General features: G+C 36.9%; 2 protein-coding genes across 8 annotated transcripts; both read left to right on the forward strand.

Annotated features, from left to right (window-relative positions):
* The first annotated feature begins 10,650 nt into the window (after positions 1–10,650).
* RANBP6 (RAN binding protein 6) lies at positions 10,651–15,283 on the forward strand. 2 transcript variants are annotated; one of them, XM_015117663.3, is made up of 2 exons: positions 10,689–10,832; positions 11,948–15,259. In XM_015117663.3, exons 1-2 carry the CDS (start codon positions 10,818–10,820, stop codon positions 14,012–14,014), a joined length of 2,082 nt encoding a protein of 693 aa, XP_014973149.2. In that variant the 5' UTR covers positions 10,689–10,817; the 3' UTR covers positions 14,015–15,259.
* Positions 15,284–17,740: 2,457 nt separating this feature from the next.
* BRD10 (bromodomain containing 10) lies at positions 17,741–112,228 on the forward strand. 6 transcript variants are annotated; one of them, XR_013404849.1, is made up of 11 exons: positions 17,741–19,036; positions 38,701–38,901; positions 58,374–59,791; positions 69,473–69,552; positions 78,312–78,401; positions 94,775–94,890; positions 99,384–99,571; positions 100,920–103,685; positions 107,073–107,141; positions 109,615–109,957; positions 110,073–112,228. XR_013404849.1 is itself a non-coding variant. In XM_077966117.1 (9 exons), exons 1-9 carry the CDS (start codon positions 18,444–18,446, stop codon positions 109,677–109,679), a joined length of 5,517 nt encoding a protein of 1,838 aa, XP_077822243.1. In that variant the 5' UTR covers positions 17,741–18,443; the 3' UTR covers positions 109,680–112,032. The 6 variants fall into 6 exon arrangements, 5 of the variants coding, with proteins under 5 accessions (XP_077822243.1, XP_001108823.5, XP_014973198.3 ...); XM_077966117.1 differs by lacking the exon at positions 107,073–107,141 and having other exon boundaries at positions 109,615–112,032; XM_001108823.5 differs by lacking the exons at positions 107,073–107,141; positions 109,615–109,957; positions 110,073–112,228 and having other exon boundaries at positions 100,920–105,191.
* The last annotated feature ends 6,127 nt before the right edge of the window (positions 112,229–118,355 follow it).

The raw sequence follows: 118,355 nt of genomic DNA on the forward strand, positions 1-118,355 counted from the left end.
GTCTACAGTGTAAGGTATTTTTCTGAGTGTTTTTTTCCTTAAATTTATAGCTAATAAAATGTCTAATAAATGTCAGTCTAATTTCTACTTTGGTTCTTTCCTCATTCTCCACCATCCCTCCCACTAAGCATTGCTTCTACTGGGCATTCTGTAGTCCCGGGAGGAACCAAACATTCTTTTTTTTTTTTTTTTTTTTTTTTTTTTGAGACAGTGTATCGCTCAGCTCACTGCAATCTCCACCTCCTGGGTTCAAGAGATTCTCCAGCCTCAGCCTCCTTAGTAGCTGGGACTACAGGCGTGTGCCACGACACCCAGCTAATTTTTATATTTTTAGTAGAGATGGGGTTTCACCATGTTGGCCAGGCTGGTCTTGAACTCCTGACCTCAGGTGATCCACCTGCCTGGGCCTCCCAAAGTGCTGGGATTACAGGCATGAGCCATCACACCCAGCTCAAACATTCTTATTTTAGGAGAACAAAATGAGCATCAAATGTCTGGATGGCAGATATCCTCCAACACTCTTATAACTTTCCTCTGAGTCAGTTATTAAATCTGTATTTAAAATTTTTTCCAATGCCTGTTTCTACCCTTTAAATAATTCATTATAAGAATTAAATCAATTAATACCTGCAAGTATTATGTAAGTATTCTCAACCATCTGGAGAATAATTCAATTGAGTATTCATGTAGAGTTTTACATTTTTATTCAACTTTGGATATTCCAAATTGCCACACAATTCTTAAAGGTTATAATAGTGTTTTACTACTGTGTTTCTTATACACCTAGAGGTAAGAGGTAACCACAGGTTCAACATGGCTATTCTTCCTGGCATGAGCTAAGGAGTTCCAGACTAGATTGTAAACTTCATGAAGACAGACATTCTGTTTTATTCAGCATTGCGTCCCCAATGCCCCAGCTCAGTGCCTGACATATGGTAGGTACTCAATGAATATTTGCCGAATAAATGAATGAAGTGAAAGGCTGAGAGAGATAGCAGTTTTGTATTTAAAAACTTGAAGATATCAGCAGTTATAACATCATATTTACATAACTATTTTAAGTTAAAACACAAGCTGCTTAAGGTTGTAGTCCCAGATGTCAGGAATATCTTTGTCCTCAGCTATTTTTTGCAGAAGATCTGGGTAGGGTGAAGAAGTTGAGCTATTATTCTAAATCAATAAGTTCACAATGAAAAGAATTAAGGAATTTGTTTTTAGTTTTATCTAGCTTAATATTTAATCTTTCAAGATGCAGTAATTATAGATTGCAAAAAGTTCCTAATTACATACAAATTTTACAAATTGTGTGGACTTTAAGTAGTTTAAGTGTTCAACTTATTGTAGCCTAAAAAGTACTTTCTAAAAATTATAGTGTTCAATGATTTTTAGAATTTTATTTAATAATTATTCTTCACAATAAAGCTAGAAAAAAAGATCTAAGTTAATGTATTGGGTTACGGATATTTCCTATTTATGCTAAAGCCAGAATTAGAAACTTTAAAATAAATGTGATCTAAACAAACGAGACATTATTAGAATGAATGAATAAATGAACAAACAATGAATATTTTTGCTAGACATTTTCCCAAATTTACATTTTCAATGGGAGAGTGGAGAGGTACATATTTTATGTCTTATATCTCTTTTATTCTACAACAATTCTCCTTCCTTTGTTGGATGAGAAGCTAGATCATTTTCAAAGTAGTGAAGTGATAGAAACTATACTGGGGTTCAAGATTTACTGTAAAGGAATAGAAAACCAGACAGTGTGGTATTAGAGAAAGGACAGACATAGATGGATTACTGGAACAGAATAGAAGGCTCAGAATTGATAGTTCAATTGATAGTCAGCAAAGATGCCAAAGCAATTAAATGAAGGAAAAGTGGAACAAGTGTAAATGCATATGTAAAAAGAAATGAACCTCAATCCATACCTCATACCATATACAAAAACCAACTTGATATAGATCATACATCTAAATGTAAAAGCTAAAACTTCAAAATTTTTTTTTTTTTTAAGACAGAAGACAGAGTCTCATTCTGTTGCTCAGGCTGGAGCACAGTAGCGTGATTTCAGCTCACTGCAACCTCTGCCTCCCGGGTTCAAGCAGTTCTCCTGCTTCAGCCTCCTAAGTAGCTGGGATTACAGGCATGTGCCACCACGCCTCGTTAATTTTTTTTTTGTATTTTTAGTAGAGACAGGGTTTCACCATGTTGGCCAGGCTGGTTTCAAACTCCTGACCTCAAGTGATCCACCTGCCTTGGCCTCCCAAAGTGCTAGGATTACAGGTGTGAGCTACCATGCCCAGCAAAACTTCAAAATTTATAGAAGAAAACATTGGAGAAAATCTTTGTGACCTTCAATTGGGTAACTCTTAATATTTCTTAAATAGGCCATAAAGCACAAACTTTAACACTATAACTTAACCTGAACTTTCTGAAAATTAAAATTTATTGATTTTCAAAAGACACAGTTAAGGAAAAAAGGAGAAAAATATTTGAAAACATATATCTGATAAAAACTTGTGTTCAGAATATATAAAGAACCCTGAAATGTAACACTAAGAGGACAAAAAGCTACATATTTTATAAATATGCAGCAGGACGAGCCGCAGACAAAACCTCTCAGACACTGAATTGTAGAAGGAAGGGCTTTATTCAGCTGGGAGCATCGGCAAGCTACTGCCTTAAAATCCGAGCTCCCCAAGTGCACAATTTCTGTCCCTTTTAAGGGCTCACAACACTAAAGATTTCACATGAAAGGGTTGTGATTGATTAAGCAATCTAGGGGATACGTGACAGGGGTTTCATGCACTGGTAGTCAGAGAGAAACAGAACAGGGCAGGGAGTTTCACAATGTCATTCTATACAATGTCAGGAACATTAGTTTCTAAGTCATGGGTTGATTTTTAACTACTGGTTTTAGGTCAGGCAGACCCAGGCCTGGTTCCGGGCTTGGCGTCAGGCTGCCTATCTTTGGTTTTACTTCATTGTTTTTTTCTTAAAACAGGTACTGAGTATAAAACAATATAAAACAATATGAGAGGTTCTCTGTCTTTTCTCAAATACACAAAAGATTTGAATAAACACTCCACCAAAGATATACAAATGGAAAATAAGCATATGAAAAGATATGCAACACCATCATTCCTAGGGAAAGGCAAACTAAAATCAGAATTAGATACTGCAAAATACTCAACTGGAGTGACTAAAATTTAAAAGACAATACTAAGTATTGTCAAGAATGTGGAGCAACTGGCACTCTCATAAACTGCTGTTAGGAATGAAAAATGGTGCAACCACTTTGGGAAGAATTTGGCAGTTTCTTATAAAACTACCTTTAACATATGACCAAGGCATTCCACTCCTAGGTATTTATCAAGAGAAATGCAAACATATTTTCACACAACAACTTGTACTCACACATTCATAGGAGCTTTATTCATATCTTAAAACTGGGAACAACCCAAACATCTATTGATTGATGAATACATAAACAAATTGTAGTATATTCATATGATGAAATAACACTATTCATATGATATATGAATATAAAGGAACAAATATGCACTAATTGGGATGAATTTCAGTGCATTGTGCTAAATGAAAGCACCCAGATACAAAAAACCACATGCTGAATAATTCTATTTATATGAAATTCTAGAAAAAACAAAGCTATAGCAACAGAAATCAGATCAGTGGTTGCCTGGGGCCAGGGGCAGGAAAGGGACCCAAAGGAACTTTCTGAGGTCATGAAAATGGTCTATATATGATTATGGTAATGATAACTTCACAGTCAAAATCCATGTTAGTAATTATACACTTGCAATTGGTGAATTTTCTTGCATATAAGTTATACCTCAACAAACCTGAATAAAACAAAAATTCTTTTTAGGTGGTTCTGTGTACTGCCTATTGCATTATTCAATGACATATGAGTCAAGGTCCAATCAGGAAAACAGAAACCACATTATGTACTTCTAGAGGAGATTTAATTTAGGGGATTGGTTACACAGGTGTGAGAGAGCTCAACGATCAAAGAGCAGTGATGCAAAATGTAACTGAAAGATGACAACTTGCAGCACCTGTTACCACCCCTAAAGCTGAGGGAACAAAGTGGAACTGGCACTTTTGAACTCCGTAGAGGGGCTTGCCAGAGCTGTGGGTAAAACCATTGAGGAGGGCTTGACCCCAGGCTACTGCTGGTACCTCTCAGACATGGGATGTGACTGAGTTTTCTGTTTTTTGTTTCTAAGAGTCCTGCAAGAAGCAAGAAACTGCTGCCACCAGGAGGAAGGGCCACTGTTGGAGCAATTCAGTCAAGAACAGGAAAAACAGGAAGGATTAATCCCTTTTCTGTCCCCTTTTTATCCTTCAATCACTAGTGACTTCTGTTGGTGGAACCTAACAGTGACCCAGCCATGAAAGGAGAAATTTTGTTTCCAGGGCCTAACCTCAGCATCAGAGAATAAATTATAGAAAGTATGGAAGTGGAGCTAAAAGACAACAGGTAAATGACATCTCTGGTTTAATCCTACCTTTAGTCATATAAAGATTAATCAGTGATTTTAGGTGACTTTAGCCTAATTCTTCTATTATTAAATTCTCAGTGTTTCATCTAATGGTTTTAACATCCATTGGTTACTGTTACCTAGATAATTTATTATTTCATTAGTGGCCACAACACAGCAATTTTCTGATTTTAATATCCTTTATGCATTTATTAGCTGGAATTCTACAAAGAAGAACATTTCCTCATCAACTATTTGGTATTTTGAAATACAGTTTGTACAGGAAAGGCAGAAAAATCTTGATTATTTCTCTTTATCAAATTTCAGAGTTGGGTCAGGTACAGTGGCCCATACCTGTAATCCTAGCACCTTGGGAGGTTGAGGTGGGAGAATGGCTTGAGCCCAGGAGTTCAAGACAGCGTGATCAATATAGTGAGACCTCATCTCTACTAAAAATTAAAAAAAATTTAAAAACAAATTAGCTGGGTATAGTGGCATGTGCCTGTAGTTCCAGCTACTGGGGAGGCTGAGGCAGTAGGATCCCTTGAGCCCAGGAAGTCAAGGCTGCAGTGAACCATGTCACTGCACTCCAACCTGGGTGACAAGTGAGACCCCCATCTCTTAAAAAAAAAAAAAGAGTCAGTGACCCAGCAATCTCCAGAGACGATCAGAGTTAGCGACCTTTTTTCGTATTAGATACTCATCACTTTTGTTTATATATTTGATGTTTTTTAATCCATTGCAGGCATTATTCTTTTTTATATTCAGATGGTCCCATCTTTGGTCAGTGGGAGCTTTCATGGTATTTTTTGTTTTCTGGTTTTGTTTTTTGGTTCTGAATTATTCTTTTAAAAAATGTCAACTATGTCCAATTTAATACAATCCCTCTCATTTGCCTCTAAATCTCTCAGATCCTGGAAGATATTTGCAACTTATGATGAACTTTGTCCACCTGGTAAGCTGCTAATAAACACCTGAATTGTCTGGTATTGAGCCACTTTGTGGGAACATTCTTGAGATGGTCTCTCACCAGTGCAAACAAAGCCAATTTTAATTACAAACTGTAATACAGTTGTTTGACTCTAACCAAATCTGCAAGTCCAGTCTTGAATATTGGGTATTATATGTGTTCCTTAGGAGGGGAAAAATAACAATGCAAAAACAGTTACATAATCTAAAAATGAAGCAACTTAAGATTTTGAATCAGTTTATGTTTCTCTAAAGTACAAGATCATAAGTAATTTTCCTAAAGTGCATGCGGTTTAGCTCCTACTGCTGAGATGATGACCATCACTATAGCACTTGAGAGCAACTAGAGAACAAAATATAGACCCTGGGACTCACCAAAGTCTCTTTTCCCTCCAGAAGAGTTACTAGTCTTTTGATCTGCATTAACATTGTTCTTTCTTTATATATAGGTACATAAATAGGTAAACAGCAGCATCTCCAACCAGATACCCAGGCCAGAACTTGGGGAGATCTCCTAGGCTTCTCCTGGTCCATTGAGTGCTCTCAGTTCTACTCCTTAAAACCTTTTCAATCCATGCCCTCTTTTCTTTCCCTCCACCACTGCTATGGTTTAAACTTCCAGTGTATCTGAACTAGGTTATTGGCCTCATAAATGCCTCCAGTCTTCACACTCGAGTTTTTATTTTTACACTCCTGTGAAAGTTATATTTCTAAAACTAGATCATTTCATAGCCTTTGATTAAAATCAGCTCCTTGTCCTTGGAAAAAATTCCAGTTTCTTCATATGGAATATGATACCCTTCATGATCTGGCCTTTATTTAATTTTCTGTCTTCCTCCTTCCAGCTTCCTGTGTTATCCCCAGACCCCCTCATATCCCATGCTCACTGCTCCAGCATTACTGAGACACTGGCAGGACTCTCATCACAGTACGCCTTAAAGCCTCTCTGTGTCTGAAAAAGCTGTACCCTTTACTTAAAACAACTTTCTGTCTTTTCAAACGGTTAATGAGGACTCATCCTTCAAAATCAACTCTGATACCTCCTCTGGGAAGCCTTAATTGATTAACCCCATACCCAGAGTAAATCAGCTGCCTCGATAACCCCATATGGCTCCATGGCAGGCTTATCATTACTACAGTGATCACTACACTATGTCACATTTGCTATCTCTGTTTACTATGAGATTCACATATCTTCACAAATTTAATCTTTAATGCCAGCACTCAGCACCATGCTTGAGTATACCCTCAATGAATGCTTGCTGAGAGAATAATTGAATAATTGCATAATCTTTTTTTTACTTTCTTTTGAGACGGAGTCTCTCCCCATCACCAAGCTGGAGTGCAGTGGCATGATCTCGGCTCACTGCATCCTCTGCCTCCCGGGTTCAAGCAATTCTCTTGCCTCAGCCTCCCAAGTAGCTGGGACTATAGGCACGCGCCACCACACCCAGCTAATTTTTGTATTTTTAGTAGAGACGGGGTTTCACCATGTTGGCCAGGATGGTCTCAATCTCCTGACCTCGTGATCTGCCTGCCTCGGCCTCCCGAAGTGCTGGGATTACAGGTGTGAGCCACTGTGCCCAGCCGAATAATTGCATAATCTTAATCCAGAATTTTTCAAACATTTTTTTTCTTTTCTTTTTTTTTTTGAGACGGAGTATCCCTCTGTCGCCCAGGCTGGAGTGCAGTGGTGCAATCTTGGCTCACTGCAACCTCCACCTCCTGGGTTCAAGCAATTTTCCTGCCTCAGCCTCCCCGCGTAGCTGGGAGGGTTGCGCATCACAACGTCCAGCTAATTTTTTTTGTATTTTTAGTAGAGACGAGGTTTCACCATGTTGGCCAGGCTGGTCTTGAACTCTTGACCTCAGGTGATCCACTCAACTTAGCCTCCCAGAGTGCTGGAATTACAGGCGTGAGGCACCGTGCCAGTCCCAAACATTTTTTTCAAAGATGTTGTACCAATTTACCTATACTCTCAACAAAAATATAACTGAGTTTCCTGTTGTTCCATATCCTCAGCAACCCTCAGCTTTGTCCAACTTTTAAACTTAAAGCATTGTGGTAGGTCTGTGGTGGTGTATCACTGTGGTTTTTTTCAATGTCTTTCATATGCTAATGGTGTAGTGTTAAGAAAAAAACTTTTTTTCACACACTTATTATCATTTCCTGAAATGGCAAATGCAAAGGACCTCCAGTTTGACTTTTTGAAGGAACAATAAGAAAACCAATGAAGGAACAGTAAGAAAACCGATGAATGGGCCAGGTGTGATGGCTCATGCCTGTAATCCTAGCACTTTAGGAGGCTGAAGCAGGTGGATCATTTGAGGTCAGGAGTTTGAGACCATCCTGGCCAACAGGGTGAAACCCTGTATCTACTAAAAATATATAAATTAGCTGGGCGTTGTGGTGCATGCCTGTAATCCCAGCTACTTGGGAGGCTGAGGCAGGAGAATTTCTTGAACCCGGAGGCAGAGTTGCAATGAGCTGAGATCGCGCCACTGCCCTCCAGCCTAGGTGACAGAGCGAGACTCCATCTAAAAAAAAAAAAAAAGAAAGAAAACCAATGAATGCACAACTGTAGTCACAATCTTAGAGCCAGAACTGATCTCATCAGTGACTCTGAAATGTTGGTATTTATATAAAAACCCAATGTGCTGGTTGAAATTGTACATTCTTAGGCCTCAGTCCCCCCAAAATTCTGGGTTAATAGGAGCTTGGGCCCTAACCTCTATATGTTAAAATAAGTATCCCAAGCAATTCTAATGCAGTTGGTTTTCAGTCTACAGAATGAGAAATGTTATTTTAGAGAATAGCTCTGTTTCATATTACAATGTAATTTTTTTGTTTTTGTTTTTGTTTTTGTTTTTGTTTTTGAGATGGAGTCTTGCTGTGTGGCCAGGCTGGAGTGCAGTGATGCAATCTTGGCTCACTGCAACCTCCGCCACCCAGGTTCAAGCGATTCTCCTGCTTCAGCCTCCTGGCTGGGACTACATGCACACACCACCACGCCCAGCTAATTTTTGTACTTTTGGTAGAGATGGGACTTTACCATGTTGGCCAGAATGGTCTCGATCTCTTGACCTCGTGATCTGCCTGCCTCGACCTCCCAAAGTGCTGGGATTACAAGTGTGAGCCACCATGCTCGGCCTACAATGTAATTTATGAGACTACTTAGTCTATCATCTGGTTAATATAAAACTATGATTTTCTAATTTTTGTGGGTATATGCGGCAGCATTTTACAAAAATAAAATTAAGACTGCTTGGAAAAGTTTAAAACAGACTTTGAAGTAAGTGAAGCCTCTGATCATGCTGCAAAACCAAGAGTAGTTAATGGGGAAGCAATATGGTGAAAAGAGCATCTGTGTCACTTAGAGAAGAGGTAGAATTGAGACTCAGGTGTGTCATCCTAAGCAAAACCTGTAACTTCCCTTAGTTTCCACTTCTCACCTAAATTTAGTATTATACCTATCCTAGCAATCTCTCAATTCTGTATAAGGGTCAAAATGAGTGTGGTAAAGTGCTAATACAAAAGTAAGACCTAATCATTGTTATAGGAATAAAATTTGTTTTTGATTGACACACCTGCCTGAATTAAACAAACAAATTAGTCAGACACGGTGACTCACACCTGTAATTCCAGCACTGTGGGAGGCCGATGTGGGTGGATCATGAGGTCAAGAGATCGAGACCATCCTGGCCAAACATAGTGAAACCCCATCTCTACTAAAATACAAAAATTAGCTGGACGTGGTGGCATGCACCCATAGTCCCAGCTACTCAGGAGGCTGAAGCAGGAGAATTGCTTGAACCCAAGAAGTGAAGGTTGCAGTGACTCGAGATTGCACCACTGCACTCCAGCCTGGCAACAGAGCAAGACTCCATCTCAAAAAAAAGAAAAAAAAAGAAACAAATTTAGTTTCATCAACATTTGTTTCTTGGAATAACCTCAGCAGCTTCCCACTAATGGGTAGTTAGGATTCTAGTAATTGTATCCCTTCATATTTCAGTTTAGACAAGATGCAAGGAAAATCTTGAGTAACTTGTCCTAGGATACAAAATTAATTTAGCAACAAGGTCAGGATGCAAGTCTGTCTTCTGATTATTAGTTCAGATCACTTTCTACCATACCATTTACTCAGTTGTCTTTCCCATTCTTTATTATAACCTGCAGGTCAGGTGATTCTGACACACACCAGATTTTGAGCTACCACTCTACTGCATTAGATGTGGTAGTGGGGAAGTAATTTTTTTTTATTATCACACTTATTATTTTATAAACAGCTTTATTGTAGTATTATATGCCATACAATTCACCAATTTAAATTGTACAACTCAATGGTTTTTAGTATAATCACAGAATTGTGCAACCATCACAGTTAATTTTAGAACATTTCTTCACTCAGAAACAGCCTATTTGATAGTAGTCATTCTCCATCCTCCTCCCCGCAGCCTCTGGCAACCACTAATTTCTGTTATACAGATTTGCCTGTTTGGTACCTTTCATATGAATAGAATCATAAAATATGTGGTCATGACTGGCTTCTTTTACTTGGCATGTTTTCAAGATAGATTTATTGTTTTAAAATTATCAAAGTAACAATAAGTTTAGAAATAAAAAAGAAAAAAATCACTCATAATCTGACCGGAAGCAGTGGCTCACACCTGTGTTCCCAGTACTTTAGGAGGCCGAGGCGGGCGAATCACCTGAGCCCGAAGTTCGAGACCAGCCTGGGCAACATGGCAAAACCCTGTCTCTGTAAAAAACACAACAATTAGCCGGGCGTGGTGGCTCGCGCCTGTGGTCCCAGCTACTGGGGGAACTGAAGCGGGGAGGATCCCTTGAGCCCAGGAGGTTGAGGCTATAGTGAGCAGGGATCGCGCCGCTGCACTCCAGCCTAGGTGACAGAGCGAGACCTTGTATCAAAAAAAAAAAAAATCAGTCATAATCCCATTCTAATCAATGCTTTTCTTCTCTCCTCTGCAAGTGCACGTTTATCTTATTGAAAAACAAATGGAGGATGCCATTGGCCTCCACACAGCTCTCACCTCTCTCCAAAACCTAGCTCGCCGCCTGCCAGAGCGCAGCGAAAGCTTCTGGGCAGAGGAGGGAGAAGCACCCCGCCCATCCCCGCCGGCGCCTCGCCTACGTCACTGCTTCGAGCCGCAGACCCCCTCCCTCCTTCCCGGTCGCGGTAGCTTTGACAGAGCGCAATGGCGGCGACCGCGTCTGCAGGGGTGCCGGCGACTGTGTCAGAAAAGCAAGAGTTTTACCAGCTTCTGAAGAACCTGATCAATCCAAGCTGTATGGTGCGGAGGCAAGCAGAGGAAATCTATGAAAATATCCCAGGTCTGTGTAAGACTACCTTCCTCTTAGATGCCGTCAGAAATAGAAGAGCAGGTTATGAGGTGAGACAAATGGCTGCCGCACTGCTACGACGGCTTTTGTCCTCTGGGTTTGAGGAGGTTTATCCAAATCTGCCTGCTGATGTTCAGAGGGATGTCAAGATTGAACTGATTCTGGCTGTTAAGTTAGAAACACATGCTAGCATGAGGAAAAAACTTTGTGATATTTTTGCAGTGCTGGCCAGGAATTTGATAGATGAGGATGGTACTAACCACTGGCCGGAAGGTCTGAAGTTTCTTATTGATTCAATCTACTCTAAAAATGTGGTTCTATGGGAAGTTGCACTTCACGTTTTCTGGCACTTTCCTGGGATTTTTGGGACCCAAGAGCGGCATGATTTGGATATCATCAAACGGTTGTTGGACCAATGTATTCAAGATCAAGAACATCCAGCAATCAGGACATTATCCGCTAGAGCTGCAGCTGCATTTGTACTTGCTAATGAGAATAATATTGCTCTTTTCAAAGACTTTGCAGACTTGCTTCCTGGAATCTTACAGGCTGTGAATGACTCATGCTACCAGGATGATGATTCAGTGCTAGAATCCCTTGTCGAGATTGCAGATACCGTACCTAAGTACTTGGGTCCTTATTTAGAAGATACTCTACAGTTGAGTTTGAAGTTATGTGGAGACTCTAGGCTTAGTAATCTGCAGCGCCAGCTGGCCCTCGAAGTTATAGTGACCTTGTCTGAAACTGCCACTCCGATGTTGAAAAAACATACAAATATTATTGCACAGGCAGTTCCTCATATATTAGCAATGATGGTTGATCTACAAGATGATGAGGACTGGGTAAATGCTGATGAAATGGAAGAAGATGATTTTGACAGCAATGCAGTTGCTGCGGAGAGTGCACTAGACAGACTGGCTTGTGGGCTTGGTGGAAAAGTTGTTTTACCAATGACCAAGGAGCATATCATGCAGATGCTTCAGAGCCCTGACTGGAAGTATCGACATGCTGGATTAATGGCCTTATCTGCCATTGGAGAAGGATGCCATCAACAAATGGAATCAATTCTAGATGAAACAGTTAACTCCGTTTTGCTTTTTCTTCAGGATCCTCATCCAAGGGTGAGGGCTGCAGCCTGTACTACACTTGGACAGATGGCTACAGATTTTGCACCTAATTTCCAAAAGAAATTTCATGAAACAGTGATTGCAGCTCTGTTACGTACCATGGAAAATCAAGGTAATCAGCGTGTGCAATCACATGCAGCTTCTGCTCTTATTATTTTTATTGAAGACTGCCCCAAATCATTGCTAGTTCTATATTTGGATAGTATGGTGAAAAATCTACATTCCATCTTGGTGATTAAACTTCAAGAGTTGATTCGGAATGGAACTAAATTGGCTTTGGAACAACTTGTGACAACCATTGCATCAGTTGCAGATACAATAGAAGAAATATTTGTCCCATATTATGATATATTCATGCCCTCACTAAAGCACATCGTTGAGCTTGCTGTTCAGAAGGAACTTAAGCTTCTGAGAGGAAAAACTATTGAGTGCATTAGCCATATTGGTCTTGCCGTTGGGAAGGAAAAATTTATGCAAGATGCATCAAATGTGATGCAGCTGTTGTTGAAGACACAATCAGACTTAAATAATATGGAAGATGATGACCCTCAGACCTCTTACATGGTTTCAGCATGGGCTAGAATGTGTAAAATTCTTGGAAAAGATTTTCAACAGTACCTTCCACTAGTTATCGAGCCTCTTATTAAGACTGCTTCAGCTAAACCTGATGTTGCTCTCTTAGACACACAGGATGTGGAGAATATGAGTGATGATGATGGCTGGCAATTTGTAAATCTTGGAGACCAGCAGAGTTTTGGAATTAAAACTTCAGGACTTGAAGCAAAAGCAACTGCTTGCCAAATGTTGGTTTACTATGCTAAGGAGTTAAGGGAAGGGTTTGTGGAATATACAGAACAAGTTGTGAAGCTGATGGTTCCTTTACTGAAATTTTATTTCCATGACAATGTTCGAGTGGCAGCAGCGGAGTCCATGCCTTTTCTCCTGGAATGTGCAAGAATTCGTGGCCCAGAGTATCTTGCACAGATGTGGCAATTCATATGTGACCCCTTAATCAAGGCTATTGGTACTGAACCGGATACAGATGTGCTCTCGGAAATAATGAATTCTTTTGCAAAGTCCATTGAAGTTATGGGAGATGGTTGCCTTAATGATGAACACTTGGAAGAACTGGGAGGAATACTGAAAGCAAAACTTGAAGGGCACTTTAAAAACCAAGAATTGAGACAGGTTAAAAGACAGGAAGAAAACTATGATCAACAGGTTGAGATGTCTCTGCAAGATGAGGATGAATGTGATGTTTATATTCTGACAAAAGTATCAGATATTTTGCATTCATTATTTAGTACTTATAAGGAAAAGATTTTACCATGGTTTGAACAACTACTTCCATTAATTGTAAATCTAATTTGTTCAAGTAGGCCATGGCCAGACAGACAGTGGGGATTGTGCATATTTGATGACATCATAGAGCACTGCAGTCCAACTTCATTTAAATATGTAGAATATTTTCGGTGGCCAATGCTACTAAATATGCGAGATAACAACCCTGAAGTCAGGCAAGCTGCTGCTTATGGCCTGGGTGTCATGGCACAGTTTGGTGGAGATGATTATCGTTCTTTATGTTCAGAAGCTGTTCCACTGCTGGTAAAAGTTATTAAGTGTGCAAATTCCAAAACCAAAAAAAATGTCATTGCTACAGAGAACTGTATCTCAGCAATAGGGAAGATTTTGAAGTTTAAGCCTAACTGTGTAAATGTAGATGAAGTTCTTCCACACTGGTTATCATGGCTTCCACTGCATGAAGATAAAGAGGAAGCTATTCAGACTTTGAGTTTTCTCTGTGACCTAATTGAAAGTAACCACCCAGTTGTAATTGGTCCAAATAATTCCAATCTTCCCAAAATAATCAGTATAATTGCAGAAGGAAAAATTAATGAGACTATTAACTATGAAGATCCTTGTGCCAAACGTCTAGCTAATGTCGTGCGTCAGGTACAGACTTCTGAAGATTTATGGTTGGAATGTGTATCGCAACTTGACGATGAACAGCAGGAAGCCTTACAGGAGTTGCTAAATTTTGCTTGAAGCACTTTAATATAACTTGAATATTATCTACCATAAAAGTAACTACAAATAAGTGTTGTGAATAGATTTTATTATAAATCAGAGAACTGTTTTCTCCCTGCTAAGCAGTTTATAGTTCTTCCCCATGTTTCTCCAGAATTAGTCAGTGTTAGTCCTCTGTTTATCTTGCATGTTTTATCTTCCAAACACAGACCTTGGTGATAACTTGTGCTTCAAACTGTCTTACAAAGTTTGTCACCTTTCCCCTAGTAATGTAAAGTATATAAATTGTTGCTATTTGATTGAACTATTATTGATGCTAGCCAAGCAGTATACTTGATGTGAAGATGTCATGCTATCACAATATGCTAAGAGCTCACAAAAATAAGATAGAATTTCCAGGACAAACATCTTTGGAATTGTGAATGAAGGATATAGTGGCAGGCTTGTCCCTCTTTGATTAATATTCTTGATATTTGTGGTGATGGGAGGATGCTGGTACTAGGAGAATTTTGAGATATTGCAGTGGATATGGGATGTATATGAACTTTTTCATAATATACTCCTGGGAACTGGGTGGGACATACCCATATTGTAGTTCCCAGCGTGTCTGGTTAAGAGTTAGAGAACTTTTAAGTTTCTTTAGCCAGACAGGTCTCTATTCTTTTAAGTTATCCAGGACTCTAAGAACCATAGTTACTGACAAGGGAGTCCTGATACATCTAATATTGGTAGCATGTAACAGTGTTTGACAAAGAGTAAGTAAGCAATATTCTTGGGAGTCAGTGTTGTGTGTTTCAGCAGAGTATTATTTTGTATATGTATGACATTTTCCCCCTGCAAAGCAGCTCAACAAGAGAAAAATCTGTAGTTATAGGGCTTAAATTGATTTCTGTTTCAAAGAATTTCCTAATAGATTCTAGAGTAGCACTGAACAGTATTCTATTGTAAAAGTGAGAGGAAAGCAAATTTAATTTTCTTTGAATATGAAAAAGAAAGCAACTTTGAGAGTAGTCATTTAGCAGTAGATGTGCATTATTATGAGAAAACAGTTCCAAAAATCCGAGGTTAATGATATTAACTGGAATGTCGGTCTTTAATGTCAAGCTTATGGTAGGGTAGAAAATAGCTTTCTACTCAGCTAATCATTAATCGTTGATCCAAAACTTAAATAAATCTATAATTTCCTGGGGCTATTATGAGTACTGTGTATGTATTTAGCAAATACTTAAGATCTAGTAAGTGCTCAATAAATTGTAGCTGTTATTGCTGTTGTTGTTTGTACTTCTATTGTGTTCTTTTATAGTTTGGAACTCCTTTTACTTCAGAATTTTCCCAATCCATTCCCTATTCATTCATATTGGCAGGCTATTTAGGCTAAAAGGAAAATTAAGGACATTATGTATAGTATGATCACAATTTTTAGTATATTTAAGATAAATAAAGTATAGATGAATGAATAGAAAAATCCCACCTCAAAGTACTAATAGAGGTTTTCTCTAGGTGGTAGGATTAAGTGGCAAATTTTCTTCTCAGTTACCTATATTTTCTAATTTATGTACATACCTACAACCAACATATTTCTTGTTTTGTTTGTTTGTTTTGAGATGGAATTTCGCTCTTGTTGCTCAAGCTGGAGTGCAATGGCGCAATCTCAGCTCACTGCAACCTCCACTTCCCAGGTTCAAACGATTCTCCTGCCTCAGCCTCTTGAGTAGCGGGGATTACAGGTGCGCACCTTCACTCCCAGCTAATTTTTTGTACTCTTAGTAGAAATGGGGTTTCACCATGTTAGCCAGGCTGGTCTCGAACTCCTGACCCCAGGTGATCTGCCCGCCTCAGTCTCCCAAAGTGCTGGGATTACAGGTGTGAGCCACCGCGCCTGGCCCATATTTCTTGTGTAACAAAGTTTCTTTTTTAAGACTAAAGACCCGATCCTACTTTCATTTATAGTTAAGTTGCTATCATCTTGACCTCTTAGTAACCTAGAGTTGAGGTTCCTTCTATTCACCCACACTTTTCTCTTTTATATAATCTTAATTAAGAAACCCTTTATCAACATTTCTAGCAATTCCCTATACTTTTATGTATGAGGAATTAGAAATTCTGCCAGATGACTTGGAATTAGGCACCTGGAGTTTTTGAAGTATGACAGACCTAGATTTTAATTTTGGTTAACAACTTTCTTAAACTAAGAGGCAGTTTCCTCATCTGAAAAATAAGCCTAATACCTAGCTGATAGGATTGTTGTGAGAATTAAAGGAGATAATGAATATAAAGTGTTTAGTGGCACAGGGTTCAATAAATATAAGCTAATATTGTCCAAGAGTCATGAAATAGGGCTGATGACTAAAGAGGAGTAGAGGATGTTTGCTTGGGTACGTTGGGCTTCAGATTCCTGGGCTTTGTCAAAAGAAAGGAGGAATGTATAGTCAGACACACTTTTTGGTTGCCAGGTGCTGAAGTAAGATTGATCCCTGCATTTTTTTTCTGTGAGCTGAAGTTCTTTTGTGGACTCTGAGGGAAGAGAACCCTGTAAATGCATTATATATTACAAATGTCTGATGAGAGGAGACCTCGAATACTAGATAAAAGGTCTGTGTGGAGGACAGTGTCAATACCCTAACTAAAAGAGTGTTCCCGCTTCACTATTTTACCTAAGAGTGATACTTAACTTACTGGACAAAAAACAGCTTTGAGGTAAGACAAATTTTTATCTTTTTATCACTGCTTTAAAAGTTCACATTAATGAGAAGTAAACAATTGTAAGAGTCAGAGTATCCTAATCATTTAGTTATACACATTTTACTTTTAAAATGCATGATTTCTGTAATTTTGTTTTTGTGTTTAGGTAATTCAGGTTTCAAACGAGGGTTCTGTGTACCTAGAAAAAATAATGTGCATCTTTCAAATAGAATATGAGAAAATAGTAATATTTGCTTTGCGGAACCATAAATTCCTACCTCTCAACTAATTTTAAGTAACATGTAAACCAATGTGAATGATGAGTCCACTTTTTAGTCATTATTTACACAGTAATTGTAAAATGTAGTGAGCTTGTCAGCCCATGCAAACAACTGTTTAATGCTGTACAGCTCAGACATGAACTATTTTGACTGTTTTCAGTCCCAAGAATTTGTTTAAATGATGTTCCATTCTCTTTCTTTATTCTTAACAGATCTCAGGAATCGGGAAGGTGGAAATTTTTAACTGAAAACATGGAATTAGTTCCAAAATATGAATTGATGTTAAGAGCTGGGGTTCTAAAAATCACCTCCTTTTCTTCTGCATGTGAACGTATGGTCGAGTCCTTAAACTTTCTAAACTTCTCAAAATTCTGGTTATATATAAAAGACTCGCAGTCACAAGGGAGAAAGAGTGGGAATAGAATGTAAATTTTATAGTAGATTTACATTTTGCGCTTTCTCACTATTCATTTGCCATTAACAAAGGTTATCTAGCAACTTTAATTTTAGTTTGGGGGGCTAACAAGCGCCTTGCAAAAGAAATTTCCTCTTGCAGCACTTGCTTTAAACAAACACCCTTTTGGCCACCTTCCCAGGAGGCGATGACTAAAGCTACGCAGGCGCCTTGCTTCCCCTTCCATCAGCCTCTTAGCTTCGCCTACGATTGATTACATCATTGGTCCGCGCAACCCTAGCAGGCTTCTGGGCCTGTAGCTGAGCCGAAGCTCTTCCTTTTGCGTAGCGGGGCGGGGCGCGATGCTGGCGGGAGGGGGAAGAAATTGTTCTACTACGCATGCGCACTGGGGATGGCGACGGGGCCTCTTTCTTTGCTTCTCTCCACAGCTCTTCCCAGTCGGGGGGCTGAGTGCCCTCCCCCTTCTCTCCCTGCCCCTCCCCTTTCTCCCCCCACCACCGCCCAGCGGGGCTTCTAACTGACAGTTGTCGCCGGGCCCAGTCCGCGCGCCGCCTCCTCCTGCCCGTGTCCCCCGCAGGTAGAGAGGGGCGGGAGGGGGTGTGAGGGAAAGGAGGAGCCGGAGCCGCCGCTGCGGCCCCCTCCGGGGAGGGGAGAGGAGAACCCCCTTCCTCCTCGCCCCCTCCCAGCCCCCCGCTGGCCCGGGAGGGGGTGGGGCGCCGAGGCTGCGGCGACCCGGCGGGGCCTGGCCGGTGAAGAGCAGGCGGGCGGGGTGCGGAGGGGTGAGGCCGGCGAGGGCCGTGCGCGCGCCGCCGCCGGGGGGAGGGGAGAGGAGGGCACCTAGGCTCTCCTCTTCTCTCCCCCCTCCCCGCGCGCCATGTAACCCCGCCCCGCCGGCGGTGAGCTCGAGACCCCCGCGCGCACCGAGCCGAGCCGGCGGCTGAGGAGAGCCAGGCCCGATGTGGCAGGGGCTACGCGCCGCGGCCGAGCCGTGAGGAAGCGGCTCGCGCTCACGCGTCCCCCAGCACCTCGAGCGGCCGCTCCACACCGCCCAGCCTAGGCCTGTCGGGGCATGAGCGTGCCCGGGACGCCGGGAGCGATGGAGCCGCCCGGGGAGGAAGAGCGGTCGCCACCGGCGGCCGAAGGAGAGGACGACGAGGAGGAGGTGGCAGCGGCGGCCACGGCCTCAGGGCCGGCCCGTGGAAGGACTGCTTCCTTCCTGGAGGACGCGGACGGTCAGGAGGAAGAGATGGAGGCGATGGTGATCGGAGGCGGTGGCTGCAAAGAGCAGGAGCTGACCTACGAGCTACAGCAGGGCTACCGCATCCTGGGCGAGTTCCTGCAGGAGAAGCACCGGGGCCTCGCCGCCCCCTTTCTGCAGCCCTTGGGGGGCGTTGCCACCGCGGAGGAGGAGGTGGCGGAAGGGCCGCGCAGCGGGGGTCGGGGCGGTCGCGCCTTCCCGCAGCAGCCCGGGCAGGGCATGTGTCTGCTGAAGATGGAGGAGAAGTTCGCCAGCGGCCAGTACGGGGGCATCACCGAGTTCGTGGCGGACTTCAGGTTGATGCTGGAGACGTGCTACCGCCTGCACGGAGTAGACCACTGGATCTCCAAACAGGGCCAGAAGCTGGAGATGATGCTGGAGCAGAAGTTAGCGCTTCTTTCTCGGTAAGCAAGCCCGATCCCCGGTGGGACTGACAGACTGACACAAACACACCCTCACACGTGTCCGAGGATGGGCTGGGCCAGGGGCCTGGGGGCGGTGCTGATAGGGGCTGAGTCGGTGCTGGAGAAGCCCGGGAGGAGGAGCGGCGCTGGGCGGGGACCGGAGGGGTGTGGTGGGTGTGGGCCGAACCCGGCGTGCGCGTAGACTGAGAACTGAGAAGGAAACCCGGGTCTGCATCGCTGAAGAGCTGGGTACAGTTTGCAGATGTAAGATGGAATGGGCTCTGTAGGAAGAATTGCACGTGTAGGCAGAGCAACAGTTTTTGTGGGATGGAGGTTGGACCCTTAACTTTTAGACAGTTTAACATGACATTTAAAACAGCGTTTAGGACGAAATATCTCTAGAAAAATAATTTTGGCTTATGTAAAAGGGTGTCTGAAACCATTAAAAATAATTTTATCATTTACTACTCATGTCGGTCATTGAAGATTTATGGAGTGCTAATGGTTAATGGTTACTCTTGCGTACTACTGATCTTTTCTCTCCATTTCATCTGAGGACACCGAATTTTTGCAATAATAGGGAATGCGTCAACACACATTTTCTAAAGTTTACACGTTTATGTTTATTCTGCCAGAAATCATAGGCAAGTCAGATGACACTGTGCTCTTGGTATCCACCACCCATATATCCAATTATTTAACATTAAGAGGAGGGTACTAAAATGAATGTGTTGTTTTATAGTAATTGTATAGTCGATGTCAGTCAAGTTAATTTCTAAAGTTTAAATTTTTCGGGAGTGGAAAAATTCAATGTTTTTGGAATTGGTAGTTGAAGTGGAATAGTAGTTTGTTCACTTTCAGAATGAGGTTAAGTTGAGCAAGTCACTTAACCTGTTTGGCCTCAGTTTCCTCATCTATCAAGCGGGGATAATATTAGTACTCGCGTAGAGTTGCTTTGAGGATTGAATGAGTTAATAAATGTGAAATCCACAGTGCTGGTCCCATAGTTAGCCCAGTATAAGTGTTAGCCATTGTAATGTAAGTAGTAGCAGTCGTTGAATAATGAGTGTATACTTCTTATCTGAAACTAGGCATTGTACTTGTGCTTTTAAAGAATAGCTCCTAGAAATTGTGTTAATTTTTTGGTTCTTGATTTGTCACTTTTTTTTTTGTAACCTTTGTCGTTGGCTTCCCATATGCTATTTTCCAGACTGATTTTTTTCACCGAAAACAGTTAACATAGTGCCTGTCTTCATTAAGGGAACTCTCTTTAAGGAAACTCTTCTTGAATCCTTTCATAGAGTAAGATTATTTAGTAATAGAATAATTATTCACATATTTGCTTTGTAAATTACTTTTAATACTTTAGTAATTTTATATTTCTGTAGTATGTTACCCTTGTCGCCACAGTGCATTGTTGCTGTGACTCACATAAAAAACAATCTATTCACGTTATTATTTTGAAGTTATAAACTATCCTTCTGATTGATGTCACAATATTTTAGATCCGGAAGAACCTTAGAGTTCATCTAATTTATCAGATGTGCGAATAGGGATTTAGAATGAGGCAAGAGAATGACTGAATAAAAGTGCTAAGAGATGGCATGTGGGTTTGAATTACTGGTGTTTTCAAAAGCTCTGTGTGTAATAAACATTTATTTTTTTCTTTTCTTTTCTCTGAGTCTCGCTCTGTCACCCAGGCTGGAGTCCAGTGGCACGATCTCAGCTTGCTGCAACCTCCGCCTCCTGGGTTCAAGCAATGCTCCTGCCTCAGCTTCCAGAGTAGCTGGGATCAGCTGTCACCGCACCCGGCTAATTTTCATATTTTTGGTAGAGATGGGGTTTCACCATGTTGGCCAGGCTGGTCTGGAGCTCCTAACCTCAGGTGATCTGCGCACCTCGGCCTCCTTTCAAAGTACTGGGATTACAGGCCCTAGCCACCATACCCGGCCTGTAATAAACATTTCTTAGTCTTACAAAAGAGCAGACTAAGAAACTAATTTTTCCTAGAACTTTATTTATTTATTTGTAGTTTCCAGAAATACTATGCTGTTTCATGCCTGTAGTTCAGCATTCGGGAATGCCCCAGTTAAACCTTCCAAAAAAGTTCAGTGGTAATATTCAACTCCTTCAAGAATCAATTCAAATATAAACATCTCTATGATAGACTAGTCTCTTTCTTCTTTTCCTTACTCTCCTTTCCTTTCTCTTATTTCCTTAAATAAAGTTTCCTAGAAACTAGTAACTTTATTTACCTAGAAATAAAGGTAAATTTCTAAATGCTTAGAATCATCATTCTCAGTGGTTAATGCTCAGAATACTTATATTCCCATGTGATCTAATAGTATCCATATTTAGAAATTAAACTTATAACATTTTATAGTTTATAAATGTAATGTACTTCTGACATTCCTTAGGCCAATAGAGAGAAAATTCTTGCTATTTTAGTAGCAAAAAATAGTATCATGACCTCAAATAGTTAATTAAAGTTGGAGTCCTTCACCTTTTTGTATTTGATGTATGCAAACACATTAGGTTTGCGAGACCACACTTGTGGATACTGGGACATCAGTTCTTCTAGCCTAAAATCTGAGTCATTACTAACTGCTTCCAGTGGGCACAACTTTGAGAAAAGCATGGGTCACAGCTGTTTGGAATGCAACTAAGATATATAGATGTTTCAAAACAGTATTCTATAGAGTGTTCACGGGAGTATGATTTTCAGCACATAAATGACTCAGATATCTTATTTGTAAATATCTCAAAGTGGTATATGGTATTTTAGAAATGAAACCAATGTATCACTTAGATATTATTTAAATTTTCTGTTGTCTTCTGGAATATATTTGCTAAAGGAACTTATTTTCAAAGTGTAAAGAGACTTTAAAGCCATTCCATATACTGCTGAGCTTTCTCGTGAGCAATAAATGAGGCACATTAAGTAAAGAGGATACCACATTCTCATTAGAGAACAACCCAATAGCATTAGTACCCTGGACATAGCATTTACTTTTTTTTTTTCTTTTTTTAGATAGAGTCTTGCTCTGTCACCCAGGCTGGAGACCAGTGGTGCGATCTGGGCTCATTGCAACCTCTGCCTCCCAGGTTCAAGTGATTTCTCTTGCCTCAGCCTCCTGAGTAGCTGGGATTACAGGCCCGTGCCGCCACACCCAGCTAATTTTTGTATTTTTAGTAGAGAAGGGGTTTCACCGTGTTGTCCAGGCCGGTCTTGAACTCATGACCTCAGTGATCCACCTGCCTTGGCCTCCCAGAGTGCTGGGATTACAGGCATGAGCCACCATGCCCGGCAACACAGCATACAACTTGAATCTCAGTTTCCTTATCTGTATAATGAGGGTGTTAGGGTAGAATAATTGTGCAAGTATTTAAGTATCTGCTAGAATTAGGCATTTATGCCCCTGAGATCAAAAGGTAAGTTCCCTGTCCTTAAGTGGTTTGTAGTTGAGTAGGAAAACAAATACTTAAAAATAAAATAATTCTGTAATGGACATAGGAACGAAGTACAAGGGGAATTTAAAGGAAAATGACATAAATCTGAAGCGGAAGGGGTGAATGTGGGGATGACAAGTGAGAGGAGGTAAGGAAAAGGAGAAAGACTAGTCTTATCATAGAGGTGTTTATATTTGAATTGATTCTTGAAGGAGTTCAATATTACTACTGAACTTTTTAGGAAGGTTTAACTGGGGCATTCCAGAATACTGAACTACAGGCATGAAACAGCATAGTATTTCTGGAAACTACAAATAATTCTCTGTGCTTCACTGTGGTTTCCAGAGTGGTCTGTGTACCTCAGAAGTAGACAGGATGACCCACTGGGGTGAGAGAAGAAAATATTAGAACCTAAGTATGTTCTATTATTATTTTATCCTTTTGAAATATCTTTTTGTTTGCTTTTTGTGATGTTTAAAGCAGCAATGCATGTATATAATCTATAAACAATTTATAAATATTTATGATTTTTATATTATTTATATATATTTTCAAGAGAAGCAGGACTAAAATCCAGGTCTGCTCTTTCAGTTTCCAAAAGCTGATTAATTCTCAGAATGAATTCCAAATTGAGCTACTGGTGTGTCTATTGCCTTCTTCAAAGGTGATAACATATTTTGAAAGTCCTGGCCGGGCGCGGTGGCTCAAGCCTGTAATCCCAGCACTTTGGGAGGCCGAGGCGGGTGGATCACGAGGTCAGGAGATCGAGACTATCCTGGCTAACATGGTGAAACCCCGTCTCTACTAAAAATACAAAAAACTAGCCGGGCGTGGTGGCAGGCGCCTGTAGTCTCAGCTACTTGGGAGGCTGAGGCGGGAGAATGGCGTGAACCCGGGAGGCGGAGCTTGCAGTGAGCCGAGATCACGCCACTGCACTCCAGCCTGGGAGACACAGCGAGACTCCGTCTCAAAAAAAAAAAAAAAAAGAAAAAGTCCTAACACAGATTTTTAAATTTTTAGTATTAAAAATACAGTTTTGACCGTGCATTGCTATAGATACTATTTTCTGTGTTAGACAACATCTCTGTTCTCAAGAAAGTTATATTTTAGAAGAGATCTCATTCATCCATTTGAGGCAACTGTGAGAAATAACAATTAACATTAGAAACAGGGAGAAGATCATCTAAGTGGAAAGGAATAGAAAATACTTAATAGGAAATTATGAACAGAACTTTAGAAAACGTCAAATGTTAGTTTGAATTTTTACATCTTCCAAAACTGATTTTTAAATGATATTTTTGAAAACTTTAAGAATATTTTCATGTAGCCTGAAGATGTTTTTTCTAGTTTTGAAAGGTTGTCATTAGAAAAGATGCATCACCAGTGACACTAATAGAGCTAAAATTTAAATTTTTAGTTTTGCCATTTAAGGTAATATCTTGGCGAAAATAAGCTAGTGTATATCTCTGTTAAAATTATTCTTGATTTCCATATTGTTACTGTTAAAAAATGGTACATGTATGGGATAAAAAGACTTTCTTAAAATATAGCTGAAGATTATTTGGGTTTGTAATTGCTTTTTAGTTGGCAGAATATTTTTTGGATTGGGGTAAGAGTACAGCATCCTTGCCCAAGTGTGGCAGCTGATGCCTGTAATCCTGGCACTTAGGGAGGCTGAGGCGGGTGGTTCACTTGAGGCCCGGAGTTTGAGACCAGCTTGGCCAACATGATGAAACTCCATTTTTACTTTAAAAAAAAAAAAAAAGTAGCCAGGTGTGGTGGCACACACCTGTAATCCCAGCTGCTTGGAAGGCTGAGGCACGAGAATTGCTCAAACTTGGAAGGTGGAGGTTGCAATGAGCCGAGATGGCGCCGCTGCACTCCAGCCTGGGTGATAGAGTGGAAAAAAAAAAAAAGTACAGCATCCTCATGAAGCCTCAAAAATTTAAAAATAGTGGTTTCCAAGTACAAGTAGTAATCAAATTAAAAGTGAATTTTTATTTTAATCCTTTCCTGAGTTAAATTTGAATTCTTAGTGGCTTGCTTATGCTCAGTTAAGATCAAAACCTATAAATTAATTGGGAATTTTAACAAGATGTTTATTTCTCCTCAGTAAGTCTAACCCATCCTACCTCCCACTGGCTTCTGTAATTCTTTTTTTTATACAAATCTTTAAATATTGGGGATCTTTGGTAATAGAATCTGGATTTGCCTCATGTTCAGAACCTATAGAATGTTAGAGCTTGATATTCCATGTAGTTCTATTTATTATAGTAGCCATTGTTTTAAAAATAGTGTTATTTCAAGAAGGTTCAGAAAATGTTTTTAAGTGCAGTAACAGAGGTATGAAAAAGTTCAATTAACAAGACATTTATTGAACACCTGCTTTGTTCTGGGGTTTGGGGGGCAGTCCCCAGCCCCAACAGGTTTAAGAGGTGGTAGGAAGGAACACGTATTACAGGCATAGTAAAAGGTTAAGTATGTTTAAACTGTGAGTCTCAAACTTGTTCCATTGTCAGAACAGTTAGAAGTCATGGTACTATTTGCACAACATCCTGAAATATATTTTTAATTATATCATATGATTTTTTTTGCTAGGACATCTAAAAGGTTTAAAATAAATAATGGGAGGGAACCCTTAACTGAAGATATTCTATATAGTATCTTAGTTTTTTCCCCCCTATAAATTGGGAAAACATAATCACTTTCGGATTTTAGGTGATAAATCTTGGTTCAGCTCATGAATGACCACGTTCCAAGGAGCATACTTTGAGGATGTATACTACTGTGATGAGCTATATTATAGTGTGCAGAGGAGGGATAACTATTGGGAGTGGATAGCTGGGATTAAAAATATTTTATTCAAGAGATTATGGTTTTTGAGCTAGGTTTTGAAGAGTGAGTAGAATAATGATAGGTGAAGATGTGTAGTTCATTGAACAGTTATTTGAACTGTTATGTGTTAGATAATATGTAAAGCCCTGTAGATACAATGACAAACATGACTTTGTCCCTTCAAGGTGATAGGTAAACAGAAACACATAATTAAAAGTTAAGTGTTTGGAGGCATAATTAAAAGTTAAAGTATGGAGGCAGGAGAGTACAGAGTAGTTTAGGGGAACCGCTTATACCCAGTGGTTAGAGTATAGGATGATGAGGATATGTAGTGGCAGCTAAGTCTAGAAAGATAGTCTGGGGCCAATTATAAAGTACCGTGAGTGCTTGCTAGGGAATTCAGAATCTAGGCAGTGTAGATCCATCACAGGTTGCAACTAAGGGAGTAAAGTGATGATTTTACTAGTAGTATTTGAGGTTTGAAGGCAGAAGTGAAAGGATAATGAGGGAAGAAAACCCATTAAAAGATTATTGAGTTAATTCTATCAAGAGATAATAAACAGTAAGAATAGAAAGGTGGATGGGGATACAAAAGAGGTAAATTCAACAGGTATCAGTGGTAAATGGCAAACTGTTGAATGTGGAGTGTGAAGGAGCAGATGATGTCCAAAATGAATAGGAGCATTTGAGCCCAGCTGATGGTGATGCTTAGGGGACCTGAGAGGAGGCATTCATTTGAAGATAATCCAGCTGAGAATTGTAAGAGTGCATATGGAGCCCAGCATAGTGACAAGGGCTAGAAATGTTTAATTAGAGGGTAACTTGCTGAAGGATGATAAATAAATAGAGTAAATGAGATTGCTTAGGACAGAGTCTAGTAAAAATACAAGGGAGCCAATGGCAGAGCTTTGTGTGAGGATTGAATGTCTTCAAACTGAAAAGAAAAAAGATTAGAGTTATGATTATAATATGTATAATGTATATTAAAAGCTGAAATGCTTAATTTAGAAAAGGTAGTTAATGAAGCTGAAAAGAATTTATTTTGGAATAAGTAAAAAGGCATTATTTGAAATATGCTGAACTTACAGACTATTATTTAGAGAGATTGTTCTTCCATTTGAAAATATTAATTTGATAATGATTTAGAATTAAGACAATAAAGATGTCCTAATAGATTCTAATGTATTTTGCCTTATAGTTTGTTTTTCCTTGCATTTGTGCCCTTGTATTTATTTTTATTTCTCAAGGAACACTAGAGCAGGGAAGAAAAATCATATCTTGGAGAGAAGATGTCATCCCTTTCATAGTTTTATTTTAGCTTTTAGATCATCTTTAGGCTATCTCTGTAAGATGAGAGTTGCCTAGAACAAATAATAGCCATTTTCATTTTCCAGGAACTTGTATAATAATGTGAATCTTAAAATTCATATTAAGTTACCAGAAAAAATTTTTTTTAATTGGGAAAGGCTCATAAGCCCCAGTGGTAATATCTGTCACCAAACCCTTTGTTATATCGTCTTCCACCTGAGACCTATGAATATTCAAGAAATAAGCATGCATTACAGTCGGAATATTAAGTAGGTACATTTTGAAAAAAGATTCAGGAAAACCAAGAAAATGTTAATAGTTATTGTTAACTAGAAAGATCCTAAGTATTTTTCATTTTCTTCTTTTAACTTTTCTGTATGTCCTAGGTTTTCTACAATAAGCATATTACTTTTATATTAAAAATGTATTCCACTGAAAGGAAGTTACTATTTACAATTCTGAATAAACCGTATAAGTTAAAAATTGAACACAGACACCATACCCTCCATTAAGGGATGGACACAGTGTTCAAAAGCATAATAGAAGGTAGTATGTGGTTAATGTGGTAAGACAAGTTCAGTTCATTATTTTTAGCATATATTTACCGTGCTTATTATTTGATAGGCACTATAGGGATATTCAAAGATGGATATGGAAAGATACGAGTGGGTGAACTAAGTTGGTGTAGAGGTTATTCCAGGCAACAAGAATAGCATATCTAAAAGTGCAAAGGCAGAAAGAGCTACTGTATGTAGCTAGGGAATGGCCAGTAGTTTAGTTTGGCTAGAGTGTAATTATATATAGAAAAATAGTGACAGGTGTGACTGTGAGGGCCAGATTATGTAGCCAGATCACAGAGGGCCTAATATGCTGTGCTAGTATTAGGGAGTTGTATGAAGGATTTTAAACTAGGGAATTACAAGGGATGCATAGATGAAATGAATTAGAGAAAGAGAAAACTAGACTCAATTTGATCTTTTCCCATCCCTTAATTTTCAGCTTTGCTCATTCTTGACTTCCAAGTTAAAAGAATTGCGTTTGACTTTGTTTCTTTTAGATTTGATTATATATATAAATGTATCAGGAAAAATTAGTTTTATATATTGCAGAAATCCTAGAGCAGTGCTAGAAAGAAGAGAAATTTTGCCAAATTGAGATAATATGCTAGATTTACATCTCTAAATAATTTGTTAGACTTAGTTGTTTTGTTTCTTTGAATCATTTCAATCTTCTGTTCTCAGGGAAAAAATATGTTAAATACAGAATTTTATCAATTTAAGTTAGTCAAATCTGCCAAGTTGGTTTTAGTAACTTTGCCAATAACCAAAAAAAGAATTATGGCAAATGTAATTAATAAATTATAAACATACTGACAATATCAATATGCTTAATTTGACAGCTTAGTTTTTTAGACACAAATTTGTATTTGTAACAATTTAATACTTAGAAGAATATAATCCTTAAAAAATACAACGTTGCTAGTAGAAGGTATTTAAAAACTATTAAATATGATAGTATTTCAAGGTATTCCACAGACTACTGACAAGTATGAGAACCATTTATGTTCTTCAGTTTATCTAAATCCTTCATACAATTCTAGTACGCTAGTGATTTCTACTACTTATTAATTCCAGGCTAGGGAATTTGATTGATAGTAATATTTAAGTCAAAGTTTCTTAGTTATATCCAAGACTTATTTTAAAAGTTTCATGAGAAGAGTATATAAATTATAGGATAACTGAAATCTCTTAATTTTTTATTAACAATTTAAACCCTTTTTATCTCATCTATGCACATGTATTATTTATTTACATACAAAAAAATTAAATGCAAAGTTTGAATTTGTTATATAGCACTTAATCATCATGCTTGGTTGCTTATGAACAAAAGCTGTAAGGATTGAGAGAAGGAAGTCTTTTCTCCTGAGAAGCAGACAGGAGAGAAAAGGATCATAAAAGATTTCAAGGAATAGATACCTTTAGATACCTGTGGTGGTAGGATTGACAGTATTTGCAATATAGATTATTAACAACTATTATGTGTATACATATTATGGGAGTCTAAAGAAAATAGTTGAATTGTAACTAATATATGTAGACTTTTTAGCAATCCATTGATTAGTGTTTATATTCATAATAGTTTATTAATTTAAAATGTGTATATCTAGTGGCAATAAAAGAACAGTACAAGAGAAAATCTCCCTCTTTCACCAGTCTCCAGGTCTCCTACTGCTAAGAGGCCAGTCCTACTGTTAATAGTTTCTTTTATCCAGTTGAGTGTCCAATAGCCATCTCAAACTTTAACATGTTCAAAACAGAACTTTTGGTTTTTTTGTTTATTTTTACTAAGTTTAGTCTTAGAGATTTGATCATCCACCAAGTTGCTCTAGCCAAAAAACTAGTATTTTTCATTGATTCTTCCTACTTCTAAAGTATATTTTAAATCTTGCCTGTTTCTTTCTACTGTTACCACTTAAGTAAGTGTACTTGACTGTCCTTTACAAAATGTATAGTATGTAACTTACAGTTTGAACTTATTTATTATGTATTGTGTTTGCTTACTTTTTGTGTATCTTCTTTACTATCCATGTAAGCTCAGAGCAGACAGGAATGTTGCCTGTGTTGTTGCCAAACCTACTCCACTACCTGTAAGTGCTTAGTTAATATTGAATGAAGGAATGAATGAATGGATGGATGGAGCTGCCTGAAATTTGTTTTGGTGAAGAAGTGAGGTTGAAATCCAGCTTTATTTTTTTCTCAAATACCCAGTTGTCACAACATCAACTTTCTTCATTATTTTGAATTACCATGTTTATAATATGTTATTGGTGTATTTGGATCTATTTTTCTTTATAGTATGTCTCTGGTGTATTTGGAGCTAACTTTCTCTGGTATGCTGCTGATCTAACTATTCATCTTCTGATATTAAACTTTATTATTGTGACTTTAAAATTTATTTTAATATATTTGGTATAGTGAGTCCTCTTCTAAAAAAACCCGTTATTTTCATGTATTTACTTTTCCATTAGATATGTGGCTTTTAAATAAGTATAGCAGAATCAACATTTGCATCACCCATGTTTTGTTCACTTCGCATAAGAAATATGCAGGAAAACAATAGAAATCACTAGTTTGTGGGGAATAAGAAAGGTATTCTTCTCATTCATGAAGTGAAAGATGAAAAGTTGATAGCATTGCTTATTTTCTGTGGACACTGTAATAGCCACATGCCACATTCTTCTAATTTAATTATGTCCTTAGCTCTTGCCAAGTCCTGTATCTCTTTGTTAAGACCTGTTATTTCAGGTAGGCAGGCGCTAAGACTTGCTCTAGCTTTCCTGCCTTTCTTCCTTGTGCCATTGTCTGAATCTTAAAGTGTCCTAAATTTACGATCTGCTACTTTAAAGCCTCATCAATGCTTAGGAGATAAATAGAAGAGTTGGCCAGGAAGAGGAAGCCAAGGTATTATTTACCTGCCTACTTTGCAGACTCATTACATTTTTAGCATCTTCTAGGGAACATTAGCATATCGAGACAGTATGAGAGTTAGTGACCTAGAGAGCTTCTGTTCTGCCTGCATTGAGAACTCCTGAGTGGTTCTGTGTGGTAAGGAATAGCTGTAGCAGTAGTAATATGTTAAGCAGAGCAGCCCTAACTTACTAAAAATGCTTATCAAACTTGTCAAGGTCAATAAGGCACTTTTCAAATACAATTTCTCGTAAATAAAAACTTTGCATTTGCCTTTGTGCCTTTCCTAAATTCAGAAAAACAGAAGAAATATATTCTAAGCAAAATGATTTTTTAAAAATTAGTTACATGGCTCAGGCATGGTAGCTCATGCCTATAATCCCAGCACTTTGAGAGGCCGAGGTGGGCAGATCACCTGAGGTCGGGAGTTTGAGACCAGCCTGGCCAATGTGGTGAGAGACCCTGTGAAACCCCGACTCTGCTAAACATACAAAAATTAGCCAGGCATAGTGGTGTATGCTTGTAATTTTAGCTACTTGGAAGACTGAGGCTTGCTTGAACCCAAGAGGCAGAGGTTGCATTGAGCTGAGATTGTGCCATTGCACTGCCTCAATAGCAGTGCAAATAACTATGGATAATTCCTAAAACTATGCTGTAAGATCTTATCTACCTATATGTATTCCTCTGGAGGGGAATAAATATATTTATTTGTATATATTTATTTATTTATTTTTGTTGTTTAATGGCTTTACTTTCACTAAGGACTCCTGAATCAGTATCTTGAACCCCCCGCCTTTAGTTTTAGTTTTGTATTTTCGTCCATAGAACTTTTCCAGTTGGTTGTGCAATTGTTATCTCAAGATGTTAAAAACTGAGTATATATCTAACCCAAATCTCCTTTCCAGTTTTCCATTTTTGTTTTTGACTTTCACATTTTTGTCAGTGGTGTTATCATTGTTTCAGCCTGAATATGTCAGTCATCTTTGAAGTTTATACTTTTCATTCCATATATACAGATGGTTAGGGTGTTCTTTGCTAAATCCCTGTTGCTCAGTAAATATTTTGAAAAATATATTTGAATAATATGAATGAATATTTTTGTCTTTATTTAGTATTCTGTCTTCACTCTTTCCTATCTATCTAAAACTGTTCTTTCTGCAAAGTCCAATTCAAGTTCTTAACAAAAGAGTGACCAGATGGTACAGAAAGGTTGACTAAAATAAGAACTGAAAAATATCCTTTACATGTCATAACTGGGAGATCTCTGGGAAGAGGGATTTCAGTGGAGTAGCTCCAAGCAGATGCCACATTATAGATTGAGATGTGAATGAAAGATGAATTGGATCAGCAGTTTAGATGTGACTCGGGGAATAGTGTGTTTTTAATATAAACTTGGACTTGTTTGTATGCTAAAGCAACTACAGGTAGAGAAAGAGAGTTTGAAGATTCAGAAGATAATTAATGAAATACAAATTTTGAAGACCTGTGTAGTGATTCATTTTTCATCAGAGGATTGGAGGCACATTTTTCACTGAAACATAAAGTAAGGATGGGCCTGGATTTAGATAATTTTGGTTTTTGAGAAGCAGGAAGTTAATGGAGCTCTTACTTAAAAACTACCATTTTCTCTGAAATAAGTTGTGGGCAAAGTCACCTGCAAGGTGATGGAATGAAGCTTTTGAATAATGATAGCATTTGGGCCGGCGTGGTGGCTCACGCCTCTAATCCCAGCAATTTGAGAGGCCAAGGCAGGTGGATCAACTGAGGTTGGGAGTTCGAGACCAGCCTGACCAACATGGAGAAACCCTGTCTCTACTGAAAATACAAAATTAGCCGGGCATGGTGACGCATGCCTGTAATCCCAGCTACTCGGGAGGCTGAGGCAGGAGAATCACTTGAACCAGGGAGGCGGAGGTTGCAGTGAGCTGAGATGGCACCATTGCATTCCAGCCTGGGCAGTAAGAGTGAAACTCCATCTCACAAAAAAAATAATAATAATAAAATAAAGTGAATAATGATAGCATTTGAAGTTGCTGTTATGGAGAATGAAAGAAGGAGTTGACCACCTTCAAAGAAGTCATATTAGGTACAGTTGAGCCCAGCTGAGGTTATGGTTAGACAACAGACTACAAGGGGGTTATTTTTTCCTACACTGCTCAGTAGGAGAGGTATAGGATTGAAGGGGCTTTTGACTGAGATGTAAGAGAGAGGCTACATGCCTGAGACAGAAGTATAATTGGTCCAGGGAGATAAGAGAAGAGGTTAGTCACGTATGATGGGTCTCAACTGGTTATCTATGTGAATAGCTAAAAGAAGTTGAATTATGTTACAGCAAATGAGAGTCAGACAAGGGACTGGAGGTCTGAAGGAAGACAAAAAAGAAATTCAGGGGGAATAAGAGTAATGACTGAGAAAGTAGAAGGTAAAGATCAAGTAGAAAGTAAGTTTAATGGTCTTTGATAACTGCTTTTTTGTGGGTATGAAGGCTGCTTCTTTTTCTGAAAATAATTTTGTATATGAGATAGTTTATAGCTGCAGATAAGAGCAGTGGTCTCCAAACCTTCATGATCTGGCTTCCCAAGCAGCAAACATTTTCAATATGTACCTTCAATTATGCATATTTATTTATACATCATATATGGATACTTTGCTATTATGTTTTATGTTATAAAACATAAGCTAGGCTGGGCGCAGTGGCTCACGCCTGTAATCCCAGCACTTTGGGAGGCCGAGGCAGGAGGATCACGAGGTCAGGAGATCGAGACTATCCTGGCCAACACGGTGAAACTCCGTCTCTACTAAAAATACAAAAAATTAGTCAGCGTGGTGGCGGGTGCCCGTAGTCCCAGCTACTCGGGAGGCTGAGGCAGGAGAATGGCGTGAACCCGAGAGGCAGAGCTTGCAGTGAGCTGAGATCGCGCCACCGCACTCCAGCCTGCGCCACAGAGCGAGACTCTGTCTCAAAAAAAAAAACCATAAGCTAAACTAAAATAAGCATATTTTAAAAAAATTTTAACATTATCGATGGTACAAAAAGTTGTTTTTGGTGAGGTCATTGTGATGCTTCCTTAGTTTTGAGAATCTTGGTTTTATACTTGGCTGTACAGCTATTTGAAAGACTTGTTTTAAGCTATGTTTATTCTGATACTTGGTTTCAATGGCTGTTGTAGCACAGAGCTTGTAAAGATACATAAATGTAGACAGAAGCTTAGACGGATGATGCTTATCTATCAAATATGCAAAATTTTTTGTCGAATTCCCCAGTAAAATTTTCTGTCTTTCCTAATTTAATTAGTTGCTCTTGAAGACTAATACTAATACTAAGGTGTGCTGTGCTGTTAATCTCCATTTGCCCCTCTAAATGCATTTTCCACCCTTGTGCACTGTGCTCTATGCCCCAGAAGGCTGATTTATAAGGATCATACTGGTATGCCTTGACCTCTGACTTCTGATTGGGTTCAGCCAATAGGAGGGACTGACAGGAGGACTGAGAGGGCAGACATATTTATTCCTACAGCTTCCTTTTTGCTGGATTGCAAGTTGTCAGTAACTGTGCTCCATCATTATGGCCCTCTCCTACAGTCACTGCTCTCTGGGTTCCAGTAACTATTCACTCACCTCCCCCTAATGGGCTTAGAGTGGTAAAATAGTTCTCTGCTGTGGCTAGCCCCAAAGTGCTTCACTGTCCCTTCCTATTTTCTCTCAACCTTGCTTGCACATTTGTAAATAGTCCCTTTGTTAAATAAACATCACATCTTTTTACATATTATCTATTTCTTGCCAGGACCCTTAGGGCTAAAGTTGCATTTTAATATTTTTAACTGGATAGATGAACTAAGTGATTGAAACTCTTCATTTAGATTTTTTTTTTTTGAAACGGAGTCTCGCTGTGTCACCCAGGCTGGAGTGCAGTGGCGAGGTCTCGGCTCACTGCAACCTCTGCCTCGCAGGTTCCAGCAAGTCTCCTGTCTCAATCTCCCAAGTATCTGGGACTACAGACCTGTGCCACCACGCCCAGCTAATTGTTTTGTTATTAGTAGAGATGGGGTTTCACCCTGTTGGCCCAGGCTGGTCTCAAACTCCTGACCTCAGTTGATCTACCACCTTGGCCTCCCAAAGTGCTGGGATTACAGGCGTGAGCCTCCGCGCCCGGCTTCATTTAGAATATTTTTAAGCAGATTAGATAACCCCGAGTTTTAAGTGTGCTGATAGAATTTTTATAGATGACACATGTATATTGTTTTTGATAGCAAAAGAAAATCACATAATGCAAGAAAGTGTTCAAACATCTATTTTTAATAGGGGAATAGGTGTCAGTTTGTATATTAACTATAAGTAAAGCTTAGTATCAATTCACTTTCTTTTAAGACTTATTGTAATAATTTTAAACAGAATCAAGCCTCTGAATTCTGAAATTTGGAATGTATCAACACAGAAAAGACTTTACATGCTTTGTGTTATAAAAAAAAAAGGGGGGGAGAGGAAAGAAAGTATAAAATTCAATAAGTAACCATAATTATTTCTTAGTGTTTGCTTATGGATGGCACTATATTATTATTTTCAAACTATTGTCAGAATGATTTCATGAAATGATTTCCCTAATAGACAGAAAAAAAGCTTGAATTTTGCAATGGGGGAGCTATTTTAGTGCATTTATTTGGCCATTGATTATTTGACAATCCTATTTGGAAGGTAAGTTTTTTTTTTTATATTATTTTATTCACTGATTAATGGAACTCAAGTAGATAGCAACATGTTTAATCAGGATTATTTTACTGTGGACAATATAGATGACTGAAATTTTTAAACCTTAATTATATGTGTGAATTTAAAATGGAAAATAGGCTTGTGTTCTTCCAAATACTTTCTATGTACATATAGATATATAGGGCACAATTTGAAGGCCTGATGACAGTCATTAACAAAACAAAGTTCCTGTCCTCCTGGAGCTTTAATTCTGTTAGATGGATAATTACCAAATAAATAGTAATTATATAATGCAATGTAGTGATAAGTAACATGAAGAAAAAGAAACTAGTATAAGAATAGAGAGTGATAGGGTATCTTTTATTAAATAATGTAGTTAGGGCAGGTCTTTCGGATGTTGTGGCATTTGGACAGAGACTTGAATGAAGTGATAGAGTATAGCCATATGAGTATCTGGAGAAAGAGTGTCTTAAAGGAGAGAGATCAAGTGCAAAGATGCATGGAAGCAGATGTGTTGGTATGACTGAGAATAAAATGGAGAATTTTGTGGCTGACATACAAAGAGCTAAGGTCAGAGTGGCAGAAAATTAGGCCTGGAGAGGCAGGCGAAGGCCATATCATACTAGGTCTTGGAAGTCATAAGAACTTCAGATTATTCTGACTGGAAGACTTTGGAGGAGACAAAGCAAAAGCAAGGTAATAGCATCTGATTTGATGGCATCTGATTTGCTTTTTTTTTTTTTTTTTTTTGAGATGGAGTCTTTCTCTGTCGCCCAGGCTGGAGTGCAATGGTGCGATCTTGGCTCACTGCATCCTCTGCCTCCTAGGTTCAAGTGATTCTCCTGCCTCAGCCTCCCGAGTAGCTTAGACTACAGGCGCACATGCCATCAGGCCCAGCTACTTCTTGTATTTTCAGAAGAGATGGGGTTTCACCATATTGGCCAAGCTGGTCTGGAACTCCTGACCTCAGGTGTTCAACCCACCTTGGCCTCCCAATGTGCTGGGATTACAGGCGTGAGCCACCATATGTGGCCCTGATTTGCTTTTTAAAAGGATTACCTGGGTTGCTATATGAATAGACTCTAGGAATATCAGAGCAGAAGCGAGGAGGCCTGTCCCAAAGCAACTGCAGTAGTCTAGATGAGAGTTTGAACTCATGCGTGTGTAGACACACTACTAGATGCATGTAGAGATATACTACTAGATGTATGTGTACATATCATACGAAAACTAATACACATATGGCATCTAGTAGTGTGTCTGTACATGTGAGATATATATACACACACATACACACACAACACATGTGCACATAATTCTTTTTGGGTTAAAAAATATATTTTGTTCAGAAACTTCTTTTTTACGTGTAGAGTATAATATGGACATCTTTAACAGTGAGTAAATATACATATGCCTGATTCCTTTTAATGGATGGATGCTATTCCATATTGTAGTGTTCATTACATTATTTAATCTGTCTCATATTGAAAAACATTTATGTTTCCAGTGTTTTTAAAAAATAACAGGCAATACTCTGAGTGTTCTTGGTCATAGTTGTAGAAGTACATCTGTAGGTTAAATTCCAAGAAGCATGATGGGTCAAAGGATATGTTCATGTTAAACTTTAATGATTATTACTAAATTGACTGCTAGAAAGACTGCCAGTTTACACTTTTACTAATGATGTTTAAGAATTTTTCCTTCCTTACATCCTTTCCAACACTGAGTAATATCAGTCTTTTTAATCTTTACATGTTGGTAAGAGAGAAACAGCATCATGGTTGGTTGGATTTTTTTTTAATTATGAGTAATAAATATCAAAGCTTATAAATTTTAATTTCTGATAAGTAATAAAGGATATTACTTTCTCTTTGGTCTTCGTTCTGAGAAAATACTGATTTAGAAAGTTTATACCTTCATCTTGTCTACTTATAAAACTGAAATTAAAGAGTAAAATACGGTTTCTGACTTTATATTAACAATTTAGCCATTATTGCCATTTTTCTCAATTTTCCTTATCCCCAGTGTTCTGTGTACTTACTGGATTTTATCCTCAATGCTCTACATACCTACTGTGACCTCTGAGATGTCATTAGTTTTCAATGCAATATTGTCCATTAATATTTCATCATTATTGAATAAGTAGTTAAAATTACATAGCTAATTAATTCACCTACTGAAAACATTATACTAAAACAAATTCGAGTACACCCATTCAGTATCTATTGTTGCCAGTTAGCTATCTTCCCTGGGTCCACAATTCCTTACTCCCAGCCCAATTAACTATCATATAGATGTATGCCGTTGTATACTGAAGGATCACAGCCTAAAATGGTATGCTAGATGAGCCCAAATTCTTCAGTATTTTTGGAAAACCAGTTTAACATTCATGCCCTAATTAAAGCTGAATTAGTTATAGTGTTATCTCCGTATAACGGAGAAAACACATAGTGGTGCTACAGTTTTGTAGAACCCTACACTCATACGGTTCATGGGACCTAGATGGTACTGAGGGTAAGGTTGTTATAAAGGTATTCTAACTTAGTATAATAAATCACTCTGGACATAGTCCAAGGAGGACAGGACTTCAATTATTATATTTTACGTCATAAAAATTTATGTTTGGCTGGGCGGGGTGGCTCACGCCTGTAATCCCAGCACTTTGGGAGGCCAAGGTGGGCTGATCGCTTGAGCCCAGGAGTTCAAGACCAGCCTGGGCAACATGGTGAAACCCTGTCTACAAAATTACAAAAGTTAGTCAGGTGTGGTGGCACATGCTTGTGGTCCCAGCTACTCAGGAGGCTGAGGTGGGAGGATCACCTGACCCCAGGGAGGTTGAGGCTGCAGTGAACTGAGATCATGCCACTGTACCCCAGCCTGGGTGACAGAGTCTCTTTCTCAAAAAAATACAAAAAAAATTCACATTTTAATCAACCTTTAGCCTATTTTATGTTAAAGCCTATAGGAAAGCAGGGAAATATAACTATAGGGTCAACTTTTAATTTATATAAATTTTCTTTCTTTCTTTTTTTTTTTTTTTTTGAGACAGGATCTCTGTCACCCAGGCTGGAGTGGAGTAGTACGATAGCTCATTGAAGCCTCAACCTCCCAAGCATCAGTCCTCCCACCTTAGCCTCCCAAGTATTAATGTATTAATAATTGGGACTGCAGGCATTCACCACCATGCCTAGCAAATTTTTGTATTCTTTTTTTTTCTTTTTTTTTTAATGAGACGGAGTTTCTCTCTTGTTGCCCAGGCTGGAGTGCAGTGACACGATCTCGGCTCGCAGCAACCTCCACCTCCTGGTTTAGGTGATTCTTCTGCCAGTAGCTGGAATTACAGGCATGTGCCACCACGCCCGGCTAATTTTGTATTTTTAGTAGAGCCAGAGTTTCTCCAGGTTGGTCAGGCTGGTCTTGAACTCCCGACCTCAGGTAATCTGCCTGCCTTGGCCTCCCAAAGTGCTGGGATTGCAGGCGTGAGCCACCGCACCCGGCTGTTTATAATTTTTTCAAAGTGTTTATGTATCATTTTACATTTTCTTTTTCCAAATGTTTCTGTATTATTGTACATTTTCTCATACCAATAATAGGTAGTATGAAATATATTGTAAACAATAAACTTTGTTTTCCATTAAAGAGGTAGTGCTTTAGTCAGTATTTTAAATGCTTGAATCTCAGATTTTTTTTTTAATATATGGAAGAGACTATCACTCTGATTTTATGACGTAAGGAGTATGAGAAATTGTGTAGGGAAGATAAAAATTTAGAACAATGCTAAGTAAGGTTTAAATACTTTTATGTATTTAGCAAAAGGGATTCTTAAGTTGCTGTCTAATGGGGTTTATTGCTTATCCAGAAGATTTGACCTTGTGAATTGGCTTATTCTTCTCCAAGGCACTTGAGAGAAAAGACAACGATAGCAGTTACATCTAGAGGCTATTATGGATTGGAGGATGAGAAGGGAACTGCATGTACTTCAACAAGGCGTCGGTCAACACCGCGAAGTTTGGCAGGCTTGACAAGTGGAGTTTTTGAATCTATAATGGTTCAAGTTTTGAGACAGGAAGAACAGCTGAGAGCAAAAGAAGAAAAAAGGTAAACGTTAAAAAAAAATTTCATAATTTCAGCTGCATAATTTTTATGTGCCCATATCAAATTTCTGGGCCCATTTTAATAGTGTTCCAAAATGCACTGTTACAAAAATATGCATTCATAATGAACTATCACAATAAAATTTGTTTAAAATATAATTTTAAAATTTAAAACCACTTATTTTGAGGCTATACAAAAATAATTTCTATAGAATATTTCAGAATGCTTTCTAGATTTCTAGTAGTATTCGTTCTCGAGTGAATTATAAGTTTTAAATTAGAGGAATTTTCTATAGATCTGTAGTTTTAGGACAGAAGCACAGACCTTTAAAATCAGGAGAAACTCCAGAGAGTATGTAGTTCAAGCATGACATAAATTCACCTCTGCCTGTTCCTCCATTGGTGTTAATATCCTGAATAACTGTGCTTACTCTGGGCTCATCAGGAAAAAGTGTTGTACTCAATTAGTGGTAGCTTCTAGGGTCTGGGAGCATAAGAGTGATGGCATTTATATAACATTTTAATTTTATAAAAAGAGAACCAGGGCCCAGAGAGGTAAGTGACACTCATGTTTCTATACTGGCCAAAAAAAAAAAGGACTAGTTCTTTTTATAGTACTAAATCAAATTGCAAACTATGTTAGGAGTGATTACTAATGTTATAAGGCCTTGTTAATGCTGGTCAGAGGCAATTTGTAATATTTTGTTGCTCTTCTTGTAATAATAAATGTAACTTGCTTTGAAATTTGTGGGATTGAAACTCAGCCTTGAGACTTTCTACCATCATACTTTTTCTAGCAGTGATTAATTTGGAAACCTGCTGTGAAGTATTTTTTTTTCCTTGTGCAGAGCTTCATAGAACTACTACTATAGGAAAGGAGGGCTTATGGAAAGGGGTAAAGATTAACTTGACAGTAGTGTACGGTAGATTGGAATGGGGAGAATTGAAGAAAAGGAAGACTTGTAGGAAGGCTGTAGTAGTCCGCATCTTCACTACTGGTCACCACCTCCAATACTGGTCACCAGAAATTGGAAGAGATCACATTGTCCTGAGAACAATTAATGGGACTTAATATCTTCCTTGATATAGGGAGAACAAAGGAAGAGACAAAGATAAGTCAAAAAGTAGTTGTAATAATAGTAGTGATATAAACAATTAAGATAAAAAAAAGAATGGCTAATGTTTATTGAGCATGAGTATTTGCCAGATTTAGCTCTAAGCACCTTCCTTGTATTCAGCATTTATCCTGAGGCACAGAGTGATTAAGTAACTTGCCCAAGGTCCTACAGTTTTTGAGTAGTGAACTCAAGATTGGAACCCAATCAGTCTGACTCTAGAGCTTGTGCTCCTAAGCAGTATACCATTTTGTGATTTGTAAAATGGTAAAACTAGCGAAGAAAATAGAAGAGCTTGAAAATGTGAGTCTAGGTAGGGGAAAAAGCAGTTAACTCATTTTGAATAAATTCTTTAATATGATAATGAAAACATTTACATATCCAAGCAGGAATGGGTAGTAGGAAACTATGAATATGAATCAATCTATGTGTGCCCTGACATCAAATAAACATAGGAGAATAAGCCATGGGAGGAAAACCCTCTGTTAAATATCGTAGTAACTATGTTAACTTAATGGAGTTATATGAATTAAGCTATCTCTTTTAGTGTTAACATTTTAAATTACAAAATATTTTAAGCATACAACAAAGAATAAATAAAATAAAGCCTATGCTATGGAGAAATAGGAAGGCTTTTACATTGTTGGTGTGGTTGTAAATTAGTTCAGCCATTGTGGAAGACAGTATGATGATTCCTCAAAGATCTAGAACCATTTGACCCAGCAATTCCATTACTGGCTATATTACCCAGAGGAATATAAATAATTGTATTATAAAGGTACATGCATGCCTATGTTCATTGTTGTACTCTTCATAATAGCAAAGACATGGAATCAACCCAAATGCTCAACAATGATGGACTGGATAAAGAAAATGTGGTACATATACTCCTTGGAATACTATGCAGCCATAAAAAGGAATGAGATCATGTCATTTGCAGGGACATGGGTGAAGCTGGAAGCCATTATCCTCAGCAAACTAACACAGGAACAGAAAACTAAACACCACATGTTCTCACTTGTAAGTGGGAGCTGAACAGTGAGAGCACATGGACACAGGGAGGGGAACAGAACACACTGGGGCCTGTAAAGGGGGTAGGGGGAGGGAGAGCATCAGGATAAATAGCTAATGCATGCTGAACTTAAAATTAATACCTAGGTGATGGGTTGATAGGTGCAGCAAACCATCATGGCACATGTTTACCTGTGTAACAAAGCTGCACGTCCTGCACTTATATCCTGGACCTTAAAATAATAATTAAAAAAAAAAAAAAAGCCTATGTGCCCACAACCCAACAATTTATTTTTTTTAAGAATTAGCCATAAATGCCATCTAGTTTCCCTGTACTTCTGTTATAGAAGATACCCCTATCTTAACTTTTTTGTTTCTCATTCCCATGCATTTTATTATTGAACTGTAAGAATTCAGTTTGTTTGTTTGTTTGTTTGTTTGTTTGTTTGTTTTTGAGACGGAGTTTCTCTGTTGTTGCCCAGGCTGGAGTGCAGTGACGCGATCTTGGCTCACTGCAACCTCCGCCTCCCAGGTTCAAGCGATTCTCCTGCTTCAGCCTCCCGAGTAGTTGGGATTACAGGCATGTGCCACCACACCCAGCTAGTTCTGTATTTTTAGTAGAGATGGGATTTCTCCATGTTGGTCAGGCTGGTCTTGAATTCCCGACCTCAGGTAATCCGCCTACCTTGGCCTCCCACAGTGTTGGGATTACAGGTGTGAGCCACCGTGCCCAGCCAAGAATTCTTAATGTATTCTGAATATAAGCCCTTTGTCAGATATATGTGTTTGCAAGTGTTTTCTCAGTCCATGGCCTTGATTTTCAGTGTTTTTGGAGAAGTTTTTTTGTCTTGGAAGTTTGAATCATCCAATTTTAAAAGTTTTTGTGAACCTACCTAAGGAATCTTAGCATACCCAAGGTTATGGACCTTTTTTTTCTAGAAATTTTTAAATTTTAGTTTTTCTGATTGTGTTTATTCTTTTGAAGTTAATTTTTGTGTGTGGTATGAATTAAGGAAAAACTTCACTTTTTTCTATATTGATAGCCAGTTCTTTCAGTGTCATTTGTTGGAAAAAAAAAACTATTCTTTCACCACTGAATTACCTTTGCATCTTTGTTGAAAAGCAATTGAACATTTATTTGTGAGTCTTTCTGAACTGTGTTCTGTTTCATTTAGCTATAGGTATATCTTTATGTTAGCACTATATTGATTTGATTACTATAACTTTAAGTCTTCAAATTAAATAGCATGTCTTCCAACTTTATGGGTTTTTTTTTTTCAAATTCGTTTGTGTATCCTAGGACCTTCACTTTTTGTGTAATTTTGAAATTATATTGTTAATTTCTACAGAAAAAGCCTGGGAAGGTTGATTGAGATTACATGGAAGTTATCAATTTCTGGATAATTGTTTTGTTTTCTTTTTTTCTTAGCTGTATTTTGTAGTTTTCAGTGTGCACAGTTTTTACATATTTGGGTACCTTTTTCCCTACATATTTCATGGTTTTTATGGAATTGTAAGTCATTTTAAAATGTAATTTACAATTATTTGTTACTAGTATATCTAGAAATACAAATTTTAGTACAGTAACCTTTTGTCTTCTCTGAGTTTTGTCAGGTTTTGCTTCATGTAATTTGAAACTGTGTTGTTAGATGCATAGATATTTATGGCTTTTATGTTTTTTGATGTATTGACTTCTTTCTTATTATGTCCCTTTTTATCCCTGGTAATATTTCTTACATTCTTTAATATTCCATTTTATCTCCAGTGTTGGCCTATTATAATGCTCTGCCTCGTTGTTTTATTTTTTCAAAGTAGTTTCTGTATGATTTACAGAATGTGCTTTAATTTATCATGGTCAGTTTCAATTAATGCTATACCACTTCACAGTATGCCTCTGTATACCATTTTTCATTCTTTTGTGCTTTCCTTTTTTTTTTTTTTTTTTGAGATGGAGTCTCGCTCTGTCGCCCAGGCTGGAGTGCAGTGGCCGGATCTCAGCTCACTGCAAGCTCCGCCTCCCAGGTTCACGCCATTCTCCTGCCTCAGCCTCCCGAGTAGCTGGGACTACAGGCGCCCGCCACCTCGCCCGGCTAGTTTTTTGTATTTTTTAGTAGAGACGGGGTTTCACCATGTTAGCCAGGATGGTCTGGATCGATCGCCTGACCTCGTGATCCGCCTGTCTCGGCCTCCCAAAGTGCTGGGATTACAGGCTTGAGCCACCGCGCCCGGCGTATGCTTTCCTTCTACATGTGTTTTAAACCCCCAATACATTGTTATTGTATGTGCGTTAAATAGTTGTGTTTTGAAGAAATTAAATAATGAAGAGAAGTATTTTATATTTAATCCATACATTTACCCTTCCCAACATTCTGCCTTCCTTTATATTGATCCTTGATGCCATCTGATACCATTTTTCTACTGTCTAAAGAGCTCTTTTAGCTTTTCTTGTAATATAGGTCTGCCAGCAATGAATTCTGAGTTTTTTCCTGTCTGAAAAAGTTTTTATTTTTCCTTACATCTTGAAGAATGGAGAGGGGTGTGTGTGTGTGTGTGTGTGTGTGTGTGTGTGTGAGAGATGCATATATATATGACCGTATTGACAGGTTTGTTTCTATCAGCACTTTAAGTATAACATCTTTTACTATGCATAGTTTTTTAAGAGAAGCTTGCTGACTTCCTTATCTTTGTTCCTATATGGGTGGCCTATCTTATTTCTCTAATTGCCTTTAAGATTTTCTCTTTATTATTAGATTTCAGCAATTTGTCATGTGCATTTGGTGTGAGCTTATGTATGTGTGTTTGTGTTTATCTTGCTTGAGGTTCATTTCCCTTCTTTGATCCATAGACTTTCAGTCTTCTTTGTGCTAAGTTTTCAAGGTTGCTCATATTTTCTTCTGCAGTGTCTAATCCAGCGAACTGTTTACTGAATATAATTTTTTCATCTCTGAAAGTTACATTTAGTTGTTTTTTATGTATCTTCATTTATCTCATTATCTTCATGTTTTAATTTCTAATCTCTAACTTCATCATCTTTGTAATTTCTAAGTCTTTGTATTGTTTTTCTCCTGGTTATATTTTCATGCTTTTTGGCATGTCCAGTAATTTTTATTGGAAAATAGACATTGTGAACATTGCTTTATTGAGTCTGGAGTTTTATTTACTTCCTTTGAAGAGGATTAGGCTTTGTGCTGGCAAACAGTTAAATTTCTTGTAGAACAGTTTGAAAAGTCCAGGTTTTAAGCTGTTTTAGGGTGTATCTGAAATAGCTTTCACTCCAGTTGAGCCCTATGACAGCATAATCCCTCTCAGGCCTCTGCTAAATGCCCCTAAGTGGTGACTGAGGACTTTCTGCTTCAGCTGGTTAGAACTCAGTTACCTCCCAAGTTTGTGTGGTGTCTGAATTGCTGCCTTATAATTTTCTGGTCAGAATCAGCTTTGTGGAGTTTAACTCTAGGACAGTCGGCTTTCCATGTCAGCAGGTTCCACATGCACTGTTTCAACCAACTGCATGTTTCCCAAATATTTCCCATATTTGGGGAAAAAACAATAAAAATAACAATACCACAATTTTAAAAATTCAAAATTTAAAATACACAATAGATTTCTGTTCTGTATAACTGCCTTCCTTTTGGAATTATCTCACAACTTCCAGGTGCTTCATCCTCCCCAGATGCCAATCTCTATCCCCTCAACTCCACTCCACTGGGCTCTCTGTTCCCGACTTTCTGTGCTGATAGTCTAAAAACTGCCTTCAGTTAGAAGGCTGTATGTCTTAGTTTATTTTCTGTTGCTTATACTAGGATACTGGAAACTGGGTAATTTATGAAGAAAAGGAATTTATTTTTTACAGTTATAGAGGCTGTGAAGTCCAAGGTCAGGGAGTACATCTGGTAGTCATCTTGCTGGTGGCGACTCTCTGCAGAGTCCTGAAACTGCACAGGGCATCACATGGTGAGGGGGCTGAGTGCTAGCTCAAGTCTCACTTCTTCTTATAAAGACATCAGCCCCATTCCCATGATAACTCATTAATCTGGTCATTAATGAGTTTGGGCAGAACCCTCATGACCCCGTAACCCCTTGAAGGCCCCACCTCTCAATACTGCCACATCGTGGATTAAATTTCAACACAAGTTTTGGACAGCTATTCAAACTAACTGTCCTAGCACTGGGCAGTTGTAGAGATCATCTCATTTGTTTCACTTCTCTTGGTGATCACAGTCCTGCACTGTTTGTCCAGTGTCTGAAATGTATGTTTTATATATTGTGTTCAGTTTGTAGCTGCTTACAGTAGGAGGGTAAGTTTGGTTCAGTTACTTCATCATGACTACAAAAAGTGGTCATTTCCACGCATTTTTAATGTTTTAATTACATAGGTATATATTTGTAGATAATATACAACATTGTTTTACATGTCTTTAACCTTCATATAATTGGCAACTTAAAAAATATATATATATACACACATACATACATGCATACATAAAATTTCAGTAGGTTTTTGGGGAACAGGTAGTGTTTGGTTACATGAATAAGTTCTTTAGTGATTATTTCTGAGATTCAGTGCACCCATCACCCGAGCAGGGTACACTTTACCCAAAGTATAGTCTTTTATCCCTCACAACTTTCTTTTTTTTTTTTTTGAGACAGAGTCTCGCTCTGTCACCCAGGCTGGAGTGCAGTGGCCGGATCTCAGCTCACTACAAGCTCTGCCTCCCAGGTTTACGCCATTCTCCTGCCTCAGCCTCCCAAATAGCTGGGACTACAGGCGCCCGCCACCTCGCCCGGCTAGTTTTTTGTATTTTTAGTAGAGACGGGGTTTCACCGTGTTAGCCAGGCTGGTCTCGATCTCCTGACCTCGTGATCCGCCCGTCTCAGCCTCCCAAAGTGCTGGGATTACAGGCTTGAGCCACCGTGCCCGGCCCACAACTTTCTATTTCCATTTATTTATGGATCTGAGCTTTATTCATGTTGAACTGTTTTGTTCTAGTTTATTTCAAGTGTTATATAATAACTGTATGATAGTATTACATCATGTGACTATATTTCAGTGTATCCATTTTCCAGAAGAGATGGACATTTTGAAGTGTTTCTGTTGTTTCATTATTATAGAATGCTATAGTAAACATTCTTATGTCTTCCTTGAGGATGGAGACAGACAGATAGATTAAATTAGATAGATAGATAGATGATAGATAGATAGATAGAAAGAATGGATGGGTAGATAGATAGACAGATAGGTAGTCCAGATCTCTCCTTTAAATTTCAGACCTAATTGCCTGCTTAATATCTTCTCTGGATATAGTATCTATCAGTGTTGGTATCAGTGTCTGTCCTCTGCCAGGAAACATGTGGCACATTCAAATTAGGATATTTCAAAGAGGGTTTATTTTCAAAGGGGTTACAGTGTAGCAGAATCTTAAGAAATAAGGCTGTAAGGAGGGCAAGCAGAGAGAGTAACTGGTAACCAGGAAACAGTTATAGAGAAGAGACTGTTTTGAGACGATACCTTCTGTTGAAGGACAAAGCCCAAGGCAACCTCATGAGGAGGGAGCCAGGGAAATAAATGCTTCATCCCACTTTCTTTTATCTTTCTGATCACCTCCCAGGTCTCTCCATTGATGAACTTAAGGGAAGACTGAGAATGAGGTTGCCTATTGATACAGATAAACCTTACAGTGAAGGATGGAGAATGGATCTAGAGGCAAACAATCTAATCTGTCAATTTATCTATTTATTTATTTTTATTTTTATTTTTCTTGAGACGGAGCCTCACTCTGTCACCCAGGCTGGAGTGCAGTGGCTCAATCTTGGTTCATTGCAAGCTCCGCCTCCCGGGTTCACGCCATTCTCCCGCCTCAGCCTCCCGAGTAGCTGGGACTACAGGCTCCCGACACCATGCCCGGCTAATTTTTTGTATTTTTAGTAGAGATGGGTTTCACCGTGTTATCCAGTATGGTCTCGATCTCCTGACCTCGTGATCCGCCCACCTCGCCTCCCAAAGTGCTGGGATTACAGGCCTGAGCCACTGCGCCCGGCAGTCAATTTAATATCCTGTCAAGAGTTAGAGACTAGCTGAGAGTATAGATTTTATAAATTTAGATAGGGAAAGGACTTTGAAATCATAGGAAGGGTCATGTTAGAAGAGAGAGGAAGGTGTTTTTGTTGTTGTTGTTTTAATTAAAACCTTTGGGGAAAACAGTTTTCATTTTGTTAAGTAGGTTAAAGCACCTGTTATATCAGAATTTGAGATCCAGATAGCAGCAGCCTGAAAATTTAGTATATATTTTAATATGGTAATACTTTATCTGGTATCTGATGGACATCTGATAATTTTCAGCTGATCATCTGAGCAGACACAAACTCAAAGGTAGATTTTTAAAAAATTTTTACTCTCTCTCGGTGTATATATATATGTGTGTGTGTGTGTGTGTGTTAAGTGTTTTTTAAACCAACCCTGGTCTACAGAAATTTTTTACAATCTTCAAATGTAGCAATTTCATTTCTAATTTGATACCTATTCCATTTAAAGGAAGGAAGCTCCCCACTCTATATTTTAATTTTTATAAAGTAGGCTGATTTCCTTCCTTGTGCAGCATATGCCATCAAAATAATGGCTTCTTAGATTGCCAGATTTAAAATCCTGGCATTCTTTTATTGCTGTCTTTATTAGTTTGGACAGCATTGGAAACCAGTATAAAGGAGATGGCAAGTGATGGCCTGTGGGACAGAGAGGAATAAATACTGAGAAAGGCTTGGTATTGTGGCCATCTTCAAGAAAATGCTGATAGGACAACAGTCAGTCTTGGGGGAACTGGTGTAGAGAGACCCCATTGATTTAGGAGACAGCAGCCCTCTAAGTGAAAGTCTGAGAAAATTGAGTGAAAGAGCTGATTAATTTATTGCTAAGATAATCTTTAAGCTAATCACAACCACCACCACATTCTGTTCATAACGATGACCTAAAGCCATTAAGGAATGATTGAATAATATTTTGTATACTTTGTTTATTAAATAGGAAAGTAGATAACACATTTTTAGATACCTTTTTTTTGGGGGGGGGGAATGGAGTCTTGCTTTGTTGCCCAGGCTGTAGTGCAGTGTTGCAATCTTGGCTCACTGCAACCTCCGCCTCCCAGGTTCAAGTGATTCTCCCGCCTCAGCCTCCTGAGTAGCTAGGGCTACAGGCGCCTGCCACTATGCCCAGCCAATTTTTGTATTTTTAGTAGAGACGGGATTTCACCACGTTGCCCAGGCTGGTGTCGAACTCCTGACCTCAGGTGATCCGCCCTCCTCGGCATCCCAAAGTGCTGGAATTACAGGTATGAGCCACCATACCGGCCATTGTAGATACTTAAAAAATAAAATAAAATAGATAAAAATTGGCAATTGGTTCTCCTCAAGTAAATTTCTATTACTCTGGAATATGACATTATTAGGTAGCACTTTTGAAAACTTAAGTCTATTTTAGTTGTATTAAAAATACTAGATCTGTTCCCTGTTCCTTTTTTGCAAAACTATTTGGATTACCAGAAATAGTGGATTTTTTTGGTTTGTGGGTTTTTTTGAGACAGGGTATCCCAGGCTGGAGTGATGTGATCACGACTCACTGCAGACTCCAGCTCCCAGGCTGAAGTTATCCTCCCACCTCAGCCTCCCAAGTAGCTGGGATTACAGGCATGACCACCGCACTTGGCTAATTTTTACATTTTTTGTAAAGGCAAGGTCTCACTGTATTTCCCAGGCTGGTCTCGAACTCCTGGGCTCAAGCCATCCTCCCGCCTTGGTCTTCCAAAGTGTTGGGATTACAGGCATGAGCCACCACTCCCAGCCAGTGTATATTTTGTAAGTACTCTTTATTTCATGTACTTGTACAGATTTACTGGTATTTTACTGATTTGGAAATCACTGGAATTGAAACAGATTTTTTAACTCCAGTGATTATTTTTGTAAAATAAATACTGTGACTTTATAATTAGTGATTTATTTTCATATTCTCTATAACACAAAGTAACAGTGACTTAATTAAATATATATTCATCATTTGTGGCCACCCAGCATTTTTAAATAGCTTTCTTACATTTTGATAATTTCCTATAGTACAAGTCTTAACTTCCCAGGATAGATGCCAGAAAATTTATATTCTCAAACCCATTCACAGGTAAGGTAGAGGTATATGAGCAGGCATATACTTCTTACTTGATATTGTATGGAAATAACATCAGGTAGCAATCTTGAGTGAGAGGTTTTATTTTTTGGTAAAGCTGGTGGTAGGAGTTTCTGGTTGTTCCAGGTTCTTGGTATCAAAGGTGCCAACTAGTGCTGACTGTCTGGTTTTTCCTGGAGAACCTCCTAAGTGTGGTTGGACTTGTTTTCTGGCTTTCTGTCATCTAAGTTTGGCTCTCTGACTCTTAACAGAGCTTCTATAAGCTCCCTTATAATCCTTAAATAAATTCATTTTCTGCGTCAACTAGCCAGAGGAGATTCTGTTGTTGGCAGATAAATAAGAAGTTTGACTGATGGACTTGATATGAATGGTTAGTTTTTCTGAAATATAATATTATGTGTTATTCATCTTAGAAAATATAAATAAATGTCTTGCTTCCTTTTTTCATGCCACCAATTTGTATACATTGTATTGTTTCCTCAATTAATGGATTATTTTAGATTAAAGGTCCTATTTTTTTTTTTTACTAAATTGTAATGTCTTTGAGAGTGAGGTCCATGTTTTCTTACCTCTTTGTATCATCACACATGGTAAGCATTCAATAAAAGTTTATAAAACTATAATAGTAAAGTTAGGATACTTTAAAACTTAATTTTCTTTTGGAAAGCTAGTGTTTTTGCCAAATTGTGCATGGCTAAAATAACCTTAGGCACAGCTTCTATTAGTATTTCACAGAGTAACATGCAAGCATGCCATAGCCCAGTAAGGAGCAACATCAAAAATGAGAACTGATCCAGAAAAAAAAAATTGAACCAATTTTCTTGTTGATTCAGTATTGTTTATGTACCCTCTTTTTAAAAATAGCAAATGTTGTTTTTGCAACTATCCTGAGGCAGTCTTTTGGTATTTTCTCAAAATTGAAGCGTTAATTTTTTGAGCTGGTATTTTAGAAACATGTACTGCTTTATCTGTCTTTAGTACTGTACTTTTGGACAAAATTTTTAAATGAAAATAATTCTGGAAGGTGGTTTTTTATCTGCCTTACCAGCAAAATGTGATGTACTTCAGCATTTTTAAGATACTATTTTAACTTTTTAACTAAAAGTGTTAAAGTTTTTAAAAAATAGCTGATTATATATATTAACTCTAGAGATCTTCAGCAGGCTCCCATTCCCTATTTACTACACTACTGAGGATCAGGAAAGAGACTCCATAGTTGTATTTCTAAAGGTAAAGTGCTCTTCTGCCTTATGCTGGCCTATACCAGCCATGTACTTTTTTGTGCTTCCTCATATCTCTTTAGTATTCATAGTCTGAGGCTAGATTCCATAATCTTCCCCTGAAAGGTACAGTGTATGAGGAACAGCAGCAGTGTGAGTAGCAGCCCTTGATTAACTTCAGATAGTGCGCACAGATGGCAGCATCACGCGTCAACTGTATCATGAATTTTCTTCCTCTTCTAGGAGCAAGCCAATTGGTGCTAACTTTGGCCTACCAGGCAAACTGTGTTTCTGTCTGTTATACTGATCTGCTAGGAAAACCTGGGGGAAGTTATTTCACCGCTCTGTATGCCCTTAATATCCGCAGCAAGTAAATAGTTTGTGAAATTACCTTATCACCAATCTTTATATTGGCCAAAAGTTGCTTTTCACTGCTTTAGGCAAAGCAAGTCCATAAAAGTTTTTTCATCTACTCCAACTTTCCCTTTCATTTTCTTTTCCAAGCACTAGTTGTCACTCTTTCACTTCTGCAGAACATGTAACACTCTTCTCTATCAGAACAAAATGTATTTCATTGATGTTAGTCATGTATGCATTGCCTTCAGGATTCCCAGATTTTTTTTTTGCTGTCCTTTCTCTACTTGGTGTTGACTCTTCATATCTATTCTATTATTTGGTGCTTCCTAGTTCCTTTAATCTTATTTCCTTTGGATAAAAGCAAGGTATCACATTTAATTTTGAAAATAGAAATCTGCCATAAACAACATTATATTTTACTTGTATGTATAACCAAAAAGGGAGAATTTCCAGACTTACAGTCTGAGATGTTTTCTAACTAATAAGTGATTTTATAGCGAGCTCATAGAATTAATTATGACAAGATTAACCAAAATCAGTTTTCTCTACCAAGAATAGTAATAAACTCAGTTTCTGATGATTGATTCTAAGATACAGTATCCTATTACAAACTTTTAAACAAACTGTGAATTAAATTTTATGGGAAATAACTTGAAAACTTTGTCTATTGTTAACAACAGTATATTGAAGAAAAATATTCTACCCAGAAAAATATTCTATCCTTCTCAGTACATAAAGTGTAGAGAAACTGAATTTCATGGTAAAGTACACAGTATCTATAAATTTAACATAAACATGATTAAGTCATTTGACTGATTTTTTTTTTTTAGCTTTTGAAAACTCAATTTAAGACTTTTTTTATTTTACAGACTCTCTAGTTTAAAAGTCGCAGTGTATCTTTAAGGCTACTAAAAGGCATCAGTCTTACTCAACTCAACTTCAAGCCCATGACTCAGAATCAGCTACCTTTAACTTTTAGCTATTCCTTCTGGTAATCATGTTCACATTTTAAAATAAATACTATGTTGCTGTTTCTTGATTTTTCCATTTGGCATTATCTATAGCTATTTATCTGTAGAATTCTTTTACACCTGCTTCCACTGGTAGGGAAGCTCTATTCCTCTTCTTAATTTCGTTCTCTTCTGCCTCGTCCATCTCATATGTTATTGTTGATTAATAATTTAGCTTTGTGTCATTTTTTATCCCCTAAACTAAACATTACTGTTTTTATAATATAATTTTTATTCATATTTACCCATGATTAACAGTTTGTTTGTTCTCAATTCTTCTCACATTTTCGAACTTCTTTCTGTAATCATCTCTTTTCTTCTACATATATACTGTAGAAGTATTTTTTCTGTATATTTCAATTTGGATAGTTTCTATTGCTGTCTTCAAGTTCACTGATCTTTTCTTCTGCCATGTCTAATCGGTCATAAATCGCATTCTGTGTATTTTCATCTCAGACATTGCAGTTTTTATCTCCAAAAGTTTAGTTTGGGTCTTTTTTATATCTTTCATATCTCTACTTAAGTTTTTAACCAAATGGAATATAGTTTCAATAACTACTTTAATGACCTTATTGCTAATTCTTTTTTCCTTTTTTTTTTTTTTTGAGATGGAGTTTCACTCTCGTTGCCCGGGCTGGAGCTCAATGGTGCGAGCTTGGCTCACTGCAACCTCCACCTCCCGGGTTCAAGCGATTCTCCTGCTTCAGCCTGCCAAGTAGTTGGGATTACAGGCGTGCACCACCACACCCAGCTAATTTTGTATTTTTTTTTAGTAGAGACAGGTTTTTACCATGTTGGTCAGGTTAGTCTCAAACTCCTCACCTCAAGTGATCCACCCACCTCAGCCTCCTAAAGTGCTGGGATTACAGGCGTGAGCCACCATACCGGGCCCTTATTGCTAATTCTAATATGTGTATCATTTCTGGGTCAGTTTTGGTTGATTTTTCTCATCATGGGTCATTTTTCTGCATTGTTGTATGCCTGGTAGCCTTGGTTTGAATGCCAAACATTGTAAATTTTACCTTGGTGAGCACTGGATATTTTTAGATCTCTATAAATCTTGAGCTTTTTCCTGGAATGCAGTTAAGTTAGTTGGAAACAACTTTATTATTCTAACCTTTTATGATTTGTTAGTTGGATCCTGAGCACTAGTCCATGTCTAATTATTCTCTACTACCAAGGTAAGACCTTCCTGAGTATTCTACCCAATATTCCATGAATTATGAGTCTAGTTTTCTAGTGTGACTAGTGGGAACGGGCGCTCTGTTCTCTAATATTTTGTAAGTTTGTCCCTGTACTAATCAGTACTCTGAATACTCCCGGGAGATCCTCTGCACATCTGTAGCATTCTCTCTCTATGCAACTGTCTACTCACTGGTACTGTGCAGGTACTATGTCCTGCAGACTCTAGTTGCCTTGGTCTGTCTGGACTCTTGGCTTCTTCTCAATTAAGGGAGTCCACTGGGCTTTGCCTGGGTACCCTCTGTCTGCATCATGAGCTGGATACTCATTCAAGGCAGTAAACTGGAACAATGTTTGGACTAACCTTATCTCTTTCTCATGTGTCATGGATCACTATCCTTTGCTTGAAAACCATTATTTCATGTATTAGGATTTTTTTGTTGGTTCAAATGAAAGTATAAATTTGATTCTTCGTCACTTCATTTTGGATGGAAGCAGAAGACACTACATGAAAGTTTTCATTTCAGTCTAACTGAAAATGGCTTTAACTTACTTTGATCTATGAATGATAGTTTAGCTGGTTATGCAGCTCTAGTTTGACAGTTATATTAATTCAGCACTTTAAAGATACTGTTCTGTCGTTTCTGGTTTATTTTGTTGCTATTAATAGATCTCTCAGTCTGTCATTCCTGTATATGTACTCTGTCCTTTTTTCTGCGTCTTGTAAGAATTTTTTTTTTGTCTTTGATGTTTTATCATTGTTTTATCCTGTGCCCAAATGTGGCTTACTTTCTTCGTTTATTTTTTGGAGCTTTCTGAAATGAAGATTTGTGCCCATTAATTCTGGAAAATTCTCAGCCATTATGTCTTCAACTATCACCATCACCATTACCTTCCTACCTCTCTATTCTTATTTTCTGGAGCTCCAATTTGTTTTTTGTCCCTTGCTTTTGATTTGTTTTGGTTTTTTTGAGACAGCGTCTTGCTCTTTTGCCCAGGCTAGAGTGCCATGGCATGAACACAGCTCGCTGCAACTTTGACTTCCTGGGCTCAAGTGATCTTCCCACCTCACCCTCCCAAGTAGCTCGGACTACAGGCCTGTGCCACCATAACAGGCTCTTTTTTTTCTTTTTTCTTTTTTTTTTTTTTTTTAAAGAGTTGGGATCTCACCGTGTTGCCTAGGCTGATCTTGAAGTCCTGGGCTTAAGCTATCCTCCCACCTTGGCCTCCCAAAATGCTGGGATTACAGGTGTGAGCCACCACACCCAGCCCAGTCAATTTGTTGTATGTTAGATATTGATTTTTGCTTCTTTAGTCTGTCTCTTCCTTTTCAGTTTAATCATTTTTCTCCCAGCTTATCTGCTATTATTGTAATGCATTTTATTTTATATTAGCATTAGTATTATTTTTTGAGATGGAGTCTCACTCTGTCGCCCAGGCTGGAGTGCAGTGGTGCAATCTCAGCTTACTGCAGGCTCTGCCTCCCAGGTTCAAGCAATTCTCCTGCCTTGCTGAGATTGCAGGCATGCACCACCACGCCCAGCTGATTTTTATATTTCTAGTAGAGACAGGGTTTCACCTTGTTGACCAGACTGGTCTTGAATTGCTGACTTCAGATCTGCCTGCCTCGGCCTCCCAAAGTGCTGGGATTACAGGCGCAAACCACAGAGCCCAGCTGTTGTTGTCATGTATTTTAATTCTATCTTGTCTTCTTTTTAAACTCCATAGAACATTTTAATCATTTATGCCATATCTATGTAAATTAACCTATGTATTACCACTTTTTTCCCCCCATCTTTGTGCTTCGATGAGGAATCACTATTCTTCCACTGGAAGCATATTCTTTAGAATTTCCTTTAGATTGTGTTTTTTAGTCACAAATATCACATTTTTTTGGTCTGAAAATATCTTTTTTTCTATATTTTTGGAAGATATTTTTATTCAATAGCAATTTCTGTTGGCACTTATTTTCTGAGTATATTAAAGATACTCCATTGTGTGCTGGCTTCTGTTATTGCTGTTGAAGAGTGTCTTAGTCCATTTTGCATTGCTGTGAAGGAATACCTGAGGCTGAGTAATTTATAAAGAAAAGAGGGTTATTTGGCTCGTGGTTCTGTAGGTTGTACAGGAAGCATGGAGCCAGCATCTGCATCAGGAGAGTGCCTCAGACTGCTTCTACTCCTAGCAAAAGGTGAAGGTGAGCCAACATACCACATGGTGAGAAAGGGAACAAGAGAGAGGAGGAAGGTGTCAGGCCCATTTTAACAATTATTTCTCGTGAGAAATAGTGGAGTGAGAACTCACTCACTGCAGTGAGAATGGCACCAAGCTATTCATGAGGAATCCACCCCCATAACCCAAACACCTCTTACTAGGCCCCGCTTTCAGCGTTGGAAATCAAATTTCAGCATGAGAATTAGAGGGTGCAAATATCCAAACTATATCAAGGAGTTAGCTGTAAATCTGTTTTTATTTTAATTTCTGTATTTTTCATTACTAGAAGTTCTTTTTAATTCATTTTCAAAACTGCTTTGTCATTTTGTATAATCTCCTTCTCTTTGCTCATGTTTTCAGTTTCTTTTCACTGAACATTGTATTCCTTGTGTCCTGTAATTCTTACATCTATTATCTTGGGGCCAGATTCTTTCTTCCTATCCCTCCTAATATCTTAATTCCTTTTATGTTTTATCTTTGACTGTGAACTCATTTCTTATCTATACACTATAGCAGTAGGAGTTCCTTAAAGTCTGGGCTTAAGGTGCATTCCCTTAGAGATTTGATTTTTTTGTTGTTGTTCATGTACCTGACAGCAATATTGGCATGAAACCACATTAAACTCATTTCTTAGTGTGATGTTTTTCTGAGCACTCAGGAAATGTGAAATTGGGCAATAAATCTGTATGAGTCAGCTTATAGTTACAAATTCTTTAGATTTTATTTTTTTACCACTCCTGTTGTGAAGACAAAAAAATTTTCTTGCAGTCCTCTAGTTGAGGATTGGGGGAAGGGACTTTTTTCTAGTATGCCCCTCTACTGAGTGTGTGTGCTTTTGGAGTCCCAGCTCTGTACAGAGGAAGCCAAATTCTACCTGCCCACTACCATCCTCATTTAGTAAAAAATAAAATTCCATAAAACTCTAAGCACATTTGAAAAAAGTTGAATTTTATTAAGGATATTTAATATTTTTTAGGTACTCAAATGTAATATATATAAATACCAAATCACTAATGACAGTTGTAGTATGACATTTCAACCAAAAATATAAAAGTAGGCTGTTCTATAAAAGAGCAAGTTGTGATATTTGCCAAAGTAGTGTTCTTACTATTTATATATTATCTTACTGGATTGCAATCTGATTTGTAGAAAAATGGCCAATGTCAGACATTGATTTGTTCCCATTTTTGGCTCTTATAAATAATACTGCTAAAAACATTTCTATACAAGTTTTCATGTGGACAAGTGTTTTTATTTCTCTTGGGTATATACGCAGGAGTAGAATTGCTAGATCACATGGTAACGTTTTCAAAAGCAATTATACTACCTGCAGCGTATGAGGTTTCTAGTTTCTTCACTTTTTCACCAATACTTGTTACTATCTGTCTTTTGTATAATAACCATCCACGTAAGTTTGGAGTAGTATCTCTTTCTGGTTTTGATTTGCATTTATCTAATTGATAATGAGGTTGAGCATCTTTTCATGTGCTTTTGTTGTTCATTTTGCTGTTCACATCTTTAAAGAAATATCTATTCATGTTCAAGTTTCTTTCTCCTTTTTTTTTTTTTTTTCTTTTTTTTTTTTTTTTTGAGATGGAGCTTCGCTTTTGTTGCCCAGGCTGGAGTACAATGGTGCGATCTGGGCTCACTGTAACTGCCGCCTCCCAGGTTCAAGCGATTCTCCTACCTCAGCCTCCCTAGTAGCTGGGATTATAGGCATGCGCCACCATGCCCAACTAATTTTTGTGTTTTTAGTCAAGAAGGGGTTTCACCATGTTGGCCAGGCTGGTGTCAAAATTCCTGACCTCAGGTGATCCACCTGCCTCGGCCTCCCGAAATGCTGGGATTACAGGCGTGAGCCACTGCACCCAACCTGTCCATTTTTTAACTGGGCTATTTGTCCTTTTATTATTGAGTTGTAAGTAGTCATTATATGTTCTATATACAAGTCTCCTATTAAGTATATCATTTACAAAAACATCCTCCCATTCTGTGAGTTGTCTTTACTTTCTTGATGATGTCTTTTAAAAGCACAAAATTTTCTAGTTTTGATGATACCCAGTTTATCTATTTTTCTCTTGTTGCTTATTTTTTGGGTGTCAGATCTAAGAAACCATTGCCTAATCTAAGGTTGCGAAGACTTAAATGCCTGTCTTTGCATCTAATTTAATTTTTTTGAATTAAAAAGTTTTTATAGTAGTGCTAATAAAGAAAATCTTAAGGGAGAAAAAAGCACTCATATTCTCATTAACCTAGAAATTATTTACTTTTGCAATACTGTCACCTCCCTGCTCAGTATATACTTAATTTTCATTATGACTATTAAGTACTATGTTGTATTCTGACATTTTCTGTATTTATACATGATATTAATAATTTTAATTTTTAAGGCTACATAATATTTCAAGTTTATTTTCCAATTTTAAAACAATTTTTGCATAGTTTTGTTTTGCTTATATGATAAAACTCCAGGTAACATTGGTAAGTACATAACTTTTTGCTTCTGTTTGACTTATTTTCTTAGTATAATTTTCTAGGAATGTAATTACGGGGTCAAAGGATGTAAATATCTTTACAGCTCTTATATGAAGTCATATTACTTCTAGAAATTATTGTAATCAAATTCTGTGCTTTCATTTAGTAAAGGTAATTGATATTATAAATTGAAGAATTTACCTTGAGGATAATTATGTCAGGAATCCTCCATCAAATTCAGAGTGAAGTGATATGTGTATTTCTTCATCTGAAAAAAGCAAAATGGTACTTTTATGAGACACTTTGTACTGATATTTAAAACTAGGACAGGCTGGGCATGGTGGCTCATGCCTGTAAATCTCAACACTTTGGGAGGCCAAGGCAGGTGGATCACCTGAGTTTGAGACCAGCCTGGCTGGCCAACATGGTGAGACTCCATCTCTACTAAAAAATACAAAATGTTAGCTGGGCGTGGTGGCAGGTGACTGCTACTTGGGAGGCTGAAGCAGGAGAATTGCTTGAACCTGCGAGGCAGAGGTTGCAGTGAGCTGAGATTGTACCACTGCACTCCAACCTGGGCGACAGAGCGAGACTCAAATAAATAAATAAATAAATAAATAAAACTAGGACAGTTAGTTGCCTTTTTGACTAAAGATAAATATACTTAAAATTTATCATTTTATGGTACCCTCTAAATAATAATAGTATAATTTGTTAAATTTCTTTAGGCTTCGGGAGCAGGAAAGAAAAGAAGCAGAAGAAGCTAGTCAAAAGGAAATAGAAGAATGGGAAAGAAAACTTCTAGCTCAAGCAGCTCCAACTTGTATGGAGACCATGTGGGAAATTCCAGCTATTGGGCATTTCCTTTGTTTAGCTCAACAAATTCTAAATTTGCCAGAAATAGTCTTTTACGAATTGGAACGTTGTCTTCTGATGCCTCAGTGTAATGTTTTCCTATCTAAAATAATGACTTCTCTATTAAGTCCTCCCCATCGCAGACCTACCTTACATCGAAGACCTACTTTGCCTTACAGGACCTGGGAAGCAGCACTGAGGCAGAAAGTACAACAGTGGTACACTGCTGTAGGGCAGACTGAAAATCCTGATAACTGTGCTGAAAAACTGGGGTTGTGTCCTCAGTTTTTTAAAGTTCTTGGAGAAGTCAGTCCATTAGAAGAAAAACCTTTTCACGAACTACCTTTTTACCAAAAAGTATGGCTACTTAAGGGTCTTTGTGACTTTGTGTATGAAACACAAAAAGAAGTTCAAGATGCTGTACTTGGACAGCCTATCCATGAATGCAGAGAAGTTATTCTTGGTTATGATTATTTGGAGAATGCTTATGTACATTTTCCACAGTTCTGTGGTGCAGACGTACGGATTTATAAACAGAGACCCTTTCAGGCCCCAGAATTTCCAATTCCACCCATTAAAATACAAAGAGTACCTCGGATTAAATTGGAGAAATTGAAGTGTGACTATGTTAGTACAAGTAATGGAGAACATAGATGTAGTAGAGACAGCATGCCCTCTGCCTTCAAGAAAGAGCAGGAAAATAATTTTGATCCAGCTTGCTGCCCTACTAAAATGATCTTGGATAATCATGACATCTCTGTTGAAATGGAAGTAAAATCCAACTATGAAATTAGAATTCGCAGGCCTTGTGAAATTAAAAAAACTGATTGTTGTAAAGAAAACTTAGAGAAACCAGGGAGTCCAGGGGAAGTTACTGGCTTTGGAGAGCCTCTCAGTCCAGGTGAAATAAGGTTTATAGAAAATCAGGAAAAATATGGTGAAGCTTCCAGAATAAAGATTGAACCCAGTCCATTAAAAGAAAATGCTCTAAAATCTTGCCAAATACATGTAAATGGAAGTCACAGTGATCATCCAGAAATTAACTGCCACAAAGTTGTAAGGGATATTCTGTTAGAGCAGTCACTACAGAGCCACAAGAAACTCAAACTAACTAAAATGAGGGCAAAAAAGAAGAAAAAGAAAAAAAAGAAATTGAAAGATGTTTTGAATGAAAACTTACAGAGAAAGCGTGAAGGTCTTCATTCTCTTGCATTCAAGTCTTACAAACCTGAGATCCAGAATAAGTTATTGATCATCAAAAAAAAAGCAAAACACAAGAAGCACAAATCTGGTAAGCTAACACAAATGGATGGGAGTTATGTTTAAGTATAATTCAAATTGTTTTTTCAATTATTCATCATGGGTGCTTTGATTGAGAGACTGAAATGCACATGTATGCATGCGTGTATACTTGAGGGTCAAATTTTATTTTATATTCCATGAGTTAAAAAGGCAGAGTACATGTCGTTTTATATACTTACAACAAAAAAAGTACTGATGCAGTAAGTTTGAATTTAATTTTCAGTTGAGCATGTTTGGGCATTATGTTTTTACCTTTCTCTGAACCAATTTCTTTCCCATCACTATGCAATGGTTCCCACCCCAGGTGTAGGGCAGTACAGTGTAGTAGGAAAAGCACTGATTTCAGGAAGTAACATTCCCAGGACTAAAGTTCATAGCAACTAGCTACTTAAACCAAGGGTAGTCAGATTATCTTCCTGAGTCTGTTTTTTCTCACATCATATATTTTTCAGAACTCTGTTTTCAGTATATATTTTTATATCAAGAAAATATGTGGAATATAAGAAAATTATATGCCACTGCACTCCAGCCTGGTCAACAGAGCGAGACTCCGTCTCAAAAAAAAAGAAAAAAAGTTAGTCTCTAAAATATTAAATAATATTTTAAAATTAGAACTACTTCCCAACTCAAGTATATAATATGTTAATGTAATTGTAACCCAAAATCCTTTATTGTTTATTACACTGCTATTCATGTGCTCAAAGGCAATAAAGTGGTTTATAAAATAGACACTGCTGTAGATCAGAGAGAAAATTGGAGGGAGTTTTGTATCCAGTTCTAGAAAAATGAATGGAAACACTTGGAAGGCAAATTTATACATTGTATTCAGCAAGTACTCTAAGCCTTAGTTGAGGAGAGAAGACTTACATGCCTGAAATAGAAGAAAAGAATACACTTGTTTGTATACTTACTTTATTCTCAGAGCAAATTTTAGAAAGTCAGGTCTTAAGTGACAAAAATGTTTGGATCTGGTGGATCCAGTTTTGTCTGCTTACCTAGTTAATACTGGGTAAACATCGGCTAATTCCCTTTTTTCCTTGGTTACTGAATTCCTTGTTGATATAACAATGTTACATAAAATGTTATAATAACAAACATTTGTTTTATGTAATTTTCAGTCCACTTGTCTATCTGAAGCTTTGCCCTGTTCTTTATTAGGTGTGAGACATCCTGGCCTTTCATAATCAGTTTGGGGCATACCTTAGTCCAGTCGTTACTTTCTCACTCTTTTTAAAAGTGAGCTCCATCATCATAGGTTTGGAAAATACTCCTCTTAAAGATTCACATTGTGCTTTAGTAGAGGTTCACAATTCATTTTGCAAAACTGATAATAGATTTGTTTTGAAATTTAGAACTCTTCAGATATTAGAACGGTGTTATGGTGTATATAATGTTTAACTTATCCACATTGGGGCTTAGGTTAAGGAATATCCCCAGTGGGAATTACTTCTGTAATCAAACATATAATCTCTACAGAGAAATGTATGAATTAGACTAAATAAAACAAAGACTAGAAAACGTTAAGTTCAAGTCAGGTTTTGTTACCATATAAATTATATTTGAGACTTTTAGTTTTCAAAACCTTTTGAACTTCTAATTTGTTAAGTTATTCTGGGCCTGTTTATTAAAGACTCTGGAAAGTCTTGAAGAAAAGAAAACTGCTTGATTTTGTTTAACGTATTTTTTTCAAATTTATTTTAACACTGCTTTTTTTCAAGTAATAGTTACCAATAACCTGTGTATTCTGTAGAATACACTCTGGGATAAGCTGTGTCATTTATGACTGATGTATGAACCTACATGCAATCAATCTGGTCTGTTTTATGTTGCGTAATACAGGCTTTAATTTTTGGTGGTATCTCCAAATTTAGTAAGCCTTATTGTATTGGCAGGTGATTTTTAGTAGAAGGCACAAAGACAATTTGGTTGAAAATGACTTGATAATTTTAGCACAGTTTGAGGCAGTTTGGGTAACATTTAAGCATTTTAATCTACTTTTCAAAATTGGGATTTCCTTCCTCCTTTTTAAATTTTGAATTCATTTTTACTCATTTAGGCCTGTTCCTTACTATTGGAAACATTATGGAATAAATAGAAGACAATGGAAACAATATAATGTCCATTATCTCATGCTTGATCTTCTGTTTTTATTCAATCATAGAATAAGAAAAATATGACCTGGCAATTAGAAATTTTTCCTTGATGACCTGTTTTCAAAATATAAATGTTTCTGAAAACTTTGTCATTTAAGCAAGACAAGCAAGATTAGCTGTGCATAAATTAAAAATAACTAAGAGTAAAAAAAGCCCAGAGCAAAAAAATTTAGATCATTTGGTTTTCTTTCATTGTTTTTTCTTATTATAAAAGCAATCCATTTTTTTTAAAGAATATAGAGACAAGCAAAAAGAATAGCCCTTTTCCTTTCCTCATTACCTGGTAAATGTTTATTCTTTTATCACTTCCTTAAGGAAGCCTCCCGTTATCTTTTGACTTGTTAAAATTTTCCCTGTTATTCATGCTTATAGCACCAGACACTTCTCCTTCATAATACTTATTATAGTTGCCTTTACTTCTGGGTTATTTTGATGATTGTCTCCTCTTTATTCTGTAACATTCTTAGGGACAGAAGGATTATTTCTGGTTTTGCATCCCTGGCACTTTAGCAGATTGGTTGATGCATTGTGTGGGAATATACTGAATAAATAAATGAACACATGTAATATGGTTCACCTAGATGTAACTAAAACTAACTACTTATTATTAACTACTTATTATTTCAACACTTTTTCAAAGACTATATTTGTTTAAATAGGATTATACTATACATACCATTTTAACAATCTGCTTTTTTCCCCTACCTATCAGTATACCATGAACATCTTTGTGCAATAAATAGGTCCCTGCATCATCATTTTAAATGGCTGTGTAGGATTCTGTTGTGTGTATTTTGCAGTTAATTTAACCAATCTCCTTATTGAACATTTTGGTTGTTTTCAATAATGTACTGTTATTATAGATTGTGTAGAGCAAGTAGAGTTGGCTAAAATGAATTAGAAATTCTAAAAATTAGGGGACTTTTTATAAAATCTGAAAAAATACAAAAAAGATTACAGATGCATTAACAATTACAAAAAGCTTATGGTGTTTTAAGATGCTTCCAACCAGTTTTGTTTGGAATTTTTTTTTTTTTTTTTTTTTTTTTTTTTTTTTTTGAGACGGAGTCTTACTCTTGTTGCCCAGGCTGGAGTGCATTGGCATGATCTCTGCTCACTGCAACCTCTGCCTCCCGGGTTCAAGCAGTTCTCCTGCCTCACCCTCCCGAGTAGCTGGGACTATAGGCGTGTGCCACCATGTCCGGCTAATTTTTGTATTTTTAGTAAAGATGAGGTTTCACCATGTTGACCAGGCTGGTCTCGAACTCTTCACCTCAGGTGATCCGCCCGCCTCGGCCTCCCAAAGTGCTGGGATTACAGGCGTGAGGCACCGTGCCCAGCCAATAGTCATTATTTTCACCCAAATCATTTTATGGTATCACCTCTAAACTGACTAAAATGGATAAAACAGGTGGTCTTATTCTCTTATAGGTGAAAGAACTAAGTTAAAACTCTTATAGGTGAAAAAACTTAAGTGGTCAGTGACCTCAAGTGAATAACAGTTAAGTACAGATAAAGACAACACAATAAGGTCAAGTAGAGAAAAAATCAGTGTGCTATGCTAGTCTGGGAAGGTTTTACAAGGGATGAAGGACTTTGAAGAATATTGGGGATTGAATAGGTGGAAAATGTTGAATAACACGAGCAAAAGCATAGAGGTACAATTAAGTGAGGTGTCACTGGAAGAAGCACAATTAAAGAGGGCTTTTGTGGAAAAGTTGAGGTTTTAGAAGCTGTTCGAATGACAGAAAAGTGTCATTTTTGGGTCATCTTTCTAGGCATGTGATGCTATGTTAAATGATTGAATCAAGAGTCCAGTGCAAGGGAATTGAGCTTGAAATAAGATATATCAGATGTGTAAAAAGTAATGAGCTGCTTTATAGGAAATGACTGAGAAGGTAATGTAATCTACAATGTTTGATTATTTCAAGGCCCGTATTTGTGAAAAGGTTATTATATAGTTCTATAGTGACAGCACTAGAGACCCTAACTACATGTATCTTATGGAGAAAAGTTTTAGCATACCAGCTGAAGATTTCAAAATATAAGAGTGCAAGGATTTACTGTGCTTCATGTCCTTTTATTTTTTCAATCCTACTTTTTCTCTAAAAAACCTAGTACTCATTGAGTGCTTATTGTATGCCAGGCACTATTCTAAGCCTTTATACATATTATCTCATTTAATCTTCATGAAAACTTCAAAAAATAAATATTACTATTATTCCCCATTATTACAGATTTTAGAGATTTTTAAAAATTGAGATACAAAGAGATTTACTTGTCCAAGGTCACACAGCTAGAGCTAGTAAGTGACAGGATTAGGAGAAAGGGTCTTGCAAGATAATTAGGATACCATTAAAGAGCTATGAAAAGAAGCTGGCAGGGGTAAGATGAAGGGGTAGATGATAACTTTAACAAGAGAAAATTCTAAATCCAGGTAAGGATTGATAATGTGACTTTCTATCATAATGATAGAAGAAAATTCTATTTTGAGAGAGATGCTGCAATAAGTAGCAGAATTTGGCAACTGATTCAATATTCTCAGTTAAAAGTTAAAAGAAATGGATGTTGAGGAGTTACTGAATTATGTGATAAGGTTAAAGAATTCCAGTATGATAAGAAATCTGCTTATAGGTAAGGAGAATAAAAGGAAAATAAACTGCTTTGTTAAGGTCAAATTGCTTACTTGAGATAGAACTCCAGAAACTCCTGGAGTATAGTTAGCTCAAGACGTGCACATTTAGTAAATAAAAGACAAGTTTAGGCTCTAGTTCTGTGACTTTACATCCCAGGCACTTTGCAGATTCACTATTTAATAATACAAATACCCTTGAGTTTTCACTTGCAACAATGATTAATATCTTAGTATTCATCTATTTATTAAGATTCCTAAGAGGAAAGCACAGAGGGAGGAGTGAATGTGTTGGGATAATTTTAAAACATGGAAAGGCTGAATCTAGGAAAGCATTGAAGTACCTTTTTTTTTTTTTCTTTTTCTTCCTCCTTTCCCTCCCTGAGAGACAGGATCTCGCTATGTTGCCCAGCTGGCCTCGAACTCCAGGGTGCAAGCCATCCTCTCACCTTGGCCTCCCAAATAGCTGGGACCACAGGCGAGCTGGGATCACAGGCATGCACCACCACACTTGGCTTAAAATGGAAGTCTGAGTATGAGTAGCCCAGTGGTCTGAGGAGTGAAGACAGGAAAACCAGATGAAGGAGAAGGGTAAAGATGAGGAATAAGAAACTGAGAAAGGGGAACCGAAAGGGGGATGATAATCACCTTCTTGTGTAAAGAAATATGCCATTTTAAAAAAAGGCATATTTCCAGATTCTAGAAAAGTAGAGTTTTATGCCTCAGTTACAGTATAAAATATATCTTAGTTATGATTTTCCCTCTCAGGTTGGGCATTCTTTTCTTAAGTTTTTCTAAGCATAGTGTTTTAGAAAGCTTCATTAGGGTATACTTTTGTAACATTAATTACTAAGGTTTATTATTAAGGTTTATTAATGTTTCCTTATGCATTTTCCAGGTACAGGTTGACACTTCTTGTTTTAGGCTCAAGAGTGGTGTTGAAATTCTGTGTATGTTTTAATTTGACTTCTGACTTCAGCATGATTTTAGGTTTGAGAATTTTATTCTGTTTTATATGACCAGGTAACTTAGGGCAGTGGGAGTAAAATACCTGGGATATGATCAAGTTGAGTGATACGGGAAGGGAAGCCCACTGGGGGGCAGTATGTAACTTGCCCTGTATATATTTTGTCCTGAAGCAAAAACAGATTACCAAATAAAGGCGTAGTTTTGCAGTATATGATGCTCGATTTTTAAAATAATATTTATTTTTTAAGTGCTGATTTTTTACTGAAGAATACAGGAAAATTTATACTGAAAATTTTTTTTGAGGATATATACTGAAGGTATTAAAAAACAGTAAATGTACAAAATCATCCAACCCTAATCAAAAGGAATGCTCTGAGGCAAACAGAAGCAGATTACATCTCTTTCAAAAAATTTGAAAGAATGCAATATTTTACCATAAAAAGAGTAAGCTTTGAAGTGAGACAGACCTAATTTCACATATATGCTTCTAGTGCATATTAGCTACAGCTCCTCCATCAGTTTCTTTACCTGTTTATAGCCTGTTTCTTTATCTGTGATAAGTGAGGTAATACCTGCTTGGCTGTATTGTTAAGATTAATTAGAATAGCAAATGCACAGTATGTCACATGGAGCCTGGCACATGGTAGGAATCAATAAATGGTAACTCACGATATTTGTGCAGTAAAATTACATAATGGAAGGAGCTTGAACTTTGTAGTTAGAATCCCTGACTGTGGTGCTTACTTACTGTGTGACACATGAGTAAGTTAATTAATCTTTTTGATCTTCAGTTATCCCATATTACGATAGAGTTACTACCTACCTGGGAGGGTTATATTGAGAAATAAATAAGTTAATTTATACAGACCACTTTACTAAGTATCTGACACATAGTAGGTTCTCAGTAAATGTTAATCTTCTTACTACCACTACTAGGTCATGTTGGTAAATTGTTTATTTAAAATCGTCGTCAGTGTTTTCTTCACTATAAAATAGACTTAAATGGACCCTCAGAATTGTAAACAATTACCTGCATACCTTTTCCTACCCCCCAACTGGTGGTGACATTTCTGAAAAAAGTAGGATTCTTATATTTAGGGATCACTTCTTAGAACTTATGTGTGCTAAATGCTGTAAATACAAAGTGAATAATGTGATTTCTGTCACCAATAATTTACATTATAGTAAGGATGACAAACATAAGAACAGACAATTATAATATTCTATTACGTTCATTGATTTGTGTACAAAGTAGAGTGGTAGTTTAGAGGACATATGCATAAGAAGAACTGAGATGGAGTAAGTAAAAAGAATTTGAAGAAGGTTAAAAGATTTTCTGTTTAGGCTTTTCTCACCATAGCTTAGCTGAAGCTAAAGCAATAGCTAACATTTATTGATCACCTACCATGTGCCTAGCAGTAGTATAAGCTTTTGGGATGTTAGAACCCATTTAATTCTCACAGAGTAGATAATACTATTATCACTGTTTTATAGATGAAAAAACTGCACAAAGAAATAAAGCAGTTTGCTCAAGGTCATGTGTGTAGCTATTATACATGACCTCTATAATAGTAGGTGGTTGTAGCAGATATTCAAACCCAGGTAGTTTATTTCTAAAACTCAAGCTTATAACCGATATATAACATTACCTCCAATTTTCTAATAACATTTAAGCATCCTAATGACATGGTGAACTGAAATACCAAGTAACCACCTTAGCTTCTCAGTCCATTCAAATAGAGTAGCTGCTAGAGTTAACTGAGAATTTAGTACCTGTGTTTAGTGCCTGTGTAAAAATAAGATGAAATTCATGGGACTATCAAGGGTGACCTCTGTTGTGCTTATAAATGAATGCAAAATCAAATGGCTTTTTTTTTTTTTAAGCTAATCAGAGTAGGACTGGTGGGGAGAGGTTTAGGAATAATTTTATTTCCTTCAAATTGCTGTTTTTATAAAACCTTCCCGTACATAGGTCAGCAAGACCATTCATTTTTTCTTGTGAACTTCAAAAAATGGTAAAGGCAGTGTATAGAGGAAAGGCATCTTGGCATTCAAATTCATGAGCCCCTTTCAGCAATACTTAACGGCACTCAGTTTAGAAATGAATTACTAGCTATATTATAGGGATACCAATAATTTAATCATTTCTCCCTGAGTATTGCTATTTAAGCAGCCTACCCACTTACCTATCTTTGTAGGCATTTACTTCTGTTATAAGGTACTGTGTAAGCACAGAAGTAAGTAACAAGGGGAATAAAGAAATATATGTTGGGTTATTTTAATTTAATTAAAAGCAAATGTCAAATGACACCCATCAATACTTACTAAAATAAGACAGTTAAACCCCCATGAACCTCAGCAACTCACAATTTGCAGTTCAATCATAGTATACATGGATTTTATTGAGCCAAAAGTTAGAAATTTTATAAATTATAGTTCTGTGATATGATTAAAAAGTAATACAAAAAACACAATTATAAACTGGAATTGTGTCAGTTGAGTTGAGTTGACATATTCTTGCAAGATGATCGTATTTATATAGGAAAATGTTTGGAAAGGAGCATTAGGATTATGTACAGCAAAGTTACTTTATGTACTCATTTTCCCTTTTGAAAAAAGTATTGACTTTTAAGGGGATTTTAGTCTGCAAATGGTTGTGAACTAAAAATGACAGAAAAGTATTTCTGAATATTTTTTGTGCCCTTATGTAGACTGTAAGCTCCTAGAGGATAGGATTTTTCTTTTTTATGATTTTTTAATTCCTTCTTGTCCCTGTAACTTGTACAGTGTCCTATATCTAGTATATGTTGAGTAATTAACAGTTTGTTAATTGATTTTGCTAATTACAAATTGGGGGAAAATGTTTAATGTGTTTCTAACTAAAAATAGAATTTTTTTTTTTTTTTTTTTTTTTTTTGAGACAGAGTTTCACTCTTGTTGCCCAGGCTGCAGTGCAATGGTGTGATCTCGGCTCACTGCAGCCTCCACCTCCCAGGTTCACACGATTCTCCTGTCTCAGGCTCCCGAGTAGCTGGGATTACAGGCGCGCGCCACCACACCTGGCTAATTTTTGTATTTTTAGTAGAGACGGATTTTTGCCATGTTGACCAGGCTGGTCTCAAACTGACCTCAGGTGATCTGCCTGCCTTGGCCCCCCAAAGTGCTGGGATTATAGGTGTGAACCATTGCGCCTGGCCTAAAAATAGAAGTTTTATGCATATTATGTATGTATATTTTTTTGTCAAGTTAAATACAGAAAGTAGATATATTTCAGTGTATACTGTGAATTGGCTTTAAGTATAAGAGGTTTATTTTTCCCAGTGGTTTCTGGTTCCACAAACAACTAGGTGCACTTTAAAGGTAGATATTTATCTTCTTTTAAAACTTTGGGTATTGATACCTCCAAGGGCAGCCTGTTAGGAGAGTGCAGAGCTAAAGGAGTAGAAAAGCTTAGTTACCTAAGCTACTAAGGGGATTTTCACATTGGGTTGGCTAGAGACCATAGTCTTCAGCTGTAGTTCTTATGCCAGTTCCTGACTGCGAAGTCAATGTTAAAGGTAAAGTTTTTCTCCCTATGTAGTCTCATTTTAAGTTGCAAATGTAGATTTTAATTAAGCAGTAGTAATATGACTTTTTTGCCTAATCTTGAAATAAATTCTACTGTATAACACTTAGGAGATGTAATAGTTTGGTTCATATAAAAATAAAACAGCATTTGTTAATATGTCTGTTAACAGGTAGTTAATAGTTTAATGTTTGCTTTTACTGGGGCTTGTTTTGATTCATCATTTTTATTTGACTCACTAGCAGCCGTCTGTTAGTTAAAATTTAACTTTCAAGGCTCTGCGTAATTTGTTTTTTGTTAATGAAGTGCTATAAACAGCATTATGAAGCTTTTCTCTTTTAATCTTGAAAGGAAAAAAATCCATCTCTAAAAAAGCAATCACAAAGAAGAGGAAAACTGTCACAAAGTCACCTACTGTACCAGAGTTTCAGGTAAATGTTTCAACTTTGTCTCAAAATTTTTAAATTTTTTGTTTCAGTGTTCATATCATTCCTGGAGAGTTTGGCTGAATTCCAAGAAACTGTAGCACACATACTTGTAATGAAATATTTCTGACAATGACTTTTCCCCCTGCAAGTGCAGATGTAGCCAAGATTTAATCTGCTAGTATTTCATAATTTTTACCTCTGTTTTTGTTTTTTAATAGTAAAAACCCTCTTTTATGTCTTAATCTCTGCTATGTTTCCTAGAAGCAGTTTAATAGAAAATATATATATACACACACTATATAGTATATGTGTGTGTGTATATATATATTATATACATAAAAGCAATGTGTGAATGAAACTCTTCCTAGAACAAATCATAATGGGAAGATGGTAATATTGCCTAGGTAATTCATTTTCATTTATTTGGGCACTGTAGAAATAAATGGTATATTTATTAACTTGGAAAACAAATCTTTCAACTGTCAGCTGTATATGATCTTCAGAGAGAATGTTAAGTAAAGGTTAATTGAAATGGTCTTTAAACATTTAAGTGAAAAGAAAAAGTAACTATATTTACTGCCATATGATTAAGTGAAGAGTTTTTTATTGGTAGCTAATACTGAGCAGAGAATCTCATCCTAATTAATGCTTTTATTTTCTATTTTATAAAAGATGTATTTTCTTCAATAAACACTTTCTTTAAAAACGTCTTTGTATTCATGTGTCCAGTCAATTTTCAAAAGTTTTATAAACTCATACCTAATGACCAAAAGATAAAAGTGATGTTAAAATGAATTTGTGAGTCTCAAGTCAAGTAGAGATGAAAATAAAGGGACAACAATCATGAAAATATTGATAATATATAATGTGAGTTTAATAGATATATCTAAAAATGTGGACACCTTCATTTTCAGTAAAAATTCTATTTTGGAGAGTGTTTTTATGGAAGTTACTAACTGGTAAAAATTTAACATTTTAAAATCAACAGTTAAAGAAAATAGACACGTTTTTCTCTTAGTACTTTAGAATAGAATGTTTTTAATGGTATTTTTAGTATGAATTACAAACATTTCTACAAAATCCTTTATTATATTATATAACCTTGGTTCCAGAGTAGTCAATAAAAAAATAACAATTTTACTGTTTACTTAGAGGCCTTTATACCACTTCTTGTAACATATTTTTTAATGCTTTAGTATTATATCATCATGCTTCCTCTGATGTCACACCTATGTTTACTATTTCTCCCACTTATTTTTTTCTCAATCCTCAAAGCATCAGCCCTGGGAATATAGATGTTAGAGCAAATCTGACCCATTGTTAATATTTCCTCTATACCCATCTTAGTGAATAGACTTTTCCATGTATTAAGAAGCACAGGCTGCATAGACAGTGTTTTTTTAAATTGCAATAGTATTCATTAGTGAGGCATGAAGTCATTTTAGTAGATTGCATGACCAGTGTTTCTTTTTTAAGCTAACAAAATTAAACTAGAAATCAACACAGTTATATATAGTAAGTGTGCTACATATAGCAGTGTGGATATGTACACTCACATATATTGTTTCATGAAACTTTGGTTTCAGTTATGTGTGTGTACACAAGGACATGCATTGTAAAATGTGTTGCTGACCATGGGTCATGGTCAAAATATTTTGCTAGATTGAGCTGTTTAAAATAGTCTTGGCCAGGCGCAGTGGGTCATGCCACTTAGGGAGGCTGAGACAGGTGGATCACCCGAGGTCAGGAGTTCGAGACCAGCCTGACCAATATGAAACCCCGTCTCTGCTAAAAATACAAAACAGATTAGCTGGGTGTGGTGGCATGTGCCTGTAATCCCAGCTACCCAGAGGCTGAGACAGGAGAATCGCTTGAATCTGGGAGGCAGAAGTTACAGTGAGCCGAGATCACGCCATTGCACTCCATCCTGGGCAACAAGAGAGAAACTCTGTCTCTAAATAAATAAATAAATAAATAAGTCTCTTCCTGATTCTCAAGGTGTCCTAGAGGGAGAGAAAACAGAGAGAGGGAAAAAAAGAGAGAGAGAGAGGATAGAGAGGAGTAATAGTCTCATGAAAACAGTGGTTCTTGTGCCTAGTTTACAATATGAATGCCACGGCATTACTCATAAAGAAACTTGGCAACTAGGGAAATAGATCATTTGCTTCAAATACACACGTCAATAAGATAGATAGTGCTAGTCACTAGTAAACTTTGCTGTTAAATGCAAAACTTAGTTTTGTCTCAAAATAATTTTATGTAGTGTGTTACTTTATTTGAAAGTCTTCCACATGTAGGAAGACTATTATGTAGTAAAGTGAATTTATTCCCTGCCCAAAAGTTCTAGTGATACGGTATTTAGCACCTCAGATTCTGCAAATTATTTGTTTTGTCCAAGGTGTTTTAAATGTCACATTTCTAGTATTAAACATAAAAATATAGAAATATTTAGCCAGAAGATTTTCATATTGTTCATTCTGAAATATCTTGCTTCTGAGAACAATGAACCTGTTTTTGGATAGATAATAGATCCGTTTTGTAAAACCTGACCGATTTGCCAAAGGACCGGTCTTCTTTAAATTGGCAGAAAGCATGCTTAGATAGAGATAAATGAAAGAGTTAAATTGTGAAGTTTTTCTTTCTTTAAGTCCTAATGAGTTTTTAAAAATGTATTTTGACCTCAGCTTCTTTTTAGTTTGCCTGTGTTTTTGACTTTTTTTAAAGCTAGAAGTTGAACTTGCCCCCCTATTTGCTTCAGAAAGAATCTATGTTTATATACACACCTAGTGTCTGCACCCAGGTTTAGAAAATATTCATCCCGCTCCTATTTAGAGTATCCACTGTGAGCATTCAAATAATGGATTGGATTTGTGTGTGTGGCAGGGTGGGTTGGGAGTGTGTGTGTGTATACAGTCAGCCCTCTGTATCTGTGAGTTGTGGGTTCTGCATCTGTGCATTTAACCTTGGATTGAAAATATTTTTTAAATGTGTGTGTACTGAACATGTACTGACTTTTTTTGTCATTATTCCCTAAACAATATGGTACAACAACAATTTATATCACAGCTACATTGTATTAGGTATTGTAAGTAATGTAGAGATGACCTAAAGTATATGGGAGGATGTGTTATATGCAGATACTATACCACTTTATATCAAGGTCTTAAGCATCCTTGGACTTTGGTATCCACAGGGTTCAGAGGTGAGTCGTGGAACCAGTCCCCCACGGATACTGAGGGACGACTGTATATTGTAAAGGGGCTAACCAAATGTGTGCCACTTTTTCCTAAGAGTTATGTCAGTGGTTCTCAAATAAAAATAATGTGATACCTTCATTTAAAATGAAGATTGTTGGTTTCATTCTCCAAAAACCTTGATTCAGTGGGTACCAGTTATCTGCATAGTGGTTAAATACAAGGGTTCTGCAACCAGACTACCTACTTGGGTTTGAATGCCAGCTCTGCCACTAATTAACTCTGTGGGGTAAGCTATTTAACCTCTCTATGATTCCAGTTTCTCATTTGTACAGTGGGGTAATAATAGTACCTTCCTTGTAGAGTAGTTGTGAGGATTGAATGATATAGCTTACTGTTTTAGCCATTTTTATTATGTTTTCAAATAAGCAGGTCAGTTGCTTCTGATGAAAAACACTGAATTATGCATAGGAAAATCAATTTAAAATGGCATAAAAACATCTATTATTGACCCTTAGCACTCTTTCCATTTACTTAAAACCTTGAAATAAATCTTGGATTTGTTCTTAATGAAAGTGGCACATGATTAAGCCTACAAGAATTTGAAAAGTGGAAAACCAAGTAATAGTATTTGCATCATGATGTTTGACGAGAGTGAAAACTTATGTTTATACCTTCTTTATTGTTATGATGCATTATATATTTGGCATGTAGGGAAAATTATTGGATTTTTTTAGTAATAATTATTGATATTGGTGATTTAAGTGTTTATAACAACTTTAACATTTACTTATGACTTTGTTAACTTGGTAAAACTCTCTTTTCCTTACCTGTTTTGTAATAAAAGAAAGACTATTAGACTGAAAAGTGAGTATCAGTTTTCCTAATAGTTACTTTTTCTAAGAAGTCTTTTCATTTAACATTTAAGAGAGCTATCTAATGTTATATGATTTATCTTTTGTGCATAATTATGACAGTTACAGGAAGTATTTTTAAAAACTAATGTGTTGGGTCTCAATAACATAAGTTTTAAAAATAATTTAACAGCCTTAGTTACCCTAAATCTGCTTTTCATTGATAACCAAAAAAACATCTTTCATGCAGTGTGCACTTGCTCCCATTTCATGTGCATGATTGATTTTAATGGCTGCTTTGCAGAACTCCAGAATCCAGCTGCTAAGATTTATATTAACATTGTTTTCAAACATAAGCAAAAACTCACTGATCCTTAACATACCTCTGAAAAAACTGTACTTCTCCATCTTACCAATGGAGAAACTAAGGGATAAGAGATAAAGCACTTCAGCAAAACAAATTGAAACCAAAATTAAAATTAGTTTTTTTTGTTGTCGTCGTTTGTTTTGAGACGGAGGATCGCTCTGCCACCAGACTGGAGTGCAGTGGCATGATCCTGGCTTACTGCAATCTCCGACTCCCTGGTTCAAGCAATTCTCTGTGGTTTCCTCTATCAATGTGTCATCTTAGGTCATTTTACCTCTGTTAGTTTAATCAGCTTTTTAACTGCTTCACTGTATTTAAGACCTTTTGATTATATCATTATTTTGAATTGCTCCCTCTTAAAATGAATATTTTTAACCTCGGCTTTTTGTTTCACTTTTAACAGCAGGAGTTCTTAATTCTCCCTTAAAATTAATATAGTTCTCCCTTAAAAATATATATAGTTCATTGAGAGAAACACCTGTGTTTAATCACATGGTTGTTTATCAGACTTATTTGACTTTCACGTCACAAGTGATATCCTTATTTGCAGGTTTTTAAGTAGTCCTTATTGCTGGTATGGTGATGATAAGAAATAAAAAGGAATTTTTCCATCTGCATAGTTTTAGCAGATGCTATTATAATTTTAGTTTAAATACAATATAAATTTTGAATTTATACCATGCATTTAGTATTTCACTTATAATTTTTATAATAAATTACAGGATCTTTTTATTAGAATGGGAGTGAATGTGATCCCTTTTGTCTGGATTTTTTCATTTTTACTTTTCTACATTGTTTTCCTTTTGCTTTGCTTTTTAATACAATCTACCGTGTTGTTTGTATTTTTTTAATGTTACCTTATGTCCTTTTTTGGAGCAAGTAAATATCTTTCAAACCTATTGCGTTTTTATCCAAATAATTTCTAGTTTGAAGTATCAATAAAGTAAGGAATGATTTATTATGTAGTTGTTCTGAGATGTGGTTATGTTTTTTTGATCTCTGCAGGGCCTCCCCACTCCCACCATATACATACATTGCTGCTTCTTGAGTTGAAGAGAGGACCTTTTAATATTACCATTTAATAAAAGTGAAAGCTTAGATATAAACTAAATCCTAAAACTACAATACAAGTTGTTGTTAGATTTCTTTATTTTGTTTTGTTTATAAAGACCCTTTTAAAAAGAATATAATATAGTAGGAGAAGTCCTGGGTTCTGTGGTTTCCTGTATCAGTGTGTCATTTTAGGTCACTTTACCTCTGTTAGTTTAATTAGCTTTTATATGAATTAGAGATAGGTCTCTTTAGCCTAGGCTAAGGCTTGGACAAATTACATGTTTTTAGTCCCTTTCAGCTCTGAGATCTGTGGTTTTGTAGCTTTGCCATGGATTGTATTAAATGAGAGGTTAACTTGAGGGAGTGTGACAGCCTTGGAGAGGTTCTTCCTGGGAGATAAAACTCTTCTTGTAACCTCTGCGGCTTGACTGAAAACCTCCTCTCAGGAGTGTTAGCAATGTGACCTGACTGTAATCTGAGCTGCTTTGGAGTTTCTTGTTCACCCCTGCGGGCCCTGTGCCTCAGATATGTTTTTCAAATGCAAGATAATGAGAAGGAGGTTTTAATAAGGTGTTTTGCTTTGTTAAAAAAAAAGTTGAACTTTGTTTATTGGGTTGATTCTGTTTTTAAAAGCATCATATGAAGTTGAGTTGAATGTAATGGCCACATATATGCCTTATTTCGGAGGTAGAAGAGAGGCAGTAGAGTTGTTTATGACATTGAGTTGGCATAAATCACATTAATTGTGTTCCTATTCAGTTTTATAAAAGGTTAATTTGACTCTGTATATTGGGTATATATATTAAATATATATAGAGAGAATATATATTAGTATTTATTAAGTATAAATTGTTATGTAGCTATTAAGGTCATTTTAATATAACCTCAGAATAAATATTATAGCTAAAAATATTTTAAGAAACGATTGTCTTATCATTGTACATTTAATTCAATATGCCATTCCCTATTTGGAAATTAATCTTTTTGTATTTTCATACTTATTAGCTCTATGATACCAGAATGTTTCAGTAGCCATGTTGATTTGTAATTCATAGTCATTTAGTACCTTACTACTCAAAAATGTTATCTGTAGACAATACCTGGAAACTTGTTAGAAATGCGGAATCCAAGGTCTCACCTCAGACATACTAAACAAAAAACCGTTTTATTAAGATCCCCATGCAATTCTTATGCACATTAAAGCTTGAGAAGTACTAATTTAGTAGTTTACTAACTAGGTAAGCCACTTGAAAGTGTTATTTCAGGTAGCTTTTAAGCTATATGATTTCATTCATGGTTTGGCTTCAGAACTGTGTTATCTCTTGATTTAAATGGAACATAAATATCTGTTGACTTCATAACTAATTGGTAATTGAAAGATCTCAAAATGTTTTAGGGCATGTTTAGTTGTAGGGGTATATGTCTTCATTTAGTTGTAGGGGTATATGTCTTCATTGTTCCTGTAAATTTCTACAAACTACATGCAAAATGTACCCTTATTCTTTGTGTAGTGAGACAACTGAGATGCAAATAAAAATTCCTCTGAGGTTTGCCATATGTGCAAATAAGAAATCTATGATTTGATATTAACAAGTACACCAAGTTCAGTGAAAAGAGAAATAGCCATCCATCTACAAGCTCTGGGGCAAATTTGACACAGTCATCATAATAGCAGATTTTACTATGAAAAGTTTAGTCCTCACTGAATACTTAATAAAAATCCACTGTAGGGACAACATTGTTTCAAGTCTTCATAGTTACAATAGAAGATGAAGATGCTCTCTAGTTCTAGACCCACTTACCTGGTTGGCCAGTCCACTGCTTGACCATCAACACTTCTGTCATAAGTAAATTTGGCAAATTGGAATGTGTAGTTTCTAATAAATATCACTGTTCCACTACATCACTGTATTGTTTCTACTCTCAAATTGTTTAATCTGGATTATTTAAGTACATATTTTCCCTGCTTAGTCAATTCTATGAGTTTGAAATTATATAGATATTCCTAATAGGTAATTGTTAATACAAATTATCTGTGATAATTTTTTCTTAGTCTCTTAGGTTGAACTGTCTTGCCATTTTTGTAGATGAAAAGCGTATCAGCAATTTCATATGGTTTAACCTAGTAAAAGAAATTTAAGGGACTCTGTCTTATTTTTATCACTCAGTAACCATGAGGAATTATTTTGTTGTAACCCACTTTTGCTTTTGTTGTTTTTGTTAGCTCTTCTAACAAAAGAAAGTGCCTTTTAGGAAAACAATTCCCTTACATGGAAATTAATGAATGTAACAAACATGGGGCTGATAAAAGCTAATGGCGAATCAGTAATTTATAAGTACAGTATGTTTTTTAAATTATCACATGGTATAAACATTACAACAAGACTTCATTAATCTGAGATTTTTCCTGTCTATTTGGTTGCAGTTTTGTTTCAGAAATCTAGTTCTTTTTCACAATTTTTTTTAAAATAGCTTAAATTGTTTTAGGAAAAAATGTATTGAACGAATTGGAGAAATTCAGTATAATTTTACAAAAACTAAGATGTCGTTACTAGTATTTTTGCTATTGTTGCTGACAGTTCACTAAAACTTTAGTAATTAAACCAAGCTAGTTTAGTTGTTAATGACTAATAATTGTTTTGGCCATTTGCCAGTGTTACCAGGTGAAATAAAATGAGCCACACAATTATGAAAGGAAATAGATGCTATCTGTGGAGATGGTTTTATTAAAGAATACTAAACTGATATTAAGAATGTGTACTTTATTTTGTTTGTCTTTGAATGTATTACATATAGTTGCAGTCCTTTTAGCAACCCCAACAGCAGTAACTAAGGTTTGTTAAATTGTATAGTTAGCAAACCAAGGAAAAGGTATAACAGTTCTCCAGGAGTGTGTTTATTCACCTACTGGGAGACTGCCTGATGAAGCATTTCTTAAAGGTGATTTGACAACCTGTGAAATCTAGGGTGAGTTTCCAGATCTTTGTCATTCTGGGCTGAAAGTTAATAATGTTAAGAAAGTACCCGAATTATAAAGCAAACTGAAAGGTGGGGATGTGGGATAAAACCACCAATGTTGAAATTTCAGCTTCTTTTATACTAAGCCTGAAGTTCATATATCATAGCAAGTAAATAAATATATTTTAAAATATAAACTGCAGAACTTTCCTTGCTTTTTACTATTACAGAGAAAAATAATTGTGAATTCAGTGTGTGTTAAAACAACTTCTGTTACCACATTTTGGGTGTTTTATATTATGTGTTATCAAGCTGTGTTTTTGTGTTTTATTTTAGCTTATTTGCACTAATCTTGATGAACTCAGGGAATTAATCACAAAAATCGAGAATGAACTCAAAGATCTGGAAAACAGTAGAAAAAAATCGGTAGGTGTTGATCCAAAAGTTCTATCTATTATTGTCAGCATTAAAATTTATTCCTGCTTTTTCCTAAAGCTTTTTTGAAATCTTGTTTTCCTGGATTACATGAAAATTTACAATGAAAGATAGAAACATTGTTTCTTTTATTTCTCCTGTGTGATCTAGTTTTCATTTTTAATAGAAATCATGCCAGGGCAGTTAAATTAATTTTGTTTGCCTGGTTTGTATCAGGTATAGTTTTAGATATTTCCCAGTATACTGGCTGGTTGTTTTCTGACTGGTACTTTTTTGGTTAATGTTTGCCTTGCAAATATTCTTAATAGTTATATGCAAATGGAAGTTTATTGCTTAGTAACATAAAATTTTAATTCAGTGTAACATAAAAACAGATATAAATTGTTTAATACTGCCCTAGATGATTTTGATACATACTTAACAATATGACTTTTTTAAGAACCTTTATCTGGTGAAAGTTTTTTAACTTTCACTGTATCCTCTAAATTAGAATTTTTACTTTCATTTTCTAATATTTTTATTGTTCTTGAGAGACTAGAGTTTAAGGGCATATATTTATTCACCCGATACTTGGTAAAACACTCAATTCTACTATTTATTAAATCAGTAACACCTGTTTAACTAGCATTTATAGTTGGGCTATGCACAGATTTTAAACACAATTACATACCAATAAATAAATGGGAAAGGCTTTAAACCTGAAGAAAATCATTTTTTTTGAACCTTTCGTTTTGCACCTTAGGAATATCATGAAGCCACTTTTAGATCTATGCTCAGAACCTGTTAATATAAATATGTGTAAAATATGGTTAGTGATTCAGCAAGTTTGATATCGGCAGATTTGTATTAGTCATTTTATATGTTGTTAGGAAAGACACGTTGGTAGCACTCTGAAAGGAGATTGCAGTACCATAAAAATACAACCTTCTGAAGTTACTTAGTACTAGGGTGAAACAGCCTTAAGCAGTCCAGAAGTCTCATGTGTGATAGATAACCCTGAAAGTATCATGGTAATTTAAGAGAGAGAATAAATGCTTATAATGATAGTCATCAATTAGCGAGAAAACATTCAGTAATTAACTTGAGAATGTGGAAAACTGCATATTTTGGAAATATTTTCATTAAAAATTGTTTAGATTATTACATTTTTATACACATACACTTTAGGTGTATAGGCAGTCTCGATGTGGAAGACCATGTGTTTCATTAAAATTTACTGCTGTGATATATTCCTCAGACATTTATGCTATGTAAATGTTATTTACTCTGTAGCCAGAGGGTTTTTTTTTTTTTTTATGTTTTATGCTCAGAAAGGACTAATTCTGTTCGCTAATAGGAAGGAATAGTCTTTTTAAAATATCAGAGTGTTACTGTTTTTTGCAGAAGTTGTTTTTAGGGAGGTGTCCATATTTCATTCTAAACAATTCTGTTAAATAAATTTGCCAATTTTTTAATGCTACAGTTAAACATAACTTTTATTTATTCCCATATTATAAATTAGAGGGTTTTTTAATGCATAGTTTTAAGCATAGTTGAATTATATACTTATGGCATATATTATAGGAGAAAAAGACTTCTGCAAGCGTTCTAGAGGCTTCTGTAAAGCCATTCACCTCATTTCCATTGGTACTGTGTAGAAGAAGAGTAAAAGAAGACATAAACCACAGTCAGGCGTGGCAGCTCAGGCCTGTAAACTCAGCACTTTGGGAGGCTGAGGTGGGAGGATTTCTTGAGCCCAGGAGCTCGAGACCAATGTGGACAACATAGCTAGACCCCCATCTCTACAAAAAATAAAAAATTAGCTCAGCGTGGTGGTGCATGCCTGTAATCACAGCTTCTCAGGAGGCTGAGACAGGAGGATCACTTGTGCCCAGGAGGTCGAGGCTGTAGTGAGCTGTGATCATGCCACTGCACTCCATCCTGGGCAACAGAGCCAGAGCCTGACTCAAAAAAAAGAAGAAAAGATAAACTACAAATATTTGACATTGTATTCCTTGAGGGCATGTTAATCAGTAAATTTTAGATTACCCTAGGGTTTAGTTGATTTGTATCTCTAAACTTTTAACTTATGCATGCCCCCTGATGTTTGCATATTAGTTTTAAAATATGTTTTCCACCCTTCAAAAAGTAGAAATTCTTGGAACTGTACTTAGCAGGGATAATCTTACTGAGATTACCAACATAAGAGCTCTTTCTCCTTAATTTAAACTGTTTAAAAGATTGTTTACATAAACAGATTATCTTAACCAATGAAACGGCCACATAGCATAAAGCAAATAGACAATAAAAGTTTGCATCTATTGTTCCTTATTTTTTACAAAAGCTAATATTGAGTGTGATAGATGTTCTAAGAATTAACTTTATTGAATGTTTATGTTATGTAATGTATGTTATGTTATTTATGTTTACTACCAGTTTGGCATCATTTGGGAGTAAGGTGTTCCACTTAACTGAATTTCTAGATAACTGAAACTTAAACCTTTGATACTAAAACTTAATTTTAATGGAAAAACTTCCCTGACTCCTTGTACTAAACACAATTTAACCTTTTCTTTATGACTTGAGGGTCGTTATTATGAATAACAATATTGTTACTCTAAAAATCTGTTGGTATTAGTAGTTCTGATTAAACATTCACCAAAAGGCTTTTATGTTACTATATTTTGAAGGATTTTGTTTGTATTTTTGCTTTTGTTCTGTCTTTTTTTCATTGCCAGGCTGTCTGTCACCTGTCATTTCTTGTGTGTGTCCATATACTTGCCCTAGCTGATATATTGTGGATTAAGAAAGCAGGTAACCATACTTACTAGAATTGAGTTCATGGTGAGGACCTGAAGGATTTTATTAACAATGAAGTGTGTAAACTTGGTAATAGTGACAACTCTTTTGACTGATTCCTTGTCTTATGGCCTTCCTTCACTATTGTCAGACAAATGAAGTATTAATACTGATCTTCATAAGAGTATATCACTGTCAAAACTAAGTATCTGGGGCCAAAACAATTCTTTTATTATCAACATTCATATCTATGATAATGGCTCCAGTAACAAAGAAGATATATTCTGTTATAAATATTTCTTTGTCATAAATGTCATTACTAAAGATAGAAATTACGCATGTGATAGAGGTTTTAACATGGATTCATATAATACAAACACCTAGCTGCTTCAGGAGGCTTCTCTGCAGGGACTTTCCAGATAGTTTTTCCTACCAAAGTAGAAAAGCAACAGGGAAGAATGATCCCATTTATTCACTCAGGTGAATATTCCATTTTAAAAGTTTTTTTTTTTTAATTAATAAACTTTATTTTTTAGAGCAGCTTTATGTTTACTTAACAAGGTCTTTTTAACCTTTTAGAGGTTTTGTCATTGAACTATTCATTGTACTGGAAGACTTAGTGTTTTAAAATTTAGATTGTTTACTCATCCTTGCAAAACAACTAATTTTGTTTATGGTTAATAATGTGAAGAGAAAAATGCTTTAATTTCCTGAAATTTATACTCAGTTCACTTGGTCCCATCACTCCATTTAGGGGTTTAATCCAAAAAGTCCTCATCATCCTTTAGATCCTCTGGTACTGAACTTAATTATCTATCAGAGATTTGTTAAAAGTGAGACCTCTGGTTGAGGTAAATATACAACAATGTATTTCTCATCATTATTTACATCATAGCATTCTTTCATGATCTAAAGAAGAAATCGGAACATTTTGTTTTTATTTTTGTAGTTTTAGCAGATAAAATTTGCATTTTGCTTAATTATTTAAAAAATACCTTTTTTAGTGTAGGAAGTTTATTAGTTTTCCTGAAAGATAAAGCTAAGATATTGATAACTTTACCTGATCTTATGTATTTGAAATAGACAGTATTGCTTTCTAAATAATAAAAATTGGAAGATTTCACCAAACTTATATTTCTAAGTTTTTCATATAATCCCCTTTTCCCTCATATTTGTTCAATGTCCTTTATGTTCTGTATCATAGTTCTGATTTTCAAAGAAGTTTCAATCTTTTTCAATTAAGGAAGACCCTCGTAGAGATTGGGTATGAGGAAAAGTGAAAATTTTGCAATAAAAATTTATTTATAAGGAAAAAAACCTCTTCTGGGTTATGTGATGATAAATGAAAGTCTTATATAAATATTGATAAGTAAATTTTAAATGTAAGACCACATCTTTTCTAATACATCTTTTATCAGATAAGCCCCTCAACGTTGAGTAGGATCTAAGATTTTGTTTATTTCTAAATTTTATAATCAATATGTAAGGAAAGCTATACATATTGAGCACAACCGCCTGTGTACTTTGATCCTATGATGTTATTTGGAATTTAACTTTTCTTTTCCCCATTTCTTCTCCCTACCGCCAAAAGTAATATATGCAACGGTGTGTTTAGCAGACCACCCCTAGTAGTGGAAATTTGGAAACAATCCATATGTCCAGCAGTAGGGAGATGATAACCAAACAATATTAACACACTGTTACATAGCTAGTAAAATTGGTAGATCATTGTTACAACATGGAAATATTTGTGAAATGTTAAGTTTTAAGAACATACACAATAGGCCAGGCGCGGTGGCTCACACCTGTATCCCAGCACTTTGGGAGGCCAAGGTGGGCAGATCACGAGTTTAGGAGTTCGAGACCAGCCTAGCTAACATGGTGAAACCCCATCTCTACTAAAAGTACAAAAATTAGCCAGGCTGTAGTGGCGCGTGCCTGTAATCCCAGCTGCTCGGGAGGCTGAGGCAGGAGAATAGCTTCAACCCAGGAGGCAGAGGCTTCCATGAGCCAAGATCATACCACTGCGCTTGAGATTGTACCACTGCACTCCAGCCTGGGCAACAGAGCAAGACTCTGTCTCAAAACAAAAAGACATACAAAATAATATGTACATAATGATTGCAGTATGTAAAAAGTTATGTTAAAAATAATTATAAAGAAATTTCAAGTAATGGATAAAGTTAATCTTTATTATGTTCTTAAAATAATGTAAATTCAGAATACAATAATAATACTTCTCTTACCTAACCAAAGGGTATACATTAGCTAGGCTGAGTATTAGGGAAGTCAGAAGCTTAGATCAGAGATGCTAACCTCCCCCCCCCCCAAGTTTTTTGGTCACAGAGTTCTGTATAAGCCAGTGGTTATCAATCAGGAATGACTTTGCTCCCCTTCCCTAGGAGACATTGATTGTCATAGTTGAAGATGTGGCACTGGCATTTAATGGATAGAGGCCAATGATGCTGCTGAACATCCTACACTGTAATGATCCTACAATGCACAGACATTCCTCCACAACACAGAACTGTCTTGTGCCAAATGTCAGTTGTGCTGAGGTTGTAAAACCCTGGTAAAAGCCTGTATTTGCTAAGGGCCTTATTTCATTCTGTCCACTGCTGCCAACTTACTAAGTTGATGTTTTGAAAGTTAGGTAGAAATCAGTGAAATCATAATACCAGATCTCATCTTAGAGAGTATTCTATTACATAATATACTTCTAATTAAGTCTTGTCCTTGATGGAACTTATGAATGTCTGTGTTAACCTTTACCCTTCATAATTCCATCGATGATTAATAAAGATTCTTGACCTTGGCTTCCCTTAGTATAGGAAATGTTAAAAACAACATGGTTATATATGTATTTTCTTTATTCAGTTTTAGAAATATATGATATGTTCTTAACTGAAAATATTATAAGGAATGATAACATAAGTAAATGGAAAAATATTGACAAATAATGTTAAAAATAACAATGTTATAAAACTACATATAATGTTATAAAACCACTTAATGTTATAAAACCACTTACTACACATGTAATGGTAGTGTGTTATGTTATAAAACCACTTAAAACTAGGTGTAATAAGTGGTTTTATAACATTAATAACAGCTTTCACTATATGCATGCTGATACAAGGCAAAGAAATTGTTGTGCATTAATCTTATTTTCTAACACCTGTAAAAAAGAAATTTTATTCTATTATATAGAAGGATAATGGAATTTTCCCTCTTCTCTCCATTTCATGTCCCATTTTCTCAGTGAGGTTTCAAGTCAATATTTTTAATATTATTTTATAGCCAGCTGTATAGAATACAGTGTAAGGAGCTTTAAGTACATTCAGAGTCCTCAGTAAGCCCTAATTACTTTACTTCATGGCTTTGGTTGTAAGTATAGTTGTAATAATCTCTAAGTTATTCTTAACATTAGTTTTATTTAAGGTTTTAATAGTCAAATCATGTGTAAAATATGTTTTTTATTCTAGATCTTCTGGTAAACCCGTTAATGGTTAACAAAACTGAAAACTATCTCAGCTGTGGGAAAAAATCAATTTTCCTTTAAATAGTTATACTAAATCTTTTAAAAATTAAAATGACCTTTTGGAAATGTTGCACAACAGATAAAATGTGCTTTTTACCTGCTTAGTTACAGATTCTATCCTTATTTATTAGGTAACTATTTTCTGAATGTCTTCTATGTGCTATGTATAGTACCAGGAACTTGGTAGGAATCCAGAGATTAAAACTAAGTTCCTATCATCAAGGAATTCACTTCCAGAGTTTAAGATTTTATCCTCAACCTGTGGATTAAAATATTTATTTATTATTATTATTTTTAAGGTAGGGGCTCCTTGCTCTGTCACCCAGGCTGGAGTGCAATGGCACAATCATAGCTCACTGCATCCTTGACCTTTTGGGCTCAAGTGATCCTCCCACCTCAGCCTCAAGAGAAGCTGGGACTAGAGGCTCAAACCACCACACCTGGCTAATTTTTGCATATTTTGGTAGAGATAAGGTTTTGCTTTGTTGCCTAGGCTGGTCTCAAATTCCTGGGCTCAATCGATCCTCCTGCCTTAGCCTCCCAAAGTGCTAAAATTTTTATTTTTAGTTAGGGTTGGTTGGGCTAGCCCCTGTCCTTTTATAAAAGATTTAATCTTTTATTTTCAAGCTGTGTTTATTCATAAGTCACCAGACACCATAGACATTTGCTCACTTCCCTTAATTACGTGTTTGTATTAATATGTTGTTTGGGAGTAGGGTAAAAGGGCAAATAACATGAATTTTATGAAGAATCAAATGTTAACTGACATGTTCAGAATAATAATGAAAATGGGGACCTAGATGATAGGAAATGTGAACCAGACATATATGACTGGTCAGGCAAACAAAGTTTCTGTTGACTGTAGTCACTGAATTATTTGAAAATGCATGATCTTCATTCATATCCTACTCGACACAACTAAGAACTAGATTTTAACCTTTGTTTACAGTGCTCACTGTTACTACTTACTGCAGTTTGGCTTGATAGTTTGAATCTCATCAGGGAAACTTGCATGAAAACAATGTTTGAAAACCTCTCTCTTCCAAAGTTCCCATTAAAGGGAAAAAAGATTGTACATTGTTTTTTACATCAGGCAGGTAATTAATGCTGTATATTCCATATATCCCAGCACAGAGTTGAGTTTCAAAGGAGTTGCCCTAGGTACAAATGCTTCTGTAGTCAAGAGCTTTCTAGTGTTTCTTTTTACTTTTTTTTTTTTTTTTTTTTTATGGAAACAGAGTCTTGTTCTTTCGCCTAGGCTGGAGTGCAGTGGCATGATCTCAGCTCACTGCAACCTCTGCCTCCCAGGTTCAAGCGATTCTCCTGCCTCAGTCTCCCGAGTAGCTGGGATTACAGGCATGTGTCACCATGCCCAGCTAATTTTTGTATTTTTAATAGAGACGGGGTTTCACCATGGTGGCCAGACTGGTCTCAAACTCCTGACCTCAGGTGATCCACCTGCCTCGGCCTCCCAAAGTGCTGGGATTACAGGCTAGTGTGTCTTTTGTAATTTGCTTTAAACCCTGTTTTTTTGAGACAGAGTCTTGCTCTGTCGCCCAGGGTAGAGTGCAGTGGTGTGATCTCGGCTCACTGCAACCTGCACCTTCCGGGTTGAAGTGATTCTCCTGCCTCAGCCTCCTGAGCAGCTGGAACTATAGGCACACGCCACCACACTCAGCTGATTTTTGTATTTTTAGTAGAGACGGGGTTCACTATCTTGGCCAGGCTGGTCTCGAATTCCTGACCTTGTGATCCACCCACCTCACCCTCCCAAAGTGCTGGGATTACAAGCATGATTGCCACCGCGCCCAGCCTAAACCTTTTTTTTTTTTTTTTTGAGACGGAGTCTCGCTCTGTTGCCCAGGCTGGAGTGCAGTGGCGCGATCTCCACTTACTGCAAGCTCCGCCTCCCAGGTTCACGCCATTCTCCTGCCTCAGCCTCCCGAGTAGCTGGGACTACAGGCGCCCACCACCACGCCCGGCTAGTTTTTTGTATTTTCTTAGTAGAGACGATTGGTCTCAATCTCCTGACCTCGTGATCCGCGCGTCTCGGCCTCCCAAAGTGCTGGGATTACAGGCTTGAGCCACCGCGCCCGGCCACCTAAACCTTTTTGAATCACGTATCACATACCCTTATTCATATATAAGTGACACTGTAAATGTCAAACATTTTTCAAAGTCCCAATAAATTTGTATTGTCTTCTGTTTAACAATTTCTTTGCTACCTTCCACAGTTCTGGAAAATTGAATTTAAATCTATGGAGGTTAAGGTAAAAAAAAAAAAAGCTTTACATCATTCTGAGTTTTTGTATTATAGAAGATATAAAAATCTTTGGAAAGACTTTAATTCAGTGCCTTTTGTGAGCTGGGAAATTATGTCAAAACTGAATAGACTGAACATTAATAAAACTTTCCTAGCATCTTACTAGACTCTGTAGAAAAGGAAAAAAATTATACATTATATATTGAAGGAAAATTAACCCAGAATCCAGCAGAGAGCACAAAGGAGCCTAAATAGAGAGCACAGAGTACATGTGTGGATGTTCCACCACTTTAAAATAGACCTTATGGGAAACCAGTTCTTTAAGATGTAATTCTAACAAATAGTAGCAGCTGCTTTTAATTAGAACAAGAGATGTTTAAGGCAGATTTGCTGACAGCATGAAACACTGATAAATTATTTATGTATTTATTTTTGAGACAGGGTCTCACTCTGTCACCCAGGCAAGAGTGCAGTAGTGTGATTTTGGCTCACTTCAACCTCCACCTCCGAGGCTCAAGCAGTCCTCCCACCTCAGCCTCCCCAGAAGCTGGGACTACAGGTGCACGCTATCAGGGCCAGCTAATCTTTCTATATTTTATAGAGACAGGGTTTTGCCGTGTTTCTCAGACTAGTCTTAAACTCTTGGGCTTAAGTGATTTACCTGCCTCAGCCTCCCAAAATGCTGGGACTATAGGCATGAGCCACCATGCCTGGCTAATGAATAATTTTTAAAAAGACAATTGAAAAAAAAGCATAAAAGCAGGTCTTAGGAGCTTAAAACTAACAAAATAACTTGTTCGTAATGATGACCGAAGTCATCCAGAGTTAGATTATATTCATATTGTCAGAAAATCTGAAAGACATATTTTAGGAACATTTTAATCAATTTTTAAATAATCTTTTGTATCTAAGGAAGAAACCTCAGTTACATGAGAAATGTGCTTATGTAATGGAACACTTACTGTGGGCCTTTTCTGTGTTAGGCGTTGTGAGAGAATATGAAAAAATAAAAGTAAGTAGGATGCTGTCCCTGCTTTTCAAATATTTCCCGTCTTAATGTCACTTATGTGGAACTTTTTATGCCCCTCTTATGCCAAATAAACATACCATTACTTTGTGGTTTAGATTGTGCTGTGAATTGTTTGAGAACCCATCTTTCTGATAGCATATATAGATCCATTAAAATTTCATCAATTTATTGGCTAACATCAATTTATTGAAAACAGTCAAATTCAGATACTCAACCAGTGGTTAATTTCTAGTCCACAGTTCGTTCTTCTTTATAAATGAAAATGGTAGCACGTTATCTCTTAAATGTATGTTGTTAGATTTTCTTCCCCAGTGATAGTGAACTATCTTACCAGGAATGTGACCTGTCACCCAGGTTTTCCCCCTCTACAAAGCCAGAAGACAGAGAAACTTGCAATGTTATCATTATTGTTATTGTTGTAGTTTGCCTTCATGCTTTCTATTTAAATGCTAATTTAGAAATATAATGGAAATGTTGGATATACTATTCAATGTATTCAGTGTGGGATGCCTTTAAAGTACAAACACGTTCCTTTTCTCCTAGTCCTAAGTAAAAATTGGTAAAACTATCAAGAGAAAATAATAGCATATGTAATAGTTCATGTTAGAGCTTCTGTCAGTGTTAAAATACTTTTTAACTTTTTTCATATTTATATGGATTATACTATCAAAATAGCACTTTTTCAGGTACTGTGCACCAACATGATTAACATGATGTTTTACTCTCAAAACTGAATATGCAGGAATATGTTAATATGGTGGTAGTTTCTGTAGGTAAGCAGTAAGAAAAGTAAGTGAATACTTATTGAATATAGTATTACCTTTTCATTTAATAGTACTTAGACGAAGGAGAATGTCAAATAATTCATTTATTAAAATACTTAGTTACAGTTTATTATATATATGCTGTTTTTATACATGTGAGTTTAGATTATACCTTTGGATATAGTTAGTGATTTTAAATGAGACATCTTTAAGTGCCCAGCTAACTCAGTCAGTAGAGCATGAGACCCTTAAATAAGACTTCTTTTTATAGGGATCCATTTAGCTTTTCTAAAAGGTATTTGCGTTTTAATTGAAAAATATAATATGGCAGGGCGCAGTGGCTCGTGCCTGTAATCCCACTACTTCAGGAGGCCAAGGCAGGTGGATCACTTGAGGTCAGGAGGTCAAGACCAGCCTGGTCAATATGCTGAAACCTCATCTCTACTGAAAAAAAATACAAAAATTTAAAATTAGTTGAGTGTGGTGGCAGGCATCTGTAATCCCAGCTACTAGGGAGACTGAGGCAGGAGAATTGCTTGAACCCAGGAGGTGGAGGTTGCCATGAGCTGACATCGCACCTCTGCACTCCATCCTGGGCGACAGCAAGACCCTGTCTCCAAAAAAAAAAAAAAAAAAGGGAAAGCATAAGATATTGATATTTAATACCTTCTCTACCACAGAATTTATGTCTGTGACAAGAATTAAACTTGTAACAAAAAATGTTTTGTGCTTCATGTGTCTGTGATCTAACAACATATTTGTAAATAAAAGCACATAGGAAAATAGCATTCATACTTTTGTTGTGTAAGTCGTGTTTTGTACTGTTCTTTTTAATAAAAATGTTATCTACACAGTTATACCATCTCCATTTTAAAAAGCATTCTTTGTATATTTTTACATGGTTTTCATGTTTTCTTCATATGATGGCTGATACCTGTTTTGTTTAGATATAAGAAAAATCTTTGTAAGTAACTGTATGACTTGTATAAACAAGTGACTTTCACCTAAGTTTAATGTACAAAGCATCTAAATTAAGGTATGCAAAATATATTTGTGGTAATGAGACATTTAATCTAGAATTTATTTATGTCCCTCTTTTTCTTCCTTTTTAGGTATCCAATGTCCCCAGCATCAGTAGATTGCCAACTCCCTCTCCTTGCCACACCCCAGCCAGTGTTATGCTGGTGCTGTTATACTCATCCCAGATTACTGTAGCAGAATGGAGTTGTTCTTTAGTTGTGAGGTAAGTTTCCCTCCCCACTCATTTCACGTACATAGAGATGCAACTTTTCTTTTTACAATATTGTGTAGTTTTGTAAGTTACTTTTTATTTTCCTTTATGATTCCTTAAGTTATTAATCTGTTACACTCAAAAACTTATAAAACTGCATAATATAATGAAGGACTTACCTTGTGACCATAGACCAGTTTCTTTGTAGCAATCCCTATGGGGTTATAAAACCTCCAGTGTTTGGTAGTTGGGCCATCTCATGGAAAGGGAGCTGGCAATCTGCAGCTGCAGTGGACATTGGATGAGAAAGCATGAAAGGTAAGCTTCAAATTTAAATTATATTGTATGCCTTTGGTTCCATAATGTACACTTGAAATTCATACTTTTGTTGATTCATAAAAGAAAAATACTACTTGCCACTTTATAAAGTGACCTTCCGTAAATATTTGAATTATTAAATTCATATAATGCATTGAGATTCTCTTAGTATTTTTTGACTATGAAAATAGTGAAAATTCTAACATGGAAACAGTTAACTTATCCCTGTATTCACATACTTGTTTATAAAGGAAAGTCAGAACTAAAATTAGATGTATAAAGCTTATTAAATATATTTTTATTAGAGAAAGTCATAGCACTACTCCACAAATGATCTTTTACTAAATTATCTGCCATTTTTATCTTTGTTTCTGTATTAATCAGTATAGAGAAAGTCTTAAGAGCCTTTCTGATTTTTATTACATCCATATTCTCTCTTTGTGTTGAAGATAGAAGAACTTGCTGTTTTGCTTTTAATTCACTCTTAACTTTAGGTCATTATAATTTTAATTATTATTGTAATTATAAAAGTTAAAATAAGTTTTAGAGATTTTAATTCTTACAATACAGAGATACCTACGTGTAAATATAGGTACTTACACAATATAATCTATTTCTTCTTTAGGAATTGTCTTTGTGGGGTCCAAGAGATACAGCATTGTATAGTGGAAGGAGATTAGATGCTAGTATTTAGAGTGTAGAATTCTAGTCTAATGGCTGTTTTTTTATCTGCAAATACAGTTGTGTCTCAGTATCCTTGGGAGATTGGTTCCAGGACCCCACCTTCATGCCAAAATCCATGTATGTTCGAGTGCCTTATATAAAATGGTGTAGTCTTTATGTATAACCTACACACATCCTCCTGTAGACTTTAAATCATCTCTGTATTACTTACAATATCTACTACAATGTAAATGTGATTTAAATAGTTGATATACTATATTGTCTAGAGAATAATGACAAGAAAGAAAAGTCTGTATGTGTTTAGTATAGACACAACCATTCATTATTTTTTTTCTTCCAAATATTTTATATCTGTGGTTGGATACAGAGGGTCAACTGTACTTCACTGTATAACTTTAGACCATTTTCTTCTAGAAAATAAATGCCCTTTGAGTTTCCTTTCAACTTTAATAATTTCATCCTAGATGAAACATGATCATTGTTCTTTGTTTTTCCCTTGTCCGTGTATATGAATAAAGTTGATCAATCAGAAAAGCTATTAGTAGGTTTTAGTTAATGACCTGATTTAACGTTCAAATAAATATTTGTTTGATTTTTAAATAGATTTTTATATTAGACCCAAGATAAGGCAGATTATCATCTCTAATTTCTTTTATATAACTTTTCTTCTCTTCACGTTAATTTCATTGTATACCATGAAACTCTGAGACCACTACTAAGTAGAAAGGGACAGTGTCATTTTAATTTGATTGGGGTTGTAAGCACCATGTTTTGACCAAAGAAGATGATACATGAAACAGGCAATGTGAGTTTCCCTTTTACTCTCAGTAATTAAAACACCTTAGCTCAAATAGCAATCCCAGAACAGTTAATTTTCAACTTTTTTAAACCTCTGCATGCATTTGAGCAACATAAAAACTTGACTCACATTCTCCATGGCAGGGTATAGGGGTGCCCTTTGTTGTGGTCATTATTTTTCATATGTATCTGCTAGACAAAGCATTTTATCAATCTTTACTTTCCTATAATTTGTGTTATGAAAATAATAAACTTTGTGGTTTGATTTCCAAATATAGAATGATTCAATAAGCATTTTCAAATTATGAATGAAATATTATACCACCACTACCCCAGACTGAAAATATATAAAGAAAGAGAAGAAGGCCACAAAGCATATAACGTTAAAAGATAACAGACATTTCAAAACAGATTACTGGGTGAGACAGAGTTGTATGAAAGAAGTCTGTTCTCTGATCATAATATTTAAGCTTCCTTCCTTATATACAGTCTTCTAGTTCAGTAGTATATTTATCTGTTTTGGATTAAATTTCTAAGATTAGTAATAAAAATAAAATTAAAAGGTAAAAACTTTCTAATCATTTAAAAACTCTTTTCTACAAAAATTAATATTAATAATTCAACAGAGACAGAAATACAGTTGACAAATATCTTGAAATAACAACATCCCAGCTACACAGTCTCCCCATCCTGTGCCTCATCTACCTAGACCTAAGTAAGTTCTTCTGCATCCCCCACCGCACTACCACATGCTAATCCAGGCAGCAGTCATACTGCCCAGAGTAATTCTACAATTGTCATTTTTCTCCTGTAACTCCCGCTGAGGAATTCAGCATGCCTGGTGTTCCCTAGCCTTTGAACAGTTTTCCAGTTAATTCTGCCACAAAGAGTATGGTCTCCCTACCATCATACCTTTCCTCCTCTTCTCTCTTTAACTTAGGGAAGATTTACTTCCACTCTCACCATTTCACTTTTTGAAGCCAAATAGTTGAGAAGTGGAAGAATGTTGGTTACAAGTCTACCTAATTTCAATTTTAAGTTCACTTTTTCTAGATGAAAGTTACTTCCTGTTCAATTTTATAATGTATCATGTAATAGTTTTGTGTTCATGGCTTAGAATAAGCATTTTTTACTATCTTATAACATTTCTTTGAGAAAAACTTTCAAGGTGTACATGCCTTATTAAAGGGAAAAGTTACCTATTTTCTATTTTAAGTTCACTTTTTCTAAATGAAAGTTATTTTTTGTTCGATTTTATTGTGTACCAGTTTAATAGTTCTGTTTTCATGGCTTAAAATAAGTACTTTTATAACGTCTCTTTGAGAAAAATAAACTTGTAAGGTGTAGCTCATTTTTAAGTTGGGTCCTTTGTGTACTTTAGAACACATTGAACAAGAGGCCTATCTAAATTAATATTTGAAATAAAAATTACTTTTCTTGAATTTCTTTTCTTAATACTGTGATTCATCATACCATTAAGAAACAAGAATTAGTCATGAGCCTAGGTTCCATATTCATTATGTGCATATGCACATATATAATCTCGTATCTTCCTACTCTTCTAGTAAGCAATTCCTCTTCTAAGATATAAAAACCTCAGAGGTAGAAATTTACCTGTTTATGTGCATAAACATTCTGCTGGTTTAAAGCACAGAATATTTTTTGTAAAACTATACTGTTCATCACACAGGTTTATATATGACTAAAATTTTCATGACTGAAATTTGAAGGTCATATATATATGTATATGTATAACCTTATGTATATTGGGAAATTTATGCACATGTTTGTAATACTTTTTGCTCTAGATAGTGGTAATTTTTCTGCCTTAGTGTTCTACTTATATGCAAATGGACTCAACAGTTGCTATAAGACAGAATCTAAGTTTATGCATGTTAAATGTGACCCATAATGTATATAATTATGTATCTTTTGTTAGAAAGAAAACATGTGGATTGTATGATGTGTGAATTATATCTCAAAGTCATTTCAAAAAAAACCCCAACATGATTATGTAACAGTAGATGATGGTAATAACAGGTATATACTGTGGCTTAGCAGCTATAAATTTATTGTTCCTATGTTATTCAAATAATTTTATATATACAGGTGAGGTGTATCTTCTAGAGGTTTTTATAGCCTGTGTCAGATTGAATTTATGTGATGTACTTTTTAAGAGGTAGTGATGTGATTCTAAGAGCTTGGACTTCAGAATCAGGTAGATATGGGTTTAAGTTATAGGACCTTAAGTCATTTAATCTCTATGAGCCTTATTTTCATCATTTGTAAAGTGAACATAACACTGCACATATCTCAGAAGGCTTTTTGTAAATGCTAGAGCTCTCTCTAGATATACAGATGTGAAATACCTAGGTTAATACTTAGCAGATTGAGAGGACATCAGTAATTATTAACTCTTACTATAGCATTAGAGTATTGAAAACAGTAACTGCTTGGTTGCTTTTCTGGGCTAGAAACATTGTAAAATAAAATAATTGTAAAATTTCCTAGGAAGTTTGTTAAAAAGACTGCTTTTGGACCTGATAACAGACGTACCTTTTCTCTCCCTTTTCCCCACTCTTTGGGAAAATTACAATAACTTTACTGAAATGACCCATGTCATACTTATTTAATGAATTTATATAAATGTTTGTATTTTTACATATATTTAACAAATGACTTATTAAAACATTTACAGTTGATGCAATTTTAAAACATTTTTAAAATTTTTATCTTCCAGTTGGATGAAATAGGTTTCAGATTTCTCTGGTAGAAGTGAGAATTGTTACATATATTGAATGAAATTTATTACAGGATATTTTCCCCCTTTCTTCAAGCTTCTGAAGAAGACATATGTTTTATGGAGTATTGGTGTTTTTGTATTTTACTCAGAAAATAAGTTTTGACATTTACTTTTAGAATAAATCTAAGGGATTTACTTTAAACATTGTTTTTAGGGAAAATGGTATCATCGGAGGCAAGCTGTAAAAGAATTACATAGTACATTGATCCGTCTTTTAAATGAATTGCTGCCATGGGAACCGAAGTTAATGAAGGCTTTCCAAAGAAACAGGTAATTCAAACGTTATAATCTGTTTTACTTATTTTATGGTCCTTAATTTATGATCTTTGGATGATGTCCTGGAATCATTTAGTAGTTTTCCAGTCATTTGTAAATTGGCAGATATTTTTGACTGCCCACTGTGTGCAAGGCATTTTCTAAGCCCTGAGAAAATACTGTTGACTAAACAAAGCCGCTACTCTGTGACTTACATTCTCATGGAAAAAAACACACTCAAATGTCAGGTGGCAAAAGAAGTACTGTGAAGAAAAATAAAGCAAGCTAAGGGGGTTAAGAAATGGCCGATTTGGGCAGGATGAAGGTTACTCTTTAATCAGGTGTCAGGGAAAGCTTCCCTGGTGAGTTGGTGTTTGAACAGAGACCTTAAAGAAATGAGGAAGGGAGTTGTGTGGATTTCTGAGGGGAAAGCAGAGGGAATAAAAGGTACTAAAACCCTAGAGTTGATAGCATGTTTGGCGTTTAGTGGAGATGCAAAGAGGCAAGTGTAACCAAAGCCGAGCAAGTGAAGAGAAATGTGGTAACAGGCAAGAGTCAGAGAGGTAAGGAGGAAGGAAGCCGGATCATGTAGATATTTAAGAATCTGAGTTTTTACACTGAGTGAGATGAGAAGTCATTGAAGTGTTTTAAGCAGGGAAGGGATATGATCTGATTTATGTTTTAAAGCGATCACTCTTAACTGTTGGGTTGAGGTAAATATAATGGTACAAAGATGAAAGCAGGGAAACCAGTATACTAGAGCAGTAATCCAGGAGAAAAATGGTAGAGGCTTGGACCAGGATAGTAGCAGTGCAGATACCAAAGAGTGGCTGGATTCTGGATATATCTTGAAAGTAGGATTGATAGAATTTGCTTAAGGATTGGATATATCGGATATGAGAGAAAGTGAGGAATGAAAAAGATGGTACCCACTATTTTTGGTCTAAACAACTGGAATAATGGAATTGCCATTAACTGAGATAGGGGAAACTCAAGGAGTAGCGAATTTGAGAGGTAGAGGGGATTGAAGAGTTTGGATTTGAACATGTTAACTTTGATATGCTCTTTAGACATCTAATTGGTGTTATTGAATAGGCAGTTTGGTATAGGAGTCTGGAGGTAAAAATTTGGCAGCTGTCAGCATCTTGATTGTATTTAAAGACATAAGGCTGGTAGAAATCACCTAGTATAAGATCATAGATAGAGAAGAAAACAAAAGCGAGTACTAGATCTTCCAGCGTGTAGAAGTGGCCAAGATGAGTAGGACTCAGCAGAAGAGACTTTGAAGGAGTGCTCAGTAAAATAGGAAGATAGTCAAGGAAGAGAAGTGTTTTGGAAACCAGGTAAGGAAATGTTTCATAAAGGAGGACTGCTCATTATGGGTTGAGGAAATGAGAAATAAGAATTTATTATTTAATTTGGCAACATGAGGATCATATTAATGACCTTGGTAAGCTGTGGTAGTAGAAAAGTGGATAAAAGTCTTAGAAGTCTATTTAGGAGAATTAGGGGAAAGAAATGGAAGAGTCTTCTTTCATGGAGTTTTGCTATAAGGTAGAATAGAGAAATGGAGCAGTATCTGGAAGGAAAAGAGGTTAAGAGAATGTGTTTTGTCGTTGTTGATGTTATAGAGTAACATGTTTGTGTACTGATGGAAATGATCTAGTAGACAAAAAATGGATTCAGGTAAAGGAAGGGACATTTAGTAGAGTGTTATCCTTGATTAGGTAAGAGGATGCATTTAAATGGAGGTGTTAGCTTAGGTAGGAAGATGGAGAATAGGAATATACATTAAGGTGAGTTGCAGATGAGGTGTGAGCATGTGAAAGTTCTCTTCTGATTGCCTCCATTTTTCTTGAAATAAGAAGTAAAGCCATTAACTGAGACCAAGAAGGTTACTGAGAGTGAGAAGGGAGGAGAACTTTATACTATCTCCACATAGATATTTTTTCATTCCAATTTTATAGATTGAAAGGGAAATTCATTTTGTGATTATCATTTAGTAACCCATTCTAATACCTTTCACAGCTCTCATGTGCTTCCGTAAAACCCTTAACAATAATTTAAAACATAAATAAATTGAAAGCAATTTTTAACTAACATCTGTTGAATATTTATGTGCCACACATACTGAGAGGTAAGTACTGTTACTATTCTCATTTGTAATAAGTAAACTGATGCTTAGAAAATTAAGGAATTTTAATGTTTTAAAAATTAAAAACCACTTTGGGAGGCTGAGGTGGGTGGATCACGAGGTCAGGAGAGGAGCCCATCCTGGGTAAGATGGTGAAACCCCGTCTCTACTAAAAACACAAAAAATTAGCTAGGTGTGGTGGCAGGCGCCTGTAGTCCCAGCTACTCGGGAGGCTGAAGCAGGAAAATGGTGTGAACCCACGAGGCGGAGCTTGCAGTGAGCCAAGATCGCTTCACTGCACTCCAGCCTGGGCAACAGAGCAAGACTCTGTTTCAAAAAAAAAAAAAAAAAATTAAAGCCTGGGCAATATGGTGAAACTGCGTATGTATAAAAAATACAAACATTAGCCAGGTATGGTGGTGCATGCCTGTGGTCCCAGCTACTCAGAAGGCTGAGGTGGGTGCATTTCTTGATCCTGGGAGGTGGAGGTTACAGTGAGCCAAGATTGTGCCACTTGTACTCCAGTCTGGCGATAAAGTGAGACCCTATCTCAAAAAACTAAATTAAAATTGAAAGTCTTACAACTAGTAAGTAACAGAGGTGGGACTTAAAATCTAATGTGCACAAATAAGAATGTGTAGTAAAAATAAATTGGAGAACATGACCAGGCGTGGTGGCTTATGCCTGTAATCCCAGCACTTTAGGAGGCCAAAGTGGGCAGATCACAAAGTCAGGAGTTTGAGACCAGCTTGGCCAACATGGTGAAACCCTGTCTCTACTGAAAATACAAAAATTAGCCGGATGTGGTGGTGCGCGTCTATAATCCCAGCTACTCGGGAGGCTGAGGCAGGAGAACTGCTTGAACCCGGGAGGCAGAGGTTGCAGTGAGCTGAGATCGTGCCACTGCACTCCAGCCTGGGTGACAAAGTAAGACTCTGTCAAGGAAGGAAGGAAGGGAGGAAGGGAGGCAGGGAGGGAGGGAGGGAGGAAATAGAGAACATATGTTCATATTTCTTTTTTGAATAAACAACACTAAGGGTGAAAGTTGAGGATAGGGTAGAAAACTTCGTTGAAAACAAAAGGAATAATAAAGGATCTCTAAAATACTAGATGTTTCCATCTCTAGTTTCTCAGAAATAAAGCTATTATGTTTTTATATGAAAAGGATCTCTGTGAAAGATTACTTTTCAGCTTTGTTTTCCTAGGCTTAATTTTAAAAAATATTTCTATTAAGACTGAAGGGTTTAGATACAATTACTCCCAGGATTAAGTGATAGATTTGTTACTCTCTGTATAATAGTCGCAAAAATAGATACTGGTGCTTAGAATTTCTGGCTTAAACTTTTAAAAATGACCTTTTAAGATGTGTTATAGTCAGTAATTTTAAGACTCTCTAATCTGTCAGTGCAGCTAGAAAAAAAATTATTGTTGTCTCATTTAATTGGTCTAACAGCAATCTTTATAAAGACGATCAGGCCAGACACCATGGCTCACGCCTGTAATACCAGCAATTTGGGAGGCCGAGGCAGGTGGATCACAAGGTCAGGAGATCGAGACCATCTGGCTAATACGGTGAAACCCTGTCTCTATTAAAAATACAAAAAATTAGCTGAGCGTGGTGGTGGGCGCCTGTAGTCCCAGGTACTCTGGAGGCTGAGACAGGAGAATGGCGTGAACCTGGGAGGCGGAGCTTGCAGCGAGCCAAGATTGAGCCACTGCACTCCAGCCTGGGCAACAGAGCGAGACTCTGTCTCAAATAAAAAAAGAAAAAGAAAAGATGATCAGATGGTATGTTCAAATCTGTATTCTGAAATTTGCAGGTGTGTGTGTGTGTGTGTGTGTATTTTTTTTTTTTTTTGAGATGGAGTCTCGCTGTGTCACCCAGGCTGGAGTGCAGTGGCATGATCTTCGCTAACTGCAACCTCCACCTCCCGGGTTCAAGCAGTTCTTGTCCCTCAGCCTCCCGAATAGCTGGGATTACAGGTGCCTACCACCACGCCCAGCTAATTTTTGTATTTTTAGTAGAGACAGGGCTTCACCATGTTGGCCAGGCTGGTCTCAATTCCTGGGCTCAAGAGATCCGCCTACCTTGGCCTCCCAAAGTGGTGGGATTACAGGCATGAGCCACCATGCCTGGCCAGATACATATAATTTTTTAAGTTTCAAGTTTCTTACGCCTGTACCATAGGTTCTGTCTTCCTGAGCATTGGCAAGACTGAACTAAGCATTTTAGACACACTTTAAGATTAAAGCATAACTTCTAATGACTTAATAAAAAATATTTCCATATGTAGTTTAAAATGTTAAAAGTTAGTTTAGATTTCAAGAATTTAATACATATGTATTATTTGTTATGTTGGGCATTTTATTTCAGGAGCCGCCTAAAGAAAGACTATGATGATTTCAGAAGACAACCTGATCATGATAAATTTACTAGAGAACTATGGACTACTGATGAAGGTGAAGGAGATCTTGGAAAAGACTCTCCTAAGGGAGAAATCAGTAAGTCTATTGACTTAACGGAACCTCTGGATATCCTGGAGAAAGATCACTTTGATTCAGGTAAGCATTAAACCTTTTTTTTAAATCAGCACAGAAAGCACAAAGAGAAGTTTTTGTTTGCTGTGAAGGCAAAAGATAATATGGTCAATGAAATGCATTCATTGGAGAAATCTGTTATGTTTTGAAGAAGTACTGTCCACATCCTTATAAGAAGTTTCTACTAGCCTAGGCAACATAGCAAGACCCCATCTCAACAAAAAAATAAATAAAAATTAGCCAGGCATGGTGGTTGCATCCCTGTAGTCCCAGCTATTCAAGAGGTTGAGATAGGAGGATCGCTTGAGGCCAGGAATTCAAGGTTACAGTGAGCTGTCCACTGCTTTCTAGAGTGGGCAACAGAGCAAAATGCTGTCTCAAAAAAAACAAAAAGTTTCTTGGAGTCATTATTACATTTCTAGGAGTTTCAGGAGCCAGTGCTTCACTCCAAACTGTAGGCCTGTCATTGCCCATTACAAACCACATGCCCTTGATCTGTAATCCCTTTGAAATTGGTTCATGCTCTTCTTTTTATTATTAGTATTTTTGAAGCATTGTATCTGAGATTTACTTTAGAAATAGAATTTGACAAGTTCTTAATATTGTGAAGATTATTTTTTGAGGAATTACCAAGGTTGATGGCCTAATGAGACCAGAATGAACACATCATTTTAATAAGGATAAAGGGCTGGATTAGATTACCTGTAATTCATTTCCATTTATCAGATTACATTATTATGTAAATCTAGTTTAATGACTTTCTTTGGTTATATAGAGGTTAATATGAAAGTATATGGTTAGAAATGCATTAACCTGTTGTTTTCAATCTTTGGCGAATAAGAGTAATGTCTTATAAACCTAGTTTGACCGAATATGAACATAAATTTTTTTACTATAAGGGTGAACATCAGAAAAAGCTGGATATTTTTTGTCCTTTAGAGTCTCTAGAAATAGAATAGGTTGGAGAACCACCTCTCTATGGTATCAAAATGTTCCTAGCTAGAAAAAGAGAACTAGATTCCTTTTCAAATTAAATTCTGAGCCCTGATTGTTGACTTAGGTGTTTCTAATGAAACAGTTTTTTGCACTTACACTGGCAGAAGAATTAGCAGAATTCTTGACCAAAAATTTTGACCAAAAAAATGTTCTCAATAATAGGTTATTATTGGGCATGGTTATGATATCTAGGTTATCATGTCAAAGATGACCTTACCTTTATCTTCATCAGTGGTGCTAAGGCTTTTGAATCACCCTGCAGTAGATTTCTTAATACATTGCCCACTCAAAGATTCACTTTCTTTTTTACAGTTGATGTTGTTATTATTTAGTTGCTGTTTTTTATAAACAAAATGCCTATTTTTATAATTTTCAGATGATATGAAGTTGTCAGAAATAGATTTTCCTATGGCTCGAAGCAAGCTGTTGAAAAAGGAATTACCTTCAAAAGACTTACCGAAGACACTGCTTAAAACACTTAAACGACAGTCCAAACAGACTGGTTATGTGGATGACAGCACAAAAGAGCTTTCTCCAAGGAAGAAAGCAAAGTTAAGCACAAATGAGACAATAGTTGAGAATCTAGAAGGTAATGTGCAGATTGACTGTTTCAATGAATCAAAGCATGCAGAGCCATCATTTCCAGAGTCATTTGCCTCATTGGATTCAGTACCTGTGTGTACTCTCCAGAAAGGGACCAAACCCATTCAGGCTTTGCTCGCAAAGAATATTGGGAACAAAGTGACCTTAACAAATCAACTGCCTCCTTCCACAGGTAGAAGTGCTTCTGCTGTGGAAAAACCAGTTTTATCTCCTCCAGAAGCAAGCCCCGTAAAGCCAGCATTGACCTGCCACACCAATACAAAAGGTCCTTTACAAATGGTATACAGAATGCCCTGTGGCCAGTGGTTGCCAATAGATCTTCAAAATAGCTCTGTAAAGATTCAGATGCAGCCTGTGGTGGATCCTAAAACAGGAGAAAAAATCATGCAGCAAGTTCTTATTCTGCCTAAGAATTTTGTGATTCAGCATAAAGAAGGAAAAGCAGTTGCAAAAGAAATACCACCACTTCAACAGAAAGGTACAGAACAACATTGTTCATCTTTCACACAGACAACAAATAGAAATTCTTCTTTAGCATCAGTTTTTGTCAACTCACCAGGAACTGTTTCTACCCAACTACCAAATACAGTTTTCAACAAAACGATTACACCTTTATCAAATGTAACTAGTGCTAGACCACAGCCTTTGTCGCCTGTAACCTCTGTAAATAACTTATTAACACCATCAGTTAAGACTAGCCAGAGTGAGGCAGGAAAAACCAAGAATGCAGTTTCAGCAGCCACATTCTCCTTGCCCAGTGCTTCACCCACCATTTCCTCCACAGGTCAGCCTCTGTTATCAACAACAACACTAAATGGGTCTACAAATCCTGGTAGTTCCTTCAACTGTTTTGCACAACAGACTGCTGATTCTTCTGAAGCAAAGCAAGAGCTGAAAACTGTGTGCATAAGAGATTCACAGTCAATTCTTGTTAGGACACGAGGTGGGAACACTGGAGTTGTAAAAGTACAGACCAACCCAGATCAAAATTCACCCAATACTGTAACTTCAAGTTCAGTTTTCACTTTTGCTCCTCAGCTCCAGGCATTTCTGGTGCCAAAATCAACAACTTCTTCCTCTGCTTTTTCACCTGTAGCTGGAACAACTACTACATCTAGTCTTTCACCTTTCAGCCAAACACCGGCTTCTGTTTCCATTCCAGCTAGCTTGGCTCCATCTATGGGGAAAAATCTCAAACTTACATTAGGCTACCCCACTGGCAGTGGTGATTTGGGCCACATGATAGATAAAACTTCACACATGCCCTCTTCTCCCTTGAAGTCCTCTGTTTGTTCTAGCACTCTACTACCATCAACAACAAGTAGTTCCGTAAGTGTAATTAGCATATCAGCAGCAAATTTTGGACAAAACAATGCAAATATTATTCATACTCCAACTAAACAGCAACAAGTAGATTATATCACAAAAAGTTACCCTGTTACAAGGTCAGAAGCAACAGCAACAACAAATGGAGATGTAATCAGTGGGACTCCAGTTCAGAAACTTATGCTGGTATCAGCTCCATCTATTCTTTCTTCTGGCAATGGAACTGCAATTAATATGACACCTGCACTGACATCTACAGGTGTTTCTGCCCAGAAATTAGTTTTTATTAATGCCCCAGTTCCCAGTGGTACATCAACCCCGACTCTTGTTGCAGAATCATTAAAACAAACTCTTCCTCCTCCATTGAATAAAGCATATGTTAAGACTCCAGAGCAACCCCAGATAGTACTGATTCCATCTACAGTGGGCACACCTATAAAAATAAATTCATCACCAGCTGTGTCTCAGATAAAAGATGTGAAAATTGGACTAAACATAGGTCAAGCAATTGTAAATACTTCAGGCACTGTGCCAGCTATACCGTCAATTAACATACTACAAAATGTAACCCCAAAAGGAGAAGACAAAAGTAGCAAGGGCTATATTTTGCCATTGTCAACAAGTGGTAATTCAATTCCAGTAAGCTCAAATTTTGTGAGTCAGAATATTACCCCTGTTAATGAATCAGTGGTTTCTGCAGCAAGAGCAGTAAACATGCTTTCAGTTACCGGAGCGAATTTATCTTTAGGTTCCCTTTCAGTGACCTCAGCCTCTGCTTCAGCTGGGACACGACCTCCTGTTTTAGTCAGTGGAAATGATACCTCTTCGAGAATTATGCCTATTTTGTCAAATAGACTTTGCTCATCAAGTCTCGGAAACACTGTGGCTATATCAACTGTGAAAACAGGACACCTTGCATCATCTGTTCTGATTTCAACTACACAACCAGTAGTGTCTCCTAAATGTTTAACATCAGCTTTGCAAATTCCTGTTACGGTTGCCTTACCTGCACCTGCGACTACATCCCCCAAAATAATAAACACAGTTCCACATTCAGCAACAGTACCAGGAGCCACACGTTCTATATCTCTTTCTAAAAGACAATCTCGGACTTCGCTCCAGTTTCAGTCACCAGGGATTTCAACTACAGTGCCAACAAATGTAAACACAAATAAACCTCAAACTGAATTGTCATCCCTTTCACCAAGTCCAGGTAAAATAGTTAATATTTCCAATTTTGCTTCTCTGCCGAACCAGCAAGCTTTAGTAAAAACCCCCAGTTACAGTTCTGCTCCAGGTGGCGCTACCATTCACACGGCTTCAGCACCATCTAATGTAACTAGTTTAGTCGGGAGTCAGTTCAGTGAACCTTGTATTCAGCAAAAAATAGTCATCAATACCAGTACACCTTTGGCACCTGGTACTCAGATTATGATTAACGGAACCCGGTTTATTGTTCCACCACAAGGTCTTGGAGCTGGCAGCCATGTTCTCCTTATATCTACTAATCCAAAATATGGAGCCCCCTTAGTTCTTAACAGCGGCCAAGGCATTCAGTCTACGCCAATAGATAACTCTACCCAGAAGATTACACTAGCGTCAAATAATTCTTTAAGTGGGCAACCTCTACAACATCCTCTAAGAAGCCCTACAAAATTTATAAACTCTTTTGGGAATGCAAGTTCTATACCCACAGTACATACATCACCACAAATCATAAACACAACTGTTAAAATTCCTGTTCCACCTCCTGTACCAACAGTATCTCTGACTTCAGTAATTAAGTCTCCTCCAGCTACTCTTTTGGCTAAGACATCTTTGGTTTCTGCCATTTGCCCCAGTAATCCTCCACTGCCAAGTAGCACTTCAGTGTTTCATTTGGACACACCTGTCAAAAAATTGTTGGTTAGCCCAGAAGGAGCCATTTTGAATACCATAAACACTCCAGCATCTAAGGTTTCTTCACTCTCTCCATCTCTCTCTCAGATTGTATCTGCCAGTCGAAATCCTGCGTCTGTCTTCCCTGCTTTTCAGTCATCGGGCTTAGAGAAGCCTGACACAGCTGCATCTTGAATTTAGACTAAAAGAGCCAGTTTTTAAATAATGGGGCATTGTTTTGACTCCCATAAAAATTTTAAATGTTTATTATACTATTGAAAGCATACTATACATAGTTGTGTGTGTGTGTGTATGTGTGTGTGTGTTTTAATGTATCTTTTCATTAGCTTGCAACAAGGCTTTGTTTTCTTGGGGAGGGAAAAATCTGTTTCATTTCACTTGCTGTTCTGAGGAGGGTTTCGAGATTCTGTGTTTAAAGTCAGGATTTACCTGTTTGTAGAACATAAAGTGAACAAAGTTTGAATAGTTTAGAGTAAGCTAGCCTTTTGCACATTTACATTGACATGTTTCTTCTTGAATTTGGACTGTTGCAGCATATCTATGATATGGTATTCTGTGTCATTAGTGAAATCTTATTTTTGTTTCTGTAAAAAATATATATATATTTATGCATTGTGAAAAATGCAGTCCATGATGTAAAATTGTACATACTCCAGAATCCCTAACAACCTGTACTAAATATATGTACAAAGAATTATGCTGTCTTATTTATGTTTTGTTTACATAATGTATAGTTTTTTAAGTATTTTAGTAATTTTGGACCAGTGAACTGTTAGCAACAATGCAGAAGAATCTGCATGTAATAAACTGAGTTGCTGTATTTCTTTGTTTGAATACCATTTTTAACGTGTGTTCTTGTTCCATTGAAAGAATACAGGATGTAATTGAAGATAGTCCTTTACAAGAAAGAATTAAGGCTGGGAAATCTGAATTAGGGCTAGCATTTGTACTGGCTTTCCAGCTTACAAATACTACTTTCACTTAGATCTTGTGAGTATTTCAGAAAATTCCTTTTTTTTTTTTTTTGACTCACTTGTTGCCCACCCTGGAGTGTAGTGGTGCAGTCTCAGCTCAGTGCAACCTCCTCCTCCTGAGCTCAAGCCATCCTCCCACCTCAGCCTCCCAAGTATTAGGTTGGTGTGTAAGTAATTGCGGTTTTTTGCCATTAGTGGAAAAAATGCCACTAATGCCAAAAAAAAAAAAAGTGCCACTAATGGCAAAAAACCGCAGTTACTTTCTCACTAGCCTAATAGCTGGGACTACGGGCATGGGCCACCATGCCTGACTAATTTTTTAATTTTTTGTAGAGATGGTTTCACCATATTGCCAGGCTGGTCTTGAACTCCTGGTCTCAAGAGATCCACCTACCTTGGCCTCCCAAATGCTGGTGTTACAGGCATGAGCCATTGCACCCGAGAATATGCCTTGTTTTGAATAAAAGGTAGCTTTTAGCTTTATTGGATCTTTATATCCATTATCTTGAGCTACTGAATTGTATACTCATCCTTCCATTTATAATGTCGTTAAACTTCATCACATGAAGTTATTGTTGGGTGTTGAAAATGATATGGAAGCATAGGCCTAAAGATTTCCTTTGAGACTACATCCAAGTGTATTTGTTATCAAAGTGGAGAGGGTAGTGAAAATATTCCTAGAAAGTCACTAATGGCTCTCAAAAACGGCTCTTTATGCTCTTAAGTACTTTTCCTAGTCATGTTTATACTCTACTCAATCACTCTCCCCCTTTTTCTGTCAGTTAAGAAAGCCCTTGGAAAGTGGGTGATGTTTCAAGTGTATTGCATTGCACATAGATGGTGTTCAATAAATGAATGTATTTACCTACTCAGCTTTTTAAATGACCCAAAACTGTTTGCCTTTTGTCTCAGAAGAATTCTCTAAACCACTTTAAGAAACTAATTTACTGAATTACCTATGGCCCAACTTTAATCCCAGTGAAGGACCTAAACTAATTAACCACTAAATCTCTTTTTTTTTTTTTTTTTTTTTTGTTTTGAGACAGGGTCTTCTCTCTTGTCCAGGCTGGAGTGCAGTGCTGCTATCTCAGCTCACTGCAACCTCTGCCTCCTGGATTCAAGCGATTCTCCCACCTCAGCCTCCTGAGTAACTGGGGATTACAGGTGCGTGCCGCCATAGCCTGGATAATTTTTGGATTTTTAGTAGAGATGGAGTTTCACCATATTGGTCAGGCTGGTCTCAAACTCCTGACCTCAGGTGATCTGCCCACCTTGGCCTCCCAAAGTGCTGGGATTACAGGTGTGAGCCACTGCGCCCAGCCACTAAATCTCTTCTAACCCCTAAATCCAAAATTCTAATATGACCTTCAAAGCTCTGTGTGATCTGATGAACTTCTGATGTGATACTGAAGTCCCCACTTAAAGTTTAAAAAGCTCTTCAGTCTGTTCCCACCTACCTCTCCAGCTTCATTTCAACCTATTCTCCCTCTTATTCACCGTACTCTTAATTTTCTTTTAGTTTCTAGAAAATTCAAGACACTTCAGGGTCTTCCTAGATGTCCTCTTTGACCTAATGTTCCATTACAGGTTCTTATTACGTGTTATGTAAACTCCCTCTCCTTGTCATACCTCAGCCAACATTATTATATTGTGCAGTCACTCAGACTGAGAACAACATAGCACTTCTTCAAAACTGTAATTACTTGTTTGAAATTATTTAATTTCAGGAACCTTATCAATCATCATCATCATGCCAGCATCTGGCACACTGTTTTCAATGCCTATTTGTTGAGTAGGTGAGTGACAAATCTAGATAACCTCTTATTTAAGGTCTAGTTTACTTTTTAAAACTAATGCTCCATTTTTTAAACTAGAAATTTGATTAATGGATTTATATCTTCAGAAACCCAGATTCCTTTCCTCCAGTTTTGTAGATCATGTGGATGTCTGAGATCGTGGCTAGAGTACAAAGTTAAATTCCTGAATTCATTGTGTTTAGTGTTATTAAGAGTTCTGTAAAGGGCATCTATAAAGGCATACATGAAAAGGAAGAAATGTCACAACAGTGCCACCTGAAAAGATTTGTGGTACTGGAGGGGCATGTTTTTATACTTAGTATAGAATTAAGCCATTTAGATATCTGTGTTCTGTATCACCTAAAATACTAAGTTAAAAGATGCTGAAATAGCCTGCCTCCTTCTGGTGTATTAGCGCTTCCCTTTCCTCTCATTTCCTATGGTTTTTCCTGCCCCCACAAAAAGTTTTTTCCTTTGTGATTAGTTTTATATACATTTATATACACATATATATACACATACATACACACACGCGTAATATTAAATAGCTGAAGTCCTGCTCACATCCCAAGTCTCCAATTTTATTGGTGTATTTAATTAGTTGAAATAGTTTTATGATTAAAGTAGTGATAGCTAGAATATGTACACTAAAATCAGTGGAAATGTTTGCTTGATCCAGTAGGTCAACTTAAATTTAGAATTTTTTAACATTAAAAGCTTGAGAAATTGGCATATTCTGAAAGAGATCTAAGAAATTTGATAGGGATTTTAGTTAGCCAAAATTACTAAAACTTAGAAATGATAGTTTACTTGAAGTCATTCCAGAAGTAGTTTTGCCATCAACTGAGCTTATTGGCTTGTTGTTACTATAATGCTATCATCTGCCCCAGTTATTCTTAAACATTTATTCTGCAAGCATTTACTATCCACAGCATGGTGTTTGATGCTTAGAAAAGTTGAAGGGTATGGCATAGTTTAGAACATTCTTATAACTTGGAGTGAAAATGTGAATGTGAGAAACATAGTTAAAAATGTATGAAGCAGTATTACAGAATCAAATGATGTATGTAATCATCTTAATTACTTTAAGAATGATGTATGTAAAACATTCTTAAAGTAATTATTGAACAAATTCAAGGCATCTACCAAAGTTGTAAATGTATTCTACACACTTATTGAGAACTATATAATGTAGAAGATGTTGCAGGAACAATACAGATGAGTAGGATTCCATCCTGTCCTCAATACAAAAAATAATAAAATAATAAGTTAGAGGAATAAAGAACTTATTGTAAGAACTTAGCAGGGAGTTTCCAGAGAAGGTTTCATGTAAGAGGTGGCATTTGTGCTATGACTGCAAGTACGTTTACAACTGGGCCCACAAAGCCTGAGTCTAAGAAAAGCACAAAGAGCATGTAGGGAACACAGCAGTTGAATTTGAATGAAATGCTGTAGGTTAAGAGGACCTATAGGGAATGATTAGAAAAATAGGTTGAGCTAGCTGATAGAGGACTGAAAAATATTCTGAAAGTATGAAGCTTTTGAGCAAAGGTAGTAATAGTCCAACATAAGATGGGGACAATTACCTTGCAGGATTGCTATGAGGTTAGATGAGATAATTTACCTAAAGTACTTAGCCTATTGCCTACCACATAGTAAATACTTAAATAGTAGCTGCCATCATTGACTTTACCAAAGACAGGGAGACCCGTCAGGATATTAGGTGGGCCAGAAAAGTGGTGTGAAGACCTGATATTTGGCATAATCAGGTATCTAGTAATGCTAGAGATGAGACAACCTGTTGAAATTGAGAAGGATAAAGAAGGTATTTTAAGGGAAAGCTTTATTTTTGACTGCATAAAATTTAGAAATATTTAAACAGCAAATAATATCATGAACAAAGTGTTACCTCCCCTAAATCTATGAATGTAGTGCTAAACTAATAAAAATACTAATAGATTTAGTTGGAGGGTATTATTCTTTTTTTGTTGGGTTTGGGTGGAATTCTCTCTATTAAACCTAAATTTATTGAGGTAAATACTGTTACTCACATTTCTTGTAACAGCTCGTAGCATATATAAATGACCTTTATTGATTTATTTATCTCCATGATCATACAAAATTCAATTATGGTTTACGTAATAGTGAACTATTTAATTCAGCCTAAATACAGTACTTAAATGGACCTGATTCTGAGAGTCTCATGGAATGGTCTAATAGTCAAGAATTGTATTAAAACCATCTAGATTTGTAAAACACCATCTTAGGAATTGTAATTCTTTCGAACTTGAATTTAAGTAAATGTAGCATCAACTAAGAAAAAACAATAAAAAGAGATTAAATTATTAAGTAAAGAAAACACGGTCATGTGTCCTCCAGTATATAGTTAGGAGTTGGTTGCTGTAAACCTGAATCAAACCTACTGACCCAAATGTGTAAGCCCTTACAGTTTTAACCTCTCCCTTCCTTGCAGACATGATGCATGGGATCGCCTGCACATGGAACAGCAGGAACCACTTGGGAAAACCTGAAATTTAAACTGCTTTAGTCAACTTTATCTGTTGTGATCATTTTCTTTTCTTAGCTCAGTGAGCTTTCTGTTAGTGTGCCAAGCTGCCATCCAACTTTCTTGAACATTTTTTCTCTTGGGAAATGATCAAGTTTTGATAGTAGAAAGTGCTTCTTTCCAAGACTTTCTCGAGGCCATCTTCCTGTGGGCGTCATGCTTCTGATGTTACACAGCTGATGTTTTCATATGAGCTACATTTTCAGACTACAAAGATGCTTATTCAGATGAGAGACCATTTCTTTGAACTGTAAGTGATTCATTTGATTTTCTTTTTAATAGTCCTTGTTTTTCTTCTTCAAGCCTTTTTAAGGAAACATTTAACAGCATCAGTGTATTTCTTCAAATTGTTTTTTGATTTACAGCCTAGAAGTTCTCAATTTTCTGATTTGTCTTTGTCTGATTTCAAGTTGCCATCACCCATGTAATTTTTGCTAAAGAAGACAGGCAAGTATATCACCTTCAATTTTAAAGGGCTCTCTTTATCATTTACAACTTCTTTATGTTTTCAAGTTGTCAAGCATTTTTTTCCTTCGTTTCTCACACTTTGTATTCCATTTCACAGCTTCTTGGGATAGCGCTTTTAGATTTTCCTAAAAATGAGTGTTTTCATCCAAACGATCCATTATTTCCTTCTGAAAGTTCTTCTGAGACACTTTGAAGATGTTTTTGGCACTGGTTACTTGAGATTGAGGGATTTCGATGCATCGTCAAGTAACTGTTGAACCATGAAATGAAAGTTTAGAGACTCCCTTCTGTTCTTTTTTTGAGAAGGCCTACAATATTCTCAAGTGACAAGTAAACCTGTCCAGATATTTACTAAATGCTAAACTTAACATTTTAACTTCAGAGGACTGGTCTTCACCAGAGATAACTTGAAGGCTTCACTGATTTGTATAATCAGTCTAAATTTTCACTGACTTTAACCTGGGCAGAAAATCTTTTGACTAGCTCTTTTTTCCTCCTTAAAGTATGCCTGCTGTTTACTATAAAAACAATCAGAGAGACCATATCAGAATCTCACAGGGAAATGCATAGAGACTTAAGCCTTGTCTTAAGCATCAGTCACCACCACTGAGGGCTGGACAGGAAGGGGAACCCCAGGTTCTATAAAACAGTGCTCTCTAACTTTGCTCACCATGCAAATAAAGTACTATTATTTGTACAATGAATTTGGGCAAGTGGAAAATGCTTATTGCAGCCAAAGAAGACCAGCCATGAGCTCTGGTCACTCTAGTCCCTACCCTGGCCTGCAGGAAGCTTAGGGGATCAAAGCAGTGCCATGCCATTACCCATTCTCAGCCCACAGGTATGTCAGGGCAAAAAGGAAGGGCACGCTGCAGTAGAGGACTCCTGTACCATGTTTATGGGTGAGATTCATTTTCCTGAGTTCAGGTTTCCTTCAGCAACAGGGAAGCCTCATCCTATCTATCTGCAAAGGTCACGAGGATCTCCCTTCCCTGAAGGCTCCTCTCCTCATTTGTGTTAAGTCAGTCTAGGCTGTTAGAGAATACTGAAGGGTCTCTGTCTTAATATTTCATGAATTTTCTTCAAGGCCGGTTTCCCCCTCCATATAATCCAAGTGTTCTTAGAAGGGGTAGAGTCTCCTTCACTGATGACATGGTAGAAGTCCTACCTAAGCCAATCAGACAAGAGACAGAAAGGGCATTCAAATTAGGAAGAAAGAAGACCAAATTATTCTTGTTTGCTGATGATACAATGTTACATTTAGAAAAACCTAAAGACTCCATGAAAAAACTATTCAAACTGATAAATTCATTAAAATTGCAGGGTACAAAATCAACGTAAAAAAAAAAATCAGTATCATTTCTGTATGCCAACAGGGAACAACATGAAAAAGAAATCAAGAAAGTAATCCCATTTACAATAGCTACAAGTAAAATAAAATACCTAGGAATTAAGAAGTGAAAGATCTCTACAATGAAAACTAAAACATTGAAGACAGAAATCAAAGAGAACACAGAAAAACAGAAAGATATCCATTGTTTACGGATTGGAAGACTCAATTATTGTTAAAACGTCCATGCTACCCAAAGCAATCTGCAGATTCAATGTAATCCCTATCAAAGTAAAAATGACATTCTTCATAGAAATAGAAAAATAATCCCAAAATTTATATAGAATCACAAAGACCCAGAATAGCCAAAAGAATAGCCCACAAAAGGACCTAGAAGCTGGGCATGGTGGCTCACGCCTGTAATCCCAGCATTTTGGGAAGCTGAGGTAGGCAGATCACTTGAGGTCAGGAGTTCAAGACTGGCCTGGCCAACATAGTGAAACCCCATCTCTACTAAAAATACAAAAGTTAGCTGGGCATGGGGGCACACACCTGTAAGCCCAGTTACTTGGGAGGCTGAGGCACAAGAATAGCTTGAACCTGGGAGGTGGAGGTTGCAGTGAGTTGAGAATGTGCCACTGCACTCTGCCTGGGCAACAGAGAGAGACAGTCTCCAAAAAAAAAAAAAAACTAGAATTGCCAACCTAAGCAAAAAGAACAAAACTGGAAAGATCACATCATGTGACTTCAAATTATACTACAAAGTTACAGTAACCAAAACCTCATGGTACTGGCATTAAAAAAAAAGAAAAAGAAAAAGACACATAGATCAATGAAACACAATAGAGAACTCAGAAACAAATCCATATATTACAGTGAGCTCATTTCAACAAAGGTGCCAAGAACATACATTGGGAAAAGGACAGTCTCTTAAAAAAATGGTGCTGGAAAAACTGGATACCTATATGCAGAAGAATGAAACAAGACCCCTATCTCTTACCATATAGAAAAATCAAGTAAAAATGGATTAAAAACTTAAATCTAAGACTTCAAATTATGAAACTGCTGAAAGAAAACATTGGAGAAACTCTCTAGGACATTGGAGTGGGCAAAGATTTCTTGATTAATACCCTACAAAGCACAGGCATCCAAAGCCAAAATGAATAAATAGGTTCACATCAAGTTAAGAAGCTTCTGCACAGCAAAGGAAACAATCAACAAAGTGAAGAGACAACCCACAGAATGGGAGAAAATAGCGGCAAACTACCCATCTGACAAGGGATTAATAACCAGAATATGCAAGGAGCTCTCAGTGATAATGTAATAACCCAGGCTTCTTGCATCATGTGACCTTCCATCCTTAACACATGGCTCCCAGGGTTGCCCTGCAATTGGTTTCCAATCCAAGGAGTCATCTTCAGAGGTGTGGGTGCCTCTGTGAAGTGGGGAGTAAGTCTTTCTGAATCTGGCACCTTCTATTCCTTTCAAAAATATCTCACTTTTCTAATTTCTTTCTGGCAGAATCAGCCCAAGTCTCTGTGTCCATCACCTGGGAGACTGTCCGAGGAACTCTGTGAAGAAAGTCTTTTCCACAGAGAAATGAGAGCACCCTCAGTGAGTGACAGTCTGGGGGTTTTGGAGGGATGTAGGGTTCAAGCCACAGGCTCCTCAGTGTATAGGATTGAGATTCAACAGAGACCTCGTGGTGAGGGGAGGAGGTACCCAAATGCCTGATGAAGTTTCCTTTGTTTAGAATTCATTTATTTGTTTGAAGTGGGAGAGGTGGAAGCCTTATTTTAAGTGTTAAGACTTGACAGTATCAGAAGAGTGGGGAAATATTTTAGTATTTTGTTAAATGTTGTTTTTTTCGATGTGTGTAATATGTCTCTTTATCCTGTGTTTTCTTTTTCCCCTTTGGTGAAATTTTGTCTTTAGTAGAAAATGATACAGTTATGTTACACTAGTGTTTCTGATGACACAAGATGATTTTTAGGTGGTTTACTGACTCACCGTTAAATAACAATGAATCATATAGTGAGAAAGTAATTTCTTTAAAACTCTTGTAAGCCTTCTGAGTATGTCAAAGACAGCCTTTATCTTTTCTCTGATCCTTGTTAATCTCTGTTTGACAAAGAGAGCAGGTCTCAGGTTCATAGCCTTCTGTGACTGTTAGTATTTTCTTAGGTTAAAAAAAATTACTTTCTGTCCGTTCTCAGATCTCAACCTCTGTGCTGGGAAATCCACTGCTCTCTTCAAAGCTGTCAGACAGGGGCATTTACCTCTCCCGAGGTTTCTGCTGCTTTTTGTTTAGCTATGCCCTGTCCCCAGAGGAGGAGTCTATAGAGGCAGGCCAGCCTCCTTGAGCTGTGGTGGGCTCCACCCAATTCAAGCTTCCTGGCGGCTTTGTTTACCTACTTAAGCCTCAGCAATGGCGGGCGCCCCTCCCCCATCCTTGCTGCCACCTTGCAGTTAGATCTCAGACTGCTGTGCTAGCAATGAGGGAGGCTCCGTGGGCGTGGGACCCTCTGGGCCAGGTGTGGGATATAATCTTCTGGTGTGCCGTTTGCTAAGACCCTTGGTAAAGCGCAGTATTAGGGTGGGAGTTACCTGATTTTCCACGTGTTGTGTGTCTCAATTTCCTTTGGCTAGGAAAAGGAATTCCCTTCCCCCTTGCGCTTTCCAGGTGAGGCAATGCCTCGCCCTGCTTCAGCTCTCACTGGTCGGGCTGCACCCGCAGACCAGCACCAACTGTCCGACACGCCCCAGTGAGATGAATCTGGTACCTCAGTTGAAAATGCAGAATTCACCCATCTTCTGTGTCGCTGACACTGGGAACTGGAGGCTGGAGCTGTTCCTATTTGGCCATCTCAGACACCCACACCAAAACCCCATCAGTACATCACCATCATCAAAGACCAAAGGCAGATAAAACCACAAAGATAGGGAAAAAGCAGTGCAGAAAAGCTGGAAATTCAAAAAATCAGAGCACATCTTCCCCTCCAAAGGAACACAGCTCATCACCAGCAACGGAACAAAGCTGGACAGAGAATGACTTTGACGAGTTGAGAGAAGAAGGCTTCGGTTGATCAAACTTCTCAGAGCTGAAAGAGGAACTATGTAACCAGCGCAAAGAAACTAAAAACCTTGAAGAAAGAATGGATGAATGGATAACTAGAATAATCAATGCAGAGAAGACCTTAAAAGAACTGATAGAAATGAATACCATAACATGAGAACTACATGACAAATGCACAAGTTTCAGTAACTGACTCAATCAACTGGAAGAAAGAGTATCAGTGATTAAAGATCAAATGAATGAAATGAAGCAAGAAGAGAAGTGTAGAGAAAAAAGAGTAAAAAGAAATGAACAAAGCCTCCAAGAAATATGGGATTATGTGAAAAGACCAAATCTGTGTCTGATTGGCGTGCCTGAAAGTGACAGGGAAAATGGAACCAAGTGGAAAACACTCTGCAGGATATCATCCAGTAGAACTTCCCCAACCTAGTAAGGCAGGCCAATGTTCAAATTCAGGAAATACAGAGAATGCCACAAAGATACTCCTCGAGAAGAGCAACTCCAAGACACATAATTGTCAGATTCACCAAAGCTGAAAGGAAGGAAAAAATGTTAAGGGCAGCCAGAGAGAAAGGTCAGGTTACACACAAAGAGAAGCCCATCAGACTAACAGGAGATCTCTTGGCAGAAACTCTACAAGCCAGAAGAGAGCGGGGGCCAATATTCAACATTCTTAAAGAAAAGAATTTTCAACCCAGAATTTCATATCCAGCCAAACTAAGCTTCATAAGTGAAGGAGAAATAAAATCCTTTACAGACAAACAAATGTTTAGAGATTTTGTCACCACCAGGCCTGCCCTACAAGAGATCCTGAAGGAAGCACTAAACATGGAAAGGAAAAACAGGTACCAGCCATTGCAAAAACATGTCAAAATGTAAAGTCCATCGATGCTAGGAAGAAACTGCATCAACTAACAAGCAAAATAATGAGCTAATATCATGATGACAGGATCCAGTTCACAAGTAACAATATTAACCTTAAATGTAAATGGACTAAATGGTCCAATTAAAAGACACAGACTGGCAAATTGGATAAAGAGTTAAGACCCATCAGTTTGCTGTATTCAGGAGACCCATCTCACATGCAGAGACACACATAGGCTCAAAATAAAGAGATGGAGGAAGATCTACCAAGCAAATGGAAAACAAAAAAAAGCAGGGGTTGCAATTCTAATCTCTGATAAAACAGACTTTAAACCATCAAAGATCAAAAAAGACAAAGAAGGCCATTACATAATGGTAAACGGATCAATTCATCAGGAAGAGCTAACTATCCTAAATATATATGCACCAAATACAGGAGCACCCAGATTCATAAAGCAAGTCCTTAGAGACTTACAAAGAGACTTAGACTCCTATACAATAATAATGGGAGACTTTAACACCCCACTGTCAACATTAGATCAACGAGACAGAAAGTTAACAAGGATATCCAAGAATTGAACTCAACTCTGCACCAAGCGGACCTAATAGACATCTACAGAACTCTCCACCCCAAATCAACAGAATATACATTCTTCTCAGCACCACATCGCACTTATTCCAAAATTGATCACATAGTTGGAAGTAAAGCACTACTCAGCAAATGTACAAGAACAGAAATTATAACAAACTGTCTCTCAGACCACAGTGAAATCAAACTAGAACCCAGGACTAAGAAACTCAATCAAAACCACTCAACTACATGGAAACTGAACAACCTGCTCCTGAATGACTACTGGGTACATAACGAAATGAAGGCAGAAATAAAGATGTTCTTTGAAACCAATGAGAACAAAGATACAACATACCAGAATCTCTGGGACACATTTAAAGCAGTGTGTAGAGGGAAATTTATAGCACTAAATGCCCACAAGAGAAAGCAGGAAAGATCTAAAATTGACACTCTAACATCACAATTAAAAGAACTAGAGAAGCAAGAGCAAACACATTCAAAAGCTAGTAGAAGGCAAGAAATAACTAAGATCAGAGCAGAACTGAAGGAGATAGAGACACAAAAAACCCTCCAAAAAATCAATGAATCCAGGAACTGTTTTTTTGAAAAGATCAACAAAATTGATAGACCGCTAGAAAGATTAATAAAGAAGAAAAGAGAGAAGAATCAAATAGATGCAATACAAAATGATAAAGGGGATATCACCACTGACCCCACAGAAATACAAACTACCATCAGAGAATACTATAAACACCTCTATGCAAATAAACTAGAAAACCTAGAAGAAATGGATAATTTCCTGGACACTTACACTCTCCCAAGACTAAACCAGGAAGAAGCTGAATCCCTGAATAGACCAATAGCAGGCTTTGAAATTGAGGCAATAATTAATAGCCTACCAACCAAAAAAAGTCCAGGACTAGACAGATTCACAGCTGAATTCTACCAGAGGTACAAGGAGGAGTTGGTACCATTCCTTCTGAAACTATTTCAATCAATAGAAAAAGAGGGAATCCTCCCTAACTCATTTTACAAGGCCAACAACATCCTGATACCAAAGCCTGACAGAGATACAACAAAAAAAGAGAATTTTAGACCAATATCCCTGATGAACATCGATGCAAAAAATCCTCTATAAAATACTGGCAAACCAAATCAAGCAGCACATCAAAAAGCTTATCCACCATGATCAAGTGGGCTTCATCCCTGGGATGCAAGGCTGGTTCAACATATGCAAATCAATAAACATCATCCAGCATATAAACAGAACCAAAGACAAAAGCACATAATTATCTCAATAGATGCAGAAAAGGCCTTTGACAAAATTCAACAGCCCTTCATGCTAAACACTCTCAATAAATTCGGTATTGATGGAACGTATCTCAACATAATAAAAGCTATTTACGACAAACCCACAGCCAATATCATACTGAATGGGCAAAAACTGGAAGCATTCCCTTTGAAAAGTGGCACAAGACAGGGATGCCCTCTCTCACCACTCCTATTCAACATAGTATTGGAAGTTCTGGCTAGGGCAATCAGGCAAGAGAGAGAAATAAACGGTATTCAGTTAGGAAAAGAAGAAGTCAAATTGTCCCTGTTTGCAGATGTCATGATTGTATATTTAGAAAACCTCATCGTCTCAGCCCAAAATCTCCTTAAGCTGATAAGCAACTTCAGCAAAGTCTCAGGATACAAAATCAATGTGCAAAAATCACAAGCATTCTTATACACCAGTAACAGACAAACAGAGAGCCAAATCGTGACTGAACTCCCATTCACAATAGCTTCAAAGAGAATATAATACTTAGGAATCCAACTTACAAGGGATGTACAGGATCTCTTCAAGGAGAACTACAAACCACTGCTCAGTGAAATAAAAGAGAACACAAACAAATGGAAGAATATACCATGCTCATGGATAGGAAGAATCAATATTGTGAAAATGGCCATACTCCCCAAGGTAATTTATAGATTCAATGCCATCCCCATTTAGCTACCAATGACTTTCTTCACATAATTGGAAAAAAACTGCTTTAAAGTTCATATGGAACCAAAAAAGACCCCGCATTGCCAAGACAATCCTAAGCCAAAAGAACAAAGCTGGAGGCTTCAGGCTACCTGACTTCAAACTATACTACAAGGCTACAGTAACCAAAACAGCATTGTACTGGTACCAAAACAGAGATACAGACCAATGGAATGGAACAGAGCCCTCAGAAATAATACCACACATCTACAGCCATCTGATCTTTGACAAACCTGTCAAAAACAAGAAATGGGGAAAGGATTCCCTATTTAATAAATGGTGCTGGGAAAATTGGCTAGCCATAAGTAGA

This window comes from Macaca mulatta, chromosome 15 (assembly GCF_049350105.2).
Source record: "Macaca mulatta isolate MMU2019108-1 chromosome 15, T2T-MMU8v2.0, whole genome shotgun sequence".
Lineage (NCBI taxonomy): Eukaryota > Metazoa > Chordata > Mammalia > Primates > Cercopithecidae > Macaca > Macaca mulatta.

Excerpts from the sequence above, each read along its gene's own strand:
- BRD10 (XM_001108823.5), top strand. The coding sequence starts at position 18,444 with ATGAGCGTGCCCGGGACGCCGGGAGCGATGGAGCCGCCCGGGGAGGAA. Across the intron at positions 94,891-99,383 it reads AAGGCTTTCCAAAGAAACAG|GAGCCGCCTAAAGAAAGACT; the intron begins GTAATTCAAACG and ends ATTTTATTTCAG. Across the intron at positions 99,572-100,919 it reads GAAAGATCACTTTGATTCAG|ATGATATGAAGTTGTCAGAA; the intron begins GTAAGCATTAAA and ends TATAATTTTCAG.